The sequence below is a fragment of the Henckelia pumila genome, chromosome 3, assembly GCF_033568475.1.
Source record: "Henckelia pumila isolate YLH828 chromosome 3, ASM3356847v2, whole genome shotgun sequence".
Taxonomy (NCBI): domain Eukaryota; kingdom Viridiplantae; phylum Streptophyta; class Magnoliopsida; order Lamiales; family Gesneriaceae; genus Henckelia; species Henckelia pumila.
The window spans coordinates 191,574,927-191,704,054 of NC_133122.1; the positions used below are offsets into that span (position 1 = coordinate 191,574,927).

General features: G+C 34.7%; 6 protein-coding genes and 1 pseudogene across 6 annotated transcripts; 6 read left to right on the forward strand and 1 right to left on the reverse strand.

Moving 5' to 3' along the window:
• Nucleotides 1–3,354: 3,354 nt before the first annotated feature.
• LOC140890232 (uncharacterized) lies at nt 3,355–36,797 on the forward strand (annotated as a pseudogene).
• Nucleotides 36,798–38,321: 1,524 nt separating this feature from the next.
• On the forward strand, nt 38,322–40,496 carry LOC140890233 (zinc finger BED domain-containing protein RICESLEEPER 2-like). The gene has a single exon (XM_073297991.1). It carries the CDS (start codon nt 38,322–38,324, stop codon nt 40,494–40,496), a length of 2,175 nt encoding a protein of 724 aa, XP_073154092.1.
• A 3,293-nt stretch (nt 40,497–43,789) lies between these two features.
• LOC140892505 (putative disease resistance protein RGA3) lies at nt 43,790–78,913 on the forward strand. The gene is made up of 3 exons (XM_073301427.1): nt 43,790–45,001; nt 45,526–47,135; nt 78,840–78,913. Exons 1-2 carry the CDS (start codon nt 43,811–43,813, stop codon nt 45,592–45,594), a joined length of 1,260 nt encoding a protein of 419 aa, XP_073157528.1. The 5' UTR covers nt 43,790–43,810; the 3' UTR covers nt 45,595–47,135; nt 78,840–78,913.
• Nucleotides 45,614–47,119, forward strand: LOC140890234 (putative disease resistance protein RGA3). The gene has a single exon (XM_073297992.1). It carries the CDS (start codon nt 45,614–45,616, stop codon nt 47,117–47,119), a length of 1,506 nt encoding a protein of 501 aa, XP_073154093.1.
• An 18,534-nt stretch (nt 78,914–97,447) lies between the features above and the next one.
• On the reverse strand, nt 97,448–101,182 carry LOC140890235 (uncharacterized). Its single transcript, XM_073297993.1, has 4 exons — nt 100,720–101,182; nt 99,881–100,194; nt 99,189–99,424; nt 97,448–97,838 (listed from the first exon to the last, which is right to left on the reverse strand). The coding sequence occupies exons 1-4, from the start codon at nt 101,180–101,182 to the stop codon at nt 97,448–97,450; spliced, it is 1,404 nt and encodes a 467-aa protein (XP_073154094.1).
• Nucleotides 101,183–109,302: 8,120 nt separating this feature from the next.
• On the forward strand, nt 109,303–111,732 carry LOC140890236 (putative disease resistance protein RGA3). The gene has a single exon (XM_073297994.1). The coding sequence runs from the start codon at nt 109,303–109,305 to the stop codon at nt 111,730–111,732; it is 2,430 nt and encodes an 809-aa protein (XP_073154095.1).
• A 7,113-nt stretch (nt 111,733–118,845) lies between these two features.
• Nucleotides 118,846–120,706, forward strand: LOC140890237 (putative disease resistance protein RGA1). Its single transcript, XM_073297996.1, has 2 exons — nt 118,846–119,759; nt 119,801–120,706. The coding sequence occupies exons 1-2, from the start codon at nt 118,854–118,856 to the stop codon at nt 120,704–120,706; spliced, it is 1,812 nt and encodes a 603-aa protein (XP_073154097.1). The 5' UTR covers nt 118,846–118,853.
• Nucleotides 120,707–129,128: the final 8,422 nt, after the last annotated feature.

Sequence of the window (129,128 nt, forward strand, 5' to 3'; positions counted from 1 at the left end):
GTATATACCCATTATTAATAAAAGAAGTAATAATGCTTTTTAATCTTTATTTTCATTTATATTTAGTCAAACTCAAGCCAATAAGGGCCTTTCTTTATTTAATCCTTGGACATTGAATAAAACCAAAGTCCAACCCATTAACTCTTCTCCATCCTCAGTCTCCTTCGATTATGTTCAGCTGACCAAATTTAGTTAAAACTTGATACCCTTTAACTTGATACCCCGATAATATTTTGAGTCTTGACATAGGTAAGTGGTGATTGGGAAGCATAGTCAGGGGTGAGGACCAAGGACACGATGATGGGGTCAAGAACCGAGAACCAAAGAAGGGGACGAGAACCCGAGGACTCGGACCATAGACCAAGGAAGTGGGTTGGATCAGTTGTAGTGGCAGGAGAGTAGTTGGGGTCTTTGTCCATGTAGTTAGTAAGATAGTGACTAGATGAGTCAAGTTACTTGGTGGAATGATTAGAAGACTTGGTGTAGGTGTCTGAGTAATGAGGATCGAGTTTAAAGAGATAGAGTTGTGAAGAATAAAAATTGATATCAAATCAAATCTGTTAAATCCTTATCAAAAGAAAGAATTTCAGATAGAGATATACCTGGATTCAAATTGGAAGCAAATATTCGAATTGAGATGAAAACATCAAGGATTTTTCTATAAATACAAATGTTTGCCATAAATTTTACATATTCATAATTTATTCAAAATATATTGCATCCTTTTATATTTTTTTTTTCTCTTTTTTGTGAGCCTTATATATACTGAGTTGAGCGTCAGAGTGACCAATCAATTTAAAACTTTTTTTGGTGCCCATTCATGAGTTGTACTTATTGTGTGCAGAAGACCGGCTCAGTTACGAAGCCACGGTGAAAGGAAAAGGTTTAACTAGGTGCCCATTCATGAGTTGTACTTATTGTGTGCAGAAGACCGGCTCAGTTACGAAGCCACAGTGAAAGAAAAATGTTTAACTAGGAAAGGTTGTCACGTTTACCCAACTTTTTTGGGGGTTAACAAACCCTTTATTAACTAACTTTGGGGTGGTGGTGAAACTTTTTTTATTTCCAAAACACCCTCAAATTATCCAATAGATATAGTAATTTTTATATTTAATTTCCCCCCTATCATTTCAATTTTAAAAAAATTATAACTTTCATTTTAAATTTTTTTAGACACAATTTAAAGGATAAAAAATGAAAATAATATCTACATTATAGAACTAAAAATGAAAAATCATCTTAACAGAAAAATGAAAAAAAATGCAAGTTACAGGGCTGAAAATACAAATTCACCATCAATGAGACCTAAAGTGAAAGAAATGCGAATAATGACTAAAAATGTTGTTACCCCTCATTTTACAAACTTAAAACAGGTTTACACATTTTATTAACTTAAAAATAGTACTATTTAACTGGTGGAGATTTCCGTTCAAAGAAATTATTTGTAGTTTGGTTGTGTGGATTTGAATTTGAACTGTCGGTTTGGATAACGTAATTTAGTTGAAATTAGTGTAAGTGTTATGCTTGATTTGTGATTTTAGGGTTTCTGCACTACTTTGAACATTTTATAATTGATTTTTAATATTTAATGGTTCGGGATTCGAAAAAAATTCGTTAGCTATGTAATTTGAGTTTCATCAATTCCTCTTTCGTAAATCCTTGGGTCCCCTAGCTCCCTCACTCTCATTTTTTGTTATTATTTTGATTATTTTATAGCACAAACACTACTGTGAGATGTGTCGCGGATCAATTTCGTGAGATGCATCTTCTATTGAGGTCACTAATGAAAAAAATATTATTTTTATGTCAAAAATATTATTTTTTATTGTAAAAATGAGTGGGGTTAGTCCGTCTCATAGATAAAGATCCATAAGACCATCTCATAAGAGATCTAATTGTTTTATAATTGGTTAAAATTTGTATTACTAACTCAGTGGATTTTTTCATGCAGTATGTTTTTCGAAATTTGCATATGGAATGCAATTGAAATTTGGAATACTGAACTTCACATTACAAAACATTTGGAAAAAAAATTACATAATGAATTAAACCGTAAAATAAGAGGATAAAACATACCTTAATTGTTTTGGAAAATTAATCAGAACTTTATACTAAAACGAGTGAAATACTCAGTTTGTTTTCCCAAAGGGGACAAGATATGGGGTGGGTCGAAATATTATAGAAGAAAAATTTTGATTCATTTCGATTAAGCTTCCTTCGTATTCATCTAGAAGTATGAAAAAAAAATGGAATCACTTCTTATGGACTCGTTGAGAATGATTCGGATCTAGTTCATGGCCCACCCCAAGATGAGTGCTCTCCTATTCCGAATTTCCCCCTTTTATCTAATGTTTAATCGATGAACTATGCTTTAGTGTATAAGTATGAAAAACTAAGAACGATTCATACAAGCTAAATCTTCAAATTTATTATTTTTATGTAGCAAAATGGTCGATCCCCATAGGGTATGTGACAATGTATGCATTTTGATTATTCTTCTGTTTTATTAGATGTAATTTCAATGAATTAAAAATATCATATAAAATGCATGATTTCTTCGAGAAAAATTAAAAAAAATGATAAAATCAGACCACTAAAAGATTCATTTTCACGTACGCTTGATAGATAGACAAAAAATTCAAGGGAGCCAACGTTCATTTTTGTTTTTGCATTGGACTCGTTCATTAGCTGATAGAAATATCAGTTAATTTATCATATTTCTTTATATTCAAAAGTGATTTTTTTCTTGAATTAGTGACATCTTAGTAACCATAAGAAAAGAAAGCAAAAGTGATTCTCGAATCTTTGGGGAGATTTGATTTAATTTGAATTAACGAATTCATAATAAAGAGGCTCACATGGACCATTACACGATCCCAAAAAGACTAAAAGAAAATCATGTACTTAATGAAATTATAGAATCCAAAATTACATGAAATAAAATGAAAAAACCTCAAGAAATGTTTAATATAGAAACCCATTATTGGTAAGATGTCTTTTTTCAGAGAGTGGAGTTCAAAAAATACCAAGTAACGGTGGAGACCCTTTCGCTATGCACCTCTTCGATTTTGAAATGAGAGTCTAATCGTCCTCTTTCAATCTACTATTTCAATTGCCTTTTTCCAAAATTTTGGAAGAAAAGTTCCGTTCCAAACTAGAGTGGATTGAAGAGATGAATAAAAACTCTGAAATCGTTTTGTTCGTCGTCAAGTTTTTTTCTTCCAAAAATTTTAAAAAGGGTGAATTTGAGAGAGTATAAATAAAATCTGCACAAGTGGTACGTGTGTAAAATAATAATTGATCACAATACGTATAAGTCAAATTATAACATGATCAAACTGCAACAAATCGGAGATGGCTGAAATAGTGGTCAATGTTGTTGTTCAAATGCTGGTGGGGAAGGTGGTCGCTCTAACTACGAAAGATATCAGCCTCTTTTGGGGTCTCGAGAATGATTTAAAAATTTTGGAAAAAAACATTGAAAATGATTCAGAATTTTTTGAACGATGCGTTAGAGCGGGACATTCAAAACGATCGTTCCGTGAAGTTGTGGCTGTATGATCATTGAGGGAGGAAGCTACCATCCAAAAGCTTCCATCGAAGCTGAAGGACACAAGATATTTGCTTGTGCTTGATGATTATTTGAATGATGAAAAACATGAATGAGACGGGACAACTTCAGGAATTATGTTCAGGGAATCAAATCAAGCAAATAAAATTTCATAATCGTGACCACTCGATCAAATTGTGGAATCAATTGTAAAAACATTGAGTGTTCCATCTTTACAAGTTTTATCCGATTATGATTGTTGGGAGAAAATTAAGGCAAGAAAATTCTCCAAACTTCAAGTGCCCGTTGAATTTGAGGCAATTGGGAAGGAGATTGCTTGTGGATGTTGATGTCTATCATTAGCAGCCAATGTGGTCGGGAAAAGATTACAATGGAAGAAAGTGATAATTGGAGTTCCTCGAGAGTTCAAATATCACAGTGATGATGTTGTTTTCAAAGCATTAAAGTTGAGCATCGACCAATTACCATCTCCATCACTTACAAAATGGTTTGCATATTGCTCCATTTTTCTCAGTGGGGAAGAAATAAGGGGAGACCAATTAATCCAACTTTGGATGACAAAGAATTTCTGTAGGAAAGAAGTGATATTGATATAGAGAGTTGTGGCGACAATGTTTAAAATATTTTGTTGCAAAAAATTTTTCTACATGAAGCATAAAAGATCAATATGGTAGAATCAAGTATAACAAGATTCATGATCTTGTTCATGACCTATCTTGTTCGGTTGTGGGGGTAAAATATCATAATGAAGAAAATGTTATTTCTCGAGTAAGATATCTCGCATGAACATGACATCGAGAAGGAGCAAACAATTTATATGCGAACTTTTCTTATGAAAGGATGCAAGGCCGACCTCGTTAACAATATGTTTTCTCATTGTAACCACTTACATTGTTGGGAGATAATTAAGGCAAGAACTTTCCCCAGTCTGCAAGTGCCCGAGGAATTTGACGCTATTGGAAAGGAGATTTCTTGTAGATGTAGATGTCGAGGTTTAACATTATTAGCCAATGTGGTTGGGAGATGTGTACAATGGAAGGAAATTGAATACTGAGATTGTTTTTCGAGAGTTAAAATACTAATATCAGTGATGATGTTGTTTCCAAAACATCTAAGTTTATCGGTTGATTACCATTTTCATCACTTAAAAAATGCTTTGCATATTGCTTCATTTTTTTTCCAATGAAGAGCAATAATAAGGGACCGATTAATCCAATTTTGGATGGCCAAAGGATTTTTGTTTGAAAGAAGTGATATTGATATGGAGACTTGTGGTGACAATGTTTACAATATTTTGTTGGAAAACCATTTTCAATATAAAATAGTAAAGGATCGGTATGGTAGAAGTGTAGCATGATGAATGCAATTGTTTGGTTGCGGGGTAAAACCTCATAAGGAAAAAATGTCATTTCTCGAGTAAGATATCTCGTAGTTGACGATAAACATGACATCAAGAAAAAACAATCAATTTATCTTCGAACATTGTTTTTGAAAGTATGCAAGACCGACCTCATTAAACATATGTTTCTAGATTGTAACTACTTACAGTGTTGAAAGATGATTAAGGAAATAACTTTCCCCAGCCTCCAAGTGCCCGAGTAATTTGAGGCTATTAGAAAAAGATTTCTTGTAGATGTCGAGGTTTACCATTAGCAGCTAATGTGGTTGGGGGAATTTTACAAGTGAAGAAAAAAAATTTAAAAATTATTTTTTAATAAATATGTGTTTTTACAACTATTATAATTTTTTTGAACATTTTAGTTTTGTTGGGCATGTAATTTAAAATTATTTCCACTAAAATTTTAAATGTATATTTTAGGATGTGTGGCACTGAAATTTAAACGAGTATAAATAAAATATGCACAAGCGAAACATGTGTAAAATAATAATTGATCACAATACGCATAGATAAAATTATAACATGATCAAAATGAAACCAACCAAAAATGGATGAAATAGTTGTCGATGTTGTTGTTTAAACGCTAGTGGGGAAGGTGGTCAATCTAAGCTGCGGAAGAGATCAACATCTTTCGGGGTCTCGAGAATGACTTAAAAATTCTGGAAAAACATTGAAAATGATTCAGAATTTCTTGAACGATGCGTTGGAGCGGGACATTCAAAACGATCAATCCGTGAAGTTGTGGCTGTATGATCATCGAGAGAGGAAACTATCATCCAAAAGCTTGCAACAAAGGTGAAGGATACAAGATATTTGTTTATGCTTGATGATTTTTGAATGATGAAAAATATGAATGAGACAACCTATGGAATTGTGTTCAGGGAATCAACTCAAAAAAAGAAAATTCAACAATCGTGACCACTCGAGATCAAATTGTGACGTCTTTACTAGGGGTGGGCGTTTTGTAGGCGGGTACCGGGCACCCGACCCGACACGATCGTGTCTTTATAAAAAAGTCGGGTTCAGGTAGGACCCAAACCCAAAATATTGATGGTCGGGTTGGTGTTGGGTATTTTCCGAAACACAATCGGGTATCGGGTACCTGACAATTTTGTTAGTTTTTTAAATTATAACCTGAAGGTTGAGAAACATCTGTCATCTTCGGTCTTCTTCTCTGAAACCACAGGTCCACCACCCACTGTGATGTGAGTAATCTACTAATTCAAGAAGAGGTTCCATTTAAATTTTAAATCTTTTCTCTTCCTATACCTTGTAGTAGTTATGAAGTGTAGTGACCTGAAAAAGGACTTGGAGGAAAGGGCATGAAATTAGTGGGATGAATATAATTTGAATGAGATTCAGTTTGTGTAAGCAACTTTCCAGGAGTTTGAAATGGTGATAGAAGGCTGGACTCAACTGAAACAATCTACGTTGAGATGCATGACCAATTTGGAGATGAAGAAGAACGAATCAGTTGGAAGCATGGATCTTGGCGGTGGTGCAACTGGGTTTTAACTTTACAGTTGTGCTTCAACTATGATTGTTGGGATTTAAATTTAAAGAGTGCCCACAAAAGCTTCTTGGGGATAGAATAATGAGTGCGAGAGAGTCAGGCTAAAATATCGGGTACCCAACGACACTACCCGATTTTTTTCAAGTATCCAAAAGTTGGGTAATGATTTTCATCGGGTCGGGTTTGGGTAGTTAAATCACTACCCAATGTTTCGGGTACCTGACCCAAACTACCCAAACCCAAAAAACCCAACCCAACGCCCACCTAGTCTTTAACAGTTTTATCCGATTATGATTTTTGGGAGATAATTAAGGCAAGAAAATTCCCTAAACTACAATTGCCTGAGGAATTTGAGGCTATTGGGAAGGATATTACTTGTAGATGTCGAGGTCTATCATTAGCAGCCAATGTGGTCGGAAGAATATTACGAGAGGGAAAAAAGTGATTACTGGAGTTTCTCGATAGTTCAAATCACATAAAAAAATGTTTTGCATATTGCTCCATTTTTTCCGATGGGGAAGAAATAAGAAGAAACCAATTAATCCAACTTTGTATGGCAAAGGACTTTTGTTGGAAAGAAGTGATATTGATTTGGAGAGTTGTGGCGACAATGTTTACAATATTTTGTTGTAAAAAATTTTCCTACATGAAGCAATAAATAATCAATATGGTAGAATCAAGTATAACAAGATGCGTGATCTTGTTCATGACCTATCTTGTTTGGTTGTGGGGGGTAACACCTCATAATTAAGAAAATATCATTTCTCGAGTAAGATATCTTGTAGGAACATGACATCAAGAAGGAGCAAAAAATTTATCTGCGAACTTTGTTTCTATAAGGATGCAAGGCCGACATCGTTAATAACAACACTAGGTCATCTACCACTTCTCAAGATCTTGGAGGTGGAAGGACTCGAAAACATGACATCCATCGGCCCCTCATTTTATCATGAAGAATCAAGTAGAGCAGCTGCTATGCCATTTCCCGCACTGGAACGGTTTAAGCTAACTTTTATGGGTAATTGTTAAGATTAATCCCAAGAACACATTACGAGAGAGAGAAGATTCAAGCAATTCAATCAGACGATTTTCAAAATAATAAGAACACAATTGACGCAAGAATTACTTGGTTCGGATATGAATATCCTACATCCAAGGATCTTGGGTATTCCCCCAATATGAATCCACTAAAATGCATGTAACCAAGTTTACAACACTTAATCCTCACAGAGAAACAATCAAACAAGACTAAATCGCTAAGATCTCTAATGAACAAGAAGAAGATAGCAACAGCTTTGATTCCCAGAGAACACGATCTCTCAAGCTCTGTTACAGAGGAAATATTCAGAGTGTTTTTGGCAGAGAGAACCAAGAAGAACAGTTAATCTCCAACTAACTCTCGATGGGTTTTATTTAAGCTGAAGTCCAATAAACTCCCTTTCAATCCCAGCCACTAAATCAAGATTAAATAGACTTGTTTAATCTTGGCTGTTGGTCTTGATATTGGGTCAAATTAGTTTTCACAAATCTCCACCTATTTGGCTCAATATCTCTTACATTTCAGTGGTTCAAATAGAGTAATCCCAATGCTACTGTATTCAGCATTCATTCCAGTACATTGAGCAGTCTCAATGCATCTTTGAGCTTGCTCACTGGAATCACTTTCGTTAGCATATCAGCTGGATTCATTTGTGTGTCTATCTTCTTCACATGAATCAATTCTCTTGAGATGATATCCCTCACAAAATGTAGCCTCACATCAATATGCTTTGTTCTCTCATGGAACATAGCATTCTTGGATAGATGAATTGCACTTTGTGAGTCACAGAAAATGGTTGCCGACTTCTGTTCCTGTCCCATTTCAGTTACAAATCCTTTAATCCACAAAGCTTCATTTACTGCTTCAGTGAGTGAGATATACTCGGCTTCTGTTGTCGAGAGAGCTACCACATGTTGCAAGCTTGACTTCCAACTAACAACATTTCCTCCGACAATGAATACATACCCTGATAATGATCTTCTCTTGTCAAGATCAGCGGCATAGTCCGAGTCACAATATCCAATCACTTCACAAGATAAATGTGTATTTGCTGAATATACTAATTTCAGATTGGTTGTCTCCTTTAAATATCTAAGTAACCATTTCACAGCTTGCCAATGTTCCCTACTTGGCTTGCTCATGAACCTACTGACCAATCCCATGCCATAAGCGATGTCCGGCCTTGTTGATACCATGGAATACATCATACTGCCTACTGCGTTGGTGTAAGGAACAATCTTCATTTGTGCATATTCAGTTTCAGCATCTTCTTCTTTAACATATCTCAATTTAAAGTGAGCACCAATTGGAGTATTTACTCCCCTCGCATCCTTCATGCCAAACACATTCACAACCTTTTGTATGTACCCTTCTTGAGATATTGTTAATGTCCTAAGGTTCCTGTTTCTTACTATATCCATTCCCAAAATTCTCTTTGCTGCCCCAATATTCTTCATGTCAAATTCAGAACTGAGAAGAAGCTTTAACTTCTGAATCTCCTTGGAATCTTTGCATGCTATAAGCATGTCATCAACATAGATAAGGAGATAGATGTAGGACTGATTCGACAGCTTTGAATAATAGACACAACTATCAAATTTTGATCTTTGAAATCCTCTTTTAAGCATGAACTCATCGAATCGGCAATAACATTGTCTTGGTGATTGCTTAAGTCCATAGATGGATTTTTGTAGTAAGCAAACTTTTCCAGCTTCCCCTTGTTTGATAAATCCCTCGGGTTGTGACATTAGGATCTCTTCTTCCAAATTTCCATGTAGGAAAGCCGTCTTGACATCCAATTGTTCCAATTCCATGTCATGAATTGTTGTAATGACCAATATGATCCTAATCGAGGTATGTTTAACAACTGGGGAAAAAACATCATGATAGTCTATTCCTTCAACTTGAGAAAAGCCTTTTGCAACTAATCTAGCTTTGTATCTAGCTGCCTCTACTCCAGGAATCCCTGACTTTCTCTTGAACACCCATTTGCATCCAATGACCTTCTTGCCATGAGTTTTATCAACTAGCTTCCAAGTATTGTTCTTATGCAATGACTCAAGCTCTTCTTCCATGGCTTTCTTCCATTTTGGCCAATCCTTACTTTTAAGAGCTTCATTGTAATTCATTGGCTCTTCCAATTCAAGTATATAAGCCACATTGAGAGCAAAGGCTGTAAATTCAGAACTTTCATACCTAGGAGGTGGTCTTATTTCCCTCCTTACCCTATCTGTTGCAAGAAGATAACCATCAAGTTGCTGTTCACTTTGTGTTTGTCTTCTGTTTCCTTCTTCAATCGGCACATCATGAGTTTCAATGTCATTTCCAGATTGATCATGACTGGTGTCGAAGTCATAGGAATTTTCAGGATTGTTCTGAGTTTCTCCACCTTGATCTTGACCCCTGGTAGCTTCTGAATCTAAGAAGATATCCAGATCTTGTGGCTGTTCCTGAAACTTGGAATTCTGCTCAACTTGTTTAGAGTTGGCTGTAGTTGTTTTGTTCATGTTAGTTTTATAAGATTCATCCTCATTAAAGATTACATCCCTACTGATTATTCATTTAAGATCATCCAATAACCAAATTTTGTAACCTTTAACTCTATTTGGATATCCTATAAAAACTCCTTTCAAGGCCCTAGGATTTAACTTTCCTTGATTAGCATGAACATATGCTATGCATCCAAATAATTTTAGATGATTATAATCTGGATTTACATTAGACCATCTAAATTCAGGAACCATGAAATTTATGGCAGAACTTGGAGACCTATTTATTAGGTAGCATGCGGTTGAGGCAGCTTCTGCCCAAAATCTATTAGGCAGTCCACTTTCACTTAACATGCATCTAACCTTGTCCATTATGGTTCTGTTCATTCTTTCCGCAACCCCATTGTTGAGGTGAATATGTGCATGTTCTATGTCTAGCAATTCCATGTTTTGTACAAAAATCATTAAATTCATGATTACAAAATTCTAAGCCATTATCCGTTCTTAATCTCTTTACTTTGTTTCCTGTTTGATTCTCGACTAAGAATTTCCATTCAAAAAATTTACTAAAAGCCTCATCCTTGGTTTTTAGAAAATAAATCCACACCTTTCTAGAGTAGTCATTAATTAAAGAAATAAAGTATTGAGATTTAGATAATGACAGTGGTACCTTTGGAGAGCCCCACAAATCCGAATGTATGTAATCAAGGGTGGATTTTGTCTTGTGAATTGCTGTATTAAACTTGAGTCTATGAGTTTTACCAAGGACACAACTTTCACAAAAGTCCAAGCTGTTAATCTGCTTTGAGTCCAGCAGTCCTTGCTTGCCAAGTTCCTGTAGTCCTTTGAGGCTCATGTGACCAAGCTTCTTGTGCCACAGCTTTGTGTTATCCTTGGCCGAGATCACTGCATTCGTTTTTGCTGCAATAGTCTTGGCTTGCAAGATATACAAGCCTTGATTCAAGCTTCCTTTCATAATAACCAGTGCACCTTTTACAACCTTTAGGATACCATTTTGAGTTTTGTAACTGAATCCCTTTTGATCCAAAGTACCTAAAGATATTAGGTTTCTCTTCAAGTCAGGGATGAACCTTACTTCTGTGATAATCTTCACTGATCCATCCTCCATCTTAGCTTCACAGATCCTGTGCCATGGATCTTACATGACTGATTATTTCCCATCAAAACTTGTCCTGTGTTTACTTCTTTGTAGTAAAAAAACCAGTCTCTCCTTGGTGACATGTGATATGTACATCCGGAGTCCAAGATCCATTCCTCCTTTGGATCATTTGTGGAAATGGCAGGACCTCTGCTTCTTCAAAATCTTCAAGTAAATTTGCAGCTTCAGTTACAGGAGCAGAATCGAATTTAGTATTGGGCTTTCTTTGAGGACAATCTCTTCTAAAGTGACCTTCCTTCTTGCAAAACCAGCAAGTTTTCTTAGGCCTGGACTTTGATCTTGATTGTTTTCGGCCTTTATTCGAATATTCCTTTCTTTCAATAGACCTTTCTCTGACATTTAAGCCTTCACCAGTAGGTTTGTTGAACTTCCCAGTTGCCCTCAGATCCAATTCTTTCGAATAGGCAGCTCCAATGACTTCCTCAAGGGATAATGTCTCTCTCCCATACTTGAGAGTATCCCTTAATTGGTCATAAGCCTTTGGCAAAGAATTTAACAGGAAGATAGCTTGATCTTCCTCATCAACTGTGACATCCAAGTTCTCCAAATCTGATAGCAGCTTTGTAAACTCGTCTGTATTTTCATCTATGGATTTATTCTCATCCATCTTGAATCCGTAGAACCTTTGTTTCAAGTAGATTCTATTTGGAAGTGTCTTGGTCATGTATAGCTGTTCCAGTTTCATCCACATCTCACAGGCAGTCTTCTCCTTCACCACTTTTCTAAGGATTTGATTTCCTAAACTCAAGACAATTGTGTTTCTTGCCTTCTTTAGGATCTCTTCCTTGTTTGTGATTGAGTCGGGCATCTTAGTCTCACCCTTTAGAGCTTCATCCAGCCCCAAGTTTCCCAGATGAGCCATCATCTTTTCCCTCCAGAGATTGAAATCGTTTTTCCCATCAAACTTCTCCACCTCAAATCATGACGTTGGCATTTTGTGAGATTGCCCCTGGCTAGTAGACATTCTTCCAAATAGTCAATTCAAGAACTTTATTTTAGGCAGAAAATCGAACACCTCAGGAGCAGAACAAGATGAATCCCTTGATCAATGAATAACCAAGCTCTTGATACCAATTTGTTAAGATTAATCCCAAGAACAACATGCGAGAGAGAGAAGATTCAAGCAATTCAATCAGACGATTTTCAGAATAATAAGAACACAATTGACGCAAGAATTACTTGGTTCGGATATGAATATCCTACATCCAAGGATCTTGGGTTTTTCCCCAATATGAATCCACTAAAATGCACGTAACCAAGTTTACAACACTTAATCATCACAGAGAAACAATCAAACAAGAATAAATCGCTAAGATCTCTAATGAACAAGAAGAAGATAGCAACAGCTTTGATTCCCAGATAACACGATCTCTCAAGCTCTGTTACAGAGGAAATATTCAGAGTGTTTTTGGCAGAGAGAACCAAGAAGAACAGTTAATCTCCAACTAACTCTCGATGAGTTTTATTTAAGCTGAAGGCTAATAAACTCCCTTTCAATCCCAGCCACTAAATCAAGATTAAATAGACTTGTTTAATCTTGGCCGTTGATCTTGATATTGGGTCAAATTAGTCTTCACAGTAATCTTACCAAGTGGGTTGAATCGGGGGCAACAGCATTCCCCAAACTTGAATCTCTGAATATACGGTCTTGCCATAAATTGATGACTGCTCCAAGTCATGCTTTTCCATCTCTGAGAGAATTGAATATTTGGGGTATTCAGAGCCAAGTACCAGTGACAATCATATGTAGTAATTCAAGCTCCCTCGAGGAACTTTGTATCGACGAAAATTCAAATCTCACTTCCCTTCCTGACAAGTTGTTTTACAACAATCCATGTCTCCAAAGTCTTACTATAAGCAGGTGCATCGACCTAAGGGAAGTCGAACTCTCGGATGCGCTGATCAAGTCCCTTGGAGAGTTAAAAATAAGCGATTGCTATAAGCTGGCCTCAATTCAATGTCAAACCACTGACTACTCCATCTCTCGTCTTTCGCATTTGAAAATTACTGGATGCCCGATGTTGGCCAGGTTGCCAAGTGGAATGCTACCAGATCAGAAACGTCGGTCAATGGAGAATCCTGGATTTTGGCTGAACAAGTTGAAAAGATTAGAGATTGGTTCCAGTTCTGCTCCCGAAACATTACTAAATGAAACTCTCCAAGGCCTACGTGAGATCCACTCCCTTTGCAAATTATGGTTAACAGGAAATCATAATCGGAAGTCTCTCCCAAATCAGCTGCAGCATCTCACAGCTCTCACCGACTTAACTTTGGATAACTTTGGGATCGAAGCTTTGCCACAATGGTTTTCGAACATGTCATCCCTAAGCTATTTGCATGTGCGCTTTTGTGAGAAGCTAATGGATCTCAGTTGCTTGCGACACCTCACCGAATTAAAAACGTTACGTATTTATCATTGTACATTACTTGGGGAGGCATTGATCAATACTACGAGCAGCGCAGCCCATGATCTTTCCCATATCCCAAAAATCTCCGTGGATGACATAGATATTCACTTTCCATGATCCATCATGTGTGTTGATCAGGTACAATTGATTATGTGCATATAGTCTGTTCCAAGTTTATGGGACCAATTTTTACACTCAATTAAATATATTAGCGGGATTTGTTAAAATTATTAGTTTCGATATTCGAATTGTTAATTATTACTATCTATATTCTTTCAAACAGATAAAAGGATTTCTTTTTTTTTTTTTATATAAAAAAAATACATCAATCAATTTAAATTTTATGCTATGTTTTATTTGTAGGGAGGAAAAAATAGTTATGTTGTATTTATCTCCTTACATTTGTTTTTAGTCAAGCATGGATAAAACGGACTATGGGTTGGCTTTGATGATTATTTTTATACACTGTAAATTTTAGTTGTTCAATAACCTTAATTTCAATAGAATGTAGTTACAATTTTTGTTCTTGTTGGCGGATTCTTCGCCTTCAATTTTTGTCTTTATTTTATTTTTTAAAAATTATTTATGTGGTGTAAGCTAATTTTTGTTGAATTCATTTTGCATGCTTATTCATTTCATAACTTTATTTGATAACTTTTTTAATTTATCAGACAATATTGAGAGGTCCACAAGAAGATCAATTGGATAATTGAATTGATCGTCTTGTATTAAAAAAAAAAAAAACAGTATTTGTATTTACCTTCACAACATAGGATCCAAATTCATTCATGTCATGTGATGAGCTTGGTTTTTCGTTATCCTTCTTAGATTACATTTTTATTTAATAAGATGAAGCACCAATTAAAATTGGTTTCAAGATGCGCAATGTTTATATTTTTTGGTACATTTGTGATTTTTGATTGCTCATGACTTGTTTAGTAATTTTTTATAATTATAGTTGGAACTTAAGATGAAACTTGATGATAAAACTCAACATGAAATCTGATAAGTATATGTCTATCTTTTATTCACTTCTTCAAACATTTGTTATCGATTTTTAATATTTGATGGTTCGTTCTGGGATTTGAGTTTTAGCAATTCCGCTTTCGTAAATCCCGAGTCCTCTCCCCCACTCTCATATATATTTTTTTTTCCTTTTTTTTGTAGTTGGTTAAACTTTTTATTTCTAACTTGGTATATTTTTTTTCATGCAGTATGTTTTTTGAAATTGGCACAAGGAATGCGCGCAGTTGGAATTTGGATCATGGATGTTCAAGTTCAATCGTGAAATATTGTTGCTTCAGGTATTAAATTTCGAGTATTGTTGTCATAAAAATATGTGGATTTGTTTTCAAGTATTTTTTGTAAGGTTTATTTCTGTAATAAAGTTTCAATATACATGTGCTGACTCATTTTTTTTTTTCTCGTGTGTAATAATCAGCAGAATCATCATGTACATCAATACACTAATATAGTTTGAATTTTTGTCATTTAAATCAATTTTTTTTTTTGAAAGAAAAGTAACGATTATTCATTAAAAATAGTATCTTTCGTTACAATATTAACAAACCAAAATGAAAACTCCCAAGACATCCAAACAAAAGATGTAGAGGAGGAAAGAAAACTTCGCCAGCGAGTGGGCTACAACATTAGCCGATCTTAGGGATGGGCGTTTTTACATCGGGTATCGGGTACCGACCCGACCCGATCGGGTTTATCCCGATCGGGTCGGGTAATTTCATGAAAATATCGGGTTCGGGTAATTACCCGAACCCGATTATTTGTGTTCGGGTTGGTGTCGGGTATTCGGGTACCCGACCTATATATATTATATATTTATAAAATAATTATGGCACATATATATATATATATATATATATATATATATATTATAATTTATACATATATCTATTACTATACTTAAAGCGTGAATAACTCAAATTGGGCCTGTTTCCTTCCGGTATTCGATAAGACAAAGTACACGCGTTTTATTTTGGCTCAGGGAGAGCATACGTGGTGATTGTATATTAGTTGAGGCTGTCGGTTGTTATCTCCATCCCACCTACTTTGATTTCCTTTAGGTTTTTCCCGTTCATTTATTTTGCTTCCTCTACTACGCATCGGTTACTCTTCCTATCTCTCCAACTTCTTACGGTTTTTTGATTTCTATCCCCGGTCGCTTCTGTTGCCACTCCGACATTGCATAAGGGTATCGATTTTCTCTTTGTTTTTTCCCCTTCTTTGGTTTAAACACTACGGGAAGGTAACGATTTTGTTTTTATTTCTTTTTCTCTTTGTTTTGCTTACATATATTTCAAAATATTTTCAGATCTGTTTTGTGTTTGGTCTACTCGCTGGTTTGCAGATCTTCGAGCGCTTTCGCTATAGGTTTGTGCTACTCGGCTTCTTTTTAGGACTTTTCTTTCTTGTTTTCATATGCGTTTCTTGTTTTCATATGCCGTGCGTTGATCTGCTTCTTGTGTTTGTAGATCTAAGTTTTCTGGTAAATCATATTAATTATTTTCCTAATCGAAACTATTTAGTGAATTTTTTTTAAATACTTTGGATTAATATAGACTTCTTGAAAATCTAGCATTCAGGATATATCGTAATTAACTCGAGAGTACATTTATACGAGAATTGGGATAAGTTCAACTGAAAATCAGATTCGGCTTTATATTTATATAATTATTTCTTCTTAATTTTTTATTCTGACGTATTAGAGAAAGGTTAAAAGATTAAAAATATTTAGCTAGGTTAAAATTATATTTGGTTATGTATGTACTATTTTCATTATTCATTTAACATATAAATAATTTTATTAGTTTACACGCATCGTGTGTATGTGTCCGCTGCTAATGTTAAAAATTATATAAATTTTGTATTTTTTCCCTCGAACAGACCCAACAAAAAAAATTATGATTATTATTTTATATTATATTTTTGATCGAATTATTATTTTATTAATACTTATTAATTTAATGGTAAAAAATAAAGGCAGCAGAAAACATGTTATTTGGCTTTGCTACTATTCATTCCGCATGCGAAACTGAAGACTGGTTTTCATCTCGTCTTTCTTTTTCTTTTTTGTTTTGAATGCTATACGTACATGTGTTGTTTAGTTTTAAGATCTTTTTTCTCCATTGCTCTTGAAAAAAAGGTGTCCACGGTTGATGTCCTGCAATTTCGACCAACCTTCAGGGTGTTATGTATTCAAGGGTTGGAAAACACTCACTGTAAATTTTCGTCACTACAAGAAAAACGCAAAAAGACAACGGATTTTATCCGTTGTCGTAGGGGGTTAAAAACTGTTGTAACTGAAGGTGTTGTTAAAAGTACGCCCCTACGACAAAACTAATCTAATGGGTATAGCCAGCCTTTTACCATTTCAAATGAGCTTTTGTTAGGCTTTTTTGTTTTTCCTAGGTTTCTCCCCATGTGAGATTTTCTTATACTTGCTTTTTTTCCCTCAGTTTCTCCATATGTGCTTTACATAAATATGGTTTTTTTAAAATCTAACCTAACAGTAATAGAAACTGATTTAACTGAATAAAAAGTAATATTCCTTACTTTTTATGCATTTGTTTTAGTTTCTTAATTTCTCACTTCGCTGAGGTTTATTTTGAATCTGTTTTTTTGACACAATTAACCAAACCTCAGTTTGAATTTATTTATTTTGAATCTGCAAAGTTATTTGGAATCTACTGCTTTCAGTATAGTTAATGTCTAAAATGATTAAAATAATATGATTTTTTTTACTGTCGATGTATATCGAATTAAATAAAATAAACTCATAATTCCGACACTCTGGCGAAAAAAACTGTTGATTTTAATGTTTCTTATATACGAAATAAACAATTTGCGAATATTATTCGTGCATACTAAAGATATTAGCAATCCTTGAAGAATAAACAGTGCATATTAAATATTTATTTATAGCAACCCTTGGAATAGTAATAAAAACGATGGATATAAATTTGAGCTAAGCAAATGAAGGAAACCACTTCTGGTAAAACCAAGTAATATATTTAGAACTAAGATAATAATTGACAAGTAACAAAACAAAATGAAATAAGATGATGGATGTAGCATACATAAAAACAGTTTACTACACAAGTACAATCTAAGCGACATATTTTTTTCTAAAGTACATTGTAATACTCAGTTTCTACATATATTTTACAACGAAACACTTCTTATACTTCAAAACAACTATTTTTGTTATTTATTTATTGTCCATATTAAGCACAATGCATATTATTCGCATTGACTTCTGTTTCTATAGTGTCTGCATAATCTAACAGAAGCGAAAGCTTAACTTCCATATTAAGCACCCTTCGTAACAGAAAGGCCCATACTTGGTTGGACAAAAATCTTCTGATCATTTCTTCTATTTTTTTCTGGAGTAAATAGTTGTATTGACATTGTGTACAGTCAATACAAGTACAGTAAGCTTCGTAATTCATTGTCTTCGATGTGTAAACCAAATTTGTGCTTACTAAGAAAGAAAGAAAGAAAAAAAATTCACGAATGTGTTATTTCTTAAAGTAAGTAATTGTGGAAGTATATATAAGATAAATTGTACTTAAAAACAATTCTCTGGTTGATGAGTTATTATATTTCTGACAAATGCTGTGATATGTTTTGAAGATTTAATGGTGGATAGATGACTCAACAACAACTATTGACAAGTGTTACTTTACAAATATTAAATAATTAATTCAAAATCTGAGTCATCGTATTACTATGCTATCTCCTGCCACTTGTAATGATCTAAAAAATGGACAAACAATATCCTATGATATATAAGTTACATAGAATAACATTGTTTTATAGGAAAAACAAAACCCCATTTGTAATTCATAATCAATTTCTGAAGTTATCCATATAGTTTTTGTGTTATAGTCTTGTTTGGATATGCATAATAAGAACACAATTTCAATATAAAAAATCAGCCACTGAATACTGTATCAGAAAATCATGAAACTGATGTCATCTTTTTGGGAATAACGTTCGAAAAATATTTACCACGAAACCTTATGCCAACTATGATTTACAAAAGTTTTATTGATCAATACTTTTTAAAATTAACGACAACATTTACAGTTCTCAAATGTTATTTAATTTATAATTATTAAACTTATAATCAAAGCTTAGCTTTCATATAGAATTTTAAAAATCCTTAAAAAATTAAAAAAATTATATGGCGGCTGTCAATATAGATAAAAAAACATTTTTGTGCTATCGGTGAAGATTGATACTGATATTTAGTTTATCATAACATAAATATACAACAAATATATATAAAAATTTATATAACAATCAGTATCTGTAATAATTTGTAACTAACTAAGTATTTAATAATTGTTTCAAACTTCATTAATGCATGGTAAAAATGAAACTTCACTGAATAGACATCGTATTAAATTTTTTTAACATGTACTTGCTAATATGTTTGTGAGTAAATTGGTATGATAACGTAGTTTCTAATTTTGCATTACTATTACTACTTACAAACTTACTTTTATTCTTCTGTATATGAAATCATGTCCTTTTTTTTTTTTTCCTCGGATCACATATTTTCTCACTACAATTATTAAATCAGAGTTAAACAACGCAATATCTTAGTTCAAATTTCTTTCCTCACACATTGTGGGAGGAATTTTAAAAGACAGAATATGTGAAGCTTGTTTTCAAAAATTTTTTTACTTCCATTGTCCTATTTTCTAGAAATATATGTTTTTGAAATTATACTTGGTAGAATTATTGTTTTACTATTATATGAGCAGCGTCGAGCTGACAAAACGACATCATTTAAACTAATATATTTTACTACCATGTTCATTCAGGACCTATGCTCTGCTCATACTCTTAACATAAATATATTCTAAATACATTAGTGTTGCCTTTTAATATATTGATTCAATAGACTCAATGTTATAATTTTTCTATCTTTACATTATTTAGTTTTTTAATATTTCTTCGATACTGCTTTACCAAACCATATATTCTATATTTTCTAACAGGTATTAAAAAAATGTTCAGAACTTCAACTCGCCCATAACATAGGTTTGACTCACTTTGACAAGTAATTTATTTTCATTTGCTGTACATTTGTATGCCCCTGTTATTATTTACCTCTGTCCAAGTTAGTACATAGTTAATTTATATGTTTAGGTTTTTCATGTAAATGTGTGCCATTTACTTTTTAATATAGCATAACACTTGTCTGTATTTAGGTTTTCCATTTTCTACCTAGCTTTTACACCTTAGATAGATTAACCATTTTAGAAATGATGTCAAAAAGACAAACAAACGCTGCCTCACAAGTTAGTAACGTAACAAACTCTCACAAAAGGAAGTATACTTGTTTTGAAGATCCTAAGATGGCAAAAAATATAAGTCGAATAGAGAAAAGACAAATGTCATGTTTAAATACTATTGAAAGTGTTCCTATCGATCCATTAAAAAATATAGCAAGTACTCCAGATGTATTACCTAATGTCGCAAACTGTCATTTTTGTAATGCCAAACGTCTTTATTTAGAACCATCAAGTTTCTGTTGCTCATCAGGAGAAATAAATCTTTCATGTACAGAAATGCCTTCTGAATTAGTTCATTTATATCTTGGAAACAGCGAAGATGCTAAAGAATTCAAAAATTGTATTCGGAGTTACAATAACATGTTTGCTTTCACATCAATGGGCGTATATTGTGATAAATCTTTAGCTTCAAGAAATGCTGGAATTTATACATTTCGTGTTCAAGGGCAACTATACCACTTCTTGGATCAATTAATACCATCGAAAAATGAGAATCCGAGAAATCTCCAACTATATTTCTTTGACACTGAACATGAGATCTTAAATCGGATGTCTATTAGTTCAAAATTTTAAAAAACTCTTGTAGAAACAATAATTCAAATTCTGACAATAAATCCGTATTCAAAATTCTTCCCTAGCCTAAATAAAATTCATAATCTGAACGAGTATAAATTTGTTTTACAAGCCAATCCGACAACTGATCAACACATTTTTAACAAACCCACCGTCTCCCAAATTGCTGCATTATGGCTAGAATCTGATGAACCAAATAATTGTACAACTCAACAAATACAAGTATATCCAAAGGATAGTGAACCTCAATTAATTAAACATTATTTTGCTTGTTATGATCCTATGCAATATCCACTTATATTTCCAAATGGTGAACCTGGTTGGCATCCAAACATTGAAAGATTAAATCAAAAACAAAAACAACTTACACCCAAACCAAAATGTAATGGTGAAACCATCAATAATATCATAAATTGTACACATGCAATTGATTTTATAGACCCTAAAAACCAAGGTTGTCAAACTACAAATAAGCAACGGCGAACAATATCGTGCCGTGAGTATTATTGTTATAAGTTACAAATAAGAAACATGATAAATCATTTTTGTTACATATTGGTAGACTTCTTCAACAATATATAGTTGACATGTACATTAAAATAGAAACATCAAGATTGGAATTTTTTAGAACTAAAGATATGCAAAATCGTTTGCGAAATGAAATGTACAGTAGTTTATTCGAAAGTATTAAACAAGGTTGTGAAAAAGGTATTGACATTGGGAAACGGATTATATTACCTGCATCCTTTATTGGAGGACCTAGAGACATGCGCAAAAGATATATGGATGCTATAACTTTAATACAACGTTATGGAAAACCTGATATCTTTTTAACAATCACAGCAAATCCATCATGTCCAGAAATCAAATCTTTATGTTTACCTTCTGATGAAATACAAAATAGGCCTGATTTAATTGTAAGAATATTTCGTTCGAAACTCCAAGTTCTAAAATTGAATTACTCAAAAATAAAATTTTTGGTCATGTTATTGCCTATACTTATGTGATAGAATTCCAAAAAAGAGGTTTGCCACATGCTCATTTCTTGCTAATTTTAAATCCTGCATCAAAAATTTTCCACCCAGAAGCATTTGATAGAATTGTTTCGGCAGAGCTACTCGATCCACATACTCAACCACATTTATTCTCATTGGTAGTCAAACATATGATGCATGGACCTTGTGGTTTACTTAATCCAATGTGTCCTTGTATGAAAAAAGGATTTTGTAAATTTAGTTATCCTAAAGAGTTCTCAGAAATAACTAAATATGAAACCAATTCATACCCAATATATCGATGTACAAACAATAACAATGTTATTACGATTAGGGGTCCAAAACTTGACAACCGGTGGGTTGTGCCTTACAATAAATATCTTCTTGCCAAATTTAATTGTCACATTAACATTGAAATATGTTCTACTATTCAAGCTGTAAAATACATTTACAAATATATTTATAAAGGACACGATAAAATATTATATACATTAGTTGGAGATGAACAAGCTGTCACTGTTGACGAAATTAAAAACTTTCAATGTGCAAGATGGATTTCTCCTCCTGAAGCAATTTGGCGAATATTCCAATTTAATCTCAATGAAATACATCCTTCTGTAACATGTTTACCAATTCACCTAGAAAATGAACAAATGGTTACATTCAAGCCTAATCAATCATTAGCTAGCGTTGTTAATAACTCTGCAAATCAGAAAACAATGTTAACACAATTCTTTTACATGAACAAGTACAATGACTATGCTAAAAAAATGAATTGCTTATATTCTGAATTCCCTGAATATTTTACTTGGCATAATGATTCAAAAGAGTGGGAACCACGTAAAAAACAAGAAGTCATAGGTCTAATTTACAACTGTTCTCCATCAGATAGCGAAAATTTTTTCCTAAAGTTATTGCTAATGCACATCAGAAAACCAACCTCTTTTACAGATCTACGAACTATCAAAGGCAAATATTTCACTACATTTAGAGAAGCTGTGCAATCATTAGGATTAATGAAAGATGATAGTACTGCGGAAATGTGTATTACAGAGGCTGCCTCTTACTTAATGCCCGCTGCTTTACGCCAACTATTTGCCACTGTACTTGTTTATTGTAACCCCAAGACTCCAAAACAGTTATGGCTGAAATATGAGGATTTTTTGTCACAAGATTTTGAACATAACAAAACTCTTACTCCATATGAAGTTAAACACAAGGTTTTAAACATTATTGCTTATTGTCTTGATTCAATGGGGAAAAATTACGAGATTTTTTTTCTGCCGATGATGACATCATGATAAACTCTCATGACAGTATAACTAAAGAAACACGAACTGAACAAGATATAATAATACCTGCTGAAGATCTTCTTTCTGTGCAAAAACTGAATAAAGAACAAAGAAAAGCCTACGATTTGATCTTATATCACGTTCACAATAATCTACCAAATGCTTTCTTTATTGATGGCCCTGGTGGTACTGGAAAAACTTTTTTATACAAAGCACTTCTTGCAACAATTCGTTCAGCTGGTGATATAGCACTTGCTACAGCCACTTCAGGAGTAGCAGCATCATTACTCCCAGGAGGTCGAACATCACATTCAAGATTTAAAATCCCTATTGGCGAAAATAATTCCAAACCTTGTAGCATTAGTAAACAAAGCAGTCTAGCTTTCCTAATAAAATCAACAAAATTAATTATATGGGATGAAGCTACCATGGCTAAACGCGATGTAATTGAAAATTTTGACAGAATGTTACGGGATATAATGACTTCAAATACAATTTTCGGTGGGAAAATTATTGTATTTGGTGGAGATTTTAGACAAACATTGCCAGTAATTCTAAAAGGAACAAAAGATGAAATTATAGATTCTTCGATTGTGATGTCCCCTTTATGGAACCAATTTCATAAATTAAAACTTCAGAAAAATATGCGAGCATCCCTTGATCCTCAATTCTCTTCTTATTTGCTTAAAATCGGTGATGGCATCGAACATACTAATGAGAAAGATGAAATTCAAATACCTCCTCAAGCAAACCTTCCATTTATAGATGATATAACAACATTAAATACATTAATAGACATAGTGTTCCCAAATATTAACGATGTCAATCTGGATTTCTCTTTATTTGTCAATCGTGCCATACTTACTACAAGAAATGACTTTGTACATGAAATAAATGATGTACTAATTAACAAATTCCCTGGTGAAGAAATAACGCATTTTAGTTTTGATGAAAACACAAGTACTTGTGCCATACCAGATCAGGAAGAATTATTCCACTCTTTAACTCCTCAAGATCTTCCTCCTCACAAATTAACATTAAAAATGAATGCACCAATCATATTGTTAAGAAATATTAATCCAAACGAAGGTCTTTGTAATGGTACACGACTTCTTTGCAAAGGTTTCACAACAAATATTATTTACGCTGAAATTTCAGTTGGCGTTCATGCCCACAAAGCTGTATTTATTCCTCGTATAACTCTTGAAGCTCCACTTGACAATTTTTCAACTATTCCATTCAAAAGAAAACAATTTCCAGTAAGATTATGCTATGCAATGACAATCAATAAAGCACAAGGCCAGACCCTAGATTTCGTTGGTGTCTATCTCAAAGAACTCGTGTTCTCACATGGTCAACTTTATGTTGCACTATCAAGAGCGAAAACTATTGCACAACTAAAAGTCCTCATTAGACCGTCAACACCATTAATAAAAAGCACTAGTTACACAAAAAAATATCGTATACCATGAGATTCTGAATGCTGTGAATACTCAGTAACATAGGTAAGTCTTTATTTAAATAAAAAAACATATTATGTTAATCGTTTTAGACAATAACTATACTAAAAGCAGTAAATTCAAAAAAACTTTGGAGACTCAAAATAAATTCAAACTGAGGTTTGGTTGTATCAAAAGAAGCAAATTCAAAAGAAACCTCAGCGAAGTGATAAAGTAAGAAACTAAAACAAATGCATAAGAAGTAAGAAATATTAATTTTATTCAGTTAAATCAGTTCCGTTTGGGCTACTCGACTTCTTTTTAGAACTTTTCTTTCTTGTTTTCATATGCAGTGCGTAGATCTTCTTCTTGTGTTTGTAGATCTAAGTTTTGGCTTGCTTAAGAAAAAAATAATGGTGGCAAAAAACATGTTATTTGGCTTTGCTACTATGCAGCGTTCTTTTTCATTAAGGACGGTCATTTGATGAGCTACTTAATTGTATGCGTTTTTAACTTGAAGTTTAAATGTTCATCGTAATTTTGTTCGGTGAATATGTTGAGGGTATCGCTTTTATTTAAGATTACATTCAACTTGGTGATTCTGTTTTAATTCTGTTGTAGTTTTAAGTTCTTCACTTGCTGCTATAAAAGATGGAAGCTTGTGTTTTGATCAAAATAATGTCTTGAAATATATTAGTTTATGGTTTTACTTGTTTTCTGGATTCCTGTTTACTTACTTTACCTAACAATGTTTTTTAATTCAAAATAGACCATTAATCTCCTCCCATATTTCCATTTTTCCTCTTCTTTTCTTCTCATGAAGGTTAATTGAAGACAAATGCACAACACTTCTAAACCTAAAACCAGAAATGCAAAACTGGTTTGTGAAGGTTCTCGTTTCTGAAAAAACCCCTATTCGACTTACCAAATGGGGAAGACAACTGAAATTGGTTTTTGTTGACAAAGAGGTAAAATACTTTGAATTGAGTCAATTAAATTATCATTACCACATCGTTTTTGACATTATTAATTTAACTTACCAGAATGCAGCCATGCAATGTATTGTTTAAGAACAAGACGTTGATCAGCTGAATACATTACTTGAATTGTACAAAACCTACTATGTTGGAAATGGGAAAATTAAAACGATAACCAGTAACATGCCAATTCTAGTAGATGCTAAACACCAAATAATCCTTAGTTGAAGCACTTATATTAAAATTGTAGATCCACAAGAAAAGCTCTCTCTTGAACATATCTACCGACTGACACCATTTCTCCAGTGTCCAGAATTAGCAGATGCATCAAACAAACAAATCAGCTAAGTTCTCCAAATTGTATTTTTCTTTCCTATCTTTTGTGTATCACATATTCAATGATTATTTAACTCTTGAACTTTTTTTTTTAATTCTCAGATCTCCTCTGTGCTGTTGTACATGTTTTCCCACCACGATTAGTTCAGAGAACTAAAAAACATTTACAAGAATTTGTAGTCGTAAATGAAGAGTAAAGTATTTGTTGGAAAACGTATTCAGATCAATTAAGAATTGATACCCGGTGCAGCGGAAGTTTAAAAATTTTATTTTATTATATGGAACGATTCCATATATGGGTATCAAAACTTTTACGATTAAATTTGTTCAAGTAAAAATAAAACACAGTTAAATTTTTACCTCGTCAAGCAAAGGCTTGATTGTGGACTCCAACAAAATTTAATCTGCTATTCTTGTAAATCCCGGGAACCGATGACAGTCACGATCTAACTCCGGAATTAGGTCCACGAATGAAAAACAGAAACCCTCTGATTGACTGGACTAGAAATCAATCAGAAGTTTTACGTAGAGAATAAACAGATATGATCTGTTAATTTGATTTGTAATTTTTCACAAAAATCACAAGTCGAATTTTCTCCAAAAAGGACAGAGGAATTTTCAAAAATCCTCTTGAAAATTATATGTAGTGTTCGAAATTTCTAGACTGGATTCTCTTATGAATTTCGAACACTGCTTACATATTTATAGATAATTTCTAAACTAGATTAAGTTATAATTATATTAGGACTCTAACTCCTTAGGGCCCACAATCCATAACTTAGTCCAACAAGCCAAGCCCGTTGTTCTAGAAATTAATATAAAATTCATCGTGACTCCGATTGATAAACTGATTTCACCAATGGGCACAGAAACCATTTATGCATCTTTTAAAGTCAAGATAAGTTTTCTGAATCCGAATTCAGTGATTTCCAAAAATGCCCATCCCTATGTCATTTTAGGAAATCTCACTCCTTTTTAATTAAGAAGTCCAACTTCTCTTTCATTAAATTTAACTCTTTAAATTTAACTATCTCTACGGGGTTTTAGTAATCCATTACTTGTGTAACCCTCAATGGTTCAGGAATACAGCTAGCCGTGGGCTCACAACTCCTTGTGACTCGGAACAACAATTTTCGACTTACCCATCGAATCATGGTAAGAGCGCCTAGCAACATCGCCCCATGATTCTCTAGGTATTACTGATAGTGCCTGCAAGAACCAGTAGATTTTGGTTAGCGTACAGTACGGTTCCTTCAACCAAATATCCCGATCGAATCAACAACCATTGGTGCATCAAGAGTCGTTCGAGATTCGATAACTATGCATAACATCTTGGAGATCTATTAGTGACATCGCATGTGTTACTAGGAACACCAAGTAACCTAAAACACATCATGTAATCTGGCCAGAGATTCGTCACACTAATATCTCCTCAGATCGCATAGGATATCCACACTCGCGAGTATGTGGTGAATCCTTGACAACAAAGCATCGACTCCTATATGTGTCGTAACTGTACCCAATCCCGACATCTGATGACCCCAATAGAGTCGGTAAACGAGTCAAAGTACAGTACTAGCATATAGAGTCTCAATGATGTTTCAAGTAATAAGGACTAATGGTGTACAACCAAAACCGCGGACTTTATCCACTCGATAAGTGATAACCACTTGGAAAGTCCGAATAGGGTAGTTCGATCATTCATCATATGAATATCCATTTGCATGCTTTGAACATCTCTATGTTCCATACCAATGAAACGTGGTACTCGGCATCGCAAATGCTAGTCTCAATCTCGAGCGATCCTTATCCTTATTTGCGGACGGCTCAATTGACTAGGAACTGTTTAGAATATACAGTGACTATAAGATGTGTTTCATGATAGCCATCCCCATGTGCTACCACATCTTACATACACTATAGTATATTCAAGGTCTTTATCAAAACAACAATAGTATATCATAATATAACATTATGAAGAAAGATAAAGTCAATACCATTATAAAAGTGTAAATTATATTAAACAAAAGATTGTTTATATATAGAGTCACAAAAGCCTTTAGCCACAAGTTGGCTAACCGGGCACCCACTTTTCAATCTCCCACTTGCCCTAAAGCCAACTAGTCACACTACGCAATCCCATTGCTTCGCGATGTTTGTCAAACAATGGTCCTGGCAAGGGCTTAGTAAGCGGATCAGCAATATTGTCTGTAGAGGCCACTCTCTCGACACTGATGTCTCCTCTTTCCACGATCTCCCGGATGATGTGGTATTTCCTCAGTACGTGTTTGGACTTCTGATGAGACCTTGGTTCCTTTGCCTGAGCAACGGCACCCGTGTTGTCACAGTACACCGGGACTGGACCAACAACTTTAGAAATTACACCCAACTCTTGGATGAATTTCCTTATCCAAACCGCCTCTTTAGCAGCAGCTGATGCTGCAATGTATTCTGCCTCAGTGGTGGAATCCGTTGTGGTGTCCTGCTTGGAACTCTTCCAAGAGACAGCACCACCATTGAGCACGAATACAAATCCAGAGGTTGATTTCGAGTCATCCACGTCACATTGGAAGCTAGAGTCGGTATAGCCTTCCAACTTCAATTCTCTCCCTCCATAAACCATGAATAAATTTTTAGTCCTTCGCAAGTACTTAAGAATATCCTTCACGGCTTTCCAATGCATTTGATCGGGATTGGCTTGGTATCTGCTCGTGACGCTCAGAGCATAGGCCACATCCGGTCTGGTAGATATCATCCCATACATGATACTACCTATGGCTGACGCATATGGCACGTGTGTCATCTTCTCTATCTCTTCGTCAGTCTTGGGACACATCGACTTGGATAGAGAAACTCCATAACACATAGGTAGATGTCCTCTCTTGGACCCATCCATTGAAAACCTTTTCAATATGGTGTCGATGTAGGTTGATTGAGTGAGTCCTATCATTCTTTTAGATATATCTCTATAGATCTTAATTCCTAGAATATAGGATGCCTCACCTAAATCCTTCATCGAGAATCTACCTGATAACCATATCTTTGTTGACTGCAACATCCCTACATCATTCCCCATGAGTAGGATGTCATCAACATAAAGTACTAAGAATGTTACCGCATTCTTAACTACTTTCTTGTACACGCATGGTTCCTCCGGGTTCTTGATAAAACCAAAATCCTTTATCGTTTCATCAAATTTCTGGTTCCAACTTCTTGATGCTTGTTTGAGACCATAGATTGATCTCTGAAGCTTGCATACCTTATGCTCGCTTCCCATGGATGTGTATCCCTCAGGCTGCATCATATAGATCTCTTCCTTAATGTTTCCATTAAGATATGCAGTCTTTACATCCATTTGTCATATCTCATAGTCATATCATGCTGCTATGGCAATAAGGATTCTTATGGACTTGAACATTGCGACTGGTGAAAAGGTTTCATCATAGTCAACTCCTTGTCTTTGAGTATAACCTTTTGCCACCAATCGTGCCTTGTAGGTCAATACCTTTCCATCAGGCCCAAGCTTTCTCTTGTAGATCCATTTGCACCCAATTGGAACAATTCCATCGGGAGGATCTACTAAAGACCAAACTTGGTTAGAATGTATCGAGTTTATTTCCGATTGCATAGCTTCAAGCCATAAATTCGAATCCGCATCAGAAATTGCTTCCTTGAAGTTTCTTGGATCACATCCAATGTCGGGTTCACTTTGATCCCCTTCAAGAAGAAGACCATATCTAATATGAGGCCTAGAAGTCCTCTCGGATCTCCTAGTAATAGGCGTGTCTTGTGATGATTCTTGAGGTGTAGGATCGCTATTTTGTATCTCGGGTTCTTCTCGAATTTCTTCGAGTTCCATCATCTTGCCTTTCTTATCCAATAAGAACTCCTTCTCCAAGAAGGTGACATTCCTTGAAACAAACACTTTTGTTTTAGCAGGATGATAGAAATAATATCCGATTGAATTCTTTGGATACCCTACAAAATCACATAAGGTGGATCGACTATCCAACTTATCTCCCACTGTCTGCTTCACGTAAGCAGGACATCCCCAAATCCTCAAGTACGAATACTTAGGAGCTTTGTCATTCCATAACTCGTATGGTGTTTTATCTACTGCTTTAGTGTGGACGTTGTTTAACAACAATACCGCCGTTTCAAGCGCGTAGCCCCAAAACGAAGGTGGGAGCTCAGTGAAGCTCATCATGGATCGAACCATGTCCAACAAAGTTCGATTGCGACGCTCCAAAACACCATTCAGCTGAGGTGTCATCGGAGGAGTCCACTGAGAGAGAATCCCATTCTCTTTTAGATAGTCCAAAAACTCAGTACTTAAGTATTCTCCACCTCGATCCGATCGAAGTGCCTTAATACTTTTACCTAGTTTGTTTTCTAGTTCAGCCTTGAATTCTTTGAACCTTTCAAATGCTTCAGACTTATATTTCATTAAATATAAATACCCATACCTAGAATGATCATCGATAAAGGTAATGAAGTAGGTGTTGCCACATTTAGTACCAATCCTAAATGGACCGCAAACATCTATATGGATCAAATCCAACAGATTTTGACTACGCTCAGGTTTCCCTTTGAAAGGAGATTTAGTCATTTTTCCCTTTAGGCAGGACTCACAAGTAGGTAGAGAGTTAATATCAGACATATCAAACATGTCCTCTCCCACTAGCTTGTTCATCCTCCTTGAGGAAATATGACCTAGCCTAGCATGCCAAAGGTTTGCCGGGTTTTGACTATCGTTTTTCCTTTTAATTGTTGTTACCGGTTTATCAACATAATTAATTGGAACGTCTTTTAATTTTAAGCTATATAGATCGTTTTCAATTTTTCCATTTCCAATCAAACATTCATTCTTGTAAATATTGCAAATCTCATTCACAAAATTGCAAGAAAAACCATCTCTATCAAGCATAAAAATAGATATAATGTTTTTGACCAAATCCGAAACATATAAAACATCTCTCAAAAATAACTTAAAATTGTTCTGCAAAACTAAATAAATGTCTCCTATAGCTTTGGCTTCGACTCTAGAACCATTCTCGAGCCTTAGCTGGGTCTCACCCATCCTTAGCTTACGACTTCTTGTCATCACCTGCAAATCATTGCAAATGTGAGATCCACATCCGGTATCCAATACCCAAGAAGAAGTATTAAGCGAAACATTTATTTCAATGTAAAACATACCCTTTGCAGTTCGCAACTGTTCGAGGTATTCCTTGCAGTTACGTTTCCAATGACCGGGTTTCTTGCAGTAATGGCAAACGTTTTCATCTTTTATCCCAATTGAAGCCTTGGCCTTTCCCTTCTTATTTGGTACAATCTTCTTGGGCGGGGCAGAACGTTTCTTACCCTTTCCACTTGGTCCTTTCTTAGAGTTAGAAGAGGAGCCAACCAAGAGTACCGGTTTATCCTTCTTTAGTGTGGCTTCATATGTGACAAGCATATTGACCATCTCTTCAAGGGTGGCCTCTATCTTGTTCATATTGAAGTTCATCACAAAACCGTCAAACGATGAAGGAAGTGATAGAAGCAACAAGTCCGCGCTAAGTTCATGCTCCAAATTCAAGTCGAGTGTTACCAACTTTTCAATGAGCCCAATCATGCGCACCCCATACTCACGGACCGAAGTCCCATCTCGCATGCGGCTCGTCATGAGCTCTCTGATGGTGGCATACCTCTCCGACCTTGACTGAGCTCCAAAGAGTTCTTTGAGGTTCTTGTGAATGTCAGCAGCATTCACGGCATCCTCGAATCTCCTTTGAAGCTCATCAGACATCGAAGCCTGCATGTAGCATTTGGCCTTGATATCATGGTCCCACCATAAATCAAGTTTGGCCAACTCTTCCGGACTTGTATTAGCCGGGGCTTCCTTCGGAGGCAGCTTCTCTAACACGTAGAAAGATTTTTCCGAAGTAAGAATAATTTTCAACTTACGGAACCATTCCGTATAGTTTGCGCCAGTCAATTTGTTTTGTTCGAGAATTGAAAACAGTGGATTGCGAGAAGTCATTGTAATAGTATACTGAAAAGGAAACAGACAATAATCAATGATTGTTTAATTAATTTACTAAGACATAAAATATGACGAATTTTAATTTTATGAATTACACTCCCACTATTTTAACGATTTCACTACCCTCTAGTGAAAACGGGAAACTGTTTTCCTTAGTGAGAACATGGAGTCCAATTGACAAATCATGATCCCGAATAATATCAGCCAACCATAATTTTCAAAAGGTAGAGCCCAATTACTTCCAAAGTAACCCCCATGTTTTTACCTCATGTCTAATAAGGGCCCAATAATATGACGCCGTTTATTGTGACATGTCAAGATAACCCATCAATATTAAGTTGTGATGGACGGTCGCCATGTGGATCCCCAATAATATGAACCAATCCCATGGGAGTTCCACCCAACTTACAACATGTGTCGATCCAATGTACAACTTTTCGACAAATGGGCCCCCCAATAATATGAGCCGGACCGTATCCGCGGGTAGCATCTCATACATTGATCGTTGATGGAAGGTAGGAATATTTAAACAATATTTAAATTCCCTTTTTATTAATCTTGATATCAATTTTAAATCATATTTAAAATGAGGGATTTTTAATTTTGAAAATTTGTCTCATCATGCAATTTATGTATGCTTGCGGGATTCATACAATTTAGTCTAAACATGCATACATTAATAATATCATATATTATTTAAGGATGATCGATCCCATTAACTAATCGACCCGTGGTTGCCAATCACGAGTCTAAGTCCAATCCTAGGTGATATGCAAGTATGCAATGCAATCCTATTACATTGAGCTTCCAATTTACATTTCTTCGGTCTTCATTGTCTGCTGGGCCCACCATTTCTTCAAATCTTTGTCTCCCACTAAGTCTAATAAATTTACAATAAATTTCGATTACAAATATGGGATACATTTTAGGGGTGGGAACGGGCCATAAACCAGGCCCACTTTTATTACATATGATAATCATATTGGGCTATAAACCAAGACCATTAATAAAATCCAACAACAATAAGACAAATGTAAATTATCTAACATACACCTAAAACATTGGTCATGGCAATCGATCATCCTTTATCCAATAATTAATTCAATAATTAAATAATTGAATAAACATGCAAAGACATCATAATTTAAAAGATAAAATCATATTTTATCTTATCCAATCATAAGATCATATCTTATCATCAATTGTACCAAAATAATTAATTTTATAAAATTTAATTTAACGGATAAAATTTATAAATTTTCCAAAAATTCAAATTTATCCAAAAATCAATTTTAAAATTTTCGGACTCGAACAATTCGATCCGATGCCTCGTGAACCAATCAAAAACAATTTTCGATCGGATCAAAAACTAGAATTTCAAAAAAAATAAAATTTTAATTAAAAATTAAAAATAATTTTTCCCGGGCTGCCCAGGACAATCCCGGGCAGCCCGCGCCCCAAAGAGGGGCCCGGGCAGGGCAGCCCGTCGCTGCCCCTTGGGCAGCGACGATCGCTGCCCTGGGCAGTGACGTTCGCTGCCCATGGGAAGCGATCCAATCGCTGCCCCGGGCAGCGACAATCGCTACCCAGGGCAGCGATCGATTTGCCATTAAAATTCAATTTTAAAATTTTCGTTTTGTTTCAAAAATCGAGGCTTAAAAATTTTGTACAATTGATTAATTTAATCGTTTGATCTGAGCAATCTGGCTCTGATACCACTGTTGGAAAACGTGTTCAGATCAATTAAGAATTGATACCCGGTGAAGCGGAAGTTTAAAAATTTTATTTTATTATATGGAACGATTTCATATATGGGTATCAAAACTTTTACGATTAAATTTGTTCAAGTAAAAATAAAACACAGTTAAATTTTTACCTCGTCAAGCAAAGGCTTGATTGTGGACTCCAACAGAATTTAATCTGCTCTTCTTGTAAATCCCGGGAACCGATGACAGTCACGATCTAACTCCAAAATTAGGTCCACGAATGAAAAACAGAAACCCTCTGATTGACTGCACTAGAAATCAATCAGAAGTTTTACGTAGAGAATAAACATATATGATCTGTTAATTTGATTTGTAATTTTTCACAAAAATCACAAGTCGAATTTTCTCCAAAAGGGACAGAGGAATTTTCAAAAATCCTCTTGAAAATTATATGTAGTGTTCGAAATTTCTAGAGTGAATTCTCTTATGAATTTCGAACACTGCTTACATATTTATAGATAATTTCTAAACTAGATTAAGTTATAATTATATTAGAACTCTAACTCCTTAGGGCCCACAATCCATAACTTAGTCCAACAAGCCAAGCCCGTTGTTCTAGAAATTAATATAAAATTCATCGTGACTCCGATTGATAAACTGATTTCACCAATGTGCACAAAAACCATTTCTGCATCTTTTAAAGTCAAGATAATTTTTCTGAATCCGAATTCAGTGATTTCGAAAAATGCCCATCCCTATGTCATTTTAGGAAATCTCACTCCCTTTTAATTAAGAAGTCCAACTTCTCTTTCATTAAATTTAACTCTTTAAATTTAACTATCTCTACGGGGTTTTAGTAATCCATTACTTGTGTAACCCTTAATGGTTCAGGAATACAGCTAGCCGTGAGCTCACAACTCCTTGTGACTCGGAACAACAATTTCCGACTTACCCATCGAATCATGGTAAGAGCGCCTAGCAACATCGCCCCATGATTCTCTAGGTATTACTGATAGTTCCTGCAAGAACCAGTAGATTTTGGTTAGCGTACAGTACGGTCCCTTCAACCAAATATCCCGATCGAATCAACAACCATTGGTGCATCGAGAGTTGTTCGAGATTCGATAACTATGCATAACATCTTGGAGATCTATTAGTGACATCGCATGTGTTACTAGGATCACCAAGTAACCTAAAACACATCATGTACTCTGGCCAGAGATTCGTCACACTAATATCTCCTCAGATCGCATAGGATATCCACACTCGCGAGTATGTGGTGAATCCTTGACAACAAAGCATCGACTCCTATATGTATCGTAACTGTACCCAATCCCGACACCTGATGACCCCAATAGAGTCGGTAAACGAGTCAAAGTACAGTACTAGCATATAGAGTCTCAATGATGTTTCAAGTAATAAGGACTAATGGTGTACAACCAAAACCGCGGACTTTATCCACTCGATAAGTGATAACCACTTGGAAAGTCCGAATAGGGTAGTTCGATCATTCATTATATGAATATCTATTTGCATGCTTTGAACATCTCTATGTTCCATACCAATGAAACGTGGTACTCGGCATCGCAAATGCTAGTCTCAATCTCGAGCGATCCTTATCCTTATTTGCGGACGGCTCAATTGACTAGGAACTGTTTAGAATATACAGTGACTATAAGATGTGTTTCATGATAGCCATCCCCATGTGCTACCACATCTTACATACACTATAGTATATTCAAGGTCTTTATCAAAACAACAATAGTATATCATAATATAACATTATGAAGAAAGATAAAGTCAATGCCATTATAAAAGTGTAAATTATATTAAACAAAAGATTGTTTATACATAGAGTCACAAAAGCCCTTAGCCACAAGTTGGCTAACCGGGCACCCACTCTTTCAGTATTTTGTACATAAATTTACTTTTTAAATTGCACAACTTTGAGTTCATTTTAAATGTGTTTATTTTGGCTGCTGTTTTCATTATGTATACAGGCACAAACCTTTAATTCTCACATTGTGGGAAGAATTCTCACAGAGCGAAGCGTCGTATTTGACTGAAGATGTTCATAACGTGCCTATAATATTAGGAATGAGACTTTCAGTCAATACTTTCTATGGTATGATATTTCTTACCTATTTTTATTAAGTGATATTTTTTTATTATATACCATAACACATTGTAATTAAATCCATGCATTTTTACTAACAAAAACATATTCTAACAGGGTTGTCCATTGCAACTGTACCAAACAGTACTATTCTATTTGATCCACCCATTCCACAAACTGAAGAACTAAAATTATGGTAATTTATAGCCTCATTATTCATTTCCCTCATTTTTAAACTTCTTAATAATCGTTCTTCCTTGTTTCTTCAACTGATCAAATCTATGTCCAACTTTATTTATATAAATAGAATGCTTTTTGTTTATTTGTAGCAAATTATATTAAATTTCAGCTGCATATCATATTATATTTATTCGAACACATTATGTTAAATTTCCGATGATAATGCAGTCCTACAGTGTATACATTGAAACACTTTTGTACATAAACAAATTATTTATAATCTCTTTTTCAGGATCAAAGCCAACAGAGAATACATTGAAACTATAGTCTCTCACAAAATTTACGAAAAAGCATCGCATACTATAGATCGACCCATGAATTCTCGTATCCGGAAAATTAGTCAGATCCTAAGCTTGACTGAAACGGTAATTTTTCGTTACTCCTATCTTTTCTTTGTATAGCAACAAACTAAACAAATTGGTATTAATAAAATGTGTTTACTGCACAGGTGAAGTCATTCTGGATTAAAGCTACATTGCAAATAACAAATTCAGGATACCGTTTATACTTTTTATCTTGCCCAGGGTGTTCTAAACCTTCTGGTGCTGCCTATGGATATGATTTCACTTGTTTATACTGCAACAACGACTTCAGAAGCCCAAAACCAATGTAAGCTATCCTCTCAACCTTGATACCTAACCCAACCACAAAGTTAAGACATGTTATTTTTAATTCAAATTATAAAAGTATTATTTATTCATTCATTCATTAATTTTATACAGGTTACATTTCCAAGTAGAATTGTCAGATGGAACTGGAAATTTAGTTGCTCATGTGGAACACAAAGAAGCGGAGGTATTTCTAGGAATATCAAACGAGAACATTATCAAAACAGACGAAGAGGTATATATATTCAATCAAAATCAGTTTCAACAACTACCAATCTTCTCATATTTTTAAAATATATTTAACAGGAAACATGTTTCAATGTCGATAACCTGAACCAGAAATTCAAAGATACGCCATTCCTTTTTCAAATTCGCACGTCAACAAATGAAATGCGAGGGACAACGTTTATACGAAATACAATCATATCGTGTCTTTCACCCTCAGAATCATCATCAGCATCTCGCAGTTCAGAAGAAAGAAGCTCTTCCTTACATGGTGAGGCCGATGTGGCCATGTACGAATCCCAAGAAAGCACTACAAAAGTGGAAGAGCACTTTCCAATAAATCCAGTTGAACAGCAACTTAGTTCAACAACTAAAAGGAGCCTTGATTGGGAAGAAGATTTAAGACACAAAGCGACAAAACATGCCAAACAAGACTAAGGTACTTTTATATGTACAAGTTCAATATTACTCTAAGCTTTTTTTTATGATCAAAATAATGTGAACTGAATACACCAAAGACAAATTATATTAAAGTTATATTGTGCATTGTTCAGGTTTCCATATCAGTTTCAGTTACTTTAATACAGTACATTTGTCACTGATTATAATCGTAGTTTTCTTTTATTTATACATACTGTTTCATGCACTAAATAATGTAATTATCTTCCTTTCATTTTGCTTTTATCATAGTTTAAAAACAATATTCTTTCAGTAGGATCTTCTTTTACACATCAACTAACTTAATTCTCTGGTTTTAGTTTCATTTCTGTCATCTTCTTGTTGTCACATGTTGCATAAAATTTTATTTTCTCATGCTTCAGCAGTACTTTTATGGAAACAAAGAAGTGGAAAAAGTTTAACATCTCTGCAAGAGCCATGAAGACTGCTAAGGAATGGAACATGTACATACTACATTTTAAGGTTTTAAAAAATCGTGCAGATGATTTTGCCTTCAGAATCTGCTACGATTAGCGTATGTCAAAGATAAATAAACTGGTATTACCGATGTAAATTGGTTTGTTTTCCGAAGTGTTTTTCCATCTTGTTGAATTTCACAACTCATATTTGGCTAATACTGATGTAAAGTATAATTAGGTTTTGTTCTCTTAATATTTAAGGGTTCTGTATGCTTTTTGTACTCGAGTCCTAAGTTCTAAAATTTAAATTCGTCGTCATACTTTTATAGATGATTTACTTTGGCTACAAACCTGGGTAAATACCTCAAGTATTGAGGTGCCCATACCTAGTATTATATTAAAACTCAAAAGGGGAGAAACTAAATCCCTAATTGACATTTTACGGGTTGTCTTGAGTGCCTTCACTGTTCTTCTTCGTCTTTCTACATTTTTCATCGGCGGGTTGTGGCTCAAGCTTGATTCTCGATGCTCATGCCTCAACCATGTAGTTAATCTCTTGATTGACAGTCTTCCCCCTCTCACTCTTTTATCTTGGTCGATTGAAGGTTTTATTTGAAGCTTCTTCATCTTCATTCTTCACAGTTCAAGTTCACTCGGTTTGAAGCTCGACCGATTGATTCATTGAAGGTATGAAGCTCGTGTTTAGGTTTATATAATTCTATGGACCTTGATTTTATGACACTCTTTTATTATTTTTTTCAGTTCAAAGTCAAACCATAACTGGATGGATTCAAACAGATATGGGAGTTGCTATTGTTGAGGTAATACTACTATCACAATTGAGCTAGCTAGTTCAAGTTCACTCGGTTTGAAGCTCAGCCTAAATGTCGGTTGGCGTCCTCTTCTTGGGCTGGACAGAAATTTGTTGAAGATTTATATTTGGCAGTAGGGGAGTTGCTATTTTTGAGGAAATACTACTGTCACAATTTCATAACTTTATTGTGTACATGGAAAGCGAAGTAGATCATCTAATGGAAACAACTGATAATGTTGATGAAAACAAGAACAATGATGTTGATTTTGTGGAAGATTTAGAAAATGTTGGTGATAAAGATGAAGTAAAAGTGAAGTCTAAAAAGAGAGATAGGAAAGAAGTTAACAGTAGGTCACCATACTGGGAACACTTTGAAATTTTTTTTTGTGAAAGTGATAAGGTTCAGAAAGCTAGATGCAAATATTGTCGTAGAGAGGTTAAGGCAGATCCAAAAATACATGGAACTCGGTCTATACAGAACCAATTCGCTTCCTATAAAAAAAAACCTCAAGAAGTTGCTACTAATCAAGCTCGCATTACTTTACAACCATCAAAAGCTGGTGAAAAAGAGGCACAAATTGGTACTTGGAAATTTGATCATAACAAATTGAGAGAGGCACTAACTTATTGGTTGATTGTTGATGAACTTCCTTTTAAAACAGTTGAAAACAAAGGATTTAGACACTTCATGTCAATTGCATGTCCAATGTTTACAATTCCATCTCGAAGGACAACAACGAAGGATGCTTACAATATGTACATGAATGAGAAAGTGCAATTGATGTCTTTTATGCAACAACATTGTCAAAGAATTTGTATAACCACAGACACATGGACATCAATACAGAGAGTGAATTATATGTGCCTAACTGCTCATTTCATTGACGATGAATGGACTTTGCAAAAGAGAATTTTGAATTTTTGTCTAATTTCTGGGAATAAGGGTGAAGATGTGGGAAAAGCGGTTGAAAAATGTTTACTTGATTGGAAGCTTGACAAAATCTTTACCATCACGGTTGATAATGCCTCGTCAAATGATGTTGCAATAACATATTTGCAAAAAAAGTTTGACAATTGGAAAACAAATGTCTTAGGAGGGAAATATTTACACATGCGATGTATTGCACATATTGTCAAACTTATTGTGCAGGATGGTTTGAAAGGGAAAGACAAACATGTGGCTATATCTCGAATTAGAGGAGCAGTGAGGTATGTCCGAAACTCACCAGCTAGGCATAAAAGATTTTGTGAATTTGTTGAGATTGAAAAGATAGATACAAAGAAATTGTTAAGTCTTGATGTACTTACAAGATGGAACTCTACGTATTTAATGTTAGAGTCAGCGGTATCTCTGAAAAGAGCATTTGATTCTTATGCCGATACAGATCTTTCCTATGTGAACGATCTCTCAAAACCGCCGTATGATGGGATTCCGTTAGAATTCGATTGGGAAAGAGCTAGTTTATTGTTGAAGTTTCTTGGACACTTTTACAAGCTTACTTTGGCAATTTCTGGATCTTTATACGTCACCTCAAACACCGTATTTCATGAAATAAGTTCTGTTGACATGCTTCTGAAACATTGGTTGATAAGCGATGATTTTGAATTAAGTGAAATGTCAAGAAAAATGAAGGATAAGTTTGACAAGTACTGGGGTTCAATTGAAAAAATGAACATGATATTCTATTATGCAGTGATTCTTGATCCTCGCCATAAATTGGAGTTCATTGAGTTTTCATTTGATATCATGTACAATGAAATCATGAAGTGCGCAATGATGAAAGAAAAAGTGAAAAATGGAATGCAAGAAATGTTTTATGATTATAAACTGAGATATGGAATTCCAGGAAGTCCGACAGCTTCAGCATTAGGCTCTACATCATTTTCAAAAGATTCTCAATCTGATAATTTCATGACTTCTCGAACGTACCTGAAAGATGAGTTTAGAAAATACAAACTTGGTGGGAAAAAAGAACACGTGAAGTCAGAATTGGAGAAATATCTAGGTGAAGATCCTGAAGATTGTGATGAAAGTTTTGATATCCTTCAGTGGTGGAAAGTTAATTCTCCCAGATTTCCTATTCTTTCTCGAATGGCACGTGATGTCTTAGCGGTTCCTGTCTCTACTGTTGCTTCGGAATCAACATTTAGTACAGGTGGTCGTGTTTTGGATGCTTTTAGAAGTTCTTTGTCTCCTAGAATAGTTCAGTCTTTGGTATGTGCCCAAGATTGGCTAAGGATGGATTCAAAGCCTATATGTGTCGAGGAAGATTTGACTGAAATTGAAACACTTGAGAAAGGCATCTGTTTTTCCTTTTACTTTGATGTATTTAAACATACTGATCATGTTTTACTCTTTAATCAATAATCTTGTTGATTTGTTTTTGTTTGCATAGAATTAACAAGATCGGGGAAGGATTCAACCATGATTGATATATGATTATGAAATTCATCGGTTGGTGAATGTAAGTTTGTAAAGTTTAAATTCATTATATTTTTTGTACTTTATTGTTTATCTTACAAAACTCAAAGTATTACAACATTTCAGGTTGGCCCACTCTTGATTTGGAAGATGACAGATGATGCTATAACTTGGAAGTTGGAAGATGTTTTGTCTCTTGTTTAATTTATTATTGATGAATGATATGATTAGAAGAATTAAACATTTTTACTTTAGAATATGCCTGTTTTTAATAGCTTGAAATGGATCTTTGTTTTTGGTTTATTGTAATTGACATGGAGAAGAGAGAACACTTCTTTCGGGTGCATCTCTTGGTTGGTTTTGATTTCTTTTGATTAGGTTAAGTACTGTAGTACCTTGGTTGATATTGTGTTTTTTGATTGAGTTAAGTACTGGAGTACATTCTTGGTTGGTTTTTTTTACCTTGGTTGATATTGATTTCTTTTGATTGGGTTAAGTACTGGAGTACATTCGACATTGATTTCTTTTGGCTGGTGGACAGGGTAACCTTGGTGGATTAGGTTAAGTATTGGAGTAGTCAGTCGTCACCCAATTTGAGGGAGTGCAATGGCTCTTTTCTGTTTCTTGGTTATAAATTTTGGGTATCCGACTACCCGACTTTTTTGGGTAACCGAATGGTCGGGTAGTGCATAATAAATTTCGGGTTCGGGTAGTATTTTTACTACCCGAAAAGTTCGGGTACCCGACCCGAACTACCCGAACCCGAGGAACCCGACCCGACGCCCACCCCTAGCTGATCTCCTAACGTGGAATACAAAAATATCTAAGAAAGAGCTCATAGATTTTCACAATATACCTCGAATATTGAGCATGAATCTATGTGATGTTATTCTGGTCTATGCACTTTAAGTAGAATCAGTTACAACAACTGCAAAAAAACCTAATAAATACATCGGTGCAAATGTCTCTCGCATGCATCCATTCATTCTAACCACACCTAGCATTCACACATCCCTCGGACTTATAGAACAAAAAGTAAAGATGATCCATATTTTAACGCACTGCCGGATTTTTCATCCGGTTAACTCAACTTCATACATTCTCCCCATACTTAATTAGCTCTTGGAATTAGTTGGATTAGGATTTTAATCCCCATTCCAAGGCCTCCCCTCAACATGAAAACCACATGCTTAGGGGTGGTACGGTACGGTATACCGCATACCGTACCGAATACCGCATACCGTACCGGAAATTTCGATACCGATACCGTACCAAAAATTTCGGTATGACATAAATCCATACCGATATTGTACCGAATATCAAAATTCGGTACGGTATCGGTATGATACCGTGTATACCGATTTTTTATACTGTTGTTTTTTTAAAAAAAAATCGGTATACACGGTATCATATACCGAAATACCAAAAATTCGAAAATCTTATACCGTTTCCGATACCGAAAATTGATACCGTACCGAAATTTAAGGTATACCGAAATGTTCGATATTTTCGGTATTTTTTGTCAGCCCTACACATGCTCAACAGATATCAAATTAACAACACGACAAGAAGTATAAAAAAAGATAAAGTGGAATAATGAAATTGTTTTTTAAATATGGTTAACTAAGATTGCTAAAAACTTTTGTGTGAAAAAAATATTCAATTGTTAACTCTTTGTGTTTCAAATATTGAGCACATAAAATCCTATGTTTTCCAAACTTAAACATTCACTTATGTTTGTACCTGTTTTCAGGGATGTTTATGTCAAAAATTTAAAAACACGTAAAGTTCACAGTTATATGAGATTTTTTAAGAATCTTGTTAATTATTTCACAATAGTAATATATACTATTAATTAACTCTTTTAAACACAATCATCTCTACGGCTGATTAATGGAGACAATGCATGTTTATCATGTGTTTTAGGTTGAAAAAAAATATGTCTTTAATGTCGTAGTAGCTATTAATACCCCAATATTCGATATTTTATTTTTCCTAGATTCTCGGAGTTATTTTAAAATTTTTTAAAGTATTGAATAATAAATCTAAATAAACAAAGACATAATACTCAAAATTTTCAATAGTTTATTTAAAAAGGGATGTTTAAAGTGCTTTTAATGGGAAAAAAAATACATGTAATTACAATTACAATGTAAAAAAAAGTAGTGGTTGTTTGTACATGATGCCGCATAATATGAGATTAAATTTTACCAATGTACTTATCAATATTAAAAAAAAATGGCTTAAAAAGGTATAATTTTGCAGCGATTTATTCCGGTCAGCAGCTTGAATGCGGTGTACCTAACACCGTGGTTGGCTTTCGGTCAAAAGACTTAATAGCAAGTGGGTTCCATAACTTTATATTCAATGATGTTGATTACATACATGAGTTCATAACCAACAAAAATTCTAAATATCTATAAATAATATTTATGTTATTATAAAATTAATTCTATATTGAGTCACAAAGTTTGAAATTTGAAGAATTATACTGGTACAAAATAGTGTTCATCTCCTTTCGAAAATCGAAGTGACAATCACAATTCAGACGCAATGCAAATATATTTTTTCACAACAAAAAACTTTTGCTCATCATATATTTTTAACATTTCTATGTATAAATAACAGATTCAAAAAAATAATAATAATGTTGCATGCATGGGACCCCAAGCTGTTAGCTTTCTCTTATTATATCTTTTCAAAAAATTAGAAGATAATGGTAGATGAAAAACAGAATAAAGCAGAACCATCGCTTTTCCTTTAACCATTGCTTTTTTTTTTTTTTTTTTGCTTTGTCAAAAATTTATGTTATTTTAAATTAAATTAAATTAATTATATGAGCGAAAGTTTGAAAATTGAAGAATTATATAGGTAAAGGCGTTCATCTCTTTTGGAAAATCGAAGTGACAATCACAATTCAGACGCAATGCAAATATAATTTTTCACAACAAAAAATTTTTGCTCAAAAAATAATAATAATGTTGCATGGGACCCCAAATTAGAAGATGGTGTTAGATGAAAAACAGAATAAAGCAGATCGAACCATTGCTTTTTTCTTTTTTTTTCTTCGTCAAAAATTATAAAGTTGATACTTAAACCCGAGACGGTGCCAACACCCAATAATGTTGCACGGGACCCGAAGCTGTTAGCTTTCTCATACGTGAATTTGAAGTTCCACACTCAGTAATTTCCACACACACTATCAAACTGCAACAAACAGCTAGAAGATGGCTGAAAAAGTTGCCGATGCGGCTGTTCAAATGCTGTTGGAGAAGTTGGTCTCTCTTGCGGCGGAAGAGGTTAGCCTTTTTCGGGGTTTCAAGAATGATTTGGAAATGCTGAAGACGACATTGAAAATGATTCAGAAGTTCTTAAGCGATGCCATGCAGCGGGACATTGAAAAGGATAACTCCGTGAAGCAGTGGCTGCATAATCTGGACGATGTCGCCTACGAAGCGGACAACTTGCTGGACGAGTTCAACTACGAGATTCTTCGTCGGAAGGTTGAGATCGAAAGCCAAGTGAAGCGGAAGGTATGCTGCTTCTCCTTTTCTTCCCTCAGTCATGTGGCTTTTCGTCGTGAAATGGGCCACAAAATCAAGGACTTGAATACAAAATTCAAAAATGTTAATGAAGAAGCCAGAAGCTTTGGTCTTCAGGAGAGATTAGCCGTTGCGGCTAATTATCTTCCTCCTGTGATGGAAACTAATTCCATTGCAGTTGATCCCATTTTTATAGGTAGAGATGATGTTGCATCCCAAATTGTGGATGTTATCATCAACTCTGCTGATGAATCAAAGGTTTCGGTGGCTCCCATTGTTGGGATGGGAGGATTGGGAAAGACGACTTTGGCTAGGAAGACTTTCAATAATCCAAGGATAGAGCAGCATTTTAATGAAAGGATTTGGGTTAGTGTATCAAAGAAAATCGACAACAAAGGTTTACTCATCAAAGTTTTGGAATCCTTGTCCGGAGTATCTGATCGTGAATCATTGGGGGAGGAAGCTATCATGAAACAGCTTCGTTCGAAGCTGAAGGATGCAAGATATTTGCTTGTGCTTGATGATTATCTGAATGATGAAAAACATGAATGGGACAACTTCAAGAATTGTGTTCAGGGAATCAGCTCAAGCAAAGGAAATTTCATAATCGTGACCACTCGACATCAAAATGTTGAATCAATCGTGAAAACACTAGAGGTTCCTTTTTTATCTGTTTTATCCGATGATGATTGTTGGGAGATAATTAAGACAAGAACTTTCCCTAGCCTGCAAGTGTCCGAGGAATTTGAGATCATTGGAAAGGAGATTGCTCGTAGATGTGGAGGTCTACCATTAGCAGCCAATGTGGTCGGTGGAAGTTTACAAGGGAAGGAAAGTGATTACTGGAGATCGTTTCTCGAGAGTTCAAATTTCAATCCCAATGATGATGTTGTTTCCAAAGTATTAAAGGTAAGTTTCGACCGATTACCATCTCCATCACTTAAAAAATGCTTTGCATATTGTTCCATTTTTCCAAAAGGGAAAGCAATAAAGAGAGACCAATTAATTCAACTTTGGATGGCCGAAGGATTTTTGATTGAAAGAAGTGATCGTGATATGGAAAGTTGTGGCGACGATGTTTACAATATTTTATTACAAAACTTTTTCCTACACGAAGAAAATGTTATTTCTCAAGTTAGATATATCGCGGTTAACCACAAATGTGACATCAAGAAGGAGCAAACAATTTATCTGCGAACTTTGTTTCTGAAAAGATACAAGGGCAACCTCAATACTAGTGTGTTTCTAGATTGCAAATACTTGCATGTTCTTAATCTACATGGTTCAGATACTGAAGAATTGACAAGCTCGATAGACAAGCTAATACATTTGAGATTTCTTGATTTGAGTAACAATGTTAAGATAAAAAAATTACCAGATTCTGTCTGCAATCTTTTCAATCTGCAAACTTTAAGGCTTGCTTATTGTGCTAGACTGATAGAGCTTCCAGATCGGTTCAAGATTTTAGTTGGGTTGAGACACCTTGTCCTGGGTGGTGTTAATTCTACGTCTTTGAAGAGGATGCCTCTTGAAATCGGAAAGCTGACTTGTCTTCGAACATTAGAGATTTTTATTGTTGGCAATGAGGAGGGACGTAAAATTGGTGAGTTGGGAAATTTAAAGAATCTACAGGGAGAACTTACGATAACAAATCTTGAAAAAGTGAGAGGGAAAGCAGAAGCCATGGGAGCATGTTTAGTTGAGAAGCAAAATTTAAACTTTTTAGAGTTTGAGTGGAGTGAACCAGGGAAGAGGGAAGGCGACAACAATGATGACGAAGAAGTTTTGGAAGGTCTCCAACCTCATCAGAACTTAAAGCGTTTGGCCATTACATATTTCTACGGAGATAAGTTTCCAGCATGGACAATGAAGATGAATTTCCCCAAGCTTGTCGAGATTTTCTTGAAAGACTGTTATAAATGCCAAGAAATGCCAACACTAGGTCATCTACCACTTCTCAAGATCTTGAAGGTGTACGAACTCAGAAGCGTGACATCGATCGGCCCCTCATTTTATCATGAAGAACATTCAAGTAGAGCTGGTGTGCCATTTCCGGCACTGGAACGGTTTGAGCTACATGAAATGGATAGTCTTACCGAGTGGGTTGAAGCGGGGGCAACAGCATTTCCCAAACTCGAATTTCTGGAAATTTGGTCTTGCAGAGAATTGATGACCGCTCCGAGTCATGCTTTTCCATCTCTGCGAACATTGAGGATTCGCAATGTTTGGAGTGAAGTACCAGTAACAACGATATGTAGTAATTCAAGCTCCCTCGAGGAACTGTACATCTACGACAATTCAAATCTCACTTCACTTCCTTACAAGTTGTTTCACAACAACCAATGTCTCCAAAGTATAGAGATACAAAGCTGCTACAACCTAAGGCAAGTCGAACTCTCGGATGCGCTGATCAAGTCCCTTGGCGAGTTAAAAATAATAACTTGCTCTAACCTGGCCTCAATTCAATGCCAAACCACTGATTACCCCATCTCTCGTCTTTCGAATTTGGAAATTATTGGATGCCCGATGTTGGCCGGGTTTGTAAGTGAAATGTTGCTAAAGAAACGTACATTGTCGATGGAGAATCCTGGATTTTGGATGAACAGGTTGAAAAGATTAGATATTGATTCCTTCTCAGAAGAAACAGTTGTGAACGAAACTCTCAAAGGCCTACGTGAGATCCACTCTCTACGCGAATTACGGTTAACGGGAATGCGGGATTGGGAGTGTCTCCCAGATCAGCTGCAGCATCTCACATCTCTCACACACTTAACTTTGGTTGAATTCGGAATCGAAGCATTGCCACAATGGTTTTCCAACTTGTCGTCCCTAAACTATTTGTGTGTGCTCTCTTGTGAGAAGCTAATGGATCTCACCTGCTTGCAATTCCTCACCGAATTGAAAACATTAGATATTTGGGACTGTAGATTACTTGGGGAGGCATTGAATTATAGGAGCAGGGCAGCCCATATTTCCCATATCCCAAATATCTCCGTGGATTGGATGTTCACTTTGTATGATGTATGACGTGTGTGTTGATCAGGTACAAAACAATTGATTATGTGCATACCAATTTTTACACTCGATTTATATTAGCGTGATTTGTTAAAACTATTAGTTTCTATATCTATCTATCTATCTATCTATCTATCTTATAAAAGCATGAATAATTTTCTCAATTGTGTAATTACTTTTGTGTCCTTATAATATTTAATTTTTCAATATTGCCATTGAATTGAATTATTAATATATATTAATATATATGTGTGTTGGTTTTTGTTCCTATAATAATTAGTTGGTGATTCCGTTTAATACATCAAATACCCCCACCCAATTAACATCTCATTTATTACACCCGACTTTTGACTTTTTTTTGTTCACAAGTGCATGTTTTTTGTTGCCTCTTACACCCGACTTTTGACTTTCTTTTGTTCACAAGTGCATGTTTTTTGTTGCCTCTTCATCTTCTTAAAAATAATGATATTTTAATTTATTTGTTTTGATAAAATTTTGGAAATTCATTCATCACATTAAATGAATTAGTTAGTCAATCAATCAAATACATGGATAACGAGTGGCGCATTAAATGAACTAGTCAATCAAATACATGGATACATTGAGCAAATTAAACGACACGGCCGATGGAATGAGATATATAAACTTTTGATGATGTCATCGATATCATCCTTTGCAAACGAGTGAGCAACAAGATTTCTGGATTCTTATTAATTAAGGGGATCTAAAAGGGGTCCATAGGAGGAATATCTCTTGAGCCAGTGGAAAAAAAGAACAAGTGCCGCATGTGGCCCGATATGGGTTACATATAGATTATGACCATTTTTTAATTGTTTCTTGATCTATGTTTTTCTTTGTAGTTTGATATTTAATTTCTATTCTATGCATTGATTTGAATTATCTACTGTCGTAATCATATTATATATAAACAGCAAGCGATTCGTGAGCTATGGAGGGTCGAAAGCGATCTTCATTATCAAAGTAAAAAGTTAAGAAATGCATGTACATACAAAGAAAGTTCATGGTTTTGGCTCAGTCAAGACTCAAGGAGGATGATCTGCCAAGGTTTCTCTCCTTTTCTTGGAGCGTTGTCTGGGAAGGTTGTTCATTCTTCTATATGCTATTGTTTGCTATTATATATGTGTGTGAATGTCATTATTATGTGTTTTTTTTTCTTATTTAAAAAATTCTACATGTATTTGAAAATTAGAAATTTAATTAGTATGTGTGGAATAAATAGGGATCAAACAATTAGTAATATAGTTAGTGTGTGAAATAAATAAGAGCAAATAATTTAATAAATTAGAAAATAGTACTTTGGTTTGTGTGAGGAATAAATATGCATGGGTAAATTTATTTAGTGTGTGAAATAAATAGGAGCAATATTAGAATTGATAATTTAGTAAATAAGAAATGAGTAGTTTAGTTACTGTTTGGAATAAATTATTGGAGTGAAATAGTAATTTAATTCAATAAATTTAGTTAGTGTGTAATAAATCAAAATTTGTAATTGAATAATCATATTAATAATAATCAAATCAGAATACGCATATATATTAAGATTATATATTCAAATTCAATTCAATGTATTTGAAAATTAAAAATTTAATTTAATTAGTATGTATGTGTGCAATAAATAGGTAAAAAATTATTAAGGAGTACTTTAGGTATTTCTAACTTAGTTTGTGTATAGAATAAATAGGAAAAACTTAGTAATTTAATTTAATTTAATAAATTGATTTAGTGTGTGGGGACAAAATTAGTAATTACATAGGGGGAAATGTTAGTTATTGTGTAGAATATTAAATAAGGAGTTAACATGTAATAAAATAGAAATTTTTAATTTAATAATTATATTAATAATAATCAAATCAGAATACGAGTATATATATATATATATATATATATATATATATATATATATGCAAGTAATATGTATTTAAAAAATAGAATTTTAATTAGTATGTGTGGAATAAATAGGGGAAAATTAGGAAGGATTACTTTAGAAAATTAGAAATTACTAATTTAGTTAGTGTATAGAATAAATAGGAAAATTTTAGTAATTTAATATAACTAAATAAATTTAGTCAGTATGTGGATTACTGGGGGAAAAATTAGTAATTACATTGGAGAAATATGAGTTATTAACTTATTATAGAATAAATTGGGATAGAGTCAGTGATTTAATTAGTTAGTTAGTGTGTGGAACAAATAAGAGCTAATTAAATTAGTAATGTAGTAAATTAAAAATTTGTAATTTGGTTAGTACGTGGAATAAATAGAAGTAAATTTAGTTAGTGTGTGAAATAAATATGATCACGGATAGAAATGATTAATTTAGTAAATTAGACATTTTTTACGGTAGTAAATTGGACATTAATAATTTAGTTTGTTTGTGGAATAAATTATTGAGGCAAAAAAAAGTGATTTAATTTAATTCAATAAATTCAATAAGTGAGTAATAGAACAAATTTATAATTAATAATTTAATAATAAAATAAAATACGGGTATATATTGAGATTATATATTCAAGTCGCATATGTATTTGAAAATAGTAATCTAATTTAATTTAGTTTGTGTGTGGAATAAATAGAGAAAAAAATTAGTAATCAGTACTTTAATTAGCAAATTAGAAGTTACTAATTTAGTTAGTGTGTTGAATAAACATGAAAACCATAGTAATTTAATTTAATAAATTTAGTCTGTTTGTGGAATTGGGACAAAATTAGTAATTTAGTTTGTGTGTGAAATATATAGGGAAAAAATTAGTAATTAGTTAATTACAAATTCGTAATTTAGTTAGTGTGCAGCTATTTTGCAAATAATTAATAAGTACTGCAATCAAAATAATTTACGATATTATATTTTTATGATGCAATATATAATATATAATTTAAAGAAGTTAACGCTTGTGAAAACTCAAGTACGAAAATATAATGATAAGGTGGATTATTTTTACATCAATAATAAACTTAATATTTTTTTAAGTGATTTTCTTATATAAAATATGCAATTCTCTTTCTTTCAGAATCTGTACTGTTTGGTGTTTTGGTTGAATAAGACAAATAATCGATGTCTTTTCTAATTAAGTATGTAGTTGAATACGAATACACTAAAAAGAGAACTCGAATATTTAACATCATCACTTATCTTTGATGTCATAAAGAGCTAGGTTGACATGACTCTTAATATCATTGTTTCAACAAAAAAATCTCTCTAAATGAGGAGGATTGCCGCATAACCAATTGTTTTTGACAACCTGAATTAGTGAAGCAATTTGCACCGATTCATAAGAATGACGATTTTCTCCAAACCCAATGGATAATTGGATATTCTATCCGAATAGAGGAGGATATGGAGGGAGTTTTTGTATCCAATTATATAAATGGGTAATCGGGTATGATGATTTTCGAGTTTGGAGATGGAGGCGGATGTAGTAACATCCTACCCATACACATACCCGATCTGGATACCCGATTATATATATGTACATGCATATACATTTATATATATTTATTTGTATTAAACAAATATTAATTCTAAAATAATGATATTTTAATTTATTTGTTTCGATAAAATTTTGGAAATTCATTCATCACATTAAATGAATTAGTTAGTCAATCAATCAAATACATGGATAATGAGTGGCGCATTAAATGAATTAGTCAATCAAATACATGGATACATTGAGCAAATTAAATTAAATTAAAGCAAATTAAACGACACGGCCGATGGAATGAGATATATAAGCTTTTGATGATGTCGTCGATATCATCCTTTGCAAATGAGTGAGCAACAAGATTTCTGGATTCTTATTAATTAAGGGGATCTAAAAGGGGTCCATAGGAGGAATATCTCTTGAGCCAGCGGAAAAGAAGAACAAGTGCCGCATGTGGCCCGATATGGGTTACATATAGATTATGACCATTTCTTAATTGTTTCTTGATCTATGTTTTTCTTTGTAGTTTGATATTTAATTTCTATTCTATGCATTGATTTGAATTATCTACTGTCGTAATCATATTATATATAAACAGCAAGCGATTCGTGAGCTATGGATGGTCGAAAGAGATCTTCATTATCAAAGTAAAAGGTTAAGAAATGCATGTACATACAAAGAAAGTTCATGGTTTTGGCTCAGTCAAGACTCAAGGAGGATGATCTGCCAAGGTTTCTCTCCTTTTCTTGGAGTGTTGTCTGGGAAGGTTGTTCATTCTTCTATATGCTATTGTTTGCTATTATATATGTGTGTGAATGTCATTATTATGTGTTTTTTTTTCTTATTTAAAAAATTCCACATGTATTTGAAAATTAGAAATTTAATTAGTATGTGTGGAATAAATAGGGATCAAACAATTAGTAATATAGTTAGTGTGTGAAATAAATAAGAGCAAATAATTTAATAAATTAGAAAATAGTACTTTGGTTTGTGTGAGGAATAAATATGCATGGGTAAATTTATTTAGTGTGTGAAATAAATAGGAGCAATATTAGAATTGATAATTTAGTAAATAAGAAATGAGTAGTTTAGTTACTGTTTGGAATAAATTATTGGAGTGAAATAGTATTTTAATTCAATAAATTTAGTTAGTGTGTAATAAATCAAAATTTGTAATTGAATAATCATATTAATAATAATCAAATCAGAATACGCATATATATTAAGATTATATATTCAAATTCAAGTCAATGTATTTGAAAATTAAAAATTTAATTTAATTAGTATGTATGTGTGCAATAAATAGGTAAAAAATTATTAAGGAGTACTTTAGGTATTACTAATTTAGTTTGTGTATAGAATAAATAGGAAAAACTTAGTAATTTAATTTAATTTAATAAATTGATTTAGTGTGTGGGGACAAAATTAGTAATTACATAGGGGGAAATGTTAGTTATTGTGTAGAATATTAAATAAGGAGTTAACATGTAATAAAATAGAAATTTTTAATTTAATAATCATATTAATAATAATCAAATCAGAATACGAGTATATATATATATATATATATATATATATATATATATATATATATCGGATAGAAATGATTAATTTAGTAAATTAGACATTTTTTAGGGTAGTAAATTGGACATTAATAATTTAGTTTGTTTGTGGAATAAATTATTGAGGCAAAAAAAGTGATTTAATTTAATTCAATAAATTCAATAAGTGAGTAATAGAACAAATTTATAATTAATAATTTAATAATCAAATCAAATACGGGTATATATTGAGATTATATATTCAAGTCGCGTATGTATTTGAAAATAGTAATCTAATTTAATTTAGTTTGTGTGTGGAATAAATAGAGAAAAAAAATTAGTAATCAGTACTTTAGCAAATTAGAAGTTACTAATTTAGTTAGTGTGTTGAATAAACATGAAAACCATAGTAATTTAATTTAATAAATTTAGTCTGTTTGTGGAATTGGGACAAAATTAGTAATTTAGTTTGTGTGTGAAATATATAGGGAAAAAATTAGTAATTAGTTAATTACAAATTCTTAATTTAGTTAGTGTGCAGCTATTGTGCAAATAATTAATAAGTACTGCAATCAAAATAATTTACGATATTATCTTTTTATGATGCAATATATAATATATAATTTAAAGAAGTTAACGCTTGTGAAAACTCAAGTACGGAAATATAATGACAAGGTGGATTATTTTTACATCAATAATAAACTTAATATTTTTTTGAAGTGATTTTCTTATATAAAATATGCAATTCTCTTTCTTTCAGAGTCTGTACTGTTTGGTGTTTTGGTTGAATAAGGCAAATAATCGATGTCTTTTCTAATTAAGTATGTAGTTGAATAGGAATACCCTAAAAAGAGAACTCGAATATTTAACATCATCACTTATCTTTGATGTCACAAAGAGCTAGGTTGACATGACTCTTAATATCATTGTTTCAACAAAAAAATCTCTCTAAATGAGGAGGATTGCCGCATAACCAATTGTTTTTGACAACCTGAATTAGTGAAGCAATTTGCACCGATTCATAAGAATGACAATTTTCTCCAAACCCAATGGATAATTGGATATTCTATCCGAATAGAGGAGGATATGGAGGGAGTTTTTGTATCCGATTATATAAATGGGTAATCGAGTATGATGATTTTCGAGTTTGGAGATGGAGGCAGATGTAGTAACATCCTACCCATACACATACCCGATCTGGATACCCGATTATATATATGTACATGCATATACATTTATATATATTTATTTGTATTAAACAAATATTAATTCTAATTTCCGTTTGTTAAATGTTAATTGGAAGGTGGATTGAACAAAGAAAATTATTAGTATAAAGTTAATATTATTTTTAGGATAATGGTATTGTAATAAATTATTTATAATATTTTATTATTTCTTATATGATGTTTAGGCAGTGTTTGCAACCTCTAAAATTAAGTGATTATGAATATTTTCTCAACAAATATGTTAAAAAAAATCCATAATCACTTGTATTTATAGGTTGCAAAAACTATTTTAGTTTGTTATATTTAATGTTTTCTTATTGTCTTTTAAGAATTTGGTAAATAAGAATATTTTTATCGAAATAATTCAAATTTAAAAAAAAAACAATCGTAAGTGGTAATAATGTGTTTGAGTATAAAACGATAAGTGTTTGGTCCTACACACAAGTAACCATTTTTGATGGATATACATACATACATACATACACACACACACACACACATATATATATATATATATATATATATATATATTAAAAGAAAAAAGAACTCTTTAGTAAATAAAAATATTAAACAAATATAAAAAGATCTTTTGTTTAGGCTTATAATTATAATTAATCGAGCTGAGAATTAGATAGTTGTTTGAGAAACAGTTCATGCTACCCTGAGGGTAGCTGTCCCAACATGATCTGGACGGAACAAATTGCACAACAGATCAAATCATTTGATCTGCTTACACTTTGGTGAGGGTAGCACCGACCATTCCTTTTATAACATATTTTGTCAAATAATATATTTTATCGAGTGACTAGATAAAACATTTATTTAAATTTAATCCTAATTATAACAATTGAAATATAACAGAAAACTCAACCTATTCATTTATAAGAAAATGATATGACTAAATATGAAAATAGGCTTACAGAACCGAGCAAAGATCAACATAATTTTTTTTTTCAAATTAGACAAAACTGGTAATCATAAAATGACAAAAAAAATCATGGAAATCGAAGATGACGAAAGCATTTCTGAATTTAATCGAAGAAGGAAACAAAAAAATACGAAAAATATGAAATAAAGCTAAATGAGGTGAAAATCGAGCCATTAAAGCATTCAACAAATCATGATTGTTTAAAATGATAAATATTATATTTATGATCATTATGCAATCATGTTCGTTTCCCACGTGCGAAGCACGTGTATCCTACTAGTTATTTCAAATAGATAGAAAGGATTTTATTTTATTTTTTTTTTAAAAAAAAGCATCAATCGATTTAAATTTTATGCTATGTTTTATTTGTAGGGAGGAAAAAATAGTGATGTTGTATTTATATCTCATTAGATTTGTTTTTAATCAAGCTTGCTTAAAAAGAACTATGGGTTGAGTTTTATGAATTTTTTTTAAGCTGTTCAATAACGGAAATTTTAATGGAATGTAGTTACATTTTTTGTTCTTTTTGGCGGATTCTTCGCCTTTAATTTTTGTCTTTGATTTAATTTTTTAATAAAAATTTTTTATTTGTGCGGTGTAAACTAATTTTTGCTCAATTCATTTTGCAGATTTATATAGGTTTTATATTTTAATAACTTAAATTAATTGTGCTATTTAATTGGTGGAGATTTCCATTCAAAGGAAATAAATTTGTTATTTGGTTGTGTAGATTAGAATTTTGAACTGTGAGTTTGGAAATCATAACTTAGTTAGAACTATTATAAGAGTTATATTTGATGCTTCGCTCTGTAATTTGAGTTTTAGCGATTTTTCTTTCGTAAATCCAGAGTCATGTCCCCCACTCTCATATTTTGTTATTTTTTGCTCTTTTTTTGTAGTTGGTTAAACTTTATATTTCTAACTTGGTGGATTTCTTTTTTCCATGCAGTATGTTTTTCGAAATTGGCATAAGGAATGCAATTGAAATTTGGATTATTGATGTACGTTAAACTTTTTAATTGTGAAATATTGTTGCTTCATGAGGTATTTATAAATTTGGAGTATTGTTGTCATAAATATATGTGGATTTGTTTTTAAGTATTTTGTGAGGTTTATTTCTATAATAAAGTTTCAATATACATGTGCTGGCTCATTATTTTTATTTCTCGTGTGGAAAAATCAGCAGAATCATCATGTACATTAATATTTTTTGAATTTTTGTCATTTAAATCAAATTTGATATATATTAGCAATGTCATTTTTTGTCGGAATAGTGACTTGACGATTCACATTGATCAACAAAGTTCTTAGCCACTTTCCATAACATATGATGATGTCGATTTTTTCCTCCGGGTTCGGTCTGGTAGAGCGTATCTCCAAATCTTCAATAAACCGGGTCGAGTTGGGCACGACGAAACTCTGCACAGACAGAAGCTAAATTAGGGGGCGCCGAAGGTGTTTCGGCGTGACCCCTCCGATGCCTAAGTCAGTGCTCGAAAGTGAAAGAGCTTGACAAAAAGTAAGAACAAGAGAATATGCGTGCGTGAGTGTGTGAACAAGAAGTGAATCAAATAGATGAATGAATAAACCATGAACCATACCTGTATTTATAGGGGCTTGGAGGGGTAGGTTACCTTGTCAAGGTAGAACATGTGTTAGAGTAGGACTCTAATTGATGAGTCTGAAATCATATCAAATCTTGGATTCATAAGATATTGTCCTTATCTGTTGTAGATCTTCATGTGTCCGAGAGTACTGGAAGGTTCTAGATATTGAGCTCTTCCTGGGCTCGGATCGGGCTCCAACCATACCAGTTAGGGCTCAAGCCCATGAATTTATAATCATGAGCTCATTCCTTAACAGGGTCATCCCAGACTGGGCTTCTCATAAAATAAGACTAGATGGGCCTCAAAGTATATTTCCAAAAATATGGATTATTGGGTTCGGGTCGGATTAGACTCGTATATTTTTTAGGGGCATCAATAGTACTTCCCCCTACTGGTCTAAAAGAAGTATGAAGTTTAGACCATGTGGTCTGGTTGGATCCCGAGCCCATGTAAGAACTCTTGTATTAACCAAGTAAAAGTAACATTTCCCAACCGGATGGGCTTTTGATGGAGGCCACGAGTGACGTGGTAGGTGCCGAGCTAGTTGGGCTTTGAATTTGACCACGAAGTGCGTGGTAGGTGTCGAGCTTGGTCGAGATTTTGAGAGTTTAATACATCAAATACCCCCACCCAATTAACATCTCATTTATTACACCCGACTTTTGACTTTCTTTTGTTCACAAGTGCATGTTTTTTGTTGCCACTTCATCTTCTTAAAAATAATGATATTTTAATTTATTTGTTTCGATAAAATTTTGGAAATTCATTCATCACATTAAATGAATTAGTTAGTCAATCAATCAAATACATGGATAATGAGTGGCGCATTAAATGAATTAGTCAATCAAATACATGGATACATTGAGCAAATTAAATTAAATTAAAGCAAATTAAACGACACGGCCGATGGAATGAGATATATAAACTTTTGATGATGTCATCGATATCATCCTTTGCAAACGAGTGAGCAACAAGATTTCTGGATTCTTATTAATTAAGGGGATCTAATAGGCGTCCATAGGAGGAATATCTCTTAAGCCAGCGGAAAAGAAGAACAAGTGCCGCATGTGGCCCGATATGGGTTACATATAGATTATGACCATTTCTTAATTGTTTCTTGATCTATGTTTTTTTTTGTAGTTTGATATTTAATTTCTATTCTATGCATTGATTTGAATTATCTACTGTAGTAATCATATTATATATAAACAACAAGAGATTCGTGAGCTATGGATGGTCGAAAGCGATCTTCATTATCAAAGTAAAAGGTTAAGAAATGCATGTACATACAAAGAAAGTTCATGGTTTTGGCTCAGTCAAGACTCAAGGAGGATGATCTGCCAAGGTTTCTCTCCTTTTCTTGGAGCGTTGTCTGGGAAGGTTGTTCATTCTTCTATATGCTATTGTTTGCTATTATATATGTGTGTGAATGTCATTATTATGTGTTTTTTTCTTATTTAAAAAATTCCACATGTATTTGAAAATTAGAAATTTAATTAGTATGTGTGGAATAAATAGGGATCAAACAATTAGTAATATAGTTAGTGTGTGAAATAAATAAGAGCAAATAATTTAATAAATTAGAAAATAGTAATTTGGTTTGTGTGAGGAATAAATATGCATGGGTAAATTTATTTAGTGTATGAAATAAATTGGAGCAATATTAGAATTGATAATTTAGTAAATAAGAAATGAGTAGTTTAGTTACTGTTTGGAATAAATTATTGGAGTGAAATAGTAATTTAATTCAATAAATTTAGTTAGTGTGTAATAAATCAAAATTTGTAATTTGAATAATCATATTAATAATAATCAAATCAGAATACGCATATATATTAAGATTATATATTCAAATTCAAGTCAATGTATTTGAAAATTAAAAATTTAATTTAATTAGTATGTATGTGTGCAATAAATAGGTAAAAAATTATTAAGGAGTACTTTAGGTATTACTAATTTAGTTTGTGTATAGAATAAATAGGAAAAACTTAGTAATTTAATTTAATTTAATAATTTGATTTAGTGTGTGGGGACAAAATTAGTAATTACATAGGGGGAAATGTTAGTTATTGTGTAAGGCCCTGAAAATATGAATATTAATTACGGAATTAGAGATTTAAATTTCGTATTTGGAAAATATTCAATTTGGAATTTATGGAAATTAGAGATTTAATTTTCGAGCCGAAAATATTTAATTTAAGAATTTACGGGTTTTGAAAATTAAATTTCGAGATTCTTAAATTAAAAGAATAAATATTCTAATTGAATATTTATGGAATTTAAGATTTAAATTCCATGTTCCGAGAATTAAAGGATTTAATTGGAAGAAGAAACTCAAGCAGGGACTGAACTGCAAATATCGAAGTTTCAGGGGCTAAAATGCAAAAATGGGATTTGACTTGTCAACAAGAGATTTATTTTACACTTTTCATGTGTATATCTTCCCTTCAGCAGTAGCAAGACCGAGAGAGAGATGAATGAAAGTTCTAAGGACAATTTGCAAATAACCAAGCTCTCAGGGACCAAAGTGCAATTTCCCTATTGCAAGTGGATGACACATGTAAGCTAAATGAATATAAACGTGTAACTCCATCAGATTTCAGAAAAGGAAGTCGAGATTCAGCTAAGGAAGAAGAAGAAAGGCCGATTCTTTCATTTCCAAAATTCTTATAAATCAATCCGGCCGGTAGAATTTCAAATTGATCGTATATTTGCGATCACGGCTTCGAGTGCTACACTTTGACGTAAGTTTAGCTAAATTCTACCGTGTTTGAATATTGAGATATTGTTAGAATTAAGATTTGATTGTATAAATGTGTTCTAGTATATACGACGATAGTATAATTAAGTTGAATCGCGAAAAGATCGTCGTTTGGGCATGTTTATCAATTTTTGAATATTTTTTATAATTCTGATTTTTAGGAGCTGCATATTTCGAAATTTAAGGATGATTTTAAGTATGATGTTGGACTTAGATGATTGATATGATGATATTATTGTATTTGTAAATATCAGTTTCGATCCGTTACGCCGCCGAATTGAAGATTTTGAATTGGTATGAAATTCTGAAAATAAGGGGCTGCCATTTTCGAGATTTAGCTGTTAAGTTAGTGATGATATGTGAGTTAGGATGTTGTTTGAATGATGTTTAATTGTTAGTATAGTTGGTTTCGAATTGATATGCCGTCGAATGGATTTTCGGTTATTGGAACAAGATTTGAAGTTGATGAACTTTGATGAGTAGAAAGGAATTTGAGGAATTAATATTGAGCTATGTTTTATGACATTTCAGAATAAGCTTGAAGGACATCGAAGTCGAGTCGACGAGTCCGAATTGATTGAAGTTGATTCAAAGTTGGATCAACTAACACCTTGGACTAGCAATGGTTGAGTGAGCAGAATTCTGGACAGCTTATGTTTGATCAAGTAGTGCGAGAGTTTCAGAGGTTTGAGTTCAGATTAAAGGTATGATTCGACATTAATTCGACAGGTAGTATAACTCGAAGACGTGGTGGTTTTCGAGTTTATTAAATCACATACATGCATGATTAGGTGTTTTACTTAATCTTATATGATTCTATGAAATACTTGACTTAGTTGATTGAGTTAATTGATATATGAGTTGTTTGCTTTCAACATGATTTTTTGTTGAGATATATGATGGATAATTTATTTGAGATTGTTGGTTTAGATTATTTTGAAGTGTTGAGTTGTGGTAGATTGATTATAGAGTTGAGAGTAAACCCTTTGAGCCACAATTCTTTCGAAACCTTGAAAACAGAATCGAAAAGAAAATATTGGACGTGGTGAACTTATATGCGAGAGGCTAGGGATCTGACTTGATTTCTTTTGCCACGGTTCTCAATATAGTGTTCACAGTCCAGGGAATATCAGATTTTACCACCCCGAGCGGGAGCGTAGGTGGAAGGCTTGATATTTTTATGGCCTGATTATATTCCCGGGATCCCAACGATATGAATTTTTAAATTATCGATTCTGTAAGACTTGAATCCTTTAACCTTCAACCGTATTCGAGTCTTTATGATATTGAATGAGTTTATTTGAAAGACATCCGGCAGGTAAGGTATAAGGAAATTGTTGATTGTAATAGTAAATTACTTGATTGAGTTATTTCTATTTGATTTATATAGATGTCTTTCATACTGAGATTTATTCTCACCGGAGTTATCCGGCTGTTGTTTTGCTTGTATGTGTGCATTGCATCAGGTTGAAGAATATACGAGTCGGACTTGTCATGGAAACAAGATATTGAGAGATTAGAGTGGAGACTCGGGTGTTAGAAGAAGTTTTTGTTTTGTCAAATATGTTAGATTTGGATTCCAATGTTGAGACGTTGAAACATTGGTTGAAACTTTATTATCTTTTCATATTTTGATGTTTTTATTAATGCTTGAGACTAGTCTTGAATCTAGATGTATATGTTGTTGCTATCTTGAAATCTAGTTGAGTTACTTTTCTAGATGCTACATGTAAACTTGAATTGGTTTATATGAAGAAATGAGACTTATCTTGTTGTAGTATCATGTGCTCTTAGTTATGAATATGCTAGTGTTATTTATGTCATTAGCTTGATATATCTTGGAGGAGTTAGCATGAACTTGTTTATATTCTCTTGGATATGATGGTGTAGCATTGGCATAAGTTGTTAGATGATCTTATAGCATGGTTAGCCTGGACAGCAACAGCAGATTTTGATTTTTTTTCTGTATAAAGCATTCTCGCTCGATCGGTGAACTTCAACCGATCGAGCGAGGAAGTGTAGATTGGCGGGCAGAAACTTGCTGAACTTGTGCTCGCTCGATCGGCTAATTGTAACCGATCGAGCGAGGCCTTGTTGTTTAAAAAAAAAAAAAAATTTATGCCTTGATTGCTTATTATTAATTCATGTTATTGGATTAAATGATATTATTTGATCTTGTTATTAATTCGTTATGATTTGAGAGATTAGTTCCCGAGTCCTCACAATAGGTGGTATTAGAGCGTAAGTTCTTGGAATAAGATAGAAGTTGAGCGGGGTAGATCGAGTCGCATGCATTTTTTTTTTTTAGTATGGCTTGATTGATGCTTTACTGAAATTGATAAAATGTATGTGAGTGTGATTTACTTCTTGGAAAAAAATTATTATTTGAGTACATGCTTAAATATTTATGTGCTTACTTGATTATGTGAATTTACATGAATTTTGAATTCCTTGTAAGCATGTTTCTTTGAATAGCATGAAGAATTGTAAGCATGTGTATTATGACAAAGCATGAGATTATATGTATTATTTTTTTTTAATGATTTGAATAGTATAATCTCTGTGTTGCTTATGAATTTTCTTTTCAAGTAAGTCAGGTTATTTGGGTGATGTAAGCATCCCAAATTGAACCGAACAGTACTCCGCAAGTGAAGGAATTACCTCCGATTGAACAGATCAGTATTGTAGTAACCTATCAGAATCGATGGATGTTACACTCACACCGATGGAGGTGCTATTTGAACGATTTCAGACTTATAATCCGCCAATTCTGAAAGGTACCGAAGATACTAATGTTTGTGAAGGTTGGTTAGAAGAGCTTGATCAATTGTTTGAATCTTTAGAATACTCTGATGAACGAAGAATCAAGCTTGTTGTATACCAACTGCAAGATTTAGCAAGAAGCTGGTTGTTTGCGACGAAGAAATGTCTGGAAAATAGAGGTATAGTAATTTCTTGGCAGGTATTTAAGACTGAATTTTGTCAACAATTTCTTCCGAGATCTTATAGAGAAGATAGAGCAGGAGAATTTTTTAACTTGCAACAAGGAAATATGACGATCGATGAGTATGTTGCTAAATTCTCCAACTTGCTCCGATTTGTTCCTCACGTAATTCGGGATGAAGAAGTCCAAACGAATTTGTTTATCAATGGACTGAATCCGTAAATTTATGCTTGGATAGATGTTGGGCGACCGAATAGATTGGTTGATGCTATTGACAGGGCTAAAAGAGCTGAAGACGGTTTTATGAGACAGAAAGAAAGTTCAATCGTGCCTCAGCATTTCGAACAACCACACTTTCAGTCACAATTGTCATCACAGAGCAGTTATGAGGCAGGAGGTAGTGTTAGTGGAAGTGAAAAGCGGTTACAGCATTTGAGGCAACAGTTCAAGAAGTCTGGAAGTAGCTTTTCTAGCTCTAGCAGACTGAAGCAACTTCGTATGAGTTAGAAAGCAGAATATTCCGGTGAATACTGTATTCACTGTGGAGGAAAACATGCTAGCAATGAATGCCGAGGAACTTTAGGAAAATGTCATCGTTGCTATCAAGTGGGACATTTTTCGAGAATATGTCCTAATCCATGGGGAACAAGGAGAAACCTGAATGAAGATCCAGCTCTTAGGCAACAAGCATCTACAGATACCTCGGTTCAAGAGACACCAGATGATGACGTTACAGGTACATTTGAGCTTTAAGAAATTGCCTGCATACTGATGAATCTGGGTGCATTGCATACAAATATAGTTGCATAATTTATTATGTTACATTAACTGTATGTTGAACCTTTATCTGAAGTAGTTGCTATGTGCTAATCTGGGTGAACGGCTATAAAAGATGATATCAGCAAATTGAGTCTAAAAAGCTGAATTATAGTTTGAAAGAAATAAGATTGAATTGAAGTTGATTGTGTTACTTGAAATATAGTACGAGTTCCCAAATTCAGGTTCCGCTTTATTTTGGGTATTGAATAAGTTTATGGATCAATCATGATTATTTGGGAAGAATTTAGAGATCTGATAAGATAATTATGAAAAATCAGTTACAGTTGAGCCTTCTCTTTGATGTTGCTGAATCTATTATATCATAGGATCATGACTCTTAAATTTCTTGATATCGATTATGAGGTTTTGTATTCGACCTCGATTGATTTTGATTGGCTCTTATTCCTTGATAGAGTCTTATTTTATTCACTCGCTTAAAGTCGAGATGCAAGTGAGTTGTTTTCACTTAGCAGATTTTGTCATTCAGAATATTTGCTCTTTGGATGGCCTTGACTTGAGTGAGTTTCTTTGATTATGAATTTCCAGAGTTGTTGATCAATTGATATATATATTCAGTATATTTTGATGTTGCTGGCTCGTAACTGATAGAAAATTTGATTCAGAGTATCAGTAAGAATTTTAGACTGATTGATTGATTTTTCCAGAATTTGAGAAATAGATAGAAAGAAGAAAAAAAAAATTAGAAGAATTCTTGATCAACTGATTAAAGACTTTGTTTTGAACTTGAGATATGAGACAAGATAGCAGATCAGAGATACTGAACTTTGAAATGAATATTCGTTTGATTGTGCCAGATAATCTAGACATGAGATATCACATTCTGGAAGAGGCACACTACAACAGAAAATGGAAGACAATATGACAGAATTGAATTTCCAATACCTATGTTTCCAGTAATAGAAGCAGAAAAGAAGAGACTGAGTGAACTATGAATCAGTTTAGCAACTCTAAAGTTGAAGCAAGAATAATTTTGCGACAGATTTTAGTTCAAAATTACTCAAATCGTCATGAGGTTGCGATTTGTACTGAAATAGATTTGTCAGATTCAAGAATACGCTGTTTTAGCTGTAACATCGATATGAGTTGCTAGCTGTTAAGAAGTTGGTGATATGATGAAATTATAGGAATTGTTGAAATTTATTGTCGAGACAGAGACTTTAAATTTAGTTGGTAGATTGTGGCATCGATTTTCAGAAGTTCTGAGTGTTTGATTTCCTTATGCCACCCTTTGATCGATGAATTGTCTGAGGTGACTATCCAGATTTGAGGAAATTCTCAGAACTAAGGTATTTGATTCGATACTAACTGATAGATTTTTGTCACATATTTATTGCAATTCCTGTAACAGTGATTCGATTGATATAGAGATCGTGTTTTTGATTACGAAATGAGAAGAAAAGCAGAAGTTTATTTCTGATGAGGCGGTATTGCAAAATATCGGTGATCAGATCAGATGTGGTTTGATAAAAGACAGAGAATATGAAGATTGATCCGTACCGAATGTGAACAGAGCAGATTAGATAGAGTAAGAGATTGAAGCTTGAACAACATGTTCAGTGAGAAATGTTCTTTCCGGAGTAATATCTGATTCAGAAAGAAATTTCTTTATGATCTAATGAATAATCAATACAGATTTTGGTCAGAAAGAAAGAAGAAGATAAGATATTAGAAAAGATATCTAAGCTTTTAGAATTGAAGTAAGAATTACTTCAGTCAGCTTTACAGTCTACGAGATTCAGTAGTATGATTGAATGCGATTTCGAGGACGAAATCATTCCTTAGAGGGGAGGAATTTTAAGGCCCTGAAAATATGAATATTAATTATGGAATTAGAGATTTAAATTTCGTATTTGGAAAATATTCAATTTGGAATTTATGGAAATTAGAGATTTAATTTCCGAGCCGAAAATATTTAATTTGAGAATTTACGGGTTTTGAGAATTAAATTCCGGGATTCTTAAATTAAAAGAATAAATATTCTAATTGAATATTTATGGGATTTAAGATTTAAATTCCATGTTTCGAGAATTAAAGGATTTAATTGGAAGAAGAAACTCGAGCAGGGACTGAACTGCAAATATCGAAGTTTCAGGGGCTAAACTGCAAAAATGGGATTTAACTTGTCAACAAGGGATTTATTTTACACTTTGCATGTGTATATCTTCCCTTCAGCAGTAGCAAGACCGAGAGAGAGATGGATGAAAGTTCTAAGGACAATTTGCAAATAACCAAGCTCTCAGGGACCAAAGTGCAATTTCCCTATTGCAAGTGGATGACACATGTAAGCTAAATGAATATAAACATGTAACTCCATCAGATTTCAGAAAAGGAAGTCGAGATTCAGCTAAGGAAGAAGAAGAAAGGCCGATTCTTTCATTTCCAAAATTCTTATAAATCAATCCGGCCGGTAGAATTTCAAATTGATCGTATATTTGCGATCACGGCTTCGAGTTCTACACTTTGACGAAAGTTTGGCTAAATTCTACCGTGTTTGAATTTTGAGATATTGTTAGAATTAAGATTTGATTGTATAAATGTGTTCTAGTATATACGACGATAGTATAATTAAGTTGAATCGTGAAAAGATCGTCGTTTGGGCATGTTTATCAATTTTTGAATATTTTTGATAATTCTGATTTTTGGGAGCTGCATATTTCGAAATTTAAGGATGATTTTAAGTATGATGTTGGACTTAGATGATTGATATGATGATATTATTGTATTTGGAAATATCAGTTTTGATCCGTTACGCCGCCGAATTGAAGATTGTGAATTGGTATGAAATTCTGAAAATAAGGGGCTGCCATTTTCGAGATTTAGCTGTTAAGTTAGTGATGATATGTGAGTTAGGATGTTGTTTGAATGATGTTTAATTGTTAGTATAGTTGGTTTCGAATTGATATGCCGTCGAATGGATTTTCGGTTATTGGAACAAGATTTGAAGTTGATGAACTTTGATGAGTATAAAGGAATTTGAGGAATTAATATTGAGCTATGTTTTATGACATTTCAGAATAAGCTTGAAGGACATCGAAGTCGAGTCGACGAGTCCAAATTGATTGAGTTGATTCAAAGTTGGATCAACTAACACCTTGGACTAGCAATGGTTGATTGAGCAGAATTCTGGACAGCTTATGTTTGATCAAGTAGTGCGAGAGTTTCAGAGGTTTGAGTTCAGATTAAAGGTATGATTCGACATTAATTCGACAGGTAGTATAACTCGAAAACGTGGTGGTTTTCGAGTTTATTAAATCACATACATGCATGATTAGGTGTTTTACTTAATCTTATATGATTCTATGAAATACTTGACTTAGTTGATTGAGTTAATTGATATATGAGTTGTTTGCTTTCAACATGATTTCTTGTTGAGATATATGATGGATAATTTATTTGAGATTGTTGGTTTAGATTATTTTGAAGTGTTGAGTTGTGGTAGATTGATTATAGAGTTGAGAGTAAACCCTTTGAGCCACAATTCTTTCGAAACCTTGAAAACAGAATCGAAAAGAAAATATTGGACGTGGTGAAATTATATGCGAGAGGCTAGGGATCTGACTTGATTTCTTTTGCCACGGTTCTCAATATAGTGTTCACAGTCCAGGGAATATCAGATTTTACCACCCCGAGCGGGAGCGTAGGTGGAAGGCTTGATATTTTTATGGCCTGATTATATTCCCGGGATCCCAACGATATGAATTTTTAAATTATCGATTCTGTAAGACTTGAATCCTTTAACCTTCAACCGTATTCGAGTCTTTATGATATTGAATGAGTTTATTTGAAAGACATCCGGCAGGTAAGGTATAAAGAAATTGTTGATTGTAATAGTAAATTACTTGATTGAGTTATTTCTATTTGATTTATATAGATGTCTTTCATACTGAGATTTATTCTCACTGGAGTTATTCGGCTGTTGTTTTGCTTGTATGTGTGCATTGCATCAGGTTGACGAATATACGAGTCGGACTTGTCTTGGAAACAAGATATTGAGATTTTAGAGTGGAGACTCGGGTGTTAAAAGAAGTTTTTGTTTTGTCAAATATGTTAGATTTGGATTCCAATGTTGAGACGTTGAAACATTGGTTGAAACTTTATTATCTTTTCATATTTTGATGTTTTTATTAAAGCTTGAGACTAGTCTTGAATCTAGATGTATATGTTGTTGTTATCTTGAAATCTAGTTGAGTTACTTTTCTAGATGCTACATGTAAACTTGAATTGGTTTATATGAAGAAATGAGACTTATCTTGTTGTAGTATCATGTGCTCTTAGTTATGAATATGCTAGTGTTATTTATGTCATTAGCTTGATATATCTTGGAGGAGTTAGCATGAAATTGTTTATATTCTCTTGGATATGATGGTGTAGCATTGACATAAGTTGTTAAATGATCTTATAGCATGGTTAGCCTGGACAACAACAGCAGATTCTGATTTTTTTTCTGTATAAAGCATTCTCGCTCGATCGGTGAACTTCAACCGATCGAGCGAGGAAGTGTAGATTGGCGGGCAGAAACTTGCTGAACTTGTGCTCGCTCGATCGGCTAATTGTAACCGCTCGAGCGAGGCCTTGTTGTTTTAAAAAAAAAAAAATTTATGCCTTGATTGCTTATTATTAATTCATGTTATTGGATTAAATGATATTATTTGATCTTGGTATTAATTCGTTATGATTTGAGAGATTAGTGCCCGAGTCCTCACATATTGTGTAGAATATTAAATAAGGAGTTAACATGTAATAAAATAGAAATTTTTAATTTAATAATCATATTAATAATAATCAAATCAGAATAAGAGTATATATATATATATATATATATATGCAAGTAATATGTATTTGAAAAATAGAATTTTTATTAGTATGTGTGGAATAAATAGGGGAAAAATTAGGAAGGATTACTTTAGAAAATTAGAAATTACTAATTTAGTTAGTGTATAGAATAAATAGGAAAATTTTAGTAATTTAATATAACTAAATAAATTTAGTCAGTATGTGGATTAATGGGGAAAAAATTAGTAATTACATTGGGGAAATATGAGTTATTAACTTATTATAGAATAAATTGGGATAGAGTCAGTGATTTAATTAGTTAGTATGTGTGGAACAAATAAGAGCTAATTAAATTAGTAATGTAGTAAATTAAAAGTTAGTAATTTGGTTAGTACATGGAATAAATAGAAGTAAATTTAGTTAGTGTGTGAAATAAATATGATCACGGATAGAAATGATTGATTTAGTAAATTAGACATTTTTTATGGTAGTAAATTGGACATTAATAATTTAGTTTGTTTGTGGAATAAATTATTGAGGCAAAAAAAGTGATTTAATTTAATTCAATAAATGAGTAATTGTGAGGACCTCGGGTTACTAATCTCATCTTAGGGCAATTAATTATTAATACAACAATTAATCAACAATAGAAAATAATACAAACCAAGAGCTAAATTTATTTTTTTTCTATATCGGAGCCTCGCTCGATCGGTGAAAAACACCCGATCGAGCGAGCAAGAAGACATTGCTCTCGGTCTGTAGCATAAATGGCCTCGCTCGATCCGGCAAAAATCGCCGATCGAGCGAGCATAAAATTTTCCCGTTTCTGCCCATACATAACAAGCCTCGCTCGATCCGGTAAAGATCTCCGATCGAGCGAGCATGATTTCCAGAACAAGTTCAGAATACATTTTGCTGTCAAAACTTAGAACAATGGCCATAATCTTCAATAAAAATTGATCATAAGCATGTTATAATATCTCAGAACATGCATATATACATATAGCCATGCTCAAGCATCAAATCTTAAGATTATTACATCAAATAGATAGCATAGAAGCATGAAACAATAAGCTACACTAAATCTTCACATGTGAGCTTTCTAAGTCTCAAGTTTCATAGCAAAATCAAGGCTATCAAACTACCATTCTTTCTCTTAAAACTCGAGTCCACACTTGCTAAGTCTCGCTCCCGAGCTATCAATGTCATCTCAGACTAGCTCCTGCCCCACCTGTTGTGATGCACATATACAAAACAAAACAACAGCCGGATAAACTCCGGTGAGAAAACAATCTCAGTATAAGCAACATATATAAAGCGTTAAATAAATCATATCAACTCTATCTCAATTCGACTCAACATATAGAGTAACTAACGCTTCTGTCAATAAAGAATTGATTCATAAAACATCGTTGCCATCAAGAATCGTATCCAATCTTGACATGGATATCCATTTATCAAAATCATTCCGGATTCGAATAAAGTCGTCCTCCGACCTTGGCATAAGGAAATAAAGTCGTCCTCCGACCTTGGTATAAGAAAATAAAGTCGTCCTCCGACCTTGGTATAGAATCAATTCGTATCATCATCATATCAAAATCATATCGACTCAAAATTAAAGATCCACTACCTGTGATGGATCGACAACATCATAATCAAAACAAAACAATAAATACGTATGTGATTTTGGCGGAAGAACTCAAGAAGAATCGTTCTCGAGTTTCAAACTTCCTGACTCTCGATGTCGTCATTATACCTTCGTATATCATCTGTCCTGAATACTTCAAATCTGAACATAATCATAAAAACAGATATATCAAACTTCGTTCAATTTCATCATATCAGAATCACATCAAAATATCAATACATCTTCAATCAAGTCATTTTCAAACCTTCACTTCTTCCTTCGACAAAGTCCAGGTTCTCGAGTCAATAGACTTCAAAATAATCTGAAATTGAGGAATAAAGATGCTACAACATCAGCAACATCTCAAAGAACATCTCGGTTCAATTATCGGCTATCAAAACATCAATCTACTATGAAACAACTCATTCAACCCGCAAGCAAACTTCCTCTGTTCACAATCCGACCTCTTGTGTTGATTGAGCTCGTAACATGTTTGACATGTAAAGAGTATCATCTAACAAAATCAGTATATGATCTTCAGATCATTGGCTCAATCGTAGACTATCAAAAACAGTTTCAAAACATCAATCGACGGCATAACGACTGAAAATCGGTAACCGACGAAATATCGACTTCGAATATAACTTCATATCATTATATATAATCAACACCAGCTAATTACCAGAATAATCAGATGCTACACAAGTCGAAATCTATGCTGGTTATCATATGAATTTCATTCAATACTCAAGATTCAATTCGGTTTCGAATATACAACGCTAGAATATCGATAACATGATCAAACAAATCAACTTCTGATTTTTGCCCATATTCAAATTTCAAAACCTATTCAAGACATCATAAAACTTACATCAAATCGAAGGCCTCATTTCAAGGATTCCATAACATCTTTCGGAATTGAAATCGGATGAGCGGATCAAAAGTTACGGCGTTTTGAAACAATCGAATTCAAAGAAATGGAAATGGTTTCGAGCCCTGTTCTTCCTAATTCTGAATTGCCACTGAATTACACGTATACAATCTGATTAAATTGGATAGATATTGCATAAATTGCAATTTAGTCCCTCAAGTTTTCAGTAATTGCAATTCAGTCCTCGGCCGTCGTTTTAATTCAATTTCAATCCAAAATAATTTAAGAATATTAGAATTTAAATAAAAACTCTAAATATTCCCAAATTAAATATACTCGGATTAAAATAAATTAAATTCGGATTAATTAAATAATCCCGACCGTTTTCACTTCAACCCTTCAAATGTCAATATTTGCAAATCAGTCCCTGATCGAGTTGTATCTTCCAAATTCATCTTCTTTAATTTCCGAAACATGGAATGTAAATCTTAAATGCCATAAATATTCAAATCGAATATTTATTCTTTTTAATTTAAGAATTCTCGGAATTTAATTCTCAAAATCCATAAATTCTCAAATTAAATCTTTTCGGCTCGGAAATTAAATCTATCATTTTCATAATTTCTCAAATCAATATTAGCCCATAATATGGAATTTAATTCTCAAATCCCATAATTAATAATTTAATATTTTCGGGCCTTACAATTCCTCCCCTCTAAGAAATGATTTCGTCCTCGAAATCGTAGTCAAGCCAAATATCAAGTCTAATAGGCTGAATGATTATCTGAAGTTATTCTCACTTCAATCATTTAACTCTAATCTGTTCAGTTGTACTCTAAGTACTGAAAAGAATTCTCTCTGAGTTGTTTCTATTCTAAATCAAGAATTTGTCGAATATTCGACTAAACTCAGTATCTTTTCATTATTTCTCTTGTCTGATTCAAGGACACAGAAGGAATCTATCAATACTTCATTACTTTCGATACGTGGAACAATTCAGATTCATTATATCAAGCTGAAAAGAATAAATCTTTCCCATCGTCAATTCCATCTGACATCGTATTCAATGAAGTTCAGTATTTGTGTCGACTTGTTTCTTTCTGAATATCATTCAATGTTCTATATAGAACATATCAAGTCTACGCTATCATTCATTTCGTTGCTTCAAGATCAGTATTCAACCTCATATTCTGAATCTGTAAATGAAATTCTGCTTTGTCTCTATTATGAATTGAATGATGTTTCACGAATAACTTTTTCGCTTACCTAATCAGTCTCAGCTTCAAAAGTTATATCTATCATTCAATTACTAATTCTGGTTCTTCTTTTCCGTTTTCATTCCATACAGATTCATCGTCAAATTCGTTGTGTATCTCAAATCAAATCCGATCTGATATCGACAAATCATGTCTGATCTGATGTCATATACCTCGGTAATATCATTTCAACACAAGAAATTGGATTTCTTTCCATCATAGCATTATCTCAAAATCGGCTCAATAGCTGTTACAGGAATTATAATCTTCAAGTGGCAACATATCAAATCAAGTAATACCGAATCAGGTATTGAAGTTCTGAGAATATTCTCAATATCTGGAAAATCGACTCAGATAATCCATCAATTGAAGAAGGTACAATGCAATCACATATAATCACCTCTCAGAACATCAGTCAATCAAACGATGCCACATTCTATCAATTAAATCTAAAGCTTAATTCTGACAATAGATTTTACTCATTCTTGCACTTTCATCATATTTTTATCTTCTTCACAGATCTGAATAGATAGATGTTCGTCACATCTCATACAGTGTATTCTGCAAAAGTTGAGTAATCCATTCAGACTATTCATTAATAGAAAAAGATGCTGTATTCACAGATTTCAAAGTATTCAGAGCTGTTGATAACCGGTATCATATCAGAAAAAAAAAATTCATTCTCCAAAAATTCGATTCATCTTCTCTGACTATTCTTCCAATTTAAGAATAATATACTGTACCTTTATCTCAAAAAGTACTTAAAGTCTTCGGATCATCTGTATTGAAATTTAATAGTAAACCCAATGTTTCAATCTAAAACATTATTTCTTGGCTTACTGCAACGAATCTAATCACAATTCAGTGACTTGATCATACAGACAGATCATTGTATACAGTAACATCCATCATACTGTTCATAACTACCACCTGTTTACTTCATCTATACTGTTTCATCACGGTAGTTTTTGCAAAATATTCTTTCAGCTTATAATCTTGTTTCAATGTTTGGAGTTTCCAAACTAACATTGAACTCATCTGATCAACGATTTTCAACTTCATCGGCAACTCTCTATACGTTTAACTTGAAAAAAACGTACTATTTCTGTTACTTCTATTTGCTTTATCTTCTGATAAAACAATTATCGAATGAATATTGAATTCATTGTTGTGCAATTCTTCAAATTCTGATATCTCTTTTCGGAAATATCAAGCACAATCAACTAATCAATCATAATAGAATTCATTCATTCGGATCTGAGGCTTCAATTCATATCTTAATCTGGCATTCTTTCCTGAATTCTCATCACTTCAGTTTACTTTCTGTGTTGCTTTCATCTTCTGAACAATTCTGCCTTACTTCCAATAGAAAAATCATTCTGATTGGTGATATATTCGTCTGAATATTCAAACCAGAATACTCAGAAATCTGAAATCAATTCATCGGATGCCTATTTCATTTCTTATTCCTATCTCCAAATACCGACAAGTCATATCATCTAACCCAAAAATCATGGATCATATTCAAATTCTTCTATCAGTTACAAGTCACAATCTTAAAATACGCTGAAATATCATCAAATGATCAATAATTCTCAAAATTAAAATAAATAAATCAAGATTGAGAAAATCCCTCAATCAAGGTCATCCAAAATCAAATCTTCTGGATAACAAACTCTGCAAAGTGAAAACAACTCACTTGCATCACATAACTCAGAATAAGTAAATCACTCAGGCTCTATGAACAAAACAAGGAGAGCCGCTCGAAATAAAATATTTCAAGAATTATATGTCCAATTGATGTATTCGATTCAGCATAATCAAATAAAAGACTCATCTGTAACCAATTTTTATATCATCATCTATCTTCTAAACCTCAAGATTAATATCCAATTCATAATCTCAACAAGTCGGTAATTCATAAATTCATCAATTCTTCAATTCAATATTGAATTCCAGTTCACAACTTAAACTAAAATAAAAAATCCTACTGGAACATATCTGTAATCTCTATTCATTGGCATACCTATCAATACTAATTTAGATCTTGAACATATCTCATGCATCAAATATACTGATTTCGGAATATTTTTGTAATCAAACATCAAATATCAAACCGAAATCACAGAATCTTAATTCGAGATTCTATATCATATCATCATATTCATATGCACATCATGTTCTTGTTGATCTAATTTTATCGCTTCTTATCATCATACTGATTGATTAAATCACAAAATCCAGTGATTCAATAATCTGCAACTATCACTAATCAGTACTTGGTATAGTCTTATAATCTATCATGCATCGCAACCACATAATTCCCATATGAACAATATCATGTTCGGTGTCAGTTCATCGAAGCAATAGTTCTATTCTTCAGTGCAATTCACAAAATCTCTTTTCTGATACAGAGGGGATCATATAATAAGCTTTCAGCTATTATGTATCTATTGCACCATTAATAAACAGGTCAAAACAAAATAAATCTGTTACCTGAAATTTCATTCTCAGGTGCAATTTCATTCTGATCCTCTGTATACTTCTTCTATTTGTTCTTCATTCGAATCTTCTTAGAATCTATGTTTCTTCTAACAGATTCTAACACACATATCTAAATTTTCTTTACACTGCTTGTTCGGATATCTTTCTCCATAATAAGTGTAATAATTTCTAATATACTCTGCATTCAGAATCAGACTAATCCATCTCGATTCGCTAGAGTTAGAGATTTAGTTTCATATCATTCACTTCATATCTGTTCTGGAATACAAATTGTAGATAAAGTTGTGAATATCTCACATACTCTTGCATATCTACAATTTCATTCTCCTAACTCATCATTCAGCTTCAATTCTTTTAGACAAGGCTATGTCTTTAAAAAAAATGTTTCAGTCGTCAACATTTATCAGACATAATCTGCAGATTCAAGCCATTAAATAATTCACTCAATCTTGAGCTTTTTATCATTTACAATCAAATAATTGTAATAGGCTTGACAATTCTAATAAGGCATTCCTCCAAATTCAAAATATTCAGCTTCCAGAGGGTATATTTTTCTTTCTCATCATTTCTATCTGTTGTGGCAAAGAACTATAAACAAAATGCTGTTCTAAGCACTTACCAACAATCAACATACCTCTGCCTTCTTATCATTTCTTTATCAAAATCTACCAGCTGGTTGCTAGGTTTCGAAGTTGGTAGTCAATCAATCTGATCCGATATTCATCTGAATTTTTTCCCGATATGTGAACAACTGATCAAGTTTTTCAAACCAACTATTACCTACAACATCATCTATTCATTTGTTGATATTCTGTTCTGTTCAATCAGAGATACTTCATTCAGCTGAGTAATACCGTTCTGTTCTGTTCAATCTGACCATACCATTCTGTTCAGTCTGGCCATACTATTCTGTCAGTCTGGGGTGCTTACGTCACCCAAAGAACACTGTTCTATTCAATTATGGGTGCTTACATCACCCGGTAAAATCATATAACAAAACAGTAAAAATTTCAAAAATTTACAAATCAGTAAATTAGGCAATTGAATTTCAAAGATAGATCATGCTCACATGCAATTTATCAAATCAGTGAATCATCAAATCAAGTAATGCATAATCATGCTATACTGTAAATGCATGTGACTCAATCTACCCCGCTCAGCTTCTATCTCAGTCCAAGAACTTACGCTCTGATACCACCTGTTGTGAGGACCTCGGATTACTAATCTCATCTTAGGGTAATTAATGATTAATACAACAATTAATCAACAATAGAAAATAATACAAACCAAGAGCTAAATTTTTATTTTTTTTCTATATCGGAGCCTCGCTCGATCGGTGAAAAACACCCGATCGAGCGAGCAAGAAGACATTGCTCTCGGTCTGTAGCATAAATGGCCTCGCTCGATCCGGCAAAAATCGCCGATCGAGCGAGCATAAACTTTTCCCGTTTCTGCCCATACATAACAAGCCTCGTTCGATCCGATAAAGATCTCCGATCAAGCGAGCATGATTTCCAGAACAAGTTCAGAATACATTTTGCTGTCAAAACTTAGAACAATGGCCATAATCTTCAATAAAAATTGATCATAAGCATGTTATAATATCTCAGAACATGCATATATACATATAGCCATGCTCAAGCATCAAATTTTAAGATTATTACATCAAATAGATAGCATAGAAGCATGAAACAATAAGCTACACTAAATCTTCACATGTGAGCTTCTAAGTCTCAAGTTTCATAGCAAAATCAAGGCTATCAAACTACCATTCTTTCTCTTAAAACCCGAGTCCACACTTGCTAAGTCTCGCTCCCGAGCTATCAATGTCATCTCAGACTAGCTCCTGCCCCACCTGTTGTGATGCACACATACAAAACAAAACAACAGCCGGATAAACTCCGGTGAGAAAATAATCTCAGTATAAGCAACATATATAAAGCGTTAAATAAATCATATCAACTCTATCTCAATTCGACTCAACATATAGAGTAACTAACGCTTCTGTCAATAAAGAATTGATTCATAAAACATCGTTGCCATCAAGAATCGTATCCGATCTTGACATGGATATCCATTTATCAAAATCATTCCGGATTCGAATAAAGTCGTCCTCCGACCTTGGCATAAGGAAATAAAGTCGTCCTCCGACCTTGGTATAAGAAAATAAAGTCGTCCTCCGACCTTGGTATAGAATCAATTCGTATCATCATCATATCAAAATCATATCGACTCAAAATTAAAGATCCACTACCTGTGATGGATCGACAACATCATAATCAAAACAAAACAATAAATACGTATGTGATTTTGGCGGAAGAACTCAAGAAGAATCGTTCTCGAGTTTCAAACTTCCTGACTCTCGATGTCGTCATTATACTTTCGTATATCATCTGTCCTGAATACTTCAAATCTGAACATAATCATCAAAACAGATATATCAAACTTCGTTCAATTTCATCATATCAGAATCGCATCAAAATATCAATACATCTTCAATCAAGTCATTTTCAAACCTTCACTTCTTCCTTCGACAAAGTCCAGGTTCTCGAGTCAATAGACTTCAAAATAATCTGAAATTGAGGAATAAAGATGCTACAACATCAGCAACATCTCAAAGAACATCTTGGTTCAATTATCGGCTATCAAAACATCAATCTACTATGAAACAACTCATTCAACCCGCAAGCAAACTTCCTCTGTTCACAATCCGACCTCTTGATTTGATTGAGCTCGTAACATGTTTGACATGTAAAGAGTATCATCTAACAAAATCAGTATATAATCTTCAGATCATTGGCTCAATCGTAGACTATCAAAAACAGTTTTAAAACATCAATCGACGGCATAACGACTGAAAATCGGTAACCGACGAAATATCGACTTCGAATATAACTTCATATCATTATATATCATCAACACCAGCTAATTACCAGCTAATTACCAGCATAATCAGATGCTACACAAGTCGAAATCTATGCTGGTTATCATATGAATTTCATTCAATACTCAAGATTCAATTCGGTTTCGAATATACAACGCTAGAATATCGATAACATGATCAAACAAATCAACTTCTGATTTCTGCCCATATTCGAATTTAAAAACCTATTCAAGACATCATAAACCTTACATCAAATCGAAGGCCTCGTTGCAAGGATTCCAGAACATCTTTCGGAATTGAAATCGGACGAGCGAATCAAAAGTTACGGCGTTTTGAAACAATCGAATTCAAAGAAATGGAAATGGTTTCGAGCCCTGTTCTTCCTAATTCTGAATTGCCACTGAATTACACGTATACAATCTGATTAAATTGGATAGATATTGCATAAATTACAATTTAGTCCCTCAAGTTTTCAGTAATTGCAATTCAGTCCTCGGCCGTCGTTTTAATTCAATTTCAATCCAAAATAATTTAAGAATATTAGAATTTAAATCAAAACTTTAAATATTCCCAAATTAAATATACTCGGATTAAAATAAATTAAATTCGGATTAATTAAATAATCCCGACCGTTTTCACTTCAACCCTTCAAATTTCAATATTTGCAAATCAGTCCCTGATCGAGTTGTATCTTCCAAATTCATCTTCTTTAATTTCCGAAACATGGAATGTAAATCTTAAATGCCATAAATATTAAAATCGAATATTTATTCTTTTTAATTTAAGAATTCTCGGAATTTAATTCTCAAAATCCATAAATTCTCAAATTAAATCTTTTCGGCTCGGAAATTAAATCTATCATTTCCATAATTTCTCAAATCAATATTAGCCCATAATATGGAATTTAATTCTCAAATCCCATAATTAATAATTTAATATTTTCGGGCCTTACAGTAATAGAACAAATTTATAATTAATAATTTAATAATCAAATCAAATACGGGTATATATTGAGATTATATATTCAAGTCGCGTATGTATTTGAAAATAGTAATCTAAATTAATTTAGTTTGTGTGTGGAATAAATAGAGAAAAAAATTAGTAATCAGTACTTTAGCAAATTAGAAGTTACTAATTTAGTTAGTGTGTTGAATAAACATGAAAATCATAGTAATTTAATTTAATAAATTTAGTCTGTTTGTGGAATTGGGACAAAATTAGTAATTTAGTTTGTGTGTGAAATATATAGGGAAAAAATTAGTAATTAGTTAATTACAAATTCGTAATTTAGTTAGTGTGCAGCTATTGTGCAAATAATTAATAAGTACTGCAATCAAAATAATTTACGATATTATCTTTTTATGATGCAATATATAATATATAATTTAAAGAAGTTAACGCTTGTGAAAACTCAAGTACGGAAATATAATGATAAGGTGGATTATTTTTACATCAATAATAAACTTAATATTTTTATGAAGTGATTTTCTTATATAAAATATGCAATTCTCTTTCTTTCAGAGTCTGTACTGTTTGGTGTTTTGGTTGAATAAGGCAAATAATCGATGTCTTTTCTAATTAAGTATGTAGTTGAATAGGAATACACTAAAAAAAGAACTCGAATATTTAACATCATCACTTATCTTTAATGTCACAAAGAGCTAGGTTGACATGACTCTTAATATCATTGTTTCAACAAAAAAATCTCTCTAAATGAGGAGGATTGCCGCATAACCAATTGTTTTTGACAACCTGAATTAGTGAAGCAATTTGCACCGATTCATAAGAATGACAATTTTCTCCAAACCCAATGGATAATTGGATATTCTATCCGAATATAGGAGGATATGGAGGGAGTTTTTGTATCCGATTATATAAATGGGTAATCGGGTATGATGATTTTCGAGTTTGGAGATGAGGCGGATGTAGTAACATCCTACCCATACACATACCCGATCTGGATAACCGATTATATATATGTACATGCATATACATTTATATATATTTATTTGTATTAAACAAATATTAATTCTAAAATAATGATATTTTAATTTATTTGTTTCGATAAAATTTTGGAAATTCATTCATCACATTAAATGAATTAGTTAGTCAATCAATCAAATACATGGATAATGAGTGGCGCATTAAATGAATTAGTCAATCAAATACATGGATACATTGAGCAAATTAAATTAAATTAAAGCAAATTAAACGACACGGCCGATGGAATGAGATATATAAACTTTTGATGATGTCATCGATATCATCCTTTGCAAACGAGTGAGCAACAAGATTTCTGGATTCTTATTAATTAAGGGGATCTAAAAGGGGTCCATAGGAGGAATATCTCTTGAGCCAGCGGAAAAAAAGAACAAGTGCCGCATGTGGCTTGATATGGGTTACATATAGATTATGACCATTTCTTAATTGTTTCTTGATCTATGTTTTTCTTTGTAGTTTGATATTTAATTTCTATTCTATGCATTGATTTGAATTATCTACTGTCGTAATCATATTATATATAAACAGCAAGCGATTCGTGAGCTATGGATGGTCGAAAGCGATCTTCATTATCAAAGTAAAAGGTTAAGAAATGCATGTACATACAAAGAAAGTTCATGGTTTTGGCTCAGTCAAGACTCAAGGAGGATGATCTGCCAAGGTTTCTCTCCTTTTCTTGGAGCGTTGTCTGGGAAGGTTGTTCATTCTTCTATATGCTATTGTTTGCTATTATATATGTGTGTGAATGTCATTATTATGTGTTTTTTTTCTTATTTAAAAAATTCCACATGTATTTGAAAATTAGAAATTTAATTAGTATGTGTGGAATAAATAGGGATCAAACAATTAGTAATATAGTTAGTGTGTGAAATAAATAAGAGCAAATAATTTAATAAATTAGAAAATAGTACTTTGGTTTGTGTGAGGAATAAATATGCATGGGTAAATTTATTTAGTGTGTGAAATAAATAGGAGCAATATTAGAATTGATAATTTAGTAAATAAGAAATGAGTAGTTTAGTTACTGTTTGGAATAAATTATTGGAGTGAAATAGTAATTTAATTCAATAAATTTAGTTAGTGTGTAATAAATCAAAATTTGTAATTGAATAATCATATTAATAATAATCAAATCAGAATACGCATATATATTAAGATTATATATTCAAATTCAAGTCAATGTATTTGAAAATTAAAAATTTAATTTAATTAGTATGTATGTGTGCAATAAATAGGTAAAAAATTATTAAGGAGTACTTTAGGTATTACTAATTTAGTTTGTGTATAGAATAAATAGGAAAAACTTAGTAATTTAATTTAATTTAATAAATTGATTTAGTGTGTGGGGACAAAATTAGTAATTACATAGGGGGAAATGTTAGTTATTGTGTAGAATATTAAATAAGGAGTTAACATGTAATAAAATAGAAATTTTTAATTTAATAATCATATTAATAATAATCAAATCAGAATACGAGTATGTGTATATATATATATATATATGTATGCAAGTAATATGTATTTGAAAAATAGAATTTTAATTAGTATGTGTGGAATAAATAGGGGAAAAATTAGGAAGGATTACTTTAGAAAATTAGAAATTACTAATTTAGTTAGTGTATAGAATAAATAGGAAAATTTTAGTAATTTAATATAACTAAATAAATTTAGTCAGTATGTGGATTATTGGGAGAAAAATTAGTAATTACATTGGGGAAATATGAGTTATTAACTTATTATAGAATAAATTGGGATAGAGTCAGTGATTTAATTAGTTAGTGTGTGTGGAACAAATAAGAGCTAATTAAATTAGTAATGTAGTAAATTAAAAATTAGTAATTTGGTTAGTACGTGGAATAAATAGACGTAAATTTAGTTAGTGTGTGAAATAAATATGATCACGGATAGAAATGATTAATTTATTAAATTAGACATTTTTTACGGTAGTAAATTGGACATTAATAATTTAGTTTGTTTGTGGAATAAATTATTGAGGCAAAAAAAGTGATTTAATTTAATTCAATAAATTCAATAAGTGAGTAATAGAACAAATTTATAATTAATAATTTAATAATCAAATCAAATACGGGTATATATTGAGATTATATATTCAAGTCGCGTATGTATTTGAAAATAATAATCTGATTTAATTTAGTTTGTGTGTGGAATAAATAGAGAAAAAAAATTAGTAATCAGTACTTTAGCAAATTAGAAGTTACTAATTTAGTTAGTGTGTTGAATAAACATGAAAATCATAGTAATTTAATTTAATAAATTTAGTCTGTTTGTGGAATTGGGACAAAATTAGTAATTTAGTTTGTGTGTGAAATATATAGGGAAAAAATTAGTAATTAGTTAATTACAAATTCGTAATTTAGTTAGTGTGCAGCTATTGTGCAAATAATTAATAAGTACTGCAATCAAAATAATTTACGATATTATCTTTTTATGATGCAATATATAATATATAATTTAAAGAAGTTAACGCTTGTGAAAACTCAAGTACGGAAATATAATGATAAGGTGGATTATTTTTACATCAATAATAAACTTAATATTTTTTTGAAGTGATTTTCTTATATAAAATATACAATTCTCTTTCTTTCAGAGTCTGTACTGTTTGGTGTTTTGGTTGAATGAGGCAAATAATCGATGTCTTTTCTAATTAAGTATGTAGTTGAATAGGAATACACTAAAAAGAGAACTCGAATATTTAACATCATCACTTATCTTTGATGTCACAAAGAGCTAGGTTGACATGACTCTTAATATCATTGTTTCAACAAAAAAATCTCTCTAAATGAGGAGGATTGCCGCATAACCAATTGTTTTTGACAACCTGAATTAGTGAAGCAATTTGCACCGATTCATAAGAATGACAATTTTCTCCAAACTCAATGGATAATTGGATATTTTATCCGAATAGAGGAGGATATCGAGGGAGTTTTTGTATTCGATTATATAAATGGGTAATCGGGTATGATGATTTTCGAGTTTGGAGATGAAGGCGGATGTAGTAACATCCTACCCATACACATACCCGATCTGGATAACCGATTATATATATGTACATGCATATACATTTATATATATTTATTTGTATTAAACAAATATTAATTCTAATTTCCGTTTGTTAAATGTTAATTGGAAGGTGGATTGAACAAAGAAAATTATTAGTATAAATTTAATATTATTTTTAGGATAATGGTATTGTAATAAATTATTTATAATATTTTATTATTTCTTATATGATGTTTAGACAGTGTTTGCAACCTCTAAAATTAAGTGATTATGAATATTTTCTCAACAAATATGTGAAAAAAAAATCCATAATCACTTATATTTATAGATTGCAAAAAACTATTTTAGTTTGTTATATTTAATGTTTTCTTATTGTTTTTTAAGAATTTGGTAAATAAGCATATTTTTATCGAAATAATTCAAATTTAAAAAAAAACAATCGTAAGTGGTAATAATGTGTTTGAGTATAAAGCGACAAGTGTTTGGTCCTACACACAAGTAACCATTTTTTATAGATATACATACATATATATATATATATTAAAAGAAAAAAGAACTCTTTAGTAAATAAAAATATTAAACAAATATAAAAAGATCTTTTGTTTAGGCTTATAATTATAATTAATCGAGCTGAGAATTAGATAGTTGTTTGAGAAACAGTTCATGCTACCCTGAGGGTAGCTGTCCCAACATGATCTGGACGGAACAAGTTGCACAACAGATCAAATCATTTGATCTGCTTATATGGTCTGGTCCGTCCAGATCACTTTGGTGAGGGTAGCACCGACCATTCCTTTTATAACATATTTTGTCAAATAATATATTTTATCGAGTGACTAGATAAAACATTTATTTAAATTTAATTCTAATTATAACAATTGAAATATAACAGAAAACTCAACCTATTCATTTATAAAAAAATGATGTGTCTAAATATGAAAATAGGCTTAGAGAACCGAGCAAAGATCAACATAATTTTTTTTTTCAAATTAGACAAAACAGGTAATCATAAAATGACAAAAAAAAATCATGGAAATCGAAGATGACGAAAACATTTCTGAATTTAATCGAAGAAGGAAACAAAAAAATACGAAAAATATGAAATAAAGCTAAATGAGGTGAAAATCGAGCCATTAAAGCATTCAACAAATCATGATTGTTTAAAATGATAAATAATTATATTTATGATCATTATGCAATCATGTTCATTTCCCACGTGCGAAGCACGTGTATCCTACTAGTTATTTCAAATAGATAGAAAGGATTTTATTTTATTTTATTTTAAAAAAAAACATCAATCGATTTAAATTTTATGCTATGTTTTATTTGTAGGGAGGAAAAAATAGTGATGTTGTATTTATATCTCATTAGATTTGTTTTTAATCAAGCTTGCTTAAAAAGAACTATGGGTTGAGTTTTATGAATTTTTTTTAAGCTGTTCAATAACGGAAATTTTAATGGAATGTAGTTACATTTTTTGTTCTTTTTGGCGGATTCTTCGCCTTTAATTTTTGTCTTTGATTTAATTTTTTTAAAAAAAAATTTTATTTGTGCGGTGTAAACTAAGTTTTGCTCAATTCATTTTGCAGATTTATATAGGTTTTATATTTTAATAACTTAAATTAATTGTGCTATTTAATTGGTCGAGATTTCCATTCAAAGGAAATAAATTTGTTATTTGGTTGTGGAGATTAGAATTTTGAACTGTGAGTTTGGAAGTCATAACTTAGTTAGAACTATTATAAGAGTTATATTTGATGCTTCGCTCTGTAATTTGAGTTTTAGCGATTTTTCTTTCGTAAATCCAGAGTCATGTCCCCCACTCTCATATTTTGTTATTTTTTGATTTTTTTTTGTAGTTGGTTAAACTTTATATTTCTAACTTGGTGGATTTCTTTTTTCCATGCAGTATGTTTTTCGAAATTGGCATAAGGAATGCAATTGAAATTTGGATTATTGATGTACGTTCAACTTTTTAATTGTGAAATATTGTTGCTTCATGAGGTATTTATAAATTTGGAGTATTGTTGTCATAAATATATGTGGATTTGTTATTAAGTATTTTGTGAGGTTTATTTCTATAATAAAGTTTCAATATACATGTGCTGGCTCATTATTTTTATTTCTCGTGTGGAAAAATCAGCAGAATCATCATGTACATTAATATTTTTTGAATTTTTGTCATTTAAATCAAATTTGATATATATTAGCAATGTCATTTTTTGTCGGAATAGTGACTTGACGATTCACAGTGATCAACAAAGTTCTTAGCCACTTTCCATAACATATGATGATGTCGATTTTTTCCTCCGGGTTCGGTCTGGTAGAGCGTATCTCCAAATCTTCAATAAACCGGGTCTAGTCGGGCACGACGAAACTCTGCACAGACAGAAGCTAAATTAGGGGGCGCCGAAGGTATTTTGGCATGACCCCTCCGATGCCTAAGTCAGTGCTCGAAAGTAAAAGAGTTTGACAAAAAGTAGAACAAGAGAATATGCGTGCGTGAGTGTGTGAACAAGAAGTGAATCAAATAGATGAATGAATAAACCATGAACCATACCTGTATTTATAGGGGCTTGGAGGGGTAGGTTACCTTGTCAAGGTAGAACATGTGTTAGAGTAGGACTCTAATTGATGAGTTTGAAATCATATCAAATCTTGGATTCATAAGATATTGTCCTTATCTGTTGCAGATCTTCATGTGTCCGAGAGTACTGGAAGGTTCTAGATATTGAGCTCTTCCTGGGCTCGGGTCGGACTCCAACCATACCAGTTAGGGCTCAAACCCATGAATTTATAATCATGAGCTCATTCCCTAACAGGGTCATCCCAGACTGGGCTTCTCATAAATTAAGACTAGATGGGCCTCAAAGTATATTTCCAAAAATATGGATTATTGGGCTCGGGTCGGATTAGACTCGTATATTTTTTAGGGGCATCAATAGTACTTCCCCTTACTAGTCTAAAAGAAGTATGAAGTTTAGACCATGTGGTCTGGTCGAATCCCGAGCCCATGTAAGAACTCTTGTATTAACCAAGTACAAGTAACATTTCCCAACCGGATGGGCTTTTGATGGAGGCCACGAGTGACGTGGTAGGTGCCGAGCTGGTTGGGCTTTGAATTTGACCACGAAGTGCGTGGTAGGTGTCGAGCTTGGTCGAGATTTTGAGATAACCACGAGTGGCGTTTGTTTTCATATTGCCGAGCTAGTCGGGCTTTTGAGATAACCACGAGTGGCGTGGGTTTACATATTGCCGAGCTGGTCGGGCTTTTGAGATAACCACGAGTGGCGTGGGTTTACATATTGCCGAGCTGTTCGGGCTTTTGAGATAACCACGAGTGGCGTGGATTTACATATTGTCGAGCTGGTCGGGCTTTTGAGATAACCACGAATGGCGTGGGTTTACATATTGCCGAGCTGGTCGGGCTTTTGAGATAACCACGAGTGGCATGGGTTTACATATTGACGAGCTGGTCGGGCTTTTGAGATAACCACGAGTGGCGTGGGTTTACATATTGCCGAGCTGGTCGGGCTTTTGAGATAACCACGAGTGGCGTGGTGAGTGCCGAACTGATCGGGCTTTGATTTTGACCACGTATGGCGTGGTAAGTGCCGAACTGGTCGGGCTTTTGTAGTTTGCCAAGTTGTGTTGGGCTTATAAAGTGTCAAGTCGTAGAGTAGGCCTTAGTGCTAGATTGCATGTCCGATGTGATATAATTGGGTCTTACTGCAAGATTGCATGCCCAATTACGTAAAATAACCCAAACAAAAATACATGGGAAGAGAAGTCCAACAAATTTGATCACAAGAAAACAAACATGTAATTTTGATAGTAGAAGATGCCTCAGAATATTATTAAATAATGATAATAAATAAAAATTTAATAATTTAATTCAAACATAAAGATGATTGAAATACTTATCTCGTACATGCGTTGTCGATGACATGACTTTGGATGTATAGCAAGATAATATTTTCTATACTTTGATCAAAGAACCGACTTGATGTAGCAAGCGAAAATTGATCTTAACCATCCAAAATGTGCGTCAAGATGTTCTGAACTCATGATAAAAATTTCAAATAATTTCAACGGTTAGATTTTTTAAAATGACTTTTTCAAGAACACTGCTCAGAAACTATGCAAGAAGATTGTGTTGTAGCTCGGCGGTCTAAACCACCTTTCCCAAAGTGCCAAAATTCCGATCATGATCTTCCTTGTTCAGATCCTACAAAACATATTAATAAATATGTCTGAAAATTTTGAATGCGATCCGACGGTTCAATTAATTTCAATGATTTTCGCAAGGTTCTGATGCGCAAGCCATGCAAAAATATACAAAAATTGTGCGAGTGAGCAGCTGCTGTTAGGATGTCAAAATCCCATTGTACAAGACTCCATTCATGATCTCCACCATTCAGATCCTAAAAAAATGTTGATAAATATGTTTGCAAAATTTAAACCCGATCCGACGGTTCAATTAATTCTTATGATTTTTGCAAGTTTCTGATGCGCAAGCCATGCGAAAAACACATAGAAGCTGTGCGAGCGAGCAGCATCTGTTCGGTGGTCTAGATCTGATTCTAGAGGAAACCAATCACAATCTCCACCGTTCAGATCCTAGAAAACATATTAATGAATATGCATACAAAATTTGAACCCGATCCGACGGTTCAATTAATTTAAATAATTTTCGCAATTTTGTGATGTGCAAGCCATGCGAGAATCCGAAATTTGTTTCTTATCTTTTACTCATCATCTTAACCCTTTTGTTTTCAAATTACCACAGACAGCGCCAATTGATGATGTTGATTTTTTCCTCCGGGTTCGGTCTGGTAGAGCGGATCTCCAAATTCTTCAATCCTGTCATGTGGCGTGAACTGCCACTGTCGAAGTACCAATGACCTGCAACATTAGTTTTTAAGGAAGTATAAACAACATTACAACTGGATTTAGCTTTTGGTACCCAAACCTTTTTCTCAGTATTTTTCCTCCTGGCAGTGTTCTGGTTCAGTGTTGGCAACACTGATGACAGTTCTTGCCTGAAATTCCAGTGCATATAGTCATACCTGAGTTTGAAACAGTAAGGCTTGATGTGACCTTGCTTTTGACAGTAATGACAAATAAACCTACGCTTCCTTTGCTTTTTCTTCTGAACAGGAGCTTGTGCCTTCAATGGAATTGTTTTTCCTTTGGAATTGCAATAGGAACGCTAGCAGATTTACTGTTTTCTTTGACAAAAACAGTTTTTGATGACTCCCCAACTTCAAACCTGCTATTATGAAATCCTAGACCAGCTCTATCATCTTTTCCCATCATCAGAATTGAATCCAGCTTGGTCTTGCTTGAATTAAACTTTGCGAGAGTTGCATTGGCTCTTCCAAGCTCTTCTTTTACCTTGCCTAGTTCTAAATCCTTCTTGCTCAGAACAACTTCAAGTCTAGCCACTGAAGCTTTTAGTTCACTGTTCTCCTTTGTTAAAGCAGAATTTGTCTTGTTCCTTAATATCCAGTCATTATACAATTCTTCATACATCTTCTGAGCATTATCCCAAGACAGTTCTACTTCACCAGCTTCCTGATTTGAGTCTCCAGAAACAGATGCATTCAGACAAAGTACTATTTGGTCGGTGTTGTGACCAAGTGTTGTGACACTTGTGACAGCACTGTGTTTCTTCTGCAGCACCAAAACTGAAAGGGCATTGTGAGTCTCTTCTTCTCCTTGTTATGTTCCTTCCTCATCTTCATCATCACTTAGGGAAGCACACATTCCTTTGCGAAGTCTGGTTGGGCACTCATTAGCATAGTGACCGAAGCCTGTGCACTCATGACACTTCGCAGATTCAAACTTCTTTGATATATTCAGTGTTTTTCCTTCTTTCTGAAAGTGATTTTGACTCTTTGAAGGGATGGTATTTTGTTCTGGTCCGCATATCCTCAATGGTTTTCCAATAGCAGGAGCATTCAAAACTTTGGGTTTCTGACCGGGTTTCTTATAATCTCTCATTCTCTTCAAGTAGTTACCAAATTGTTTGGTAAGAAAGGCGATTGAATCATCTCCTAAGTCAGACTCGTTGACTCCCTGTGTCAAATCAACAAAATCATGGTATGAGTCGTTAGAAACTTGAAGTGCAATAGACTTACCTTTGTCCTTTTTTCCAAAATTCATCTCTAACTCATATGTTCGAAGCGAACTCATCAATTCATCCAAACCCAGAATTGATGTGTCTTTTGATTCATCAATAACACAAATCTTCATTTGAAATCTTTCGGGCAGTGATCTCAGATGGTATTTTGTTCTGGTCCGCATATCCTCAATGGTTTTCCAACAGCAGGAGCATTCAAAACTTTGGGTTTCTGACCGGGTTTCTTATAATCTCTCATTCTCTTCAAGTAGTTACCAAATTGTTTGGTAAGAAAGGCGATTGAATCATCTCCTAAGTCAGACTCGTTGACTCCCTGTGTCAAATCAACAAAATCATGGTATGAGTCGTTAGAAACTTGAAGTGCAATAGACTTACCTTTGTCCTTTTTTTTTCAAAATTCATCACTAACTCATATGTTCGAAGCAAACTCATCAATTCATCCAAACCCAGAATTGATGTGTCTTTTGATTCATCAATAACACAAATCTTCATTTGAAATCTTTCGGGCAGTGATCTCAACACTTTGCTCACTAGGCGTTCATTTGAAATAGCATCACCAAGATCAATTGCCTCATTCTCGATCTTCCTCAAGCGGCGTTCATAATCATCGATCGTCTCACTTTCTTCCATTCTCATATTTTCAAACTGATTAGTGAGAATCCTTCTTTTGGTTTGACGCACACTATCGGATCCTTCACAGTGCATTTGAAGTTTTTCCCAAGCCTGTTTAGCACATACACAGTTAGTGACTAGTGAAAACATATTAGAATCAAGAGAAGTAAATATAGCATTAAGAGCTTTATTGTTCATATTCGAAGCAGCAGTTTCATCGGCATTCCATTCCGTTTCTGGTTTGAGGAGAAAATCTCCTTCTCCATCAGTTCTCCTTGGTGGATTCCAGCCTTGTAACACACGCTGCCATGCCTTTTCATCAATCGATTTGATGTAAACACGCATCCTAACTTTCCAGATAGAATAGTTGGATCCATCCAAGATTGGAGGGCGTTGAGCAGTTCCTGAATAAGGTATCTCCATTGTGATGTTACTTCAAACACAAAAATAGAATCACACTTAGTATCGTCAAGTGAATGTCTGTGACGCCAATTGTAAGGTTTGGACAGTATGAAATCACAGAAATACCAAAAAACTTTTCGAGTGTGTGTTATCTTTCAGTGTTGTCAACACTTCACGATAACACTATGCAGCAGAATAATTAACTAACAGCAAAAGTAAATATCACACAGATATTTATGCACAAGTACTAAGTACTTGTACTATGCCTCATGGCGAAATAATCACTAGAAAATTAAATCAGTTTACAAAAAACCAACTAGCGATTGTTTTATGAAAAACTACTTTTCTCGACAGATTGAGAAAATAAAAGACTTCCTAAACACTAGTAAGAACTAGAATAATAAATCAATAGGAAGTTCTAAACCGAAAAACGAAAACCAAAGAACCACTTTCTGAACAACACTTCACTCATGTGTTTTTCAGTGTTTCCAACACTACTCGGCAACACAACGTAGCAGTAGTATCTTTTTAGAAATTCTTCAATGATCGAACTTCAATACTCTAGAATTTCTGCAGTACTTTCTCTATGTATTTTGCTCTCTATATTTCACTCTCTTGATCTCTCTATCTCGTTGTTGTGTTATCAGATCGGTCCAAGCACTCCTATAAATAGATCTTCAATATGTATCCATAAATAAGAACCTACAAAGCATGAAAACAATATATCATCAGAATCAAATATTTCGAATCAAGATATAACTGATATTACCAATTTTAAAACTTGTTCTAAGAAAGGCAAAACTATAAATATAGAAATTGAATGCAATAAGGAAATAATTTAAAAGACATGTGCAAGACATGTTCTTTCAAAAACAATTACTTTCGAAATTTGAGAATAATAAAATTCTTAATGTCTATACCTCCCTCAAATTCAGTCTTTCTTCAGCCACCCAAGCTCAAAAACAGCATACTATCATGTACAATTCTAGGATCAAATCGTGTATGCTCTGATAATTAAAGATCATCACATATTTTTGAGGCCGAAGCAAACTAAATCCAGCAAGTGTTAAGAAGATTACTTGCAGGAACATGTATACATAATAATAGTATTCTTTTCCGTAGAAGAAGCCATAGCATCCAATTGCTAATAGAAACACCGCTATCCCCAGCTCCGGTAGCAATATTCTGAAACATGGGAGAAATTTATGAACTAATTTTATATTTTTTGATATAGATTTGCATATCAATAACACTTATGGTAATCCAATTGAAAACATAGTTTATTTAAATAGTTATAAATAAAATCACCTCTCATTCAAGGCTTTGGCTCGTACTGCATTATGTTTTGGTGTAGTTGAATCAATGTTGGTTTATTGTTTAGTGAGTCTCCACGCTTCTCGGTGACAACCCATTCGTTGACACTTTTAGCTCGGAACAACCCTAGGAATATAGCCTTTGTTCGACGGACAGACATCGCGGTTTCGAAGAGGACCCAATGTAATATAAGATAGACTGACCTGAAAATGGACCACTGGACTTTGACATATGGCATGGATCTTTGTCTCAGAACTCGATCCATGGTATCCACTATGCGGATAGGAACTTCTTGTATTGTAGATCATCTTTCAAATTTTCTTGGACTGTCAAAGGTCCCATTTCTAGTAATTAAAGTCACCCAATGATGTCATGTGGCATTGTGATCCGAAGCTGTCTCGTGCAATTTAAAGTCAACAATCATGAACTTCCACAAACACATTGATTGAATTTTTTTTATTTTTATCTCCTTAATATTTTTTTAGCCAGTCATTAAAGTCGAAAATGAAAATTAAAATCTTTGTGTGTTATTGAATATTGCCTACTGTTTCGAACAATTTATTTATTACCTTGCACACGCAGTACGTCTGCACCGTTGCTAGTAATTCTTATAATTAATTCCATTTGTATTTGAGCTACCAAGAGATTTGATCACATCCAATTTGATTTATCCTTTTATTTTTTAAAAAATATCAAGTCATTCAATTATAATAAAAATCGACGAACATTTAATTCTTCATATTTATACTTTTTAATTAAATATCATTAAACTTGATATTTAAAAATATAAATATATCATAAAAATAACAAATTACACAAAGTTAGAACGTTAAATGATAAAAAAAAAATATTTTTTGTAATTCAAATGTCTCTTAAAAATATATAGTCAATACTAAAAACGTTGACTTCAGATAAAAATAAAATAAAAGATAATGTTGGATGAATAAGGAGAACGTAACCTGTAACCATTTCTTTTTTGTCAATAATTTAGGAGGAATCTTTATATTGTTGAAAATATTATATTTATTATTGTTGAATGTTGAATGTTGAATGTTGAATTTTGAATATTGAGTTGTAAAATGTGGAAAATTAGTGTGTGATGATGTAGATGATGATGTATTAATTTTTGGACTAATCTCAAATGTGGATCTATAAATAGGTCTTCATTTGTGATGAAAAACACAATTGAGTTGAGAGAAAAATATTATAAAATATAGAGTTTGATATATTTTGAGTTTTGGAGTTTTTACTTTTTACCATAAATTTTTACTTTTTCACAACACGTTATCAGCACGATCGCTCGAAGGTTCTCTATAATTTTCGACGCTCCAAAATACAAGAAGAAGTCAAAAATATTCAACAAGTAAAGAATATTCATTGTTACTGTTTATATATTTTTATTGTGTATATATTAATATATAATATCATGTTATGATTAAAAAAATAAGTTTTTTTCAAAACTTGTTATAAATCCTGGGAGGATGTTAAGACAACATCCCACACTCTCGGTAAGGGATACGACAAGTATAAAAGCCTCTAAGGTTTTTAAACATTATAATCATATTTGTATAATTTCATGATATTATATAAAAGGTTGTCTACGACACTGATCTTATAATAATGTGATATGATATACTATATCTGACTTTATACTAACTATATTAGTATAATTTCACAATATTATATAAAAGGTTGTCTACGACACCGACCTTATAATAATGTGATATGATATACATAATTATTTAATTATGATTATCATTATATGCATTGCATCATTATCACAAATTTTTATTCAACACATACTCAATTTTTTCTTACCCCCAACGGTCACAAACGGTCATAAACGGCTAGTTTTTTGCCTATATATATGATCACTCAAACTCATTTTCAATCACACCAAAACTCACTCCTTTTCTAAATTATTTATCCTCGGTTTTTTCGAAGATGGAGATGATGACATTTATAAGGCTATTTTTCATAACGATTATGATCATCATGCTCACGAGTCTTGTACTGGTTGCACTTATCGCGTATGCCCAAATTACCCGACTCAATCAGATAAACAAATTAATGTAGTAGTGTGAGTAGGGATCGTTCCCACGAGAAAAGAGAAATTTAAAAGTGTTCTTTAAAAGAAAAAGGGGGTTTTCAAGTTCGGATTAACTACTAAGAAATTTAAACAACTAAAATTCACTGGCATGCAAAAATTAAATAAAGATTGGGGAAATTCAATAAGAGACAAGCCTTGGTTTCGGTCAACTACACCCTTGATTTCATTCGTTCGATCATCGATTATCTAAAAATCTTTAATCACGTAGAATATTCATCATTGGAAATTAAATTCCTGTTTTACCTTAATCTTAGTTAACTAGACACAAGCGTTCTAAGATAACCCTTATCAATGAATCAACCCAATACAAGCGATTAGATTTAAACTCATGATAGCATGCAAACTAGTAAAACTGATAAATCTAGACAACTCATACACAAGCGGATGAATTTAGCCTAGTCAATTATTATCCCTACAATTCCTAACCTCACAAGCGGACGATTATTAATTGTAGTTGCTTCGCAAATCAGATAATTCGAACAATTACGGATTCAAACTCTAATTTAGCAGTAGATTATATATAAGAATTATCATGTGATCAATCTAATAATCAAACATACAATCATGAAATAAATCAGAATAATACTTGATACTCAACAATAATCAAAATCTGTAAAACATGAATCTCTCGAATAAATTAATCAAGGGCTTCGTCTTCCTTAACCAAGTATTAAAAACTAGCCAACACAATTCATGAAGAACAAAGTAAAAATTATAAGCAAAGATGAAATTCTAGAATTCTTAGAAAAAACCTAGTCTCCTTCCTACGTTTTCTCCCCCTTTCTTCAATAAAAAAAACTCTCTTTCTTGGTAACAAATCGTCCAAAGATAAGCCTAGGAATTAAAACAAGAGTTTCCAAAACATAAAATTCTTCCAAAAAATAAATCTGTGCGACCGACGGCGCGGGCGCTCCATATAGTGGCGCGCGCGCTCAACCTCTACGCTCTTCAATTCCTCAGAATGGCGCGCGCGCTCATTGTTCCTGCGCGAGCGCTCAGTGTTTACGCACTTTCTCCTCTTTTATTCTCAGCAATGGCGCGGGCGCACCTTGGTATAGAGCGGGCGCTCAATCCTCACGCAAAAATTCCATGTTCCTCTAGATCATCGCGCGGGCGCTCCTCGCTCTCGAATTCCTCCTTTTTTCAATTCCTTAAGCCTTCAATTCTTGATCTTTTCTTCCCTCTTTTGCACTTATATCCATCAACTCGATTCCCACGCCTTGTTTCCTTCATATAACAAAAACAACAGAAAAGCATAAAATCGACCAATAAAACACAAGAGTCAAGCACAATACTAACAATATAAGCGCATAAAATGCACTTATCAAATTCCCCCAAACTTGAACTCTTGTTCGTCCCGAACAAAACCAACTGTCTAAAAAAACTTACACAACACCCCAGAATCATCAAGAATTATCGTGTATCAATAACCTCAGCAATGAAATCAAAAATTTTTAAATCCAATCACATCACATCCTCCTAACATTGAAAAATTGTTTAAGCAAGAAACATAGCTCAACCTTATAGGCTTTTAGACTCCGCAACTCACGTTCACAACATTCTCCCCCAAACTCAATGCAAACATCTATAGATCATGAGGACTTTTAAGAAAACTCGGGATCAACACACAAGACATTCAATCAAAAAACTCTCACAATCAAATTAGCTCAAGAAAGAATAAAGTGTGTGCGTGTTTTGATCAAAATGCATATTCATCAAAAATGTCAATCGACAATCCATAGGCTAAACTCTCACAACCCCTCTCCACTAGTATATTAGGCGACTGTGACTTGGTCCATAGGTCTTATTCGGCTTATAATGTACAGCTGGGCTTATGGCTACAAACGAAGGCAAGAATTCAAAAAGGGAGTAAAATATGATTTTATCTCTTAAATCCACTCCTCTTCATTCACACGACAAACTTTTTCATTCTTTTAACCTCCATTTTTTTTCTTTGCATTTTCATCCCGCCTTTTTTTTTATTTTTAAAATTTTTTTTTCTACTACTACACTTCTGTCGATTTTTCATTGCAATTCTCAACACACTATCCATTTAAGTATTCAAATCAAGAGTATAAAAATCAAACATGCAATTACTCCCTAAAGGTAGGAAATAGTGTTTAAGCTGCAGGTAGTAATTGTAGGACCTTGGAATAATGCCGAATGGGGTTTTATCACACGTTTTCACGCATGCCATTCATTTTCAATTAGCTCAAAAGGGGTACTAGGGACATAATGTATTCAGGGTGGCTTGAAAGGCTCAATCGAATTAGAAAAATTGCCTATCTCATTCCTAAGTCACAGTATACCCGTATTTCGCCTCAAGGGATGTTCAAGCTAGTTCTAGATTAATCTCTCTCCACAATTAACTCATATGAATTCGACCAGTGTAGAAAAAGAAGAAATCACCAACAGTAAACGGTGATTTTGCACAACAAAAACTCAGCAAATGCACCTCTTGTGCTCATGTATATGTGACAGCTCAAAGGGAAACTATGGATAATGCATGAATAAATAAGTAAAGGCCCAATTGATCCAAACAACGCCTCAATCCTTTCTATTTTTGTCCGTTTCAAATTCAGGGTCAAACGAAATTCACAAAGTATATAAGAGTTTCAAGTTCACTTGGTCGAAGTTTCAAAAAAAATTTGTTTGTCAGGAGGCAGACATTCAAGGATTCAATTTCCCAATTAAAACACTAAACATTGGTTATCTTACCATTGTTCTCAAAAGTGCTGCAACTCATACAACTCACACAAAAACCACTAATCAATAAATTAACAAACTAAACATGGACACACAAACACAACTAACGCTCAATTAAACAAAGTAAAACAAAGCAACACCTAGCATCCTACGAAACTCCCCCCAAACTTAGGTACATACATTGTCCTCAATGATATGACAGTATAAAAGAACAGAACTAGGACATGTACCTCGGGTGATGACCGTCAGTGGTCACCACCATCACCGTCAGGATGTGGATCAGCAGGAGGGTCAGTCGGGCCAAACATCGGAGGCCACTGTGGTCGCGGGGGCAGGAAGCTGGAACCATCAGGATAGTAGTGTGGGAGAACAGCTGCAGAGAGGTCCATCATGTAGTTCATAAAGATTCCAGACGTCTGCTGCATAGTGCAAATCTCCTCTCTCTGCTTCTGCTGCTCCTGTCATGATAGGCGTACCTCCTCCTCGAGTCTAGCCAATCGATCAGTCATAGAAGGATCCGACTGATGCTGGGGTGCCTGTGCTCGACGTCCTGCAGCTCTCTCGTCTCTCGCTCGCTGCACCGCTGGAGGTATCAAGCGGGTGTTACAGTCAAATGCAATGGCGGTGATGGGCTTCAAAATCTCCTCCGTGGGTCTCCATTCCACCCCGACCTCCTCACAAAGATCAAAAATAATGACAGGCAATGCAAGACCACCACTCGTCTTGCCGCCTACTACGTGCAGAATAGTCTCTTGACAAATGAGTCCCAAATCAATGGACTTCCCCTCCACAATGCAATAGAGCAATAAAGCGCGATCCGTGTAACCTCGTGCTCATGGTCGGTCGGCTTCAGACGAGCACAAATAAAATTATACCACAGATTGACCTCATATTGCAGCTCAGTCTTCTTTAACTTGGATGGCATACCATCTCGCCCATAGCGCCACTCAGCCCCCGGTCGAAAGATGCGACGAATAACAGCGTCGTAATCAATGTCATTGTTTTTGAATTCTTGATATTCGTCGTGATACACCGGAGGAATCTTAAAGAGAGTATTAATGGTGTGGGAGTCGAATTGAACCATTTTCCCACGCACGAGTACCTTCAACTGAACATGTTTCACCTTGAGGTTGGCGTAGAACTCTCTAACCAAAGGAACAACTGCGTCCTGAGGTTTCTTTGCAAACTCCTGCCATTGTCGGGCAACAATTTCCCGACCAACACTCGTCATATGAGTACTAGGGTCAAAACCAATAGATGCGTCGATCCTCGTTCGGCGAGGATATTCTTCCCAAGCCATTATTGATAAATTGCAGCCGCCTGGGCGTTCCAGAAATGCTTACTATCTGCGGAAGGGGCAGGAGTAGAAGAAGAAGAGGCCCCAAACTTAGTTTTCTTCGTGGGCGCCATAGAACAAACACGTGGTGTGCACTCCTGAAAATTCACAAAAACCACAATGCCACACCCTTCTTCCCTCTAACTTCAACAATACACCCACGGCATGACTCCACCACAATCACCAAACAACCAATGCAGAAATAATATGCCCCCCCCCCCCAAACTTCAACAAAATTCAAACTTCACAACTTCACAATATGAATATCGGCTTGAAGGAAAGCTTCAAACCCAAAGATGAAAACCAACACTTACCCAATATAAGAACGAACTCGATTTCCGACTTGAAAAGCTCCAAACAACTCCTACTAACAATATGAGAAATCCGACCAAAATCCACGCTTCTTCGACGGGTTGAGAGAAATTGGGGAAAGGATTTGGGAGATTGTAGTAGACAAATCGCTCCAAAGAAGGGATTTGGTGAATGAAATCGATCTCGTGAGATTAGGGATTTAGGGATTTAGAGAAGTTTTCAAGAGTTGGGAGAGAAAGTGAGACAACAAACTCAAAAAAGTGTGTTATATATCCCGTCGCGCGGGCGCTCAATGTTGTGGGGCGCGCGCTCATAAGCTTTGCACAATTTATCTCTCGAGATGGCAGATCGCGCGGGCGTGCATGAAAGTGGGGCGCGCGCTCATGTGCTTCGACTTTCTAAGACTTGGTGCCCAGGGATTGTGCGGGCACTCAATGTTGTGGGGTGCGCGCGCATTAGCTTTGCAAAAATGAAATTTCCTGACTTTAAAGCTGCGCGGGCGCGCGTTAGAGTGGGGCGCGGGCTCTTGGCCTACGCAAAAATATAAATCTTCTGATATAGAGGTGGCGCGGCCGCGCAATAGAATGGGGCGCGCGCTCTATGGCTTCGAATTGTCCAATTTTTTGCGACAAAACCTGTGGAAAAGTAAAACTATATCAGCTCTCAAGTTACGCAAAATTAATAAAGTAAAAACTAAGATAAAATGACAAAAGAAATGAATGAAACAGAGGTGTAAAGACGAGAAAAAGAATAAAAATTTGGGTTGCCTCCCAAAAAGCACTTGGTTTATAGTCGTCAGCCCGACTGGATGCGATGAGTTAATCAATCTGTGGCGGATCATCGAGTGTGAGATCATGCGCATCCTCTTCCTTATTTGCTTGGACCCCTTCAAAGTAATGCGTCAGGCGTTGGCCATTCACCTTGAATATTTTCGACGTTTCCAAGCTCTTTATCTCTACTGCACCATGAGGAAAAACATTAGTGATAACAAACGGGCCAATCCATCTAGAACGCAACTTACCTGGGAATAATCGAAGTCGTGAGTGATATAACAAAACTTTTTGACCGGCTTCAAAGACCCTTCTAGAAATCATCTTGTCGTGAAAAGCCTTTGTCTTTTCCTTATAAATCTTTGAGCTTGCATATGCATCATTGCGTATCTCTTCTAATTCTTGCAACTACAGCTTCCTGTGCGCTCCACTCTCATCCATCCGCATGTTGAAATTTTTAATAGCCCAGTAGGCTCGATGCTCCAATTCGACAGGCAGATGGCATGGTTTCCCAAAAATCAACCGATATGGGGACATCCCAATCGGTGTCTTGAACGCGGTTCTGTATGCCCACAATGCATCATCCAAATTCAAACTCCAGTCTTTCCTAGTAGGATTCACTGTCTTCTCCAAAACGGATTTGATTTCTCTATTTGAGACCTCATCTTGGCCATTCGATTGCGGGTGATACGCAGTGGAGAGTTTGTGCGTCACATGATATCTCTTCAATAAACTAGCCACAGTCCGGTTGCAGAAGTGCGTTCCTCTATCACTAATGAGGGCTCTTGGGATTCCAAACCTAGAAAAAATATTGTGTTGAATGAAATCTGCAACCACTTTCGAATTGTCAGTACGGGTGGCCTTGGCTTCCACCCATTTCGAGACATAATCCATAGCAAGTAATATATAAATAAATCCGTACGAACTAGGAAAAGGGCCCATGAAGTCGATACCCCATACATCAAAGATTTCACATATTAAAATAGGTTGTTGAGGCATCTCCTTACGCTGGGATATATTACCTGTCTTTTGGCATTGAGAACATGACTTACAAAACATGTAAGCATCTCGAAATATGGATGACCAGAAAAATCCACAGTCCAATATCTTCCTAGCTGTTCTTTTTGCTCCAAAATGGCCACCACAAGCATATGAGTGACAAAATGTGAGAATTGGGATTACCTCGCTTGTAGATACATATCGTCGTATGACTTGATCAGCGCAGTGCTTCCACAAGTATGGATCATCCCACACATAATATTTAGCATCACTTCGGACCTTATCTTTTTGTGCCTTAGAGAATTCAGACGGAAATCCATTAGTAACTAAATAATTCACAATATTTGCGTAACATGGTAATTCCGTGCTGACTGAGAATAACTGCTCATCGGGAAATTCTTCTCGCAACTTCAGCTCTTCTTCAACATGAACTAGGCGACTCAAGTGGTCAGCCACACGATTTTCAGTTCCTCTCTTATCCTTAATCTCCACATCAAATTCGCTCAGCAGTAGTATCCATCTTATTAGCCTTGGCTTTGCCTCCTTCTTCGCCATTAGAAAACGAAGAGCTGCATGATCAGAATAGACAATAACTTTAGCACCAAGTAAATATGAACGAAATTTTTCTAAAGCAAAAACTACTGCTAAAAGCTCCTTTTCAGTAGTGGAGTAGTTTCATTGGGCATCGTTCAGAATGCGCGAAGCGTAGTAAATAGCGTGCGATGCTTTCCCAACTTTTTGTCCCAATACCGCTCCTACGGCATAATCACTGGCGTCACACATGATTTCAAATGGCTTAGTCCAATCCGGTGGTTGGATGATTGGCTCTGAATTCAATGAGTCCTTGAGTTTATCAAAAGCAGTTTTGCATGACTCATTGAATTCAAACGACACATCCTTCTGCAGCAGTTTGCACATAGGAGATGCAATCTTGGCAAAATCCTGAATATACCTCCTGTAAAAACCTGCATGACCAAGAAAAGAGCGCACCTCCCGCACACTTACGGGGTAAGGTAGAGACTGAATAATATCAATTTTTGCTTTATCTACCTCTATCCCCTTAGATGAGACGACATGACCCAACACTATACCTTGCCCAACCATAAAATGACATTTTTCAGAATTAAGAACCAGGTTGGTTTCGACACACCTCTTAAGAACTAGAGCAAGATTAGACAGACAATCTTCAAATGAGTCACCATAGACAGTAAAATTATCCATGAAGACTTCTAATATGTGCTCTACAAAATCAGAAAATATACTAACCATACACCGTTGGAAAGTAGCCGGTGCATTGCATAGTCCAAAGGGCATGCAGCGGTATGCAAAAGTTCCGAATGGGCATGTGAATGTCGTTTTCTCCTGATCTTCCGATGCAATTGCAATCTGAAAATAACCAGAATAACCATCAAGAAAACAATAGTAAGGATGACATGCTAACCTCTCAATCATTTGATCAATAAAAGGGAGAGGGAAGTGGTCCTTTCGGGTTCCAGCATTAAGCTTCCTATAATCAATACAAACCCTCCACCCATTTTGAATGCGGGTGGGAACCAATTCGTCGTCCTTATTTTTCACCACTGTAATTCCAGTTTTCTTGGGTACCACCTGTACCGGACTGACCCACTGACTATCAGAAATTGGGTAGATGACCCCAACTTCAAGTAGCTTCAGAATTTCAGCTTTTACCACCTCCATCATAGGTGGATTCAACTTCCTCTGCGGTTGCCGTGAGGGACTTGCACCATCTTCCATCAGAATTCGGTGCATGCATGTGGAAGGGCTAATTCCCTTGATATCTGCTATGGTCCACCCAATAGCAGTTTTATTCTCTTTTAGAACCTTGACCAGTTGTTCTTCTTGCTCGGCTTCCAAGCTGCTGGAGATGATGACAGGTAGTGTTTCTCCTTCTCCAAGGAACACATACTTAAGGTGGGTTGGAAGCGTTTTTAGCTCAACCACTGGTGCCTGCAAAACAGATGGAATGCGCCGAGTGTTAGAGATCGGTAAAGACAAATAAGATACATCACTTGACTGTGGTAGCTCAGGAGCACTGTTCAGAATATCCTCAATTTCATCCACTTTGCGGCTGCATCTAATTCCTTCTTCCGTCTTCATAGTGGCTGCTGTAATAGCCACCTCTAGCTCATCTTTTCCTGCATGCTCAAAAACATCTTGGGTCAAGAAATCCACAATGTCAACAGAAAATATACAATCATCACTATCAGGAAATTTCATAGCATCATAGATATTAAATTTCACAACCTCGCCATCAAATTCCATAGTGAGTGTGCCACTGTGAACATCAATTTTAGTCATGGATGTTTTCAAAAACGGTCTGCCTAATAAAATAGGACTATTATGATCACCGTTTTCCATGTCTAGCACATAAAAGTCTGCAGGAAAAACTAACTCATTTACTTGCACCAGCACATCTTCCACCACGACTCTAGGATATGCATTAGACCTATCAGCTAATTGTATAACAATGCCAGTCTTATTCAGTGGGCCAAGTTTCAAGGATGCATAAATAGAGTATGGAATGACATTGATTGATGCTCCTAGATCTAACATGGCCTTTTCAAGTCTAATATTTCCTATAGTGCATGGGATGGAGAACATACCTGGATCCTTGCATTTGGCGGGTAATTTTCTTTGGATCACTGCAGATACATTCTCACCTAACTCCACTTTCTGACAACCCTTCAAAGTCTGTTTCCTCTTAGCTGTGCACAACTCCTTCAAAAACTTTGCGTATCGAGGTACCTGCTTAATGGCATCTAGCAATGGAATGTTAACCTCACATCTACAAAAAGTTTCATATAACTCCTTAATTCCCTCACCTTTCCTAGAGTCCTTAAGAGCTAAGGGGAAAGGGGCAACAGACTTATATTCAGATAGAGGAGGAAACTTACCTCTTGGCGAATCATCCTTGGATGATTTTTCCTCACTTACCTTTTGCTCTTCTTCGTGTAGCTTCTCTTTGGGCTCAACCTCAACTTTCTTCTCCTTCATTTTCAACTCCTTCCCAGTTCTTAAAGTTATTGCACTGGCGTTTTCTCTTGGGTTCACCACAGTTTGAGATGGCAGACTGTTGGAATTTTGTGCTTCCAGCTTGTTGATTGCTGTAGCGAGCTGTCCCATTTAAGTAGTTAAGTTTTGGATACTTGCTCTGGTGTCCTGTTGAAAAGATGCAGTATTTTTTGCAAGTTCCTTAACTATATTTTCGAGAAACTCACCTGGTGTTGGTATCTGAGGTCTCTGCTGCTGCTGTGGAAAGGGTGGCCTAAAAGCTTGATTTGGCGGTGGAGCCTGAGGTCCATGTTGATTTGCCTGCTGATTCCCGTATCTAAAATTGGGATGATCCTTCCAACCAGGATTGTACGTGTTGGAATACGGATCATACTTCCGTTGTGGTGGTCCAGGAAATCCTCCAGTAGCGTTTACCTGTTCAATTGATTCTCTTGAAGTGTAGGACACATATCAGTGGCGTGTCCTATTGCAGCGCAGATGCCACAAGCCTTCGCAGTCTGCCCATTCCCTACAGTCATCTGACGCACAAGAGTGGTTAATTCAATTAATTGCTGTTCAAGGGAAGAGACATTCACCTCATTGTTTCTCCTTGGTGCATGATCAGTTCTGTTAGTGCCAAATTGCTGAGAATTGGCAGTCATATTCTCTATTAAGTTCCTTTCTTGCACCGGGGTTTTATCCACAAAAACTCCTCCACTAGCAGCATCTAGCATACTCCTGTCATGAGGTAGCAAACCTTCATAGAAATATTGAATTAAGAGGTTTTCACTTATCTGATGTTGCGGGCAACTAGCGCATAGCTTTTTGAACCGCTCCCAATACTCGTGAAGTGATTCCCCCGTCATCTGCTTGATCCCATAGATCTCTTTCCTGATGTTTGCTGCTCTCGATGCTGGAAAATATTTTTCAAGAAAAATCATTTTCATGTCAGTCCAGGTTGTAATCGATCCAGAGGGGAAGTAGTATAGCCAATCCTTAGCAGCACTCTTCAAAGAGAAAGGAAAGTCTCGAAGCTGGATCTGCTCCTCTGTTACTCCATGTGGCTTCATGCTAATGCACACTACATGGAACTCCATCAGATGCTTATGAGGAAAAGTAATGCATAAGGGTTGTTGATTCAAATCTGGAGTGCCCAATTGTCTGAGGCTCAGGTTCGCATTATCAGCCATCTCTTCTTCTTCAGGAAAACCAGCACGAGCAGCGGCTTCTTGTTGTTGCCTACGACGTTCTCTCCTTTGTCTATGCAAGGTTCTTTCAATTTCCGGATCGTAGAGAAAGTCTTTCTCAGTAAAATCACCTGAAAGCATGAACTAAAGAAAAAGCTAGAAACAAAGAAAAAAAAATAGAACAGAATGAGAATAACAGAATAAAAACAAAAAGAAAGCAATTAAGAAAAAGAACACAATAAATTAACACCGTTCCCCGGCAACGGCGCCAAAATTTGGTTGCGCTTATCGCGTACGCCCAAATTACCCGACTCAATCAGATAAACAAATTAATGTAGTAGTGTGAGTAGGGATCGTTCCCACGAGGAAAGGGAAATTTAAAAGTGTTCTTTAAAAGAAAAAGGGGGTTTTCAAGTTCGGATTAACTACTAAGAAATTTAAACAACTAAAATTCACTGGCATGCAAAAATTAAATAAAGATTGGGAAAATTCAATAAGAGACAAGTCTTGGTTTCGGTCAACTACACCCTTGATTTCATTCGTTCGATCATCGATTATCTAAAAATCTTTAATCATGTAGAATATTCATCATTGGAAATTAAATTCCTGTTTTACCTTAATCTTAGTTAACTAGACACAAGCGTTCTAAGATAACCCTTATCAATGAATCAACCCAATACAAGCGATTAGATTTAAACTCACGATAGCATGCAAACTAGTAAAACTGATAAATCTAGACAACTCATACACAAGCGGATGAATTTAGCCTAGTCAATTATTATCCCTACAATTCCTAACCTCACAAGCGGACGATTATTAATTGTAGTTGCTTCGCAAATCAGATAATTCGAACAATTACGGATTCAAACTCTAATTTAGCAGTAGATTATATATAAGAATTATCAGGTGATCAATCTAATAATCAAACATACAATCATGAAATAAATCAGAATAATACTTGATACTCAACAATAATCAAAATCTGTAAAACATGAATCTCTCGAATAAATTAATCAAGGGCTTCGTCTTCCTTAACCAAGTATTAAAAACTAGCCAACACAATTCATGAAGAACAAAGTAAAAATTATAAGCAAAGATGAAATTCTAGAATTCTTAGAAAAAACCTAGTCTCCTTCCTACGTTTTCTCCCCCTTTCTTCAATAAAAAAACTCTCTTTATTGGTAACAAATCGTCCAAAGATAAGCCTAGGAATTAAAACAAGAGTTTCCAAAACATAAAATTCTTCCAAAAAATAAATCTGTGCGACCGACGGCGCGGGCGCTCCATATAGTGGCGCGCGCGCTCAACCTCTACGCTCTTCGATTCCTCAGAATGGCGCGCGCGCTCATTGTTCCTGCGCGAGTGCTCAGTGTTTACGCACTTTCTCCTCTTTTCTTCTCAGCAATGGCGCGGGCGCGCCTTGGTATAGAGCGGGCGCTCAATCCTCACGCAAAAATTCCATGTTCCTCTAGATCATCGCGCGGGCGCGCCACTCAGCAGAGCGGGCGCTCCTCGCTCTCGAATTCCTCCTTTTTTTCAATTTCTTAAGCCTTCAATTCTTGATCTTTTCTTCCCTCTTTTGCACTTATATCCATCAACTCGATTCCCATGCCTTGTTTCCTTCATATAACAAAAACAACAGAAAAGCGCATAAAATCGACCAATAAAACACAAGAGTCAAGCACAATACTAACAATATAAGCGCATAAAATGCACTTATCATGTACTCACCAACGATTTTCCACCACATATTTTTTCTCTATTTGTACACGCACTTGTAATCTACGTTCTTCCATTATTTTGTATTTTCATATTAATGAAAATTAACTAATAAAATGCATTGTTATTTTCTAGTATCACCATGTCAAATTTGACAAATATTGAATTCGTTGCGCTCGATATCACCGGAAAGAATTACATGCCATGGACTCTCGATTTAGAAATGCAACTTGAGTCATTGGGTCTAAGTGATACCATCAAAAAAAATAATATATCATCCTCACAAGAAAAGGAAAAGTCTATGATTTTCTTACGTAGACATCTTGATGATGGATTGAAATGTGAGTATCTCACAGAAAAAGACCCAATGATTTTATGGAAATGGCTGAAAGAAAGATTTGAGCATATAAGAGAAGTTATACTCCCGACCGCCCGTGATGAATGGAATACGTTGAGATTCCAAGACTTTAAAAAAGTCAGTGATTATAATTCTGCGATGTATCGAATAATCTCTCAATTGAAATTCTGTGGACTTGAAGTCACATGGATGGAAATGCTTGAGAAAACATTTTTCACTTTTCACGCATCAAATATAACTCTACAACAACAGTATAGAGTGCGTGGATTTTCGAGATATTCCGAACTAATTGCATGTCTTCTTGTGGCGGAAAAGAACAACGAATTGTTAGTGAAAAATCATCAATCCCGACCCACTGGATCAACGGCATTTCCAAAAGCAAATGTCTTAATAAAAAATAAAAACCAAAATCAAAGGCATAGACCAGATTTTGGTCGTGGACGAGGTCGAGGACGTGGACGTAAAAATGATCGCGGTCGTGGTCGCGGCCGTGGATATGAAAATAATCGAGATAGTTACTTTAATAACTCATCTCAAAAGAACGTCACGAACCACCCACCAAAAAGGCAGCATGAAAACACGAGTGAAAATGAAAATCACTCAAAAAGATCTGAGAGTGTTTGTTATAGATATGGTACTCCAGGACATTGGTCACATATTTGTCGAACCCTTGAGCACCTTTGTAAGCTCTATAAAGAATCGATAAAGGGGAAAGGAAAAGAGACCAATTTTGTTGAAAATAGTGACCATTTAATTGGTTCAACTAGTTTCAATGCTGCAGATTTTATGAATGATTTCGAAGACATTGATTAAAAGATTGGTGGGACTAGATTGTAACAAATTTGTATTTTTCATGCATTCTTGTATTATAAACATGTTATATTTTGCATTTGTATTGTACTTATATTTTCTTTATTGAATTTTTGTGAAGTTTGATATGGAAAATGATATGAGCAAACACGGAAATAATACCATGGAAATTTGCATATCAGATAGTGGTACCACGCACACTATTCTGCGAGATGAAATATATTTCTTGGAAATAAACCAACAAAAACAATGGTGAATACAATATCAGGTCTTGTAGACTTGATTGAAGGTTGTGGTAAAGCACATTTTTTGTTACCGAATGGTACAAAATTTTTGATAAATGATGCTTTATATTCACCAAAATCGAAAATAAATTTGTTGAGTTTTAATGACATATATTCTCATGGATATGATAGTGAAACGATAACTGATGGAAATCAGAAATATATATGTCTTACCACATATAAATCAGGAAAGAAATATGTGGTTGAAAAATTATCAATGCTCCCTACTGGATTGCATTATACACATATAAGGCCAATCGAATCAAATATGGTGGTTAATAGTTCTTCAATATTAATCAATTGGCATGATCGATTGGGACATCCTGGTTCAATAATGATGCGAAGAATTATTGAAAATACGCATGGTCATCCATTGAAAGACCAGAAGATCTTTCAGAATAATAAGTTTCAATGTAAATCATGTTCTCTTGGAAAACTTATTATAAGACCATCGCCAGCTAAAATCCAAACAGAATCACCCATATTTCTTGAACGTATTCAGGGTGATATTTGTGGGCCAATTCATCCACCATGTGGACCATTTCGATATTTTATGGTATTGATCGATGCCTCCAGCAGATGGTCACATGTATGCTTATTGTCAACTCGGAATGTGGCATTTGCAAAACTAATGGCTCAAATAATAAAATTGCGAAATCAATTTCCCGATTATACAATCAAGAAAATAAGACTTGATAATGCTGGAGAATTTACTTCTCAAACTTTCAATGACTATTGTATGTCAATGGGAATTACTGTTGAACATCATGTTTCTCATGTTCATACACAGAATGGATTAGCTGAATCATTGATTAAACGTCTATAACTGATTGCTAGACCAATGATTATGAGAACAAAACTCCCTATTTCTATATGGGGACATGCAATTTTACATGCTGCGGCATTAATTCGCATCAGACCAAGTGCATATCATAAATTCTCCCCATTGCAGCTTGCATTTGGTAAAGAACCAAATATTTCTCATCTTAGAATTTTTGGATGTATGGTGTATGTGCCTATTGCACCACCTCAACGATAAAAAATGGGTCCTCAAAGAAAAATCGATATTTATATAGGTTATGATAGCCCATCAATCATTCGATATCTTGAGCCTCAGACAGGCGATGTGTTTACAGCACGTTTTGCTGATTGTCATTTTAATGAAGAAATCTTCCCAATGTTAGGGGGAGAAAAGAAACACATCGAAAAAGAAATCACATGGTATGTACCATCATTGTTACATTTGGATCCAAGGACCAAACAATGTGAGAAAGATGTACAGCAAATTGTGCACTTGCAAAGAATTGCAAATCAAATTCCAGATGCATTTGCAGACACAAAAGGGGTAACAAAATCATATATACATGCTCTAAATTCCCCTGCTCGAATTGAAATTCCAAAGAAACAAATTGAAGACACTCATGATGTCATAAAATGCTTGAAGCGTGGAAGGTCGGTCGGTTCCAAGGATAAAAATCCTCGGAAAAGGAAAGGCATAGAGAAACACGATGATCATAAAATAGAAAATGGTGTTCCAGAAGAAACACCTGATGATGAAAATGTTATGTCAGAACCATAAACTGACGAGAATCGTGAAATCTCTATCAATTATATTAATACTGGAAAAATATGGAACCGAAAAGATATAGAAGATATTGATGAGATATTTTCTTATATTGTGGCATGTGATATCATAAATGAAAACGAGGATCATGAACCAAAATCCTTTGGTGAATGTAAAACTCATCATGATTGGGCAAAATGGAAAGATGTCATCCAGGTTGAATTGGATTCGTTGAATAAACGTAATGTTTTTGGACCTATAGTCCTCACACCTGAAGGTGTAAAACCTGTTGGATACAAATGGGTTTTTATTCGAAAGAGAAATGAGAAAAATGAAATAGTAAGATATAAAGCTAGACTTGTTGCACAAGGTTTTTCTCAAAGGCCTGGAATTGATTATGAAGAAACGCATTCTCCTGTTATGGATGCAATTACGTTTCGATATTTGATTAGTTTGGCAGTGTCTGAAAATTTGAAAATGTGTCTGATGGATGTTGTTATGGCTTACTTATACGGATCACTTGATAGTGATATATACATGAAAATCCCTGAAAGATTTAAGATGCCTGAGGCACAAAGTTCAAAACCCAGAGAATTTTATTCTGTAAAATTGCAAAGATCATTATATGGGTTGAAGCAATTCGGCCGAATGTGATATAATCGGCTAAGTGAGCACTTGATGAAAAAGGGATATGTAAATGATCCAATATGCCCTTGTGTTTTCATCAAGAAAACAATATCCGGATGTGTAATTATTGTTGTATATGTTGATGATTTAAACATCATTGGAACGAATAAAGAAATTCAAGAGGTTATGATGTACTTGAAGGAAGAATTCGAAATGAAGGATCTTGGAAAAACCAAGTACTGTCTGGGTTTGCAAATAGAACAAAAAGAATGTGAAATTTTTGTTCACCAGGCAAATTATACATAAAAGATCCTTAAACGTTTTAATATGGATAAATCAAATCCATTAAGTACTCCAATGGTTGTAAGATCATTAAACATAGAAAAGGATCTATTCCGTCCATGCGAAGATGATGAAGTTATTCTTGGTCCAGAAGTACCATATCTAAGTGTCATTGGTGCCCTTATGTATCTTGCAAATTGCACTAGACTAGATATATCTTTTGCTGTAAATTTATTGGCAAGATTCAGTTCATATCTAACAAAGAGGCACTGGAACGGAATTAAACATATATTTCGTTATCTACGATGAACGACAGATTTGGGACTTTTGTACTCAAAAGACACCAATCAAAGTATCATTGGTTATGCAGATGCTGGATATTTATCTGATCCACATAAGGCACGTTCCCAAATCGGATATGTATTTACTCGTGGAGGCACCGCAATTTCTTGGCGTTCACAGAAACAAACACTCGTAAAAATTTCATCAAATCACGCTGAGATTATTGCGCTACATGAAGCAGGCCGTGAATGTGTTTGGCTAAAATCAATGACACAACATATCCAAACTTCTTGTGGATTATCAGTAGACAAGAAGCCTGTGACATTGTATGAAGATAATGATGCATGTATTGCTCAAATGAAAGAAGGATACATCAAAAGTGACAGAACAAAACATATCCCCCCAAAATTCTTTGCCTATACTCAAGAGCTTGAGAAGAATAAAGATATTGATATCTGTTACATTCAATCAAGTGAAAACTCATCATATCTCTTCACAAAGGCACTTCCTACGTCAATATTCAGAAAGCATATATATAACATAGGGATGCGCAATCTACGGAATATGTGAAGAATCACTCATATTAACATGATGGGGAGTTTAGGTGGCTGCACTCTTTTTTCCTAACTATGGTTTTTATCCCACTGGGTTTTTCCTAGTAAGGTTTTTAACGAGACAGCATAAAATACGAAATAAAGACAATCATCATATGACGATCATCATCACAAGGGGGAGTGTTGAAAATATTATATTATTATTGTTGAATGTTGAATTTTGAATATTGAGTTGTAAAATGTGGAAAAATAGTGTGTGATGATGTAGATGATGATGTATTAATTTTTGGACTAATCTCAAATGTGGATCTATAAATAGGTCTTCATTTGTGATGAAAAACACAATTGAGTTGAGAGAAAAATATTATAAAGTGTAGAGTTTGATATATTTTGAGTTTTGGAGTTTTTACTTTTTACCATAAATTTTTACTTTTTCACAACATATATCATATATATAAAGTTAATAATTAAAGTCACCCAACAATGTGGCATGTGACCCCAAGCTGTCTAGTGCAATTTAAAGTCAACAATCGTGAATTTCCACACACACACTGATCGAAATGCAACAAATTAAACCGGAGATCGATGGCCGAAATAGCTGTTGATGCTGTTGTTAAAATGTTGTTGGAGAAGTTGTTGGCTCTTGCTGCGGAAGAGATCAGCCTCTTTCGGGGTTTCAAGGATGATTTGAAAAGGCTGGACAAAACATTGAAAAAGATTCAGACGTTCTTGAACGATGCATCGGAGCGGGACATTGAAAAGGATAGTTCCATGAAGCTATGGCTGTATGATCTGGAGGATGTCGCCTACGAAGCGGACAACTTGCTGGAGGAGTTCAACAACGAGATCCTTCGTCAGAAGGAAGAGATCGAGAGCCAAGTGAAGCGGAAGGTATGCTGCTCGTTCTCCTTTTCTTCCCTCGGTCATGTGGCCTTTCATCGTGAAATAGGCCACAAAATCAAGGACTTGAATACCAAATTCAAAAATGTTAACGAAGATGCCAGAAGCTTTGGTCTTCAGGAGAGATTAGCCGTTTCGGCTAATTATATTCCTCCTGTGATGGAAACTAATTCCATTGCAGTTGATCCCATTTTTATAGGTAGAGATGATGTTGCATCCCAAATTGTTGATGTTATCATCAAGTCTGCTGATGAATTAGAGGTTTCGGTGGTTCCCATCGTTGGGATGGGAGGATTGGGAAAGATGACTCTGGCTAGGAAAACTTTCAATGATCCAAGGATAGAGACGCATTTTAATCAAAGGATTTGGGTTAGTGTATCAAAGAAAATCGACAACAAAGGTCTACTCATCAAATTCTTGGAATCCTTGTCCGGGGTATTTGATCGTGAATCATCAGGGGAGGAAGCAATCATGAAACAGCTTCAATCGAAGCTGAAGGATGCAAGATATTTGTTTGTGCTTGATGATTATCTGAATGATGAAAAACATGAATGGGACAAATTCAAGAATTGTGTCAAGGGAATCAGCTCAAGTAAAGGAAATTTCATAATCGTGACCACTCGAGATCAAAATGTGGCATCAATTTTGAAAACACTGGATGTTCCTTCTTTACCCATTTTATCCGATGATGATTGTTGGAAGATAATTAAGGCAAGAACTTTCCGTAGCCTACAAGTGCCTGAGGAATTTGAGGCTATTGGGAAGGAGATTGCTTGTAGATGTCGAGGTCTGCGATTAGCGGCCAATGTGGTCGGGGGGAGTTTACGAGGGAAGGAAAGTGATTATTGGAGATCGTTTCTCGACAGTTCAAATTTCAATCCCAATGATGATGTTGTTTCCAAAGTATTAAAGGTCAGCTTCGACCGATTACCATCTTCATCACTTAAAAAATGCTTTGCATATTGCTCCATTTTTTCCAAGGGAAAACAAATATGGAGAAACCGATTAATCCAACTTTGGATGGCCGAAGGATTTCTTTTTGGAAGCAGTGATCAGGATATGGAGAGTTGTGGCGACGATGTTTACAATATTTTGTTGCAAAACTTTTTCCTACACGAACCAGAAAAGGATGACTATGGTAGAATCAAGTATAGCAACATGCATGATCTTGTTCATGACCTATCTTGTTCGGTTGCGGGGGTAAAACCTCATAACGAAGAAAATGTTATTTCTCGAGTTAGATATCTCGCAGTTGATGAGGAACATGACGTAAAGAAGGAGCAAACAATTTATGTGCGAACTTTGTTTCTGAAAGGATGCAACCGCATTACTAATATGTTTCTAGATTGCAAATACTTGCATGTTCTTAATCTATGTGGTTCAGATACCGAAGAATTGACAAGCTCGATCGACAAGCTAATACATTTGAGATTTCTTGATTTGAGTTTCACTCATATTAAAAAATTACCAGATTCTTTCTGCAAACTTTTCAATTTTCAAACTTTAAGGCTAGAAAATTTTGATAGACTTATAGAGCTACCAGAGCGGTTGAAGACTTTAGTTGGGTTGAGACACCTTGTTCTCGGTGTTCTTTTGTCTTTGAAGAGAATGCCTCTTGAAATTGGAAAGCTGACTTGTCTTAGAACATTAAGCATTTTTATTGTTGGCAACGAGGAGGGACTTAAAATTGGTGAGTTGAGAAATTTAAAGAATCTACATGGAGAAGTTGCGATAAGAAATCTTGAAGAAGTGAGAGAGAAAGCAGAAGCCATGGGAGCATGTTTAGTTGAGAAGCAAAATTTACTCTCTTTAAAGTTTGAGTGGAGTCGACGAGAGACGAGGGAAGTCAACAACAATGATGATGAAGTTTTGGAAGGTCTCCAACCTCATCAGAATTTAAAGCGTTTGGTCATTAGAAATTTCGACGGAGATAAGTTTCCAGCGTGGACAATGAAGATGAATTTCCCCAAACTTGTCGAGATTTTCTTGAAAGACTGCAGAAAGTGCCAAGAAATGCCAACACTAGGTCATCTACCACTTCTAAAGATCTTGATAGTGGATGGACTCAGAAACGTGACATCCATCGGCCCCTCATTTAAAATTTATGGAATATGAGCCAATGGGTGAGTATTGAATGAAAAATATTTTGATTAAAAAAACCAAAAACTAAAGTGATGACTCAGACTCAAACATATGCCATAGTTCCCCTAGAATTCCACATGGCTTCTCCGTTTCTCAATACAAAGAAAATGACAGAAGAAACCCAAAGAAACCAATACATATTCCTCTGCGAATTGAAACCCAAAATATTTCATATGAAAATCAATCAGCGAGAGTAGTCAGAAATAAAGACAAAACCAAATTAACCAGAGCAACCCATTTCTTTCAATCTGTTCTGAAAGCAGAGATGGTGGAAGTGGATAATATGAAGAAGGTGGTGCTGGAATGGGTGCTGGAATCTACAGGAGGGGACATTGCAGGGAAAATGGGCCATATTTTGGGGCTAATCAAGATGTTTTTTTTTGTTCCATTGCTCGAGAATGTCATAGGTCAAATTTATTACATTTCTTGAAAGAAAAAGCAGAATTTAAAATTAAATCTGCATCTAAATAAAAGAGACCATTTCGAGCACTACCTCGACCAATCTTTTTCGTCGTTGTGCGGTCCTGAAATATACACTCAGAAGATGAAAAAATGGCATCACAATTTGTTGACTTTGTTAATTGTGAAATAGATAGCAAATTGAATTTGAAGGATGGAATGTGGAAAACATTCGTGAGAGTAAGTAATGATGAACAATTAACCGTGCCTATGTGTGTCACAGGCGCTTGAGAACCATCCGGTAATTGAACTGATATATTTTTATGTACTTATAATACGAAGAAAAAAAGAGAGAGATGTACATATATGATTAGAAGCACCTGAATCAATAATCCAACAAGAAGGAAAACAAGTAAGAGCCGTACTTGCCAAGTGGGCTGAAGATCTGCCAGATTCTTCTTTAGCAAGGAGTGCAAGGAGTTTATTATACTGTTCAGATGGGAAATGACTAGCGAAGGTAGCGGAAGGTGACTCTGTTTTCTTTACAGGTTTATCTTGTTTATCTGGAAAACCATGAATCTGATAACATGTAGCGAGAGTATGACCATGATTGTTGCAATTCTCACAGAAAGGGCGTTGGCGTTTTCCCGTGGCTCGAAATGGTGGATTATACGTTTCAAGTGCTGCTGAATCAATAGTAGGAGTAGTTCGAATATTAATTTTTTGTTGTTTTTCTTCTTGACGTACCAAATTATAGATACGTTGAATGGAAGGAAATGGCTCCATCAAGAGAATTTGACTGCGGATAGCCGAAAAACGATCATGTAGCCCTTGAAGAAACTCCATGGCACGATCTTGATTTTGTTGATCAATAATGCTTTTAGCATTGCCGCAAATACAGGGAGTGATAGTGGTAATGGAACTGAGTTCGTCCCACAAAGACTTGAGTTGTGTGAAATATAGAGAAACAGATATACCATCTTGGTTGAGAGCAGATATTGATTGCTTCAACTGATAGATCTTAGGAGCATTTGATTGAGAAAAATGATCCTTTAGATCTGTCCAGATTTGTGTTGCAGTTTCAGCATATAAAATACTTGGACGGATTTCTGGTGAAACACAATTAAGGATCCAACTTCCAACTAGATCATTGCAACGCTCCCAGTTGGAAATATCATCCTTTTCCTTTGGCATTTTGAGAGACCCATCGACAAAGCCAAATTTATTTTTGGCACGGAGTGCCATCGTCACTGCACGACTCCATGAACCATAATTGTCACCTGTCAATAAAGGGGTAACAAGGATGGCGGAAGGGCTATCAGAGTGATGAATGGCATAGAGGTCAGTTTTGATTGGAGGTGTGGAGCTCATGTTTGCATCAGTCATGTGAAGGAATGAGAGAAAGAAATGATACGTGATATTTCAACCTGCTCTGATACCATGTGAAAATAGAGATCCCAAGAATTAGATTGTTTATTTCTTTCTGATGTTCAATATATAGATACAGTACAAGGAAGAGAGAATATATCAAAATAGGAACAGAAAATTTGTTACAACAAATAAATCTAATCTAGTTGCTAAGATCTAAACTAAAACAAATATGAATATTAACAAACAAATCATATTGATTTGATATTGTCCAACAGAAGCAGTAAATGATCAAATATAACAAGATGCATGATTTTGTTCATGACCTATCTTGCAGGAACATGACATCAAGAAAGAGAAAAAAAATTATCTACGAAATTTGTTTCTGAGAGGATATATGCTAGGCCGACCTTGTTAACAATATGTTTTATTAACTACTTATGTTGTTGGGTGATAATTAATGCAAGAACTTTCCTCAGTCTGCAACTGCCCAAGGAATCTAAGGATATTGGGAAGGAGGTTTCATGTAGATATAGATGTCAAGGTCTACATGTCACGCCCCGCTCCTGGGGTTTCACATCCTTCCCACCTTATTTGAAGTTTTGTCCCCGAAACTTAATTTAACTTAGTCGACTAATGACATATGACTAAACTATTTTACCAATAATTTCGAAAATTAGATCCCAAAAATCATAAAATCCAAATGTCAAACTTAAATCCCAAATATTATAACTTAATAAACAATTCCTAATATCAAGTCAGACTCAAATCCCAAATGTAAACTTAAATCTCAAAAGTAAAAAATTAGTCTAATTTCCAAATTTGTTTCGCCACTTAGTAACTATAGTCCTCATATGATTTTTCATAAATCCCAAAATCTTGACAACTATAGTTCCCAAATAATTCTTATAAATTTCAAAATCATGATTCAAATATTTCGATCTATGATGTACTCTAAGTACTAATAAAAAATCAACCCAACTTAAACCAATAATTCACCAACAAAATCAATATTCTAACTTAAAGCCACCAAATTATTCCCCAAAATCTCTCAAACTTAAAGGCCAATAAGTCAATCTCAAATATTATATTGCATATGCAATATAAATACTAATCCCAAGTAGTTCTTTCAAATTCTAAATCTTAGTTTCCAATCAAGACCATATATTCTAAATCATAATCTCCCATCGAGATCATGAACCTGTTTTTGCTCTGATATCATTTATGTCACGCCCCGCTCCCGGGGTTTCACACTACCAGTATCAGCCAATGTGATCGGGGATGTTTACAAGAGAAGGAAAGTGAATACTGGAGATTGTTTTCTCGAGAGTTAAAATAATAATCTAAGTGATGTTGTTGTTTTCAAAGCATTAAATTTTAGCATTGACAGATTACCATCTTCATCACTTAAAAATTGTTCTGCATATTTATCCATTTTTCCTAAGGGGAAAAAATAATGAGAGTCCGATTAATCTAATTTTGGATAACCAAAGGATTTTGTTTGAAAGAAGTGATATTGATATGAAGACTTGTGGTGACAATGTTTACAATATTTTGTTGCAAAACTTTTTCCTACAAGAAACAATAAAGAATCTATATGGTAGAATCAAGAATATCAAGATGCATGATCTTGTTTGGTTGTGGGGGTAAAACGTCAAAATGAAGAAAATGTTGTTTATCGAGTAAGATATCGTAGTTGACAATAAACATGACATCTAGAAGGAGCAATCACTTTATCTGCGAACTTAATTTGTTTTTGAAAGTATGCAAGGCTGACCTCATTAAATATATTTCTGGATTGTAACTACTTACATTATTGGAAGATGATTAAGGCAATAACATTCCCGAGCCTCCAAGTACCCGCGGAATTTGAGGCTATTGGGAAGAAGATTGCTTGTAGATGTCGATGTATACCATTAGCTTCCGATGTGGTCGGGGGAAGTTCACAAGTGAAGAAAATATTTTAAAAATTATTTTTGTAATAAATATGTGTTTGTACAACTATTTTATAAATATATTTTAACATTTCGTTTTTGTTTGGACATGTACTTTAAAAATATTCCCACTGAAATTTTAAGGAATATTTTAGAATGTGCAACTAAAATTTTAACGAGTATAAATAAATATGCACAAGAAGTACGTGTGTAAAATAATAATTGATCATATACGTATAAGTCAAATTATAAGACCAAACTGCAAAAAACCGGAGATAGCTGAAATAGTTGTCGATGTTGCTTTTCAATGCTGGTGGAAGAGTTCAACCTTTTTTGGGGTCTCATTAATGTTTTAAAAATGATGGAAAAAAACATTGAAAATGATTAAAAATTTCTTGAACGATGCGTAGGAGAGGGACGTTCAAAATGATCGTTCCGTGAAGTTGTGGATGTATGATCAACGAGGGAGGAAGCTATCATCCAAAAGCTTGCATCGAAGCTGATGGATACAGGATATTTGTTTGTGTTTGATGATTATTTGAATGATGAAAAACATGAATGTCACAACTTCAGGAATTGTGTTCAGAGAGTCAACTCAGGCAAAGGAAATCTCATAATCGTGACCACTCGAGATAAGATTGTGGCACCAATTGTGAAAACATTGGGTGTTTTGTCTTTACCAGTTTTATCCGATTATGATTGTTGGGAGATACTAAGACAAAAACTTTCCCTAAACTTCAAGTGCCCGAGGAATTTGAGGCTATTGGGAAGGAGATTGCTTCTGGATGTCAAGGTCTACCATTAGCAGCCAATGTGGTCGGGGGAAGATTACGAGAGAAGAAAATTATTAATGGAGTTTTACGAGAGTTCAAATTCTAATCCCAGTGAAGTTGTTGTTCTCAAAGAATTAAAGTTGAGAATCAACCGATTACCATCTTCATTGCTTAAAAAATGTTTTTTATAATGATCCATTTTTCCCAGTGTGGAAGAAATAAGGAGAAAGCGATTAATCCAACTTTGGATGGCCGAAAGATTTCTATTGGAAAGAAGTGATATTGATATGGAGGGTAATGACGAGAATGTTTAAAATATGTTATTGAAAAAAAAAAATTCTACATGAAGCAGTAAAAGATCAATATGGTAAGATGATCAAGTCTAACAAAATGCATGATCTTGTTCATCACCTATCTTCTTTGGTTGTGGGGGCAAAACCTCGTAAGAAATAAAATGTTATTTTTCGAATAAGATATATCACAGGAACATGACATGAAGAAGGAGCAAACAATTTATCTTAGAACTTTGTTTCTCAAAGAAGATAAGACCGAACACATTAACGATATGTTTCTGGATTAGGTGATAATAGGAACGATCTGATAACCATTGGTAAAAGTTTAAGATCGGTGGAAAACCGCTCTTAAAACTGAAAAAAAAACGTTCTTATATGTCAAATCATTTAGACAAAATCTTGATAGTTATATAATGTACTAAACTACAATAACGAAACTTATCCTCACTTGGTCTACTGGAACTCTTCGCTAAATAACACTTTAATTTATGCAGAAACACTTTTTTGCACCGTTATAATAATTTTTTAATGAAAAATATCATACTATTTCACTATTTCTCACCGAGCAATTCTCTGCAAAATTTTATCACTAATATGGGTGTTCATATTTCGGATACCGAAAAAACCAAAAATCTAAACTGAAAAAATCAAAGACCGAATCGAACCAAAAAACGTATTTTGTAATTAAAATATAAATATTAAAACCAAAGTTTATTTTAATCGATTTTGGATTATATATGTCAAAACCAAATCGACCGAGAAAACCAAAATTGATTTAAATTAATAATTTTATTTATATTATATATGTTATGAGAAGATATTTAGTGAATGAATAATCATTTTAATCGAATAATTTTTAGTTGATTGTTGTTTATGTATTTTTTAGTTGATTGTTGTTTATAAAAGTTATTTAAACTTTTTTTTTAAGTTTTTACCAAGAGATCATGTAAAAACATATTATATTTTGCAATGTATTTATATTATTAATTTTAATAATTTTATCAAAATCAGAATAATGATATCAAAATTTATTTTGTTTTTTTTAAAATATTATAAAATTGTGGTTGGATTTGTCCTTGTATTGTTTGTTATTTTTTTTCTTCACTATATGACTATAACTTTAAGTTGTGTGTTGGGGTATTTAAATTACATGTTGGATGAAATTTATGTTTATTTTATTGTATTATGTATTATTAATGATCAAACTGACCAAACCGAACCGTATAAACCGGTCTGTTATAGCACAAAAATCGAACCGAACCGAAGTAGAAAGGTTTGACTTCGGATTACATTTTACATAAACAGAAAATCGGAAACCCGATTTGAAATTAAATAAATTAAAACAAACCGACCGATCAATACCTTTAATCACAAATGTAGGAATTTTTATTGCTTATTCTGATGAGATGAGTCACAAGTATCTTGGCACTTTTCCAAGCCTTGTGTTAACAAGTGTCCTCCAAAATACCATACAAATTATACTATTTTTTGTTATTTCTTTATTATATTTTTTACTAATTTAGAAATATATCTTATGTGTTTTTATGACTTGTAGACGTAATGCTCAATATGACAATATGTCGTAAGTTCGTTTTAGGAGAGTTTTAAATTAAAAAATTCATGTTATAGTGTAATTAAGTCATTCATTGTTATTGTATAAACATTTCTAAAAGAATAGTAGGAGTAAAATTAAATTTAAAGTTTTCGACTAAACCTCTATCATTTTAGTGGTGTTACATTTATCCCGCCCGTGTTAATGGAATCGGAAACTGTAGGGAAAAATTTTATAAAATGCTCTGATAAATCATAATCCAATAACCGTGTCATGGTTTATATTTTACCCTTTAAAAATTCAGCAATAAATTCTAAATATATATAAATTAAAAAATATATTTATGTTATTATAAATTAGTTATATGAGTGAAAGTTTGGAATTTGAAGATATTATATGTGTACAATATAAAGTTCATCTCCTTCCGAAAATCGAAGTGACAATCACAATTCAAACGCAATGAAAATATTTTTTTTCACAACAAAAAACTTTTGCTCATCATATATTTTTAGCATTTCTATGTATAAATAACAGATTCAAAAAAATAATAATGATGTTGCATGGGACCCCTGGCTGTTGGATGTCTCGTGTTATATCTTTTCAAAAAAAATTAGAAGATAATGTTAGATGAAAAACAGAATAAGCAGAACCATTGCTTTTTCTTCTTGATTTTTTTTTTCCTTTGTCAAAAATTATAAAGTTGATAATTAAAGCCGAGACGGCGCCAAAAGCCAATAATGTTGCATCAGAGGTTTCGGTGGCTCCCATTGTTGGAATGGGAGGATTGGGAAAGACGACTCTGGCTAGGAAGACTTTCAACAATCCAAGGATAGAGCAGCATTTTAATCATAGGATTTGGGTAAGTGTCTCAAAGAAAATAGACAAAACAGGTTTACTCATCAAAGTCTTGCAATCCTTGTCTGGGGTATCTGATGGTGAATCATTGGGGGAGGAAGCTATCATGAAACAGCTTCGATCGGTGCTGAAGGATGCAAGATATTTGCTTGTGCATGATGATTTTCTGAATGATGGAAAATATGAATGGGACAACTTCAAGAATTGTGTTCAGGGAATCAGCTCCAGCAAAGGAAATTTCATAATCGTGACCACTCGACATCAAAATGTGGCATCAATTGTGAAAACACTGGATGTTCCTTCTTTACCCGTTCTATCCGATGATGATTGTTGGAAGATAATTAAGGCAAGAACTTTCCGTAGCCTACAAGTGCCCGAGGAACTTGAGGCTATTGGGAAGGAGATTGCTAGTAGATGTGGAGGTTTACCATTAGCAGCCAATGTGGTCGGCGGAAGTTTACAAGGGAAGGAAAGTGATTATTGGAGATCGTTTCTCGAGAGTTCAAATTCCAATCCCAGTGATGATGTTGTTTCCAAAGTATTAAAGGTCAGCTTCAACCGATTACCATCTTCATCACTTAAAAAATGTTTTGCATATTGCTCGATTTTTCCCAAGGGAACACAAATATGGAGAGACCAATTAATCCAACTTTGGATGGCAGAAGGATTTCTGATCGAAAGAAGTGATCGTGATATGGAGAGTTGTGGCGACGACATTTACAATATTTTGTTGCAAAACTTTTTCCTACACGAACCAGTAAAGGATGAGTATGGTAGAATCGAGTATAGCAAGATGCATGATCTCGTTCATGATTTATCTTCTTTGGTTGCGGGGTAAAACCTCATAACGAAGAAAATGTTATTTCGCGAGTTAGATATCTCGCCGTTGACAACGAACGAGACATCAAGAAAGAGCAAACAATTTATCTACGAACTTTGTTTCTGGAACGATCCAACCTCATTACTAATATGTTTTTGGATTGCAAATACTTGCATGTTCTTAATCTACAAGGTTCTTATACTGAAGAATTGACAAGCTCAATCGACAAGCTAATACATTTGAGATTTCTTGATTTGAGTAACAATAGCAAGATAAAAAAATTACCAGATTCTGTCTGCAAACTTTTCAATTTGCAAACTTTAAGTCTAGCGTATTGTGGTAGCCTGATAGAGCTTCCAGATCGGTTGAAGATTTTAGTTGGGTTGAGACACCTTGTTCTCGGCGTTCTTTTGTCTTTGAAGAGAATGCCTCTTGAAATTGGAAAGCTGACTTGTCTTCGAACATTGGACATCTTTATTGTTGGCAACGAGGAGGGACGTAAAATTGGTGAGTTGAGAAATTTAAAGAATCTACAGGGACAACTTACGATAAGAAATCTTGAAGAAGTGAGTGGGAAAGCAGAAGCCATGGGAGCATGTTTAGTTGAGAAGCAAAATTTAAACTCTTTAGATTTTTGGTGGAGTGGACCTACAGAGAGGAGGGAAGGCATCAACAATGATCATGAAGTCTTGGAAGGGCTCCAACCTCATCAGAATTTAAAGCGTTTGGTCATTAGAAATTTCTACAGAGATAAGTTTCCAGAGTGGACAATGAAGATGAATCTCCCCAGGCTCGTCAAGATTGTCTTGATAAACTGTGATAAATGCCAAGCAATGCCAACACTAGGTCATCTACAACTTCTCAAGTTCTTGGAGGTGAATGGACTTAAAAACGTGACATCGATCGGCCCCTCATTTTATCATGAAGAATATTCAAGTAGAATGTGCAACTAAAATTTTAACGAGTATAAATAAATATGCACAAGAAGTACGTGTGTAAAATAATAATTGATCATATACGTATAAGTCAAATTATAAGACCAAACTGCAAAAAACCGGTGTGAGAACCCAGCCACCAAGCAAGCAATGATGATGTAACACCCGATATTTTTAATTACATAAATCCGCCTGCATAATTAGGATATTTAATTATTTAAATTTATGATTTATGGGTTAAATAATTATGTGAATTATTTATGCATGATTTAATTTATTTTTAAGCATTTAACCCATAATTAGTGATTTTTATGATTTTTAGTATTTTTATTATTTAATCACGTAGACGGGACCGTGGACGGACGAGATGACAACTTTCCACCCAAATTATTTTATGAGCTTTTTGGAGCCTTAAAATATTATTTTGAGTTTTATTATCTCAAAATTTTAAGTATTTAATTTTATTTAATTTTAGGGGTCATTTTTATCCAAAATTAGCCAAAATATTGACTTTTAGTATTTTTAAAATTCCCCTAAATTAATATTTCGAGATTTATTTTATGTTATCAGATTTCTAAAGTTTAATTAAGAGTTTAAGTTATATATTAATTATTTAAAACCTTTTTATATTTAATTATTTAACCTATATTCTAATTAACCTAATAAATAAAACCTATTCTACCTAAAAACCCTACCTTAGCCGATCACTCTTTCTCTCCTAGCATCAGCCGTCACCTCCATCGTCTTCTTCACTGAACCAACCTCCAAGAACACCATAGCCATTATTTCGAAGGTTCCAAGCAAGCCAAGGCATCCCGTCGTCGTCCCGTCGTCCCGAAGCCCGTCGTACACGTTTCTAACTCTATAAATCGGTATTAAGGCATGTTTTTCTTCACTTTTCAAATCTATATCAGTGAATGTACGCGTGTGGGTGTGTAACATCAGAATTTTATCATTTGACAGCAAGCTTTTCGAATTTTCTTCATTAATGCTCTCGGTTTTGACTTGTCTTGTTTCATGCTCACGTTTTAGTCATCCATGGCTTGAAGGGGGCTGCTGGCTAGGTCCTACGGGGTCCCTAGGATGTCTAGATGAGTCGGCCATGGTTGGGTTGGGGCTAGAAACCACGGCCGAACGGCTTTTCAGAAAAGGAGCTATGGGGCTGCGCAGACTAGGGTTACGGGAGAAGAGGTTCGGCTTGGGCTATTCAGGGTGCATGGGGTCGGGGGCTGGTTATGGTTCGAACCGGCAGGACCCTGGGGAGGTCCTGTCGGCGGGGCTCCGGCCACGGTGGCCGGAGCTGGGCTACAGCAGGCCGGGAAGGCCTGCTGCTCGTGCGGCCGAGGCGTAGGGGAAGAAGGTAAGTCGGGTTTCGGGTTCTAGGGTTTTTTGGTGGATCCGGGTCGGGTCAAATGGTCCGGGTCGGGTCTAAAATAAGATGGGTTAAGTTAAGTGGGTCCGGGTCCGGGTTATTTTAATTGGGCTCGGGTATTTTTATTTTTAAGTCTTTAAGTTAATTAGGAATTAAATGGACTAATTAAATTCCCAAAAATTTAATTAGTACCATTTAATTTATTTTGGGTTCCATTAATTTATTTTGGGTTATTTATTTATTTTTGGGCTTTGGTTGATTTATGGGCCAAGTCTTAAGTTAATGGGCTTGCATGTCTAGGGCCAGCAGCTGTATCAATCCATGAGAAAATTGCATGTGTCCTGATTATATATTTAATTATTTTTATGCATTTAAGTTATTTTAATATTTATATGTTAGTAAGAAAATTAAATTAAATATATATGAAGGACACACAATTTATTTAAGTACATGCATTCATGAAATCAATTTTTATGCTATGATTTAATTTCTATGGTTGAGCAAATAAAATATTTTAGGTGGAAATTGAAGTAGTGTGGCCATTTATGTATGGGCAGTTTCTGCCATTTATGTATGGGCAGTTTTCTGCCATTTATGTATGGGTGGTTCGCCACCAGCCTCGTACGATGGTTTCTTAGATTGATCAGTCGCACTATGGGTCACACTTACGGATAGGACCATTCGATGTTAAGAAAATAAATGCTCAACAACTCAAGTATGTATGTTATGTATTATGTTATTTATGTTTATTTAAGTAAGTTATGTTATGTAATTTTTAAGCATGCTCATTCATGTATATGTATGTATTAGTATTAAATTGATTTAAATTATTTTTAAACCCTTGTTAGTATGCATGTTGGGCCTCTAGGCTCACTACACTGTTATGGTGCAGGTGAGTACGTAGAGGAGCAGGTTACTCCTACTGGTGGTGAGGATGTATGAGCAGCGCTGCAGTAGCCCCGTGACCGTGACAGCTTCTGAGTCACCGTGCATGTTGTCATGATACATTTTAATTATTTTATTTATGCAGTATATTTTTAATTATTGTTTTGACTCAGATGGTTATTTAAAAGAATGCATTTTTCTTAAGTATTTAATTATTCATTTATTTAGTCGTGTATTTATTTTAATTATTTTATTCTGTGCATATATGTATGGGCATATATGTACATATATTTATTTAGTAGTATAAAAAAAAAAAAATTTCCGCATATTTATTTATTAGAGAGATTAGGGTTGTTTCAGTTGGTATCAGAGCACGGTCCTTGGAGGGGTCACTACTGCTATGCTAGCTCAGAAATCCACGCTACCGGTCTGTAAGTTTTAATGTTTATAGTATGATTTAATTTCTAGAATTTAAAGTTAGCCTTAATTTTAAACACTTAGTTATGCATGGCGAATTACGTAAATAAATATGTGGTGGTGCAGAATGCCTCCCAGACAAGTGAACCGACGTGGGAGACCTCCACATCCACCTCCACCTCCACCGCCACCTCAGCAGCACCCCATGACAGCACTGGAGCAGGCCAGTGCCACGATGATGGCGGGTATTACTGCTCTGTTGGAGCAGCAGGCTGCCCGTCCCAGACTGTCCCATGAGGAGGACGTCGCAGAGAGGTTCCAGAAGAAGGGGCCTAAGGAGTTTTTGGGGACCACCGATCCTTTGGTGGCTGAGGGATGGATTCGCTCTCTTGAGTCCAACTTCGACTATATGGGGATCACAGACATCGACAGGGTGAGCTGTGCGACGTACATGATGCGAGGCGATGCAGCCCTTTGGTGGGAGGGTGCAGTTAGAGGGGTCCATCTACCTACACTGACGTGGGCTGAGTTCAGGCGTATCTTCTACGCCAAGTATTTCACTGAGGATGTGCGCAGTCGCATGATCCGGGAGTTCATGAGTCTCCGTCAGGGGGACAGATCTGTTGTGGAGTACGTGAGCCAGTTTGAGAGGGGCTGTCACTTTGTGCCCATGATTGCTGATAGTCCGCAGGAGAAGCTGCGGCAGTTTGTGGAGGGCCTGAAGGCTGAGATCAGGCATGACGTGCGTATGGCAGACGTCTTTACATATGAGTCTGCATTCAGCAGGGCCTTGCGTTCCGAGGAGGGACGGAGAGAGATACAGAGAGAGCAGCAGGGTAAGAGGCAGTTTCTGCAGACAGGGTATCAGCGACCATTTTCGCAGCCTCCTGCGAAGAAACAGTTTACAGGGCCATCTAAGGGCCCGAATCAGCAGAGGCCTCAGGGGAAGCCACAGCAGCAGACTAGGGGCGGGGCCCCTACTCCAGGGAGATATCCAGTATGTCCGAAGTGTCAGAAGATGCATTTCGGGCAGTGTCTTATGGGAGCAGGAGTCTGCTAGCGTTGCAAAGAGCCGGGGCATCAGATTGCCAACTGCCCGCAGAGGCAGAACGTCAGTGGGCGAGTATATGTAATGCAGGCAGAGGAGGCTGACCCAGATACCTCCTTGATCACCGGGAGAATTCTAGTTGGAGGCAACTCCACGTTTGCGTTGCTAGATTCAGGAGCCACGCATTCGTTTATCTCCCGAGATTTTATCAGACGGATAGGCATTACACCGGAGGTTGTCGACTGTGGTTACGATGTTACCATGCCATCCGGACAGACTATCACTACCACTAGTGTCATCAGGGATCTGGAATTGGAGTTGCAGGGACACTCCATTCGAGCAGATCTAGTGGTTCTTCCATTGACCGGGTTTGACTTGATTTTGGGTATGGACTGGCTATCAGTTAATGGAGCTTCGATTGATTTCCGACGTAGGACAGTGTCAGTAAAGCCAGCGGGAGGTGAGATGTTTACTTTCTTTGCATCTCAGTCTAGCAGTATTCCTCAGATGATATCACTTGTTCGTGCGAGGAAATTATTGCGCCATGGATGTCAGGGATTTCTTGCTAGTGTGGTCACTACCTCAGACGTTTCTAGCAGATCTTTATCAGATATAGAGGTGGTACGTGACTATCCAGATGTTTTTCCTGACGATGTTGCAGGAGTTCCACCAGTGAGAGAGGTGGAGTTCAGTATCGAGTTGTTGCCGGATACTGTGCCTATCTCTAAGGCACCGTATCGACTTGCTCCTACAGAGATGAGAGAGTTGAAGGAGCAGATTCAGGAGCTGTTGGAGAAGGGTTTTGTTCGTCCTAGCTTTTCTCCATGGGGAGCTCCAGTGTTGTTTGTGAAGAAGAAGGACGGCAGCATGAGATTGTGCATCGACTACCGAGAGCTCAACAGAGTCACAGTGAAGAATAAGTATCCACTACCGAGGATAGAGGATTTATTCGATCAGTTGCAGGAAGCTTCGGTATTCTCCAAGATCGATTTGCGATCTGGTTACCACTACAGACCGAGATTCAGAGATTTGGTTTGGAGTGCTATCCGAGCGGCCATGCACCGAGCTTGTCAGTGTTGACGGTGCAGCCAGTTTTGCGAGATCGGATTAGAGAGGGACAGTCCACTGATGAGGAGCTACACCGATGGAGACAGAGAGATGAGGCTAGAGGTAATCTCTTGTATACAGTGGAGGATGGCATCGTTCAGTACCGTGGGAGGATGTGGGTACCGAACGTTGATCAGTTGAGAGCCGAGATTCTAGCAGAGGCTCATGCATCTCCGTACTCCATTCACCCCGGAAGTACGAAGATGTACCGAGACTTGCAATTATTGTATTGGTGGCCTGGGATGAAGAGTGACATCGGGAGAGTGGTGTCAGAGTGCTTGACTTGTCAGCAAGTCAAAGCAGAGCATCAGCGTCCAGCAGGACTTCTTAGACCTCTCCCTATTCCAAAATGGAAGTGGGAGAATATTACGATGGACTTTGTGGTTGGCTTACCGAGGAGTACCAGAGGGTGTACAGCGATTTGGGTGATTGTGGATAGACTCACCAAGTCAGCTCATTTCTTGCCGGTAAGAACTACTTACACTTTGACACAGTATGCAGAGCTTTACATCAGAGAGATTGTTAGACTGCATGGCATACCAGTGTCTATCGTGTCAGACAGAGATCCGAGGTTCACCTCAGCGTTTTGGAAGAGTCTGCACACAGCTTTGGGGACTAGACTTTTGTTCAGTACAGCATTTCATCCCCAGACAGATGGTCAGTCCGAGAGAGTGATCCAGGTTCTCGAGGATCTTTTGAGAGCTTGTGTCATCGATTTTCGAGGATCTTGGGAGACTAGACTGCCATTAGTGGAGTTTACCTATAACAACAGCTTTCAGTCGTCTATAGGTATGGCTCCTTATGCAGCACTTTATGGGAGGAGATGCAGATCTCCTGTGCATTGGGATGAGGTTGGTGAGAGGATTTTGTTGGGTCCAGAGATTGTGCAGCAGACAGCTGACATCGTGACGCAGATTCGAGATAGGATGAGGACTGCGCAGAGTCGGCAGAAGAGTTATGCAGATGCCAGACGACGCGATTTGGAGTTCGCAGTAGGTGATCACGTATTTCTGAAGGTGTCACCTATGAAGGGAGTAGCGCGTTTTGGGCGGAGAGGCAAGCTTAATCCGAGGTATATAGGGCCATTCGAGATCTTGGAGCGAGTTGGCACGTTGGCCTATCGTTTAGCTCTACCTCCAGGGCTAGCGGCAGTGCACGACGTTTTCCATGTATCCATGCTTCGGAGATATGTCTCCAACCCGTCGCATGTGTTGGATTTCGAGCCCTTACAGTTGCCACCAGATCTTGTGTACGAGGAGAGACCAGTGCGGATCTTGGCTAGAGAGGAGCGGAGGCTTAGGACGCGGGTCATACCGATGGTCAGAGTCCAGTGGCTGAATCACTCGGAGGAGGAAGCTACTTGGGAGACCGAGGAGGATATGAGGACTCGCTATCCGGAGTTGTTCGGGTAAGTACTTTAATTTCGAGGACGAAATTCAATTTAAGGGGGGGAGAATTGTAACACCCGATATTTTTAATTACATAAATCCGCCTGCATAATTAGGATATTTAATTATTTAAATTTATGATTTATGGGTTAAATAATTATGTGAATTATTTATGCATGATTTAATTTATTTTTAAGCATTTAACCCATAATTAGTGATTTTTATGATTTTTAGTATTTTTATTATTTAATCACGTAGACGGGATCGTGGACGGACGAGATGACAACTTTCCACCCAAATTATTTTATGAGCTTTTTGGAGCCTTAAAATATTATTTTGAGTTTTATTATCTCAAAATTTTAAGTATTTAATTTTATTTAATTTTAGGGGTCATTTTTATCCAAAATTAGCCAAAATATTGACTTTTAGTATTTTTAAAATTCCCCTAAATTAATATTTCGAGATTTATTTTATGTTATCAGATTTCTAAAGTTTAATTAAGAGTTTAAGTTATATATTAATTATTTAAAACCTTTTTATATTTAATTATTTAACCTATATTCTAATTAACCTAATAAATAAAACCTATTCTACCTAAAAACCCTACCTTAGCCGATCACTCTTTCTCTCCTAGCATCAGCCGTCACCTCCATCGTCTTCTTCACTGAACCAACCTCCAAGAACACCATAGCCATTATTTCGAAGGTTCCAAGCAAGCCAAGGCATCCCGTCGTCGTCCCGTCGTCCCGAAGCCCGTCGTACACGTTTCTAACTCTATAAATCGGTATTAAGGCATGTTTTTCTTCACTTTTCAAATCTATATCAGTGAATGTACGCGTGTGGGTGTGTAACATCAGAATTTTATCATTTGACAGCAAGCTTTTCGAATTTTCTTCATTAATGCTCTCGGTTTTGACTTGTCTTGTTTCATGCTCACGTTTTAGTCATCCATGGCTTGAAGGGGGCTGCTGGCTAGGTCCTACGGGGTCCCTAGGATGTCTAGATGAGTCGGCCATGGTTGGGTTGGGGCTAGAAACCACGGCCGAACGGCTTTTCAGAAAAGGAGCTATGGGGCTGCGCAGACTAGGGTTACGGGAGAAGGGGTTCGGCTTGGGCTATTCAGGGTGCATGGGGTCGGGGGCTGGTTATGGTTCGAACCGGCAGGACCCTGGGGAGGTCCTGTCGGCGGGGCTCCGGCCACGGTGGCCGGAGCTGGGCTACAGCAGGCCGGGAAGGCCTGCTGCTCGTGCGGCCGAGGCGTAGGGGAAGAAGGTAAGTCGGGTTTCGGGTTCTAGGGTTTTTTGGTGGATCCGGGTCGGGTCAAATGGTCCGGGTCGGGTCTAAAATAAGATGGGTTAAGTTAAGTGGGTCCGGGTCCGGGTTATTTTAATTGGGCTCGGGTATTTTTATTTTTAAGTCTTTAAGTTAATTAGGAATTAAATGGACTAATTAAATTCCCAAAAATTTAATTAGTACCATTTAATTTATTTTGGGTTCCATTAATTTATTTTGGGTTATTTATTTATTTTTGGGCTTTGGTTGATTTATGGGCCAAGTCTTAAGTTAATGGGCTTGCATGTCTAGGGCCAGCAGCTGTATCAATCCATGAGAAAATTGCATGTGTCCTGATTATATATTTAATTATTTTTATGCATTTAAGTTATTTTAATATTTATATGTTAGTAAGAAAATTAAATTAAATATATATGAAGGACACACAATTTATTTAAGTACATGCATTCATGAAATCAATTTTTATGCTATGATTTAATTTCTATGGTTGAGCAAATAAAATATTTTAGGTGGAAATTGAAGTAGTGTGGCCATTTATGTATGGGCAGTTTCTGCCATTTATGTATGGGCAGTTTCTGCCATTTATGTATGGGTGGTTCGCCACCAGCCTCGTACGATGGTTTCTTAGACTGATCAGTCGCACTATGGGTCACACTTACGGATAGGACCATTCGATGTTAAGAAAATAAATGCTCAACAACTCAAGTATGTATGTTATGTATTATGTTATTTATGTTTATTTAAGTAAGTTATGTTATGTAATTTTTAAGCATGCTCATTCATGTATATGTATGTATTAGTATTAAATTGATTTAAATTATTTTTAAACCCTTGTTAGTATGCATGTTGGGCCTCTAGGCTCACTACACTGTTATGGTGCAGGTGAGTACGTAGAGGAGCAGGTTACTCCTACTGGTGGTGAGGATGTAT

Bases quoted from the DNA above. Each gene is read 5' to 3' on its own strand.
- LOC140890233 (XM_073297991.1), top strand. From the start codon at position 38,322: ATGGAAAGCGAAGTAGATCATCTAATGGAAACAACTGATAATGTTGAT.
- LOC140892505 (XM_073301427.1), top strand. From the start codon at position 43,811: ATGCTGTTGGAGAAGTTGGTCTCTCTTGCGGCGGAAGAGGTTAGCCTT. The intron at 45,002-45,525 runs GTAAGTTTCGAC...TTATTGTGCTAG, and splicing joins TTGTTTCCAAAGTATTAAAG to ACTGATAGAGCTTCCAGATC.
- LOC140890234 (XM_073297992.1), top strand. From the start codon at position 45,614: ATGCCTCTTGAAATCGGAAAGCTGACTTGTCTTCGAACATTAGAGATT.
- LOC140890235 (XM_073297993.1), bottom strand. From the start codon at position 101,182: ATGGGACAGCTCGCTACAGCAATCAACAAGCTGGAAGCACAAAATTCC. The intron at 100,195-100,719 runs GTGAGAATGTAT...TTGAGCATGCAG, and splicing joins TTGTCAGAAAGTGGAGTTAG to GAAAAGATGAGCTAGAGGTG. The intron at 99,425-99,880 runs GTTCTAAAAGAG...GGTTATTTTCAG, and splicing joins AAGAAGAACAACTGGTCAAG to ATTGCAATTGCATCGGAAGA.
- LOC140890236 (XM_073297994.1), top strand. From the start codon at position 109,303: ATGGCCGAAATAGCTGTTGATGCTGTTGTTAAAATGTTGTTGGAGAAG.
- LOC140890237 (XM_073297996.1), top strand. From the start codon at position 118,854: ATGGGAGGATTGGGAAAGACGACTCTGGCTAGGAAGACTTTCAACAAT. The intron at 119,760-119,800 runs GTTGCGGGGTAA...AATGTTATTTCG, and splicing joins TTCATGATTTATCTTCTTTG to CGAGTTAGATATCTCGCCGT.